The 119,006-nt window shown below is 38.2% G+C and overlaps 1 protein-coding gene and 1 pseudogene across 1 annotated transcript; one reads left to right on the top strand and one right to left on the bottom strand.

Annotated features, from left to right (window-relative positions):
- Nucleotides 1-35,746: 35,746 nt before the first annotated feature.
- On the bottom strand, nucleotides 35,747-81,001 carry FMR1NB (FMR1 neighbor). The gene is made up of 6 exons (XM_012759510.2): nucleotides 80,558-81,001; nucleotides 66,799-66,918; nucleotides 63,141-63,281; nucleotides 54,960-55,056; nucleotides 37,399-37,544; nucleotides 35,747-35,832 (listed from the first exon to the last, which is right to left on the bottom strand). Exons 1-6 carry the CDS (start codon nucleotides 80,877-80,879, stop codon nucleotides 35,816-35,818), a joined length of 843 nt encoding a protein of 280 aa, XP_012614964.1. The 5' UTR covers nucleotides 80,880-81,001; the 3' UTR covers nucleotides 35,747-35,815.
- Nucleotides 81,002-81,372: 371 nt separating this feature from the next.
- On the top strand, nucleotides 81,373-81,479 carry LOC142865984 (uncharacterized; annotated as a pseudogene).
- The last annotated feature ends 37,527 nt before the right edge of the window (nucleotides 81,480-119,006 follow it).

The raw sequence follows: 119,006 nt of genomic DNA on the forward strand, positions 1-119,006 counted from the left end.
AAATATGAAGATCCAAACGTAAAACACACCCCCAAAAAGGAACACCAGCCCCTTAGAAATGGACATCAACAAAAATAAGATCACTAAAATGACAGAAAAAGAATTTTGAACGTGGATTGTAAGAAAATTCAATGACTTGCAAGAAAAACTGGATAACCAACACAAAGAAACCACAAAATATATTCCAGTACCTGGAAGAAAAATTCACTAAAGAAATTCAAACAATGAAGAAAAATATAACCGAACTCCTGGAAATGAAGAATCAATTCAGGGAAATACTAAACACAATGGAAAGCCTGAAAAACAGGGTAGATCAAACAGAAGAAAGAATCTCAGAGATTGAAGATAACACCTTCCAATTAAATAAATCAATCAGTCACAGAGATGGAGCAGAGAAACAAGAGAAAAGAGCAAAGCTTACAAAGGATGTTGGATCCTGTGAAGAAACATAATGTGAGGATTATAGAGTTACCAGAAGTTGAAGAAGAAAACACGCAAGGGTTGGATAAGCTATTTGAAGATATAGTAGAGGAAAATTTCCCAGGCCTTGCTAAAAATCTAGGTATACAAGTTCAAGAAGCTCAAAGGAACCTTGGGAGACTCGATGCAAACAGGAAGACATCACGAAATGCAGTAATCAGACTCACCAAAATATCAACTAAAGAGGCCCTTCTACAAGCTGTAAGATGAAAGAAGCAAGTAACATACAAAGGAAAGCCAACCCTAATAACACCAGACTTCTGTAATGAAACTTTACAAACAAGAAGAGACTGGGGGCATGTTCTCACTCTTCTGAGACAAAACAATGCCCAGCCTAGAATCTTATTCCCTGCAAAACTAAGTTTTGTATATGAAGGCAAAATCAAAACATTCTCAGATAAGCCAAGACTGAGGGAATTCACCAAGACAAGACCAGCCCTTCAAGAAGTACTCAAAACAGTGTTTCCTATGGATCAGCACAATAAACACTCACAAATGTAAATCCACTCAAAAGCTAAAGATCAAAGGCCAGATACCACAAGGACTCAAAAGAGAAAACAAAGCAACAAAGTTCAACCCAACAGAATGAACAGAAATCTACCCCACCTATCAGTTATCTCAATAAATGTGAATGGCTTGAACTCCCCACTCAAGAGACATAGGCTGCCGAATGGATAAAAAAAATACAAGCCAAATATCTTCCCTCTTCAGGAAACACATCTAACCTGCAAGGATGGAGTTAGACTAAAAGTAAAGGGGTGGAGAACAATATTTCAAGCAAATGGAAGCCAAAAGAAAGCTGGCATAGTGGTGCTGATTACAGACAACTTAGTTTTTAAATCAACAAAAGTAATAAAAGACAAAGAAGGTCACTATATAATGGTGAAGGGTACAGTTCAACAAGAAGATATAATGATGCTAAATATATATGCACCCAACCTTGGTGCACCCAGATTCATAAAGTAAACTCTACTTGATCTAAACAAATGGATAAACAACAACACCATAATAGTCAGAGACTTTAACACCCCACTGACAGCACAGGACAGATCCTCCAAACAGAAAATCAACAAAGAAATAATGGACTTAAGCAGAACCCTAGAACAAACGGGCCTGACTGATATTGACAGGACATTATACCCCCAAGCCACTAAATATATGTTCTCATCAGCTCATGGGACATTCTCTAAGATTGACCATATCCTAGGACACAAAGCACGTCTCAAACAATTTTAAAAAATTGAAATTATACCATGCATCTTTTCAGATCACTATGGAATAAATGTAGAAATCAATCCTAATAGGAACTCTCATTTCTGTACAAAGTCATGGAAACTAAAAAATCTTCTGCTGAATGATCACTTCTTAAATGAGGATATCAAGATGGAAATCAAAAGATTGTTTTAACTACATGACAAAGGAGACACAAGTTATCAAAACCTGTGGGACACAGCTAAAGCAGTCCAGAGAGGAAAGTTTATTTCCATAAATGCCTATAATCAAGAGTTGAAAAGATCACAAATAGACAACCTAATGAATTATCTCAAAGAGCTGGAAAAACAAGAACAGACTGACCCCATACTCAGCAGAAGAAGTGAAATCATTAAGATCAAATCAGAATTAAATGAAATTGACATCAGGGAAATTATGCAGAAGCTTAATAAAACAAAAAGTAGGTTCTTTGAAAAAATAAACAAAATTGACAAACCTTTGGCTAGACTAACGAAAATCAGAAAAGAAAAATCTCTAATAAGCTCCATCAGGAACAATAAAGGAGAAATTACAATGAATGCCACGGAGATACAAGATATAATTCATGAATACTACAAAAACCTCTATGCACACAAACTGGAAAATGTGGAGGAAACGGAAAATTTCTTAGAAACACACACAGCCTCCCTAAGCTCAAGCAGGAAGAAATAGAATTCCTGAACAGATTAATATCAAGTACTGAAATTGAAACAGCAAAAAAAAACCTTCCGAAAAAGAAAAGTCCAGGACCAGATGGTTTCACACCCAAATTTTACCACACCTACAAAGAAGAACTGGTGCCTATCCTGCAGAAATTATTCCACAACATTGAGAAGGATGGAATCCTCCCCAACACACTTTATGAAATGAACATAACCATGATATCAAAACCAGGAAAGGATGCAATAAAAAAAGAAAACTACAGACCAATATCCCTGATGAATATAGATGCAAAAATTCTAAACAAAATCCTAACCAATCGAATCCAGGTGCTTGTCAAGAAAATAATCCATCACAACCAAGTGGGCTTCAACCCAGGGATGCAGGGATGGTTCAACATATGCAATTTTATAAATGTAATTCATCATATAAACAGAAGCAAAAACAAAAACCATATGATCCTCTCAATAGACGCAGAAAAAGCATTTGACAAAATTCAACACCCATTTCTGATAAGAACTGCAGGGAAGTGAGTTGTTGAGGTAGGCCCTTGAGGAGATCAGCTGCTTCTCCCCATGAAGCCGAGTCCCTAAGATAGGGGTCACCACAGAAGATAAGGAAATTGATAGGCAACAGAGTGAAATAAAAGAATACACAGTACTAAGGTATAGTTTATAGTTATATAGATAGATGATAGATAGATAGATAGGTAGATAGATAGATAGATAGATAGATAGATAGATAGATAGATAGATAGATAGATAGATAGATAGATCAGATATAACACAGCAGGAAGTCCTAGGGGACTGGGGGATCACCATTACTTCCAGCAATATAGTTAGATTCATACAGGTTTTTATAATCACAGACATCAATTACCAGTTGTCAGGGTAACATATTTGCATATAAGGGAATGCAGTTGCTAAGGGATACAGGTAGTGGATGAGGGTGGGTCAAAAGTCCTCTCAAGGAGCTTCTAATCTATCTAGGTGAACAAACAGGGACAAATCTTTTAGGGGCTAACTTCTAAAGAGGTAGTTGTCAATTAACAAACGTAAAACAGGCCGGGCGCTGTGGCTCACGCCTGTAATCCTAGCTCTTGGGAGGCCGAGGCGGGCGGATTGCTCAAGGTCAGGAGTTCAAAACCAGCCTGAGCAAGAGTGAGACCCCGTCTCTACTATAAATAGAAAGAAACTAATTGGCCAACTGATATATATATATAAAAAATTAGCCGGGCATGGTGGCACATGCCTGTAGTCCCAGCTACTCGGGAGGCTGAGGCAGGAGGATCGCTTGAGCCCAGGAGTTTGAGGTTGCTGTGAGCTAGGCTGACGCCACGGCACTCACTCTAGCCTGGACAACAAAGCGAGACTCTGTCTCAAAAAAAAAAAAAAACAAAAACAAACGTAAAACAAAAGAGATATAGTGACTCAATATTTCTTTGATTAGTTATGGTGGACTTAAAGGTCGACCGACAGGAGAGAGCAGGAAGCCCATCTCTAATAAAACAGGTTATTTATAACCACCAGGGTGCATCTCTGGGCAAAGTGCACTCATTGTCTCTGGCTCACATTCTGTGGGCCATATATGCCTTGTCTTGTCTTTCAAGACACAGGGAAGCTCATGGATTTTGAGATACCCAGAAGTCTTCCTGGAAAACATCCCCACTGGAGATTTGAGTGCTCTCCCATCATAGCAGCCTCTAATAAGTGAACCATTGAGTACACACGTTCCTTCAGGGCAAAATCCTGCAAACTCCTGTTTCTGTCTTTAATATAGTAATATTGGGTTATACAATAAAATAATGGTCTTATGAACCACATCTCATTAATTCCTCAATCATATTTTCCCAACAAATTCACCCTTTTTATTTTTATTAGAAAGCAGTTGATGCAGTTGTACAGCCATCAAGGCGAGGTGTTGGTTCCCTGACTGCTGTTTTTTTCGGAGTTTTCTCCAGACTACAAATAAACACAAACAAATGATTAAAATAATGCCCAAAGTTATTATAATGGAACTCTCATAGATCTTAAGATGAGAGAGTGGATCAGCTGACTCCAAACCAGATGAGATGCCATTAATAATGTCAACCTCAGAAAGCAAATTTAGTTTGTGACTGAATGTATTTAATATTTCTTGTTGTAAATTTCCAATCTCTTTAGTCAGATTTTCTTGATTGAGTAGATTTTTTTTAATGTTTCCCCTAGGAAATCAAATTTGATTATATATATGAGGAGCTGGAGTGCTCATACCATAATTGAGCCATATAATGTGACTTTTAAAGTCAGTGCCTTTTATATGGGAGGGCCTTCTGTCCCAAATTCAGATTTATTAATTATAGTGCCCTCCTCGTTAGATTACATTGGGCCACGATAATCATAAGGTCCTGGTAGCCAATTAGAATCATTAATAAAGACTAAGAAAGGCATGTCAGCCCAATTGACAATGTTATTTAAAGGTGGATTGGGAATATAGACCCAGTAATGGTAAGTCTGGTTACCAGACACTCTTACTGCCATGCTCATTACACAGATCATGGCAAGAAACAGGTTTATAAACGTTCAGATGTCTAATTCAATATTCTGTCTGCTTCTTTGTGGGTCCTTGTTAGCTGTCCCCATGTCATGGTCTGTGCCTGATGCATTCTCTTGGCTCAGAGTTTTCACTCTGGGTTTGATTCTTCTGCTTGGAAACCAGACTGTCCATCATCTGTCAAGACACAAGCAAAAAACCTCTCCCTCACACCTTTTCCCATCATTATTTCCAATTATTTTCCATATTGTCTTTCCATCAGATAGGCTGGTGAGCGAAAGAATCTGGTTGATGACTCCCTTTCCAATGCTTTTCTACTGCTGTTAAATTGTCTTTTTTACAAATATTCAAAAAATTTTTAAGTAAATAAATTTAAAGTAAATAAGGCTTAATTTGTTCTATCTCTGAGGGACCGTATATCTCCCTCTTTTTGTTTAAACAACATGAAATTTTTGCTTTTTTAGGTCAGTTATCAAAATTAAAGAAAAGCCTTTTGTACTGAGAATTTTTAAATTAAAAATAAAACATGTTATAGAAATAAAATGAGTATATCATGTCATTTTATTAAGAGTAAATTAATATTGACAGAAATCTTTGTTTTAGCCAAAATTTTTTAATAAATTTCTTTTTATAAACTTTATTCTAACCTGCACGTGCCACACACCATTTATAAAACATATCTTAAAACTTTTTGTTTTATCTTAACCCTTTGCACTCGCTTGCTTTTTTTCTCAATTCCTTTAATCTACTCGGGATTTAATTTTTTAAATACCCCAGATTTTACAAAGCGCAGCAGTAGAATAAAAAACTGGAGCTTCTTTTCATACAAACTTATTTATTTGGATTTTTTATATTTCAAATTATTGATACATTCAAAGAGTAATTTTAATCTCTATAATTTTTGCTAACCATGTCGAGTCACACTCGACATCTGAGTGCAAAGGGTGAACATTCCCTTTTAATAAATAACCAGTCATTTTAGAACAAAAAATTGCATGCAAGATCCTTTCTTTAGATTATTCTTTCCATTTGACTTCTTTTTTTTTTACCAAAACTCTGTATCCATTGCCTTTTTACATCTTTTTCTTACTCACAAGTGTAAGTTTGTTTTTATTTTGTTTCTAAATTTATTTAATTTAATCATTAGATAACCCACAAGAAAAAATTAATCTACATAATTAATATGAGGAAAATATTTTTTTAGTATTTTTAAAGGCTTATTGATGAAATGTTGGCACAGGGTGGGCTATTAAGCATGCCCTGAGACAAGACTTTTTATTGAGAGCTTAGTTGGCTGTTGATTGTTTAAAGCAGGTATAGTATAGACAAATTTTTTTCTATTAGATGTTTGTAAAGGGATAGTAAAAAAACAGTCTTTTAAATCTATTATTATAATATACCAATCTTTAGCTAAAAACTTTTAGAAATAATTGTAATATCAGCTCTAGCATCTATAAGTCTAACAAAAGATTTGCCATTTAGCTTAATATTTAATTGAAGTTTTTTGATCATTAATAAAAGTTTGCCAATATACTTTTGTTTCAGTACTTCCAAAACAACCTTGTCTTAAAACACTATATTTCCCAATTTGCATATAAGGTAATAACAGAAGTTGTGCAATACGGTCTCTAGCCTGAATAGGATAATCAGACATGGAACTCATCATAACTGAAATTTTCCCTGAATAATCTGAATCAATTATACACAAATGTACTGATACTCCTTTTAATGTAACAGAATTATGATCAATTTTTAATTAATATTAATGTGCTTGGAGAGTCAGGCCAAATGTATCAGTAGATGGTGTTAAGAGGCCATTGTCACAAGGTGGTTTTTGTTTTTTGGAATTGCTTTTTTAGCCGATAGTTTAAGCCAACATTTGATTTTAAATGTCTGACCAGACTTTTTGGCAAATTTTAAATTTTTTTAGTGGCACGCACTTTAATTTTAACGGGCATAAAGCTGCTAGCCTTTTGAATTAACATTATTAAAAGCCAATATCATATTTCCTGAATTAGGAGGATTAACCATTTTTTTGCACAAGATCTTTCTTGCAATCTAGCAATAAAATCCATATAAGTTTCATTAACATTTTGTTTAACATCTATATAGGAAGACACAGGTTGTCTAAGAGAAGCTGTCTTTTTTCATGCTTTTATACAGCACTGCTGAATTTGAGCAATAGCCTGATCATCATATTTTAATTCAGCATTAATACCAAACTAATATTTTTGTCCCGCAATTTGTGCCAGAGATATCTATTGACTGGTCTCTAGACTCATTTAGCTAGGGTTGTTGACATGTTTTATCTCTCCACCAAGTGGTGAACTCAGATGGAGATAAGACTGTGCCAGAGATTTCCAATCCCAAGGAATGAACTTTTCTACTTAAGCCAATTTTTTAAGCAAGCTCTTTGTGTAAAGAGAGTTTGTACTATAAGAAATACAGGCTTTATTAACTGAGCAGCACCTAAGTGGACACATAGATACTAGGGTATTGGGCAGGGGGGAGGGGCAGGGGGGTATATGCATACATAATGAGTGAGATGTGCACCATCTGGGGGATGGTCATGCTGTAGGCTCAGACTTGTGGGGGGAGGGGGGAAATGGGCATTTATTGAAACCTTAAAATCTGTACCCCCATAATATGCTGAAATGATAATAATTAAAAAAAAAGAAACACAGGCTTGTTTTAATTCTTTGAAAGTTTTCAATGAAATAGTCTCATGACCACGGTGGGGGCTCTGAGGTGTACACACCTCCCCATCTTGATCATTTGAATCTGGACTCAGCTGTACTTCAGCAACAGGATAAAGACATGCTTCTAACTTTCCATTTAACTGCATTTCTTTGCTAACTTTCAGGACCTTAGTCCATCTTTTAGAAGTTCCTTTAAGGACCTTTCTCAAGGGGAGAGCACACTTCTGGGAGTCATTTGCATAAGAAAACAATGGTTCCTCAGGCAAGATCTTGGAACTCAGGGAGGGGAAATTTCTAGCTAATACTTTGAGCAAAACTTCACCTTTATAATCTTTTCGCTTCTCTATTTTTTCTTTCATCGACCCATACTCAGGGCCCACAGCCATCTTTACTGGCTTTCTCTTTTATTGGCCTCATGCAGACAGAAGGTCGCAAATTACCTCCTCCTTCCTAGGAACCCCAGGCTCTGAATTCTCTACTGCACTTTTCTTAGGTCGAGATTCCTCCGTCCCCTTCTTAGGTCGAGATTCCTCCGTCCCCTGTGGAGCAGAATAGATGTTTAGAGATAGGAACACTCCTATACTGCTGGTGGGACTGCAAACTGGTTCAACCTCTGTGGAAAGCAATAAGGAAATACCTTAAAGCAATACAAGTAAGTCTACCATTTGATCCAGCAATTCCACTACTGGGCATCTACCCAAAAGATCAAAAGTCACTTTATGAAAAAGACACCTGCACTCGAATGTTTATAGCAGCACAATTTACAATTGCAAAGTTGTGAAAACAACCCAGGTGTCCATCCATACATGAATGGATTAATAAAATGTGGTATATGTATACCATGGAGTACTGTACATCTTTAAGAAACGATGATATAGCACCTCTGGTATATTCCTAGATAGAGCTGGAACCTATTCTACTAAGTGAAGTATCTCAAGAATGGGAAAACAAGAACCACATGTACTCATCAGCAAATTGGCATTAACGGATCAAAATCTAAGTTGACATATAGGAGTAACATTTATGGGGTGTTGGGCAGGTGGGAGGGGGTGGAGGGAGGAGGGGATGGGTATATACATACATAATGAGTGAGATGGGCAATGTTTGGGGGATGGGCATGCTTGAAGCTCCAACTCAGGGGGGAGGAGGGCATGGGCAATATGCATAACCTTAACATTTGTCCTACCATAATATGCTGAAATAATTTTAAAAAAAGAAACGGAATGATGTTCACAAACATGAAGACATACCAGGTTTTATGGGACTCTGTGGCCCACTCTTGTGCACATTTTTAAGCTGATGGACAAATTAAATCAGGAAAAATTCAGAGCTCAAATCATTGTTATTCAAAAACACCTATAACTATAGAGTTAACATATAGAGTCTTCCAAGGTCTCTGTTTATTGTTTTTCTGCCTACTCTGAATCTGCTGGCTTTTCTTTTAGTGTTGAGTTAAAATTCACTGCTTATGTCATTCCAGCCAAGATTTTTAAAAAAGAAGTATTAAAAGGCTTTTGGATCAATGGCTTTACAAATTACATCTCCATGGTTACCACCCACGTAGAGACCTTTAAAAATATACATTTAGGTTTGCCTAACAATTGCATACAATGATAAAACACTTACTTAAAAAGTTAATAATCTAAAAATTAAAACTACCAAAATTTTTTCCTGCCCACATTTACCAACCAGGCATACCAGACTGTCAAACAAAAGAGAGATTTGTTACTATAATAATTCAAGGCTACTTGGAGATTTTATTTTTGTCATATAATTCAGTCAATCCTAGCTAAACTGTAAACATTAAAAAGAAACCGTCAAGAGAGCAAACAGACAACACACAGAATGGGAGAAAATTTTCTCAATCTACACATCCGATAAAGGGCAGATAACTAGAGTTTATTTAGAACTCAGGAAAATCAGCAAGAAAAAATCAAACAACTCTATCAAAAAGTGGGCAAAGGGAATGAACAGAAATTTTTCAAAAGAAGACAGAATAAAGGCCAACAAACATATGAAAAAGTTCTCAACATCTCTAATCATGAGGGAAATGCAAATCAAAACTGCAATGAGATATTACTTATCTCCAGTAAGAATGGCCGTTATTAAAAAGTCCCCAAGAAATAAATGTTGGCGTGGATGCAGAAAGATAGGAACACTCCTACACTGGTGGTGGGACTGCAAACTAGTTCAACCTCTGTGGAAAGCAATATGGAGATACCTTAAAGCGATACAAGTAGATCTACCATTTGATTCAGCAATACCATTCATTACTGGGCATCTACCCAAAAGAACAAAAGACACTCTATAAAAAAGACACCTGCACTCAAATGTTTTTGCTAACTGGCCTTAAAAAATAGATTTTATGTTTTATCAAGATAATTTCCTATGTTGTCTTCATTAGGTTTTTGATTACTTAGAAAAACTGAGCTTTAAAATGATTAAGGGTTTTACATCATGTAACTTTCTGTATTGCTTTTAAAATCTTTTTAAACTTTTTTAAAAAGTTAAATAAATAACTATTATTTTACAGTGACTGTTTTAATCAAATCTTTTGACATGTTTGACAGGTTTCTCCAGAATCAAAATCCTGAGCTAAGTCTTTTGGGCCAAATATTAACTTTGAGATACTTCAGCTGGGCCCTTGGAGAGCCTCAAAAAATCTCTCTCTTTTGTAGAGATATTAAATGATTAGACTTAGTTAATAAATTATGTAAGAGACATTGTCAAATGATAAAGTGATACCAGATCTTCTTTCAGTTATATTTATAGACATGTTATTAATATAAATGTTCCAAAATTATATAAATTTATAAAAATCTAATGTGTCATCAGTCACAATTTTGATTGTTATATTCTCTAAAGTTATATTCATATAAATATTTTATTAATATAAATATTCCTAAAAATTTATAAAAATCTAATGATTCTGTAGGGAAACGAACAGTCATAATTCTGTTTGTTATCTTCAAATGTTACATATAATAAAAATAACTAAATTTCCTTGTCAATTAAAAACTTTCACCTAATTTTAAGCATAACTAGTCTCAGATTTTGTCATCCACAGTTATTGTTTTAAATTCTTCTCTAAAAATATTTACAATCAACTCTAGTCCAAAATTGCTTTTCCTAAAAAAGACTATTATGAATACTTTTAAACACAAATTTCTATAACTTTAAGATCAATAGGCTAAATAAAAATTTCCAAAACTCTAATAAAAAAACTGATGAATTCTCAAAACTACTAATCAAAATGTAACAAAACAAAAAATTAATTATGTAATGTTAAGTAATTAATAATGGTTTTTACTTTTATTTATAACATTGCTTGTTCTTAACTTAAATGTTTACTTTTTCAAATTTTAAAAATTTTTTCTCATAAGCTATCTATAATTTACAACAATTTGGTAAAGTACATTTTTGTAAACAAATATAAAAATATTTACTTTTTCTCCACATTTAATTCCTCTAAAATTTAAAAACTGTCAGTATTCTTATTTTTATTTACATAAGTTCAATAAAAACCTCTCTCTTTTTAAACAAGACACAATTAAAAACATTAGTTATATTATCAAGACTTTGACTAAAATGTCATATTGCAAAACATACAAAAAATGCTTCAAGAGTTCCCAGCCTTACAGTAAGTGAGTAAAAATTGTCACTTCCTGAGATGCCCCAAAACCTTAAGACTATACAGTCTGCTTTGGTTTTGCCTTCTGGCCTCACAAGGTTTTTAAATCTGAAATTCCTACACAATGTAAAAAAAAAAGTTATGTGTAAAAAAACTTTTAATGCACCTATTATTAAATGATAGCCCTATACACTGTTTTCAAGTTATTATTTCCCTGTATACTGGACTAAATCCTAATTTCCTCCAATATTTGACTACAACTATCCAACTAAAAAACAAAAGCTTCTCTGTTACGAAGGCTCTATAAGCTAAAACTAGATAAATTTTTAAAAACAAGCTTCATACTGAATATATAAAAGACACAAAAAGTTTACCAAACCACCCAATATCATGATCAAAGACATTCAAACTACAAATCAGGAGAAGAAGCTGATGTTTTCACACTTTAAACATCTTCTCCAAAGACGTCAAAACAAAACTCCATATCATAATGAAATGTTATCCCACTTAATATTAACTTTTTCACTTGACAAAATCATGATGTTATTAAAATTCATAATCAATAGCTTCTGCTGGTAACTTAACAAAACCTAACCTAAAAAACCCTTTAGTGTCCATTGGTTAAATTTTTAAATGTCTGTGCTATTGCTAATACTATGTATTGCACCTAGATAAATTCCTCTAAAGATGTTGAGACCCTTATACACAAAATAAAAATATAAACCATGTGGTTACAATAGGTCTCACCTAATTCCCTTTGGTCATTTAATTTATTCACCTAGTTGTCTTTAAACCTAGGATCATGGCTCAAAACCATAATAAAAACTAAATATGTCATATTATTATCAATTTTATATTTTCACTTTTTAAACTTTAAATCTATCGTTAAATTTTTATGAAAGCACAACTCCTAACAAAATAATACGAACCCATTACTTTAAGATGATAACAAAAGACAACAATACAAAATTAAAATTAGTAATAGACTCCAGGTAAACTTAGCCTGTGATCCACTTTCTTCAAATCTCCCTTGTTGCTCAAATGTGGCTAAAAGTGTTTTAACACTGACTCCTAGTCATCAATCACTCCTCCCAGAGTAAAATGAGACCAACAACTGGGATAGTCCCAGCACAAAAAGACATTGAAACCTAACAACAAGATAAGATAATTAATCATTGATGCTTTCAGAAAAAAAAAAGATCTTGATCAAAAAGAGAAAATGCAAAAGTGATCAAAATCAAAATGTACTCACTATTGTTATGAAAACCCTCACAAATGGAGGCAGGAAAGGCCATTAAGAAATAGTTCTCTCTCATGCTTACATGATTGATAAAAAAAAAAAACTATCACAAAGGTCTAAATAACCCCACAAACTTAAACAATAGCCATCACATTACGGATGCATGTTAGGGTTAAAAAAAAAACAACAAAGAAAAAAAAAAATAGCCATCACAACCTTACACAAAAAATACTTCTGCAAGAACATTAGCCCAGTAATTGCCTACCCAGACTTGAACTGGCATCACCCTTGTTATTGATCATTGTAGCCAAAGACAGTTATTTCAAAACAAGTATATAATATTCCACATTTGTTTCTTTAAAAATCTTTGTCTTCCTGACCTCCCTAAATACACACATAGTTTACTATAATATGTGTATTCTCAATACAATACTCTGTTCCCAAAGAAACATCTTTTCTTTTAGAGAGCCTCTCTGTGTTTGTTATTTTTTTCCTTTATTATTTTTCCCAGCATATTGTACGGGTACAAATGTTAAGGTTACTATATTGCTCTTGCCCCACCCCCCGCCCCCCGCCCCCCGCCCCTTCGAGTCAGAGCTTCAAGCGTGTCCATCTCCCAGTTGGTGTGTATCATATTCATTATGTATTTATATATCCATCCCCTCCCCCCAACATGCCCGACACCTGATAAATGTTATTCCTATATGTCCATTTAGGTGTTGACCAGTTAATACCAATTTGCTAGTGAGTACATGTGGTGCTTATTTTTCCATTCTTGGGGTACTTCAATTAATATAATGGTTTCCAGCTCTAGCCAGGAAAATACAAGAGGTGCTATATCACTGTTGTTTCTTAGAGCTGAATACTACTCCATGATATACATATACCACATTTTATTAATGCACTCATGTATTGATGGGCACTTGGGTTGTTTCTGCAACTTTGCAATTGTGAATTGTGCTACTATAAACATTCAAGTGTAGGTGTCTTTTTCATAGAGTGACTTTTGTTGTTTTGGGTAGATGCCCAGTAATGGGATTGCTGGATCAAATGGTAGATCTACCTGTATTTTTTTGAGGTATATCCATATTGCTTTCCACAAAGGCTGAACTAGTTTTCAGTTCCACCAGCAATGTAGGAGTGTTCCTATCTCTCCACATCTATGCCAACATTTACTGTTTTGGGACTTGTTAATAAGGTCCATTCTCACTGGAGATAATTAATATCTCATTGTGGTTTTTATTTGCATTTCCCTGATGATTAGAGATGTTGAGCATTTTTCATATGTTTGTTGGCCTTTATTCTGTCTTCTTTAGAAAAGTTTCTGTTCATGTCCTTTGCCCACTTTTTGATAGGGTTGTTTGTTTTCTCTTGCTGATTTTCCTGAGTTCTAAATAGATTCTAGTTATCAGCCCTTTATTGGATGTATAGCTTGTGAAAATTTTCTCCTGTTCTGTGGGTTGTCTGTTTCCTTTCTTGACAGTTTCTTTGGCTGTGCAGAAGCTTTTTAATTTGATTAGGTCACGCTTATTTATTTTTGTTGCTGCTGTGATTGCCTTTTGGTTCTTCTTCATAAATTCTTTGCCTAGGCCAATGTCTAGAAGAGCATTTCCAATGTTTTTCTCTAGAATTCTAATAGTTTTGCACATAAGGTTTAAGTTTGTTACCCAGCGTGAGTTGATTTTTTTGAGATTTGAAATGCAGGGCGAGAGTAGTATTTGAGGCAGGCCTGCAAGGAGATTATCTACTTTCTCCTCACAGAGCCAAGTCCCTAAGATAGGGGTCGCCACAGAAGATAAAGAAATTGATAGGCAACATAGAGAAATAAAAGAATACACAGAAACTAGGTATAGTTTATAGTTTTATATATATAAAAAGATCAGATATAACACAGCAGGGAGTACCTAGGGGACTGGTGTATCTCCATAACTGCAGCAAGATGGTTATATTCATACAGGTTTTTATAATCACAGACATCAATTACCAGTTGTCAGGGTAACATATTTGTATATCAAGGAATGCAGTTGCTAGGGGATACAGGTAGTGTGTTAGGGTCAAAAGTCCTCTCAAGGGGCTTCTAATCTATCTAAGTGAACAAACAGGTACAAAGTCTTTCAGGGGCTTGCTTCTAGGTACTAAGAGGTAGTGGTCAATTAGCAGAGGTAAAACAAAAGAGGTAAAGTGACTCAATATTTCTTTCATTACTAATGGTGGACTTAAAGGTAGACAGACAGAAGAGAGCAGAAAGGCCATGTCTATAAAATAGGTTCCTTATAACCACCGGGGCGCTTCTCTGGGCAAAGTGCACTCATTGTCTCTAGCTCCCATCCTGTGGGCCATATTTGTCTTGCCTTGTCTTTCAAGACACAGGGAACCTCACAGATTTTGAGATACTGGGAAGCCTTCCTGGAAAACATCCCCATCAGATATTTGAGAGCTCTCTCAAGATAGCAGCCTCTAATAAGTAAACCATTGAGTCCACAAATTCCTCCAGGGAAAAACCCTGAAAACTCCTGTTTCTGTCTTTAATATAGTAATATTGGGTTATACAATAGAATAATGACCTTATGAGTCACATTTCATTAATTCCTCAATCATATTTGCCCAACAGTGAAAGGTGTGGATCCTGTTTCAGTCTTCTGCATGTCACTATTCAGTTTTCCCAGCACCATTTATTCAATAAGGATGCTTTTCCCCGGTGTATGTTTTTCTCTACTTTGTCAAACATTAGATGGCTATACTAGGATGGTTTTATATCTGGGTTCTCTGTTCTGTTCCACTGGTCAATTTTCCTGTTCTTGTGCCAGTCCCGAGCTGTTTTAATTATTATAGCCTTGTAGTATAGTTTCAAGTCTGGTAAATTTATACCTCCCATTTTGTTTTTATTGCCTAGTATTTTTTTCACTATACAGGGTCTTCTCTGGTTCCATGTCAAGCGTAAAATTAATTTTTTTTATATCTGTGAAAAATGATGATGGTATTTTAATAGGGATTGCATTGACTATATAAATCACTTTGAGTAGTATAGACATTTTAACAATGTTGATTCTTCCAACCCATGAGCATGATATGGTCTTCCACCTGTTTACATCCTCTGCGGTTTCCTTCTTCAGTGCTTCATAGTTCTCCCTGTAGAGGTCTTTAAACTCTTTAGTGAAATGTATTCCTAGGTACTTTATTTTCTTTGTTGCTTTTTTCAAGGGAATTGAGTCTTTGATTTGGTTCTCACTTGTACTGTTGTTGGCGTATATGAATGAGCCTGATTTCTGTGTATTGATTTTGTATCCTGAGACTTTATAAAATTCATTTATCAATTCAAGGAGTCTCTTGGGTGAATCTTTGGGGTTTTCTAGGTATAATAGCATATCATCAGCAAAGACTGAGAGTTTTATATCTTCTGCTCCCATGTGGACACTGTTAATTCCAGTCTCTTGACTGATTGGCCTAGCAAGGACTTACAGCACTATGTTGAATAGAAGTGGAGATAGTGGGAAATCTTGTCTCGTTCCAGTTCTAAGTGGGAATGCTTTCAATTTTTCCCCATTCAATATGATGCTGGCTGTGGGTTTGTCATATATGGCTTGTATCATTTTTAGATAAGCCCTGTCTATGCCTATTTTGTTAAGCATTCTTATCATAAAAGGGTGTTGAATTTTGTCAAATGCTTTTTCTGCATCTAATGAAAGGATCATATGGTCTTTTTTTTTTTTTGCTTCTGTTTATATGGTGAATTACATTTATAGATTTGCATATGTTGAACCATCCCTGCATCCCTGGGATGAAGCCCACTTCATTGTGATGGATTATTTTATTGATAAGCACCTGGATTCGATTAGCTAGGATTTTGTTGAGAATTTTTGCATCTATATTCATCAGAGATAGTGGTCTGTAGTTTTCTTTTTTCGTTGCATCCCATCCTGGTTTTGGTATCAGGGTTATGTTTCCTTTGTACAATGTGTTGTGGAAGATTCCATCCTTCTCAATGTTGTGGAATAATTTCTGCAGGATAGGCACCAGTTCTTCTTTGTAGGTGTGGTAAAATTCAGGTGTGAAACCATCTGGTCCAGGACTTTGTTTTAGGAAGTTTCTTTTATTGCCGTTTCAATTTCAGTACTTGATATTGGTCTGTTCAGGAATTCTATTTCTTCCTGGTTGAGCCTAGGGAGGCTGTGTGTTTCTAAGAATTTGTCCATTTCTTCCACATTTTCCAGTTGGTGTGCATAGAGGTTTTTATAGTATTCATGAATACTGGATCCGTGGCATCCATTGTAATTTCTCCTTTATTGTTCCTCATGGAGCTTATTAGCAATTTTTCTTTTCTGATTTTTGTTAGTCTAGCCAAAGGATTGTCAATTTTGTTTATTTTTTCAAAGAACCTACTTTTTGTTTTATTAATCTGCCATATAATTTCCCTGTTGTCAATTTCATTTAATTATGATTTGATCTTAATGATTTCACTTCTTCTGCTGGGTTTGGGATCAGCCTGTTCTTCTTTTTCCAGCTCTTTGAGACGATTCATTAGGTTGCCTATTTGTGATCTTTTTGACTCTTGATTATAGGCATTTATGGAAATAAACTTTCCTCTCTGGACTGCTTAGTTGTGTCCCACAGGTTTTGATAACTTGTGTCTCCTTTGTCATGTAGTTCAAACAATCTTTTGATTTCCATCTTGATATACTCATTTAAGAAGTGATCATTCAGCAGAAGATTGTTTAGTTTCCACGACTTTGTATAGAAATTAGAGTTTCTGTTATGGTTGATATCTACATTTATTCCATAGTAATCTGAAAAGATACATGGTATAATTTCAATTTTTTAAATTGTTTGAGTCATACCTTGTGTCCTAGGATATGGTCAATCTTAGAGAATGTCCCATGAGCTGATGAGAAGAACATATATTTAGTGATTTTGGGGTAGAATGTCCTGTCAATGTCAGTCAGTCCCATTTGTTCTAGAGTACTGTTTAAATCTATTATTTCTTTGTTAATTTTCTGTTTGGAGGATGTGTCCTGTGCTGTCAGCAGGGTGTTAAAGTCTCTGGATATTATGGTATTGTTGCTTATCCTTTTGTTTAGATCAAGTAGAGTTTGCTTTATGAATGTGGGTGCACTTAAGTTGGGTGCATATATATTTAGAATTGTTATGTCTTCTTGTTGAACTGTACCCTTCACCATCATATAGTGACCTTCTTTGTCTTTTATTACTTTTGTTGATTTAAAAACTAAGTTGTCTGTAATCAGCACCACCACGCCAGCTCTCTCTTGGCTTCCACTTGCTGGAAATATTGTTCTTCACCCCTTTAACTTTAGTCTAGCTACATCCTTGCAGGTTAGACGTGTTTCCTGAAGAGAGAAAATACTTGGCTTGTATTTTTTTTATCCACTCAGCCAGCCTATGTCTCTTGTGTGGGGAGTAGAAGCCATTCACATTTCTTGAGATAACTGATAGGTGGGGCAGATTTCTGTTCATTCTGTTTGGTTGAATTTTGTTGCTTTGTTTTCTTCTTGAGCACTTATGGTATATGGCCTTTGATCTTTAGCTTTTAATGGATTTACATTTGCGATTGTTTATCGTGCTGATCCGTGGGTAACACTATTTTGGGTACTTCATAAACGGCTGGTTTTGTCTCGATGAATTCCCTCAGTCTTTGTATCTATGTCTTTGCTTATCTGAGAATGTTTTGATTTCGCCTTCATATACAAAATTTAGTTTTGCAGGGAACAAGATTCTAGGCTGGGCATTATTCTGTTTCAGAAGAGTGAGAATGGGCTCCCAGTTTCTCCTTATTTTAAGATTTCAGTAGAGAAGCCTGGCGTTATTCCAAGTGGCTTTCCTTTGTATGTTACTTGCTTCTTTCATCTTATAGCTTGTAGAAGGGCTTCTTTAGTTGATATTTTGGTCAGTCTGATGACTGCACGTCACGGTGTCTTCCTGTTTGCATTGAGTCTCCCAAGGTTCCTTTGTGCTTCTGGAACTTGTATACCTAGATTTTTAGCAAGGCCTGGGAAATTTTCCTCTATTATATCTTCAAATAGTTTATCCTATCCATGAGTGTTTTCTTATTCCCCTTCTGGTAACCCTATAACCCTCACATTAAGTCTCTTCACATAATCTGACAACCTTTGTAGGCTTCCCTCTTTTATCTTTTTTATCTGCTCTATCTCTATGACTGATTTATTTAATTGGAAGGTGTTATCTTCAATCTCTGAGATTCTTTCTTCTGTTTGATCTACCCTGTTCTTTAGGCTTTCCACTGTGTTTATTAGCTCCCTGAATTGATTCTTCATTTCCAGGAGTTCAGTTTTCTTTATTATTTCAATGTCTTTAGTGAATTTTTGTTCCAGGTCCTGGAGTCTTTTTGTGTTTTATTTGTGTTATTTATCCATTTTTTCTTGCAAGTCATCGAATTTTCTTATTATCTATGTTCACTATTCTTCTTCTGTAATTTTAGTGGTCTGATTTTGGTTGAAGTCCATTTCTAAGGGGCTGGCCTTTCCTTTGGAGGTGTGCTTTCCATTTGAGTCTTCATATTTCCAGAGTCCCTTCGCTGACTTCTTTCCATCTGGTTCAGTTGTTGTTTCTTACCTTTAGATTTTCAGTTGGATAATGACATGCCCTGTTTAGTCTCAGATCCAGTAGGTGGTGTTTGTGGGTGACATTTGACCACACCCTGTATGATGAGTCAGTAGATGCTGTAAAAGGATGTGCAGAATGTCCTACCTATCAGTAAATGGTGCTAGCTCAGAGGAGCAGGCTACACTGTTTTTTTTTGTTGTTGTTTTTTTTTGGGTCCTGTAACCATCTCTTGATCTACTGGAAAGGCACTCTTTTGTCCCACGTGGTATGTGGTGCCCTGGGATTTCTAGGTGTGTCTTATGCTCCACCTCAGTGATGGCTGGTCTGGGAATGAGTCTGAGTGGAGCTTGGTTGGGTAAGCCTGCCCTCAAGTACCACTAATGCTGTTAGCAGGAGTCAATGTTCTGTTCTATGCTGCTGGGCAAAGCTATCAGGGAGGGGTTGGAATGGCCCCACTCAGCCAGGAAGTCTGCTTGTGGGGGTGGGGCTGTCTGAGACCTGCAGTCTGGAGCAGGCCTTACTCCTTTCCATCCTCCCCAACTTCACAGCTTCTCCTGAGCCTCTGCCAGCAGGCAGGACCTCACACCAGTTGGTCTTCCCTGACTGTGATTCGGGCTGTGAGGTTCCCTGTGCAGGATCATAGCCTGGGCTGGGCACACGGCCATCCCATGGGAGGAGGGATGCCCTCAAGCACGCTGATTCACCCCTGCAGGCACACACATATTGGTAGGCTCATTCATGAATATCCCTTCTGTGCCCCGGGGCAATGTGAGACCTGTATGCACGAGATCTGGTCTGCAGGTCTGACCTCTGGGCAATGGCTTTTATTCCCTGATCCCACCATGTAGAGGAGTGCCAGTCCTAATTCACTCACAGAAGCCCAAACTGGGTGGATGTCTCTTAGCCTCAGGATCTGCCCTGTTCTCCTGGAGTCACTAGGCCAGCAGCACCTGGGAGGGCTGTCGGGTAGGGACCTCACTGTCTGAGTACACCTCAGTCAGATGTAGGGCTACAAAAGGAAAGGTCACGTTCCCTGGAGATGCCTCTGGGAGGTGGCTATATTGTCTCTCTTGGAAGCCGCAGATAGCGAAGGGGGATGGGAGAATGAGGCAATATGTCACCTGCCGCACGTCTCGGGTCTGTGCACAGGGAGGTGCCCCGAGGGAGTTGGGAGCCTGGTGCCACGTCTGTAACAGGCTTACTGCTCACTGGCAGCAGCCGTCTCTGGGCTGGTGTCCACAGGTCTCTCCAACGGCTGGGGAGCCCACCAGTAGCCCAAGATGAGGAGGGGAAAGTTAACCTCTCCATCTACCCTTGTCGCTGGTCTGCAACCTTCTCAGGAGCTCTCATCTTCCAGTTCTCTTACACAACTCCCTCCCATGGTGTGTCCCTTAGTCTCTGGTACCCCTCCTTCCAACCCTTGTCTGATGTATGCTCGTCTGCTTGCTTATATCTTCTAATTTCTTCTAAAATCTGTCTTTTTTGCAGAGACACTCTGGCTGGAGGTTTTTCTCATCTACCATCTTTCTCCACCCCCAAGGCCCTCTCTGTTTGTTATTTAGATTGACAGAAATATGTATGGATTCACAAGAAGTTTCAAAGACAGAAAAGAAGGATCTATGTATCTATCCTTCACCCAGTTTCTCTCAAGGGTTACATCTTACATAACTACAGTACAATATCTAAACCCAGAAATTAGCATTGGTACAATGTTTGTCTATAGTTCTATTCCATTTGATCGCCTGTATAGATTCATTGTAACAATCAATGAAATCCAGGTACAGAAGTACAGTATGTCCTCAATGTCCTGGATAGGTTCTAGGAAACTACAACTTTAGGTGAAACGACTCATAATAAAACAAATTTAACCATAGGCTAACTGATATAAACAAGAGTTAAGTTTCTGTGGTATATTTCTCATCCCCAAAACATTCCCAAACTTCTAAATAAAGACCCAAAACATTTCTAATGTTAAACATTGGAATAAATGTGTGCTATGCCTACATTTAAGAAAAATTAGCAAAAAAAGTAAGATAATTATTTACTCAATTTTTGGCAAATCAATGAGTGATGGTGGTCATCATAGTGGTGGTGAGTTAAATCAAGGAATAAATGTTAGCAAAGTAAAAATTGTAAGTAGCACCTTCTACCACAATGCAGTTCAAAAACAAACAACATATATGGTGGGCTCACTGGGTGCTTTCTTACCATTTAGTTTATTGTCTTGCATTGGTATGATTACCATCGACTTTACAAATTTTTATTTGACAATAATTTGTTTTCATTCATTCACTCATTTTCCAACCCATTTATTCCAGTTCAGGGTTGCAGATGGCCAAAGCCTGTCTGCATGGCAGCTCAGGGCACAAGGAGGGAACCCATCCTTGTTGGAACACCAGTCCATCACAGAACAAACTTCTCTCTCTCTCTCTCTCTCTCTCTCTCTCTCTCTCTCTCTCACCCATCCTTGTTGGAACACCAGTCCATCACAGAACAAACTCCTCTCTCTGTCTCTCTCTGTCTCTCTCTGTCTCTCTCTCTCTCTCTCTCTCTCTCTCTCTCTCTCACACACACACACACACACACACACACACACACACACACACACCAGCGGGCTTACGGGCTTGCTCAGACTAGGACAATTTAGACATGCCAAGTCACCTAACATGTATAGCTTTGGGATATGGGAGGAAACTGGAAGACCTGGAGAAAACCAATGCAGATAAGGGGAGAAAGTGCAATCTCCATACAGACAGTGGCCTCAGCCAGGAATCATTTTTCCCCCTCAATGTTATAATGAAATGTTGCTGAATGAAATGATGTTATTTAAGGACCTGTTGTATTCCATCAACACAAAAGTCTCCTTAGTGCTACTCATTTACAGTTACACCCAACCCCCTCTCCTCTACATAATCTATTTTTAACTATTTAAGGAATGTGCTGCTGCAGATGGGATTTTCCTATCATGACACATGTGTACCTAAAAACTCCAAGAGCAGTCCTGCATCATTTTCATGGCCAAGAAATTCCTGACAACTTGTTAAACCTCTGTTTTGAGCCTTGGGACCACAGCTATTAGTTTGCTTTACTGCCATAAAAAATTTGAGCTATATCATAGTCTTTCTAGGGATTTTTAGCATTCAAATATATTTTAGTTAGCTTATTCTTTTCTTGTCCTGGTTGAAGCATGATTTTTTTTAATCTCCTTAGTAAGCAATTGTTTAAAATGCCTGCTCCAATGACCTAGTTACATGCTCAATAAGACAATACAATGTAGACCCAGAGCTCTGAGGAATAACATGTGATAACTTCTTCTCTCCAATGTAAGAAAGAGCTATAAGTCATGAGTGTTTAAATTGCAAACCCTCTCATTGCAATGGAAACATTCCCCCTGTGTTACCTCACCCAATATGCATCATTTTTCTTCTCCTATGCTACCATCCTTCCCTTTTCCAGCTGCTATTCCTATAATAAGATTTCTTCTCCCCACCTATTTATAACAATCTCCCCCCACCCCCAACAAAGACACTGAAGTCAATTCTACCTGTAGAAGTTTGGCTGGCTATCACACAATCTTCAAGGATATGAATCTGGTTATACATTTTTTACAACAAAATTGGAATCCAAGTATACAGAGCTTTTTAATCTGCTTTTTCACTCCACACATGAGCATCTTTCCATGTCACTAAGATTTCATCATTTTTAATGGCTAAATAAGGAGAATTCTGGTAAAAGAGCAGATTGAGCTGATGTGGATACATACCTCATGCTAAAAACATTTATGAATGCTGGATAAAATATAATATACAAACAAAGTAATTTTAATACAAAGCCTAGCTTGAAAGGAAAGCAAATTTTCAGAGTTCATAAGGGAAGAAAGAAATCAGAGCCAGAATGAGGGCGACTGTCTTAGATTTAGCATGAAAAATTATGCATCCACGGAAACTCCACCATCCTGGGAAACCAAGAAGGTTAGCCATCCTTGCCCAGAGTAGTAAGGGGAAGCTAACATGCAATGGACTTGTAGGTTTTGGGGGCCACATTTGGGCTCTAGGAGCTGGATCTAGCACTCTTAAGTCTCTTATTAGTCCCAATTATTTGTTGATTCTCTTGGATTTTCTATGTAAATAGTATTGTATGCAAATGACTGAAGTTGTCTCTTTTAGTCTTTAGAAGTCATTTATTTCTCATATAATTTCTTTGGCTAGATTCCCCAGCATTATGTTAAGTAGTATCTAGCTGTTATAACAAGCATCATTGTCTTGCTCTTGACAGTAAAAGGAATGCTTTTAAATTTTCTTCATGAAATATTTTTATTTTAGTTTACTTTAATAAGGTTAGAGGAGTTCCCTTCTATTTCTAGCTTGCTAGTAATTCTTTAAACCATAAATAGTTGTTGACATTTATCAATTGCTTTCTTCTGTACCTTTTCAGAAAACCATGTAATTTTTATCCTTTAGTCCATTAATGTAATTATGTTCCTGTACACTCCAGCATTGAAACATCCTTACACTCCTGGAATAAAGTCTACTTAATATATGGTTATATTATAGATAGATAGATAGACTTGTAGGATTTTTTGTACCTGTGTCCTTAAGTTAAATTGACCTCTAACAATCTTTTCTTGCACTATCTTTATTTGGTTGTGATATCTATAACATATTAGTTTCATAAACATGAAAAACAGCTTTTTTTTTCTGTTGTTCTACTTTCTAGAATAATTTGTGTAAGATTGGAATTATTTGTTCTGAAAGTTCAGTAAAATTCACCTGAAAAAACTGGAGTCTGATCCTGTGAACAATTAGGGGAAAGTAGAGTGCAACTAGAGGCCTTTACACCCTAACCACTCTGCCACCTGTAGGCCCTATCTCCTACATTTCCTTTCATATACTGGCCATGCCCAAAGGTCTTTGATAGACTTTTAGTTCTTAGGTTTTCAGATTTTTAGTTGTTAAATGTGACAGTGAGTTCCATTAACTCATCTATGTCTTTTTTGGCATTGGCAGGGGTGAAGGTGGGGGAGGGAGCCATATATGGTAACTTGATTCACCATATATGACAACTTCTATTCAGTGTGACCTTAGCTTGCTGATTTAAAAGAATTTTGCAAGAGGAAACTTAGGCCTTTTAAAAGTTTCTTAATTGCATTTCTTTTCTCTTATGGCACATTCTGACTTATTCTTTACGTTTCCAATGTCATTTATCTTACCTCTTTGCTCAAAATTCCTTAGAAATTTGGGAAATGTTTCCCTGCTCTACCGACCACAAAAAATATTAGGCACCTCTCCTCTGTGTTCCCACAGCAGCAATCTGTTTACAAGTGTAAGCCACTGTTTATGAAAGTCTGACTCATTAGATTGCAAGCTTCTTAAGGTCTTGATGGGAAAGACTATGGTTGTTTGTTTCTATGCCCTCCCAGTATTTAACACAGTATCTAACATACAGTAGGAGCTTGTTAAATTGCTGAATGAATGATAGAATTACAGATGGTTTTATTATCTGATAGTATCTTATAATACCTAATATATACTTGTCTGTTATTTTCACAGAACTTTACCAAAGTGGAAGACAAGAAAGGTTCTTTTTTATCATTTGGGCCAATATCACACAAGTAGTGTGTACAAGACATGAGTAAAATGATTTAGGAGTCCTAACTACCAAGAAATGGAGCTACCCATAGAGCTCTACCTCTCATACTTCCCCTCACCTATCAAACCATACTTTCAGTGTATTTAGAATAGTATTATTCTCAACTGTTAAAGTTGAAGTTTACAAATTCACATTCTAAAGATCACATCTGTCTATTTATTCTGTCTTCACTTATTGTATCCTGCCAGCTAGTGAGCAGTGGCTTTGTGGTTCTGTCTCTATGGTATACACAGCCAGGCTTGGCTGTGCATGAGATTATAATGAATGAGATCATGATGAGCCTCAATTCAGCAGCAAACACATATGCAAAATGTAGACTTCATGAGAGCAAATGTATTCGTCCATTTTGCACACTGCTATATCCCTAGTGTCTAGGACAGTGCCTGCCAAAAAAAAAAAAAAAAATTAGTGCTCTATAAACATTTCTTGAATGGATGAATGAATTGCCGAGTATAGCAATCTGATATTACTATAAACAGGATGCTCTTCTTTGTATATGTGCTTCTGCAAAATTCAAACCAACAAAATATTTAAGGAGAGCTTATTATGCACAATACACCTTGCTAGGCACTACACCAGTCCCAAGGGTTAACCTATTCCCCAAGGCTAGTTTCATAAGTGTGCAACCTGTGCAGTCACACAGGGCCTCATTCTTAGAAGGGCCCCATGTTGGTTTAATGCTCTTCTGTTGCTGTTTTGAAATTCTTAATAAATTTGAACATGGGACCCAACATTTTATTTTTGCACTAGGCCCCACACATTATAAAGCCAGGCCTGCTATTCCTGAATACCTTTCCATTTGATTTTGACCTCCCTATGCTCTGTCTTCTACCCTAAAATTATAACCCATCTATGACTACATTCTCCTGGCAAGCCCTCTGCCTGAGATCTAGGGCAGGCAGCAGCCAACCTGGACATATAGCTTGGACTGAGTCTCTGAATTCAGCCTGGCAATCCCACAGTAGTTACTATATTTTCCTAGTCCCTCCAAGGGAAAGTTGAATTTAGACCATAAATAGACAAAAAATATTCACAAAATACCATAATGAATAAAATTTTCCTTTATTATACTAAAGAGCCACTTATTTTATAGAGCTTCCATTATCTGTGATGCTGATACTAATATCCAAGAGAAATCTTGTCTTCATTGTCCAGGTGACTGAACTTTACATCTATCCAGATTCTTCACCAAAGTGTGCTTATCCAGAGACTGAAGTAAAAGAGCTTGGGTTTTGACCATTTGGTGATTCTTGCTTTAAAGTCTCGATGTCCATGGAGTTAAGAAGGATGTCCATTACCTAGTTGTTTTATTACTTATTTCTACCCAGAGAACTTATTTTGTTGCTCTTTTTTATTTGGTTTCCCCTGAATATAGTTCTTCAGATTTAGAGCAACAATATCAGATTCTTGGGGAATTGCTTAGAATGGACAATGGAAAAGCAACCATTTGTCTACTGAACTCTGGTGATCATTTGGTACACATGATGACTTTTTTTGTAAGATTTCAGTTTGCCTTGGAAATGCCTGCTCATCATGGCAAAAAATGAAGAACCCTACAAATCATCTTTGTTTCTGATTCAATCATACAATATGTATTTTATTCATTAGCACCTACTATGTGCTAGACACTGTCCTAGACACTTGGTATTAGAATGGTTAATTTTATGTGTCAATTTGACTGGGCCATGGGGTGTCCATATGTTTGGTCAAACATTATTCTGGGTAAGACTGTGAGGGTGTTTTTAGATGAGATTAACATTTAAATTGGTAGACTGAGTAAAGCAGATTTCCCTCCCTCATGTGAGTGGGCCTCATCCAAATGGTTGGAGGTCTGAGTAAAACAAAAAGGGTAACCCTCCTCTGAGTAAGAAAGAATTCTCCTTGCTTAAATACCTTTGAACTGAAACATTGGCTCTTCCTGGGTCTCAAGCCCGCCAGCCTTTGAATGGGAACTACACCATCAGCATTTCTGATTCTCAGGCCTTTAAACTCAGACTGAAACTAAATCATCAACTCCCCTGGATCTCCAGCTTTCTGATTCACCCTACATATCTTGGGACTCATCCACGTCCACCTCCATAATCACATGAGCCAATTTCTTGTAATACATTTCCTTACATGCATATAATATATAATATATATACTATAGATATATACACTATATGTGTGTGTATGTATATATGTGTGTATACACACATAACACACCCTATTGATATCCGCAGAGCTTGCTCCCTTACTTCGTCAGGTTTTTACTCAAATATTAGTATCATATTCTCAGCAAGGCCTTCTTTGGCCACCCTCATATACTTTAGTTCTTTTCCCTGTTATTTTTTTCTCTTTATCACACATTATCTAACATACTATGTCTTTTACTGATTTATTTTGTTTATTTTTTGCCTATATTAATAGAATGTAAATTCTGTAAGAGCAGAGATTTTTGCATGTTTTATTCCCTTCGGTCTCCCCAGCACTATGATACCTGGTACATATTGTTGAATAAATGAATAAACAAACACATTATTTTCATTTGTATCCAAGGGAGCCACTGAAAAATTTGGACCCCTGAATCAAAAGGGTATCTATTAATACAACAGATCTCCTTCTGTCTGGTGTCTATCAAACATCTCAGTAGCTTCTTCAGAAGGTGATGACACTGTTCTAAATCTTACAGTGCACATGTTGTAGATTTTACGTCCAGCAAGCATTTGAAGTGTGGGGCTTTGGGCTTTGTTGGTTCAAATGGCACTTCCTACAACAGACCACACATGCCACAAATGCACATTTCCCAGGCACAGTGTCTTTATGAACCTCCGTTTGACAATAATTCTTTCAAATTCGTTCTATCTGCAAGGTCGAGATCTACCTGGATTTATCTTAATTTTCTGTAGTAAGAGCCTTTTCTTTTCTGATCACTCTTCCCTCAATTGAATCCTGGGAAACTCGACTGTCTTCCCCTTTCAGTCTTTCTCATTCTCCAAGCAACTCACTAGTCTGGGCTAGGTGCCCCTATTATGTGCTCCCATAGAACTTGGTATTCTTTCTAGCATAGCCCTGTCATTAGTTCTTTACCTGACTTCCTCCCCAGCAAGACTGTGAGCTCCGTAATGGCAGGGCCAAGTCTGTCTTGCTCATGAATGTATCTCCAGCACACAGAGATTAAATGGCTCATAGCAGGGACTCAATAAATATTTGTTGAATGAATGACTAACCAGCCCAGGTAAACTTAAGTCCCACACATTTTAAAAGAGGAAAGTGAATCATAAAAAAGATAAGTTTTTTAAAAATAAGCATAACCAGTTTTTGTATATCACAGAACACAATTGTTTTCTTTAAAAAGTCAACACAATAAGATAATAATAGTATTTAACTCTGGATAGTGTAATTATGATCTGATTTTTTCCCTTTATTTTACATATCATTACTTATAAAATTTTCTGTAAAGAGTGTGTCTTGGACGGGTACGGTGGCTCACGCCCATAATCCTAGCACTCTGGGAGGCAGAGGCGGGTGGATTGCTCAAGGTCAGGAGTTTGAAACCAGCCTGAGCAAGAGTGAGACCCCGTATCTACTATAAATAGAAAGAAATTAATTGGCCAACTAATATATATAGAAAAAAAAAATTAGCCGGGCATAGTGGCGCATGCATGTAGTCCTAGATACTTGGGAGGTTGAGGCAGCAGGATCGCTTGAGCCCAGGAGTTTGAGGTTGCTGTGAGATAGGATGACACCACAGCACTCATGCTAGCCTGGGCAACAAAGCAAGACTCTGTCTCAAAAAAAAAAAAAAAAAAAAAAAAAGACGAATAACACCACCAAACAGAGTCTCCCTGCAGAAAAGACAGATTCTAGCAGAAATTAGAAGAAAGAAGCAAGAAGACGAGCATACAGCGGACAAAAGCGGGAAGGAGGGGTACCTGAGACCCCGGGAGACTCCAAGGGAGGAGGCTGCAGAGGAGAACTGGAGGCTGAGATCACCGGAGCAGCCCGGAGACCAGCGGCAAGGGTAGGTGGATTTACTGTTTCCCCTCCCCTGCATTTGGGACTGCTGGTGGGCTCCCCAGCGGGTGGAGAGACCTGCGGACACCAGCCCAGAGACCGCAGCCGCCGCTGCCAGCCAGCGGTGAGCCTGTAGCAGACGTGGCACCAGGTTCCCAACTTCCTCCGGGCACCTCCATGTGCACTGACCCGAGCCGCGCGGCAGGCGCCATATTGCCTCCTTCTCCCCTCCGCTGACCCTACCCACGGCTGCCCAGAGAGACAATATAGCAACCAGCCAGAGGCACTTCCAGGGAACGGGACCTTCCCTCTTGGGACGGTACAGCTGACTCAGGGGAACTCAGACTGTGAGCTCCCTACCCGCCAGCCCTCCCAGGTGCTGCTGGCACTGAGTTCCCAGGAGAACAGTGCCGACTCAGAGGCTGAGAGACATAGACCCAGCTTGGGCTCCCTGTGGGTGAATTGGGACCGGAAATCCTCTCCCTGGTGGGGATACAGTTTGAACTCTGGGACCCAGAGGTCGGACCTGCAGACCAGATCCCCTGCACCGAGGGCTAGCATTGGCTAGGGCACAGAAAGGTTATACGTGAACAGCCTACTGAGGTGTGTGTGCCTACAGGGGCAGATCGGCGTCCTAGAGGGCAACCCTCCTCCCAGGAGGAGGCCGTGCGCCCAACCCAGGTGGCGTTCCTGTGCAGGGAACCTCCCTGCCGACATCACAGTCCCGGGAGGCCTGGTGGCTTGTGGTCTGGCCTGCTGGCAGAGACCCAGGAGTAGCTGCGGACTTTGGGAGGGTGGAAAGAAGCGAGACCCACTCCAGACTGCCAGTCTCAGATAGCCCCGCCCCCACACCCAGACTTTCTGGCTGAGCAGGACCATTCCAGCCCCGCCCTGACAGCTTTTCCTGGAAGCAGAGAACAGAACTTTGACCCCTGCTAACAGCCTGAGGGCAGGCTTACACGAAATCCACAGCATAGCCTGTTCCTCCAAGCAAACGCCACCTACTGAAAGGGACGGCATCCTGCAAAGCCTTTTCACGGCACCCACTGACTCAATATACAGAGAGTGGTCCAATTTCACCCACAGACACCACCTAACGCCTCAGAAATTAACAAGGTGCGTGAATACCCAAACAATAACTTAAGGAAAGAAACAACAACTGATCGACATGGGAAGAAATCAGCGAAAGAACTAAGGAAATATAAGGAAGCAAATGGAAAACACACCACCCCCAAAGAGGAGCACCAGCCCCCTAGAAATGGACACCAACCAAAATCAGGAAACCAATATGACAGAAGAGGAATTTTGTATGTGGATCATAAGAACACTCACCGAGCTAAAACAACAACTCAATAACCAACATAAAGAAACCACAAAAAGCCTCCAAGATATGGGAAAAGAAATAGACACAATGAAGAAAAGTGTAACCGAACTCCTAGAAATGAAGAATCAATTCAAGGAACTACAAAATACAGTGGAAAGTCTCAAGAACAGGGTAGATCAAACAGAAGAAAGAATCTCAGAGCTTGAATATAACACCCTCCAATTAAATAAATCAGTCACAGAAATAGAGCAGAGAAACAAGAGAAAAGAGCAAAGCCTACAAGAGCTGTGGGATTATGTGAAGAAACCTAATGTGAAGGTTATAGGCTTACAAGAAGGGGAAGAAGAAAACACTCAAGGATTGGACAAGCTGTTTGAAGATATAATAGAGGAAAATTTCCCAGGCCTTGCTCAAAATCTTGATATACAAGTTCAAGAAGCTCAGAGGACCCCTGGGAGATTCAATGCAAACAGGAAGACGTCACAACATGCAGTCATCAGACTGACCAAAGTATCAACTAAAGAGGCCCTTCTAACAGCTGTAAGACAAAAGAAGCAAGTGACATACAAGGGAAAGCCAATTCGAATAACATCAGACTTCTCTAATGAGACCTTACGAGAAAGGAGAGACTGGGGCCCCATTCTCACTCTTTTGAAACAAAACAATGCCCAGCCTAGAATATTATTTCCTGCAAAACTAAGCTTCGTATATGAAGGAGAAATGAAAACATTCTCAGACAAGCAAAGGCTCAGAGAATTCACCAAGACAAGACCAGCCCTACAAGAAGTACTAAAAACAGCGTTAGGCACGGAACATCATAATAATAACCCACGAATATAAAAACAACCAAAACCCAAAGATATTAAAGGCCAGATATTACAATGGCTCAAGACAGAACTCATAGCAACAACATCCAACCCAACAGAATGAACAGTAATCTACCTTACCTATCAGTTCTCTCAATAAATGTGAATGGCTTAAACTCTCCACTCAAGAGACATAGGCTGGCTGAATGGATAAGAAAATACAGGCCAAGTATATGCTGTCTTCAGGAAACACATCTAACCTGCAAGGATGCATATAGACTAAAAATAAAAGGGTGGACATCAATATTCCAAGCAAATAGAAGCCAAAAGAAGGCTGGTGTTGCAGTTCTAATTTCATACGATTTAGTTTTTAAACCAACAAAAGTAGTAAAAGACAAAGAGGGTCATTATATAATGGTGAAGGGCACAGTTCAACAAGAAGAGATAACAATTTTAAATATATATGCACCCAACTTAGGTGCACCCAGATTCATAAAGCAAACCTTACTGGAGCTAAGCAAATGGATTAATAGCAGCTCCATAATCACTGGAGATTTCAACACCCCACTGACGGCACGAGACAGATCCTCCAATCAGAAAATTAATAAAGAAATAATGTACTTAAACAAAACTCTAGAACAATTGGGTCTGACTGACATTTACAGAACATTCTACCCAAAATCCACTGAATATACGTTCTTCTCATCAGCTCACGGGACATATTCTAAGATTGACCATATCCTAGGACACAAAGAAAGTCTCAAGAAATTTAAAAAAATAGAAATCATACCATGTACCTTCTCAGATCACAGTGGAATAAAACTAGAAATCAACCCTAACAGAAACTCACATTTTTACACAAAAACGTGGAAATTAAACAACCTCCTACTAAATGATTACTTCGTAAATGAAGAAATCAAGACGGAAATAAAAAAGTTCTATGAAGAAAACGACAATGGAGAGACAAGTTATCAACTCCTCTGGGACACAGCTAAAGCAGTTCTGAGAGGAAAGTTTATCTCCATTAATGCCTATAACCAAAAGTCAAGAAGATCACAAATAGACAATCTAATGAAACGACTCAAAGAGCTGGAAAAAGAAGAACAGACCAACCCCAAACCGAGCAGAAGAAGTGAAATCAACAAGATCAAACCAGAACTAAACGAAATTGAAAACAGGGAAGCTATTCAGGAGATTAATAAAACAAAAAGTTGGTTTTTTGAAAAAATAAACAAAATTGACACACCATTGGCTAAGCTAACGAAAAGCAGAAAAGAGAAATCTCTAATAAGCTCCATCAGGAACAAAAAAGGAGATATCACAACTGATCCCAAAAAGATACAAGATACAATTTATGAATACTACAAACATCTTTATGCACACAAACTGGAAAATGTGGAGAAAATGGACAAATTTCTAGAAACACACAGCCTCCCTAGGCTCAACCAGGAAGAAATAGATTCCCTGAACAGACCAATCTCAACAGCTGAAATAGAAACAGCAATTAAAAATCTCCCTAAAAAGAAAAGTCCCGGTCCAGATGGCTTCACACCGAATTTTACCACACTTACAAAGAAGAACTAGTACCTATCTTGCAGAAACTATTCCACAACAATGAGAAGAACGGAAACCTCTCCGACACCTTTTATGAAGCGAATATTACTCTGATACCAAAACCAGGAAACGATGCAACAAAAAAAGAAAACTACAGACCAATATCCCTAATGAATATAGATGCAAAAATTTTCAACAAAATCTTAGCTAACCGAATCCAGACACTTATCAAAAAAAATAATCCACCACGACCAAGTGGGCTTCATGCCAGGGATGCAGGGATGGTTCAACATACGTAAATCTATAAATGCAATTCACCACATAAACAGAAGCAAAAACAAAGACCACATGATTCTTTCAATAGATGCAGAAAAAGCTTTTGACAAAATTCAACACCTTTTCATGATACGAACACTGAAGAAAATAGGCATAGAAGGGACATACCTAAAAATGATACAAGCCATATATGACAGACCCATAGCCAACATCATACTGAATGGGGAAAAATTGAAATCATTCCCACTTAGAACTGGAACCAGACAAGGCTTCCCACTATCTCCACTTCTGTTCAACATAGTGCTGGAAGTCTTGGCTACAGCAATCAGACAGGAAAATGGAATCAAAGTTATCCAAATAGGGGCAGAAGAGATGAAACTTTCACTGTTTGCTGATGATATGATATTGTATCTAGAAAACCCCAAAAATTCAACCAAGAAACTCCTGGAACTGATCAATGAATTTAGTAAAGTCTCAGGATACAAAATCAATACACAGAAATCACAGGCATTCATATACGCCAACAACAATCTACTTGAGAACCAAATCAAAGACTCAATTCCCTTCACAATAGCAACAAAGAAATTAAAGTACCTAGGAATATACTTAACCAAGGACGTAAAAGACCTCTACAGGGAGAACTATGAAACACTGAGGAAGGAAATAGCAGAGGATGTAAACAGATGGAAATCCATACCATGTTCGTGGATCGGCAGACTCAATATCATCAAAATGTCTATACTACCCAAACTGATCTACAGATTCAATGCAATACCTATTAAAATCCCATCAGCATTCTTCACAGATATAGAAAAAATAATTTTACGCTTTGTATGGAACCAAAGAAGATCCCGAATATCAAGAGCAATTCTAGGCAACAAAAACAAAATGGGAGGCATTAACATGCCAGATATCAAACTATACTACAAAGCTGTAGTAATTAAAACAATATGGTATTGGCACAAAAATAGGAACATTGACCAGTGGAACAGATGTGAGAATCCTGATATAAAACCATCCTCATATAGCCATCTCATCTTTGACAAAGCAGACAAAAACATACGCTGGGGAAAAGAATCCCTCTTCAATAAATGGTGTTGGGAAAACTGGATAGCCACCTGTAGAAGGCTAAAACAGGACCCACACCTTTCACCTCTCACAAAAACCAACTCACGCTGGATAACAGACTTAAACCTAAGGTATGAAACTGTTAGAACTCTAGAGGAAAAAGTTGGAAACACTCTCCTAGATATCGGCCTTGGCAAAGAGTTTATGAAGAAGTCCCCAAAGGCAATCACAGCAGAAACAAAAATAAATAAATGGGACTAGATCAAACTACAAAGTTTCTGCACAGCCAAAGAAATAGTCATGAAAGTAAACAGACAACCTACAGAATGGGAGAAAATTTTTGCATCCTATGCATCTGATAAGGGACTGATAACTAGAATATACTTAGAACTCACGAAAATCAGGAAGAAAAAATCAAATAACCCCATTAAAATGTGGGCAACGGACTTGAACAGAAATTTTTCTAAAGAAGACAGAAGAATGGCCAACAAACATATGAAGAAATGCTCAACATCTCTAATCATCAGGGAAATGCAAATCAAAACCACAATGACATATCACTTAACCCCAGTGAGAATGGCCTTTATCAAAAAATTTCCAAACAATAAATGCTGGCGTGGTTGCGGAGAGAGAGGAACACTCCTACAGTGCTGGTGGGACTGCAAACTAGTTCAACCTCTGTGGAAAGCAATATGGAGATACCTTAAAGCAATACAAGTGAATCTACCATTTGATCCAGCAATCCCATCGCTGGGCATCTACCCAAATGATCCAATGACACTCTACAAAAAAGACACCTGCACTTGAATGTTTATAGCAGCACAATTCATAATTGCAAGGCTGTGGAAACAGCCCAAGTGCCCATCAACCCAAGAATGGATTAATAAAATGTGGTCTATGTATACCATGGAGTACTATTCAGCTCTAAGAAACAACGGTGATATAGCACATCTTATATTTTCCTGGTTAGAGCTGGAACCCATACTACCAAGTGCAGTATCCCAAGAATGGAAAAACAAGTACCAGATATATTCTTCAGCAAACTGGTATTAACTGAGTAGCACCTAAGTGGACACATAGGTACTACAGTAATAGGGTATTGGGCAGGTGGGAGGGGGGAGGGGGGCGGGTATATACATACATAATGAGTGAGGTGTGCACCATCTGGGGGATGGTCATGATGGAGACTCAGACTTTTGGGGGGAGGGGGGAAATGGGCATTTATGGAAACCTTAGAATCTGTACCCCCATAATATGCCGAAATAAAAAAAAAAAAGAGTGTGTCTTACTTTAATAGTGGAAAAAATACATTATAAATTATAAAATAAAAAGAACAACCCGGCCAGGTATGGTGGCTCATGCCTGTAATCCTAGGACTTTGGGAGGCCAAGGCAGGAGGGTTGCTTGAACTCAGGAGTTCAAGACCAGCCTGAGCAAAAGTGAGACCCCGTCTCCACTGAAAAATAGAAAAATTAGCCGAGCATTATGGCATGCGCCTATGGTCCTAGCTCCTCAGGAGGCTGAGGCACAAGGATCATTTGAGCCCAGGAGTTTGAGGTTGCAGTGAGCTACAATAACGCCCCTGCACTCTAGAACAAGACTCTGTCTCATAAAAAAACCAAACAAACAAAAAAACAAAACAAAACAAAAAAAACTACTACAAAATATCTTCATCTATTTTCCTCAAAATAGAGTATCAGACACAGTGAAATATGATCACTGAAGTCCCCCCAGCACTTTTCTGAAAGGTGAATAACAACATGGAATCTCTACCTTATTTCATACCAACAGAACTATAAGGTGATAAAATAATCCAAGTTGAAAAGTCACATCGCTATCTAGGACCTGAAATGCCACCAGTGCTTTACACATGGTGTTTAAAATTCTTTAGAAACTATTTTTAATAAAAAACAATTTGGATTCAGGTTTGATGTGCAAAAACAGAACTAACAATTTTATTTAATATTTAAAAGTAAATGACAAAAATAAGAACCAATTTTTATTCTTCTAAAACACCCCATCAGGTTTGGATGACTGGACAGTCTCCTCTGCTTTGGATAGTTTGTGTTCATCTCACTGGGAAAGTAATGCTATGGGAGAAAAATAAAGTAGGGTTAAACAACTTCAAAGGAGTAGTATTATACTATACTTTGTTACAAAAGGGAATGACTACAACAAAATTCTCAAACTCTCTATACTGAATATTATGATTAACTTACATGTTTTTCAGTTTGCTGGAGTACCATCTTATGTTACTTTGAGGCATGCAGATAAAATAGAGTATAGCAAATACCATTACAGAGATAATTTCTGAATAACAAAATTAACTTCCATGCCTCAGTGAATGGCCCACAGAAACTAACTTTTCATTAGTCTAGTTATAATGTTATATATACACATGTGTGTGTCCATGTATACACACATAGATTGCATTAAACTTATACAAGGTAATATAGTAGTATGAATAATAATGTGCATGCATTAGGATTATAAAATATATTTATGTATTACCTGAAATAAATAATATATATCCTATGTAAATATATACATTTATAATACATTATATAAGGATTTTCTTTTGTTTCTCCCGAGATAAGTCACTTTTACTATTCATCTAGTCCAAACTTCTCATTTTGAAGATTGGTGTATTGAGGCCTAGGAAAGTTAAGGGACTTGCCAGAATGCCAGAGCCTACACTGTAAATTATGGCAAAACTGGGACTAAAGCCAGAGTCTCCTGACACTATGTCCAATGGTCTATTATTCCACTCTTCTACTTCTCTGTAACTTAACACCTTCAATTTGAGTTGCACATGGCAATTTTCAAAGCATTGCACATACATTACATTGTTTAAGCTACATAAAAAATCTCAGATGATAGTAACAAGGAGCTTAAAGGGTAATTTATTTGCCCATGGGAACACTATTACTTAACAATCTAGGTCTTCTGACTCCCAGTCCAGGACTCTAGTCCCTGAGGTATACTTTTTTTCTCACCAATCGTATTCTTACTTGGCCTTTCACAGTTATTTTGGGAGGAGGAAGCCCAGGCCAAAGTCAGGAGATCTATAAGCCTGTCCAAGTGAAGTCCAGGTAGTCCCTGGTGTATGATTCTAAGATACGTCTCTCAACCTCTTCTAATGCTGCATTGTGCAGGTTTGGGGAGCAGGTAGTTGTAACTAACAGCAAAGATTCAAGACTCAATCCCAGGTCTATCAGACTCCTGAGGCCATGCTCCTTCCTCTGGATATGTGGTATGATCAACACACATTGGGAACTGTGGCCATTTTTATTTAACGACGGTATCTATCATGGAGCCTCAGAGTCAGAGTGGCAGATTCCATTTCTTTGCTCCCTCTGAAGGGCTGAATTGTGTATATCAAATAATGTGGTATCCAAACAATTTAGCACATTTCTTGTCCACTTTCCTACCATCTAAATATGCCTAGTGATAAATATCTTTTCAGAAGCTGGCCCTCATGTGGTCCAAACATTTGTGGTGTAAAAAAATAAGTGTCAGTCAAACCAAGATGAAGGTAAAAAGATAAAGCTAACAAGAATCAAAGATTGAGCACATGCTTATGTCATATGTAATAAATAAAAAAAAAAAAAAAAAAAAAGATTGAGCACTTCAACTTTATATCCTATATAAATTACCTCTAGTCTCTTGCTCCTTTTCATCATCTTCCTTATCTTCCATTTCTGTCTCTAAAATTTCAGCATCCCTCTTCTGTTTTTTTCTTTGTTTCTTCAAACCCCTTAACATTCTATTGACTTTCCTTCGTAAAGGATTGGCCCACTTGCTGTAACATGAAAAGTTCAAGTGAAACTTTATGTCTTAGCAGTGACAGAATAACAATGGAGGGTTACAGGAAAAGGATATTTGCCCAGATAACTCTTTACACTTTCCCATTTGATTTTTTTAACTGACCAGATTTAATAAATCTGATAGAAAGTATTATACTTGGTATGCTCATATTTATCATTGTAACCATCACTATTATTCTATTAATATATACAGTCATTTTGATCATGTGATACTTCATAACAGGAATTCTGTCCTGCTTCCCTCTGTTGACATCAATGTTACCCACCCTTCAACACCCAGCTTAGATATTATCTTGTCTAGAAAGCCTTTCTTTAGAGGGATTCTTCCCTCCTATAAACTTCAAATATAAATAGTAATAGTTCGCATTACATTAGCATTTACAATTTTCAAAGTACTTTCACTTACTATTGCTATGATTTGATATTCAATCCCGTACTTGTGTTTTTGTGGACAGTAGGTGAAGGGACATTAGAGATGTTATCATATGCCAAGAACTTGGCTAGGTGCTTTAGATACTTTATTTCATTTAATCCTCACAATAATCCTAGAAGGTGGATAGTGTGTTTTCTATTTTATAAATGATCAAATGCTTAGAGAGGTAAGATAACTCACTCAAGGTCACACACAGCTAATAAATGGAGATGCTAGGATTTGAATGTAAGTCTGTCTGACTATAAAGTACAGACCTTTTCCATGAGACCACACTGCAGTATGATGTGGTGCTAGCTAACAATGGCTAACAACAGCAGGTATGATAGACTTCCTACGTGCCACGGCTAGTATATAAGCACTTTATGTCTATGATCTTATTTAATCTTCATGATGACTTGATGAGGCAAGTACTATTTCTATCATTCCCATTTTTCAGATGGGAAAGTATAATAACTTGCTGAGGTCACCAAACTATTCAGTAGAAAAGCCAGGATTCAAATCCAGACCTACCTAAATCTAAAGTATAATCTCTCCCTCACTCTGCTAACCTGTCTTTTTCTCCCCTCCAAGCTTGAAAATTCCTTCTGGCTGGAACCTTACCTTATAAAATTTTATAACTCACAGAGGAAAAGGAAATTTTAGTTGATTTTTACCAATAAATGTTAGTGGATTTTTATGTTTATAGGGATTTTACTTCCTAACAAACTAAACACAAGCCAAGAAGAAAAAATAGGAATGTTCATGGCAGAGTTTAGGGAGGGAAACCCAGAAAGAGAATGAAAGGGAAAAAATTTGCATATGATATTATGAAGAGGTAATGACAGACAAATAATCCCATCCCTAGCTCAGTGCTAGATACAGAAGAGCACATCAGGACCCTGACATTGCTACTTAGCTATAAAGAGCAACCAGGTTCTGAGCATGTGGGGCCCAGAGATAGATAAGCCTGCCTTTGAAATGATGACTTTGAAGGTAATACTCACTTTTCTCCCCTAAAACTGCATTACTGGGTTGTCACTGAGCTCCACTAGGTAAGACCGATGTATAGCAAATAAATACCTTTTTCTCAATTAATCATAAAAAAGTCCCCAGGCATAAATGAAATAGTGAGTGAAGGCCAAAAATGTATCTATATGATTTACCTATGGTCTCTTTTTGTTGCCATGTTGTTAACTGCAGTCTAAAAAAAAATAATAGCTGAAACAACTACAAAGTTCTCAGTCCCTTGGGGCCAGATGTGTTTCTGAATATGGAATTTTTTGGATTTTAGAAAGGTAATATGACATGATATGTTTCATATTACAGGATACTCCTATAGGGTCTGGGCAGCATCTCATAGTCAAACAGTAACATTTCTGCAACAGAATTTAAGAATGTTCATTCACTCTAAGCATTACATACTGACTAGAAAGAATCTCAGGTCAGGTCAAATCAGGTTTTGCTGCCAAATGAGTTATGAAAAAAATCTTTAGGTTTATAGAACTTTTTGAATTTCAGGATTTTACAGAAGAAAATGAGGATCTTATACTTTTTTCTAATGCTCTGACTTCAATATATCCTACTTTACGTTATAAAATGACTATGTTTTCTTCATCCATAGATTTGATTTTAAATCTGGTGGTGTGTATTTCATTTCCATTAACAAAAATCAATGCAACACAGCATTATTACTTCAAAATGCATGCACGGGTCTAGGTTTCAGAGGACTTGGTTTTAGGTTTAGCCTTATCACTAACTGGTTATATGACTAACATTCATTACTGAGATCCAAGGTTAGATGTTCTACCCAATATCAATGAGAATGCCTATGGGAGAAAGTAGAGGTAAAATGACTTGTCCAGTGTCCTAGAGGTGATTTTCTTGTTTTCATATAAAATGTCATATATCATGGCCAACATATTCACACTGAAAAGTACAGGTCAATTTGTCACACACCCATCCACTCACTGATACATTTGGTCCTTTATGAAATAAACATTATTCTAAATATTAGAGACATAAAAATGAATAAAACATGTGACTTTCCCTCAAGGAGCTTAAAATTTAGAAGGGAAGATAGACATATGGGCTGATAATTATATTACATTACGGTAAGTTTAAGTAGAGCTAAGTAGAGACTGGTAGAAGACAAACAGGAAGAAGCCTAACTCAGTGTAGGTTTGGGGTAAGCTTCCCAGAAGAGGTGACATCTAAACTGAGGCCTTCATCCTGAGTAAAGTAAGCCAGATAAAGAAGAGAGGAGGTGGAGAAACGCATAAAAGCATTTCAGTCAGCAGGTATTCTTTGAGAAAGGCTCAGAGTGGCAAGGAAACCTGTTGTCTGTAAACATCAAGTAAAGCAGCATGGCTGGAAATGCTAAGTGAACCCACTGGAAATTTCTAACAATGTAGATGCACACAGTTATGGACCTTTTTCTCCTCTAAGAACTCCCAGGAGCCTAGATATAAGAGCAAAACTGGTATGGATTCAGTCTCAATGAAAGAAGGGGCTGGAAGGGTTAAATTAAAGTCGTAGACAAAAGAATCCAGGCTGGATAAAGAAAGAAGATAATGTTAGGAAGATGGCAGGCCAGAGTAAAAGAGCCTGGAGGTCTCAATGAGTTAAAGAGCAGATGGAGCAAGAACAAAGCAAGGAAAATGCCAGAAGACAAGGCACCCATTGGCAAGGAGTAGGGTTTTGAAGTTCAATATTTCAGAGATTCAGAGGCCAAATTTTTGGTGAATGGCAATATTCAAAATATGGGCATGAAAGTGGGTGGCCAATGGTGAGTAGAGATTAATTAGATTTGAATTTATCAGGAACTCAGAGGCTAGTGGCTCAAACAAATGAAAAAGTTTATCAATGAAGGAATTTGTTGAGTGTTCTAGAACCTCAAGAGTTTAACATAACTGAAAAGATGGCTACATGAGAAAATTACCAGTGCCTGAAGAATCACATGAATAACCTTGGGAAGACTATACAGTAAACATTAATAAGTGAGAAATCAGAACGAAACAAATGGCTCATAACATAAATAGTGTGTTAGTCTACTTTCCATTACTATCAAGGAATACCTGAGAATGGATAATTTATAAAGAAAAGAGATTTATTTGGCTCATCGTTCTACAGGCTGTACAAGATACATGGCACCAGCATCTGCTTCTGTTGAGGGTTTCAGGGAGCCTCCAAGCAAGGAGAAGGGGAAACAGGTATGTTATATGGCCATGGAAGGAACAAAAGAGAGAGGTAGGGGGACAGGCTCTTTTAAACAACCAGCTTTTGAGTGAACTAATAGAGGGAGAACTCACTCATTACCTCAGGAAGAGCGCAAAGCAATTCATGAGGGATCCACCCCCATGACCCAAACGCCACTCACTTGGCCCCAACTCCAACACTGAGGATCAGATCTCAACATGAGATTTAGAGGGAAAAACATCCAAATCATATTAAATAATGAGGCTGCCCAAGACTCATTTTAAAGGAGAGATAATCAGCTGAGAACATAATAGAAAGTGTCCGGACCAAAGTAGTAGCTCAACAAATATTTTCAGAATGAATGAATGAATGAACAAAGTGTTGAACTAAAGAGAGTCTAATGCAGTTCCAAATGGTCTGCATATCACATTGATTTGAGTGCCTTAAAAAAAATACAAATTTCAGGACCAAACCTCAGAACCTCAGACTTAATAAATCAGAATCTCTAGGGTACAGCCTGGAAATCTGTATTATTAAATAATACCAAAGTTACTTCCACAGAAACCATCTATTAATATATGATAATTGTTTTCATCTGTACCTCTTTATGGACTATGACATTCTACCTTGGATCCTTGAATAATATCTATCACTTATTAGATTATATGTCCCTTGAGAGCACAGAGTATAATCTGATTCATCTCTTTGTCTTTCAGAGCACCTAACACAAGCCTGGAACCCAGACATTCTTGAATAAGTTAGAAGTTCTTGAATGATATAATGAAATGAAATAGTACTATCTAAAAAAGATGAGTCTGACGGGACATTGCCGGATTAATTAGAGGGAGAGTATACTAAGAGTCAAGTTATATGTCCAAACTGGTTTGGTGGGCATCCTGACTCCTTCTTTACCTAAGGGCAAAGCCAAATATTCATTCCTATTTAATACCAGGAACTTCTCCAGGACCCACCCCCTAACCATCTTCTAAACCCCCCTTGCAGCTCCATTCTAGATATTGTCTCTCTTGTAATATCCCTTTAGATTAAACATATCATTATGATACCCTCATCAGTTCCCAACCTTGCCTTTGCCCTTAGATGCTAACCTAGGTTCCTCTCCCAAAACCATTTGCCCAGGGTGGGAGAGAGTATTCAGGCCTAGATTAAGTTATCACAATAAAATGAGAGAAAGGGCAAACCCCAGACTCATTTCAAAGGAGAACAATAACAACAAAAATAACAAGCGGGCTAAGTGAACAGATTATATATTGAGAATAAAGGAAAGGAAACAGTCACAGATGACTTCAAAGTTCTAGCCTGGGAAACTAAAGAAATCACTGATAGGAATAGAGCAGTGTCAAGGGGAGATAATTTGGGAGAAAAGGCAAGATGAGTTCACTTTTGCACATGTTGCATTTAAGGTACTGACAAAACATCCAATTCGTAAGAGCAGTTGGAAACATGGAACAGGTAGAGGTGAGGATTACAGGATCTAGAATCTCAGAAAATTATGTTCAGAAAGGACCTTAGAAATTAACTAACTCAATTGTCTACTCAAATTTTGTAAGAAAATTAATACCCAAAGTTCAGCATACCCATGAAACTGGCCATAAAAGCAGAATTAGAATACAAGTCCTTTTAAATGTTCTTTCTACTGCATACTTCCAACATTCTTTGATAAATGAGAACAAGGTTTTGTAAAACAACCACAGTTGGGAGAACAAAGAAAATCCAACTGAGATGAATCATAATGGTAAGGAGAACAATGAAATCCAAGGGAGGAAAGTTTTAAGAAAGGAGCAGTCAACAGTGTACCATATGACAGAAAGGTCAAGTTGGACAGGAATTTTAAAAAGGCCACTGTATTTTACACTGAAGTTATTAGTTACTTTGCAACATAATGTTCTTTTAATAGTACCTACTATTCCAGAATTCTCTAAAATGCTGCCCTTGGAGTCCTTGCACTGGGAACACCTCAGACATATAATCCGCATATAATGAGGTTCTCTTATCATTTCAGTAATTAAATTACCTTGAACAGCGTCCAAAAGGAGCCAGCTTTACATGAATTTCAAATCTATAGTGACTCCTGTTAGAACAGAGTTTCAGTTTGCTCACATTCTCATCTGACATATGTTATCAACATTCTTAGAGCCTAGTCACACTTTTTAAATTTATAGGCTTTATTTCCTTCCTCTGAATTCAGACATCTATAGTCCTAGGAACTTCAAACCTTCTAGTAGTTGGCTAATTCCTGCATAAAGCTTTTCAAAATAACATTACTAATTATATTGTACAGTATAATGAAACACACAAACATGGGGATTTGAAAATGTAAATGTCTATTTTTTTTTTTTTTTTTGAGACAGAGTCTCACTCTGTTGCCCTGGCTAGAATGCTGTGACGTCAGCCTAGCTCACAGCAACCTCAAACTCCTGGGCTCAAGCAATCCTGCTGCCTCGGCCTCCCGAGTAGCTGGGACTACAGGCATGTGCCACCATGACCATCTAATTATTTCTATCTTTGGTAGAGATGGGGTCTCTTTCTTGCTCAGGCTGGTCTCGAACTCCTGAGCTCAAATAATCTACCGGTCTCGGCCTCCCAGAGTGCTAGGATTACAAGCGTGAGCCACCATGCCTGGCCTAAATGTCTATTTTTTTAAAATTCAATGGGTGATTGTTAGGCATTTTTTGACACATTTATTCCCAATTCTTTACATCCCATTCTTAAAAAATAAGTGGCATTAAGATTATCAGCATAATGAAAACCACATTATAATACAGAGAATCATGCAGCAGGATTTGTCTAAATGTAGAAATTTTCAGTATCAGCCATCTGGCAAGCAGCAACATTCAAAGTGTATGGGGGAATGTGTTTTTACATCATCTGTGTATAAGATGATCTACAATCTTCTAAAAAATTAGCTTTCTTATTAGTTGAAAGAAAACACAGTTTTTTTCATTTTGCAAACTGAGTTCTGATTTTTTTCTTAATTCGAAGTTACAAATTCAATTCAATAGAAAGAGTAAAACATGAAAATGCACTTCATCTGAGTTTAATAGGCAAGGTACTATAATGTTTGAATTTTCCACCTTATCTAAACTATGTACACACTCAAGTATCATATCACTACATAATCCACAGATGTTTAACTGGCATATGCACACAGATTTAAACTTTATCCAAAAACAGATAAAGATTAGAAACTGAATTTGGCACTTGAGACTATTGTAGTTGGCACACTATTACTGTAATGGGAATAATTCAGTCACCTCCCTTCTCCTCCTCCTCTCTTAAAACCCTCTTCCCCTGCTTCCTTTTGTCCCCATCAACTTGTTTTATTTTATTTTATTTTTATTTTTTTTTTTTTTGAGACAGAGTCTCGCTTTGTTGCCCAGGCTAGAGTGAGTGCCGTGGCGTCAGCCTAGCTCACAGCAACCTCAAACTCCTGGGCTCGAGTGATCCTTCTGCCTCAGCCTCCCGGGTAGCTGGGACTACAGGCATGTGCCACCATGGCCGGCTAATTTTTTATATATATATCAGTTGGCCAATTAAGTTCTTTCTATTTATAGTAGAGACGGGGTCTCGCTCTTGCTCAGGCTGGTTTTGAACTCCTGACCTTGAGCAATCCGCCCGCCTCGGCCTCCCAAGAGCTAGGATTACAGGCGTGAGCCACAGCGCCCGGCCCATCAACTTGTTTTATTCCTTCCTTCTCCTCTCTAAGTCTTAAGCCTACCAGTGACACTTAAAACTAATGAAGCTCTGATCCCTATTAATGAGGATAAAAATAGGTTTTACATAAGCTTGAGGATGCAATGAATTTCAAAACACATCTTACATGTTAGTTTAATAAGGCTATTAATAGCAAATTATTAGAAAGCTTTTCACTAATGTCCTCTGCTCCCTTTGTATATGTGCAACCAGTTCAAGCTGGCTTGAGTTCTCTGTGTAACTGGTTCTTATCACATCTGAACTCAAGTCAAGTAGAAATAAACTAGAAATTCAGTTATTGATTATTCCAGGGTGAAGTTCAGCTATGCCTGCTTAGAAATGACAATCAGTTAAGGGGTCTGTAGTGAGGAGACCCTCATCTGGATGTAATGAATTTTGTGGGAAGGCACCCTCCCTATCTACTCCAACTCTTGTCTTCCCTTCAAACCCAGCTCAAATGGCACCTCCACCATTGAGCCTGCCCTCACCTCTCCCACTCACGTTAATCTTCACTGCTTCAGAACTTTTATAAATTATTGCTACCGTTCATTTTAGTCCTTAGTTATATCCCACCTTATATTGTAATTGAATTTGTTATGCTTGGGATTTGCTTTAAGGTGGATTTAAGCTCCTTAGAAGTAGGGCCTATGTCTTAGACGTTTCTTTTTCTTTTTTTTTTTTTACACCATTTGAATGACTCTTTATACTTGTGAATTGAGCTTTTACATTTTCTATTTTTTTTCTGTATCCTTCACAATACCTAGCACAAGCAAACATTGAATGAATATGGTCAATTGTGGAAAGCATGAATTAGGCACCAAAAAAATGAAGTACATTTGGCTCTGAAGAGTGATTATCCTCTTCACCTAAACTGCTTTTACTTCTCTCACCAGCTCAGACTGATTCTCATTTTTCATTCCTCCAACTCCTACCAGTTGTTGGCTCCTTAGGTGATCTGTAAGCAAAAGGCACTATCCAAATTGCAGGGGTCAGGGAATGTCAAAACATTATTTGTTTTGCCTTGCAACTGAAGACCAAGAAGAGAGCTACAACAATTTTTTCCTAAAGGAATGAGGAATGCTCAAATATTTAATGTACAAGACAGGGCCCAGCAGGAGGAAGAGCTTAAGGGTATCTTCCAATGCCTAAAGAACAAGAGAGTTCCTCCAACAGAGCCCCCGATCATGTTACTATAGATCCACATATAGAAAATGTAGCTTCTCTGATTTAGACAAATAGCAATGTTTGGCTTCTTTCTTTTCCTTTTAAAGTGACTACATCTATTTTCCTTTAATGGGGTTATTTATTTTACATACTCTAATAATTTATCTATCTCTTTATTCTTTGAAATGGAGAACAGGATGTTAAGGAGTTAAGGGGATAGTCCTAAGTAGATATTTGGCACCCCCAAAATAGTCTTTGGCCTCCTTTTAGCTCCTTGCTTGATGAGGATGGATCTCGCCATTTTGACACAATTATTCTCCTTGCTTCTAAAATCATCCTACCATGAAAAGCTGACAGTGCCCCATCCATTCTCAGTCATTTCTCCTGGAAACTGAGGTAAGCAGTAAGCTGAAACTTCCACGTGCTCCAGGGATCATGACAGGTAGCTCAGGATGACAGAAAGAGCATACTGCCCTTACACAAATATTATAGTAAAATAAATAAAGCATAGTAAACCAAAATGTATGATATTGAATATATACACTTATTCATATTGTACAACTCTATCAAGCAGTTTATATTATAGAGAAAGAAGAAAATACATTCTTATCAGGGGATAATCCTTTGGATATCATTTTAGAAAAAAAATCTAGTGGACCTGAACATCCCCATAAAAACTCCTTGGAAGAGACATAACAGGGGGGCCATAATAAAATTACTTTACCAAGCTTATTATCCCAGACATTCTCTAAATTGCATGGTATAATCCTAGCCACCAATTTCTAGCAAATATTATCTAATTTTTATTCATGAGTTATTTTTTCACAGGAAACTAAGCTTTGAAAGGAAGAAGGAAGGGTCAAAAATTCAACTCCTACTCCCAATCACCTGGGAAAAGAAAAAAAAAATGAGAGACGCTAAGGAACAGAGATTGTTGCCTTAGAATAGGAAACGAAGTTAAATCTGAGTACAAAAATTCACCATCATATGCAAACTGGAATACCTGAAGTTCTATGATCCAACAGTGAATTTAAAATGGTCTGTTAAAGTGATATAAGGAAAGGCTTGATGATGTTTATGGAAAGTAAGGTATCATGCATGGTCTACGTCTTCCTGTAGCATGTAAACAATTCTTTGGTAACTCAAATACTACTTTTCCATTAACTTGGATGAAAACATCAAAAACTCTTAATCTTTTACAAGTACCTTCCCTTTACCAGAGAATTGAAGGAGATACTTACTCTGAGGGTAGTGACTTGCCAACCCTGCACTTGCACAAACCTGAGAGTGAGTGCTTCATTAGCTCTAAGTGCCTCACTCACCTCACTCTAGTCCTGACTCGGCTTTGTACCTCCATACTCACTCTGTCCCAGTAGTAGAAAGCCATTAAAATAATAAAAAAAAAGCCTTGGAAGCATCATGCTAATAGTCCACTAATACTTTATATAAGATGCTAAGAAGAATCTCGTACAAATTGGCTTGAAGGCAGGACAAGGCTTTAAGACCCAATGGTAGATGACCATTAAAGACAAATGGTGGATTTAATTTTGGGGGCAGAGCAAGATGGCAGATGAGAAACACTGCCAGACAGAGTGTCTCTGCAGAAAAGACAGATTCTAGGAGAAATTAGAAGAAAGAAGCAAGAAGATGAGCATACATCAGAGAAGGGTCAGAAGGAGAGGTACCTGAGACCACGGGAGAGTCCATGAGAGGAGGTTGCAGAGGAGAACTGGAAGCAGAGACCTCCCAAGTAGCCTGGAGACCAGCGGAAAGGGTAGGTGGAGTGCTTAACTTTCTCCTCCCTTGCATCTCGGACTGCTGGTGGGCTCCCCAGTGGTTAGAGAGACCTGCGAACGCCAGCCCAGAGATGGCCACTGCCAGTGAGCAATAAGCCTGTAGCAGGCACCAGGCTCCCAACTCCCTCAGGCCACCTCTGTGTGCATAGTCCCAAGCCATGCGGCAGGTGCCATATTGCCTCATTCTCCCCTCCCCAGTCCCTATCCACGGCTACCGAGAGAGACAATATACCCACCAGCCAGAGGCACCTCCAGGGAATGGGACTTTCCCTTTTGGGGCCCTTCAGCTGACTGAGGGGTACTCAGATGGTGAGCTCCCTACCCACCAGCCCTCCCAGGTGTTGTTGGCCTGGGAATTTCAGGAGAATGGGGAAGACCCTGAGGCTGAGAGACATCAACTGAGCTTGGGCTCCCTGTGGGTGAATTAGGACTGGCACTCCTCTCCCTTGTGGGGTTAGGGACTAAACTCCGGGGCCCAGAGGTTAGACCTGCAGACCAGATCCTGTGCACCCAGGTCTTGCATTGCCCAGTCAAAAGAAGGGATATACGTGAACAGCCTACTGAGGTGTGTGCCTCCAGGGGCATATCAGGGTCCTTAAGGACAACCCTCCTCCCAAAGGGGGGCCATGCACCCAGCCCAGGTGGCGATCCTGTGCAGGGAACCTCCCAGCCGGGCATCACAGCCAGGGGAAGCGCGGTGGTGTGAGGTGTGGCCTGCTAGCAGAGGCCCAGGAGTAGCTGTGGAGTTGGGAGGGTGGAAAGGAGCCAGGCCCACTCCAGACTGCGGGTCTCAGACGGCCCCACCCCAACACGCAGATTTTCTGATTGAGCAGGGCCATTCCAGCCCCGCCCTGACAGCTTTTCCCAGAAGCAGAGAATAAAACTTTGACCTCTGCTAACAACATTGGTGGTGTCTCAGGGCAGGCTTACCCAACCTATCTCCATTCCCAGACAAGTTCTCACTGAGGGAGAGAAAAGGACATACCTGGAAGTCCCAGGTCCCCACTGACCACCCGAGGCACCAGAGCGCCTCTCCAGAGTAACAAGAACTGGATACAAGACCAAAAAGCAACAGTGTAGCCTGTTTCTCTGAGCATGCGCCACCTACTGACAGGGAGTACATTCTGCACATGCTTTTCATGGCACCTACTGACTCACCATACAGGGTGTGGTCAAATCTCACTCACAAACACCACCTACCGGTTCATAGACTAAACAGGGTGTGTAAATACACAATGAAAACCTAAAGGCAAGAAGCAACAACTGATCCAGATGGAAAGAAATCAGCGAAGGAACTCTGGAAAAATGAAGAACCAAACGGAAAGAAAACGCCCCAAAGAGGAGCACCAACCCCTTAGAAATGGGCAACAACCAAAATCAGGCCACCAAAATAACAGAAGAGGAATTTCGAACATGGATCATAAGAAAATTCAATAACTTGCAAGAACAACTAGATAACCCACACACAAAAGAAACACAAAAAGACTCCAGGACCTGGAACAAAAACTCACTAAAGAAATTGAAACAATGAAGAAAAGTTTAACCAAACACCTAGAAATGAAAAATCAATTCAGGGAACTACAAAACATAGTGGAAAGCCTCAAGAACAGGGTAGATCAAACAGAAGAAAGAATCTCAGAGATTGAAGATAATACCTTCCAATTAAATAAATCAGCCACAGAGATAGAGCAGAGAAACAAGAGAAAAGAGCAAAGCCTACAAGAGTAGTGGGATTATGTGAAGAAACCTAATGTGAGGGTCATAGGGTTACCAGAGGGGGAAGAAGAAAACACTCAAGGTTTGGACAAGCTATTTGAAGATATAATAGAGGGAAATTTCCCAGGCCTGGCCAAAATCTACGTATACAAGTTCAAGAAGCTCAAAGGACCCTTGGGAGATTCAATGCAAACAGGAACACGTCACCACATGCAGTCATCAAACTGACCAAAATATCAATTAAAGAGGCCCTTCTATGAGCTGTAAGATGAAAGAAGCAAGTAACATACAAAGGAAAGCCAATCTGAATAACCCCAGACTTCTCACCTGAAACTTTACAAATAAGGAGAGACCGGGGCCCCATTCTCACTCTTCTGAAACAGAATAATGCCCAGACTAGAATCTTATTCCACGCAAAACTAATTTTTGTATATTAAGGATAAATCGAGACATTCTCATGTAAGCAAAGACTGAGGGAATTCACCAAGACAAGACTAGCCCTTCAAGAAGTAATCAAAACAGTGTTATCCACAAATCAGCACAATAAACAATCATGAATGTAAATCTACTCAAAGATAAAGATCAATGCCCAGATACCATAATTGCTCAATAGAGAAAACAAAGCAACAAAGTTAAACCCAACATAATGAACAGAAATATGCCCCAGCCATCAGTTATCTTAATAAATGTGAATGGCTTGAACTCCCCATTCAAGAGATATAGGTTGGCCGAATGGATAAAAAAACATAAGCCAAGTATCTTCTGCCTTCAGGAAACATATCTAACCTGCAAGTATGGAGTTAGACTAAACGTAAAGGGGTGGAGAACAATATTTCAAGCAAACAGAAGCCAAAAGAAACCTGGCATGGCGGTGCTTATTACAGGCAACTTAGTTTTTAAATCAACAAAAGTAATAAAAGACAAAGAAGGTTACTATATAATGGTGAAGGGTACAGTTCAACAAGAACACATAACAATTCTAAACATATACTCATCCAACCTTGGTGCACCCAGATTCATAAAGCAAACTCTACTTGAGCTAAACAAATGGATAAAAAACAACACCATAATACTCGGAGATTTTAACACACCACTGACAGCACAGGAAAGATCCTTGATATAGAAAATCAACAAAGAAATAATGGACTTAAACAGAACTGTAGAACAAATGGGCCTGACAGACATTTACAGGACATTCTACGCCAAAACCACCGAATATACGTTCTTCTCATCAGCTCATGGGTCCTTCTCTAAGATTGATCATATCCTAGGACACAAAACACATCTCAAACAATTTTAAAAAATAGAAATTATACCATGTATCTTTCAGAACACTATGGAATAAATGTAGAAATTAATCCTAACAGGAGTTCTCATTTCTAAACAAAGTCATGAAAACTAAACAACCTTCTGCTGAATGATCACTTCATAAACAAGGAAATCAAGATGGAAATCAAAAGATTCTTTGAAATAAATGACAAAAGAGAAACAAGTTACCAAAACCTGTGGGACACAGCTAAAGCAGTCCTAAGAGGAAAGTTTATTTCCATAAATGCCTATATCCAAAAGTTGAAAAGATTACAAATAGACAACCTAATGAATTGGCTCAAAGAGATGGAAAATGAAGAACAGGCCAACCCCAAACCCAGCAGAATAAGTGAAATCATTAACATCAAGTCAGAACTAAATGAAATTGATAACAGGGAAATTATATGGCAGATTAATAAAACAAAAAGTGGGTTCTTTGAAAAAGTAAAATTGACACACCTTTGGCTAGACTAATGAAAAGCAGAAAAGAAAAATTGCTAATAAGCTCCATCAGGAACAATAAAGGAGAAATTACAACTGATGCCACAGAGATAGAAGATATAATTTGTGAATACTACAAAAACCTCTATGCACACAAACTGGAAAATGTGGAGGAAATGAACATTTTCTTAGAAACACACACAGCCTCCCTAAGCTCAAGCTGGAAGAAATAGAATTCCTGAAAAGACCAATGTCAAGTACTGAAATTGAAATAGCAATGAAAAACCTTCCTAAAAAGAAAAGTCCAGGACCAGAAGGTTTCACACCCGAATTTTACCACACCTACAAAGAAGAACTGGTGCCTATCCTGCAAAAATTATTCCACAACACTGAGAAGATGGAATCCTCCCCAACACATTTTATGAAGCGAACATAACCCTGATACCAAAAGCAGGAAAGGATGCAACAACAACAAAAAAAAAACCTACAGACCAATATCCCTGATGAATATAGATGCAAAAATTCTAAACAAAATCCTAGCCAATCGAATCCAAGTGCTTGTCAAGAAAATTCTCCATCACAACCAAGTGGGCTTCATCCCAGGGATGCAGGGATGGTTCAACATATGCAAATCTATAAATGTAATTCCCCATATAAATAGAAACAAAAAAAAGACCATATGATCCTCCCAATAGATGCAGAAAAAGCATTTAACAAAATTCAACACCCTTTTATGATAAGAATGTTTAACAAAATAGGCATAGACGGGGCTTACCTAAAAATGAGAGAAGCCATATATGACAAACCCAAAACAATATCATACTGAATTGGGAAAAATTGAAAACATTCCCACTTAGAACCAGAACTAGACAAGGTCGCCCACTATCTCTACTTCTATTCAACATAGTGCTGGAAGTCTTTGCTATAGCAAGCAGACAAGACAGCGGAATTAAGGGAGCATCCAAGTGGGAGCAGAAGAGATCAAATTCTCACTCTTTGATGATTACATCATATTATAGCTAGAAAACCCCAAGCATTCCACCAAGAGACTCCCTGAATTGATAAATGAATTTGGTAAAGTCTCAGGATACAAAATCAATAAACTGAAATCAGAGGCATTCATATATGCCAACAAAAGTACATGTGGGAATGAAATCAAGGACTCAATTCCCTTCAAAATAGCAGCAAAGAAAATAAAGTACCTAGGAATATATTTAACTAAGGAAATAAAAGACCTCTACAGGGAGAACTATGAAACACTGAAGAAAGAAATAGCAGAGGATGTAAACAGGTGGAAGAATATACCATGCTCATGGGTCAGCAGAATCAACATTGTTAAATGTCTATACTACCCTAAGTGACCTACAGAGTCAATGTAATCCCTATCAAAATACCATCATCATTTTTCACGAATATAGAAAAAATAACTTTACGCTTCATATGGAACCAGAGAAGACCCCGTATAGCAAAATCAATCCTAGGCAATAAAAACAAAATAGGAGGTATCAATTCACCAGACTTCAAACTATACTACAAGGCTATAGTAATTAAAACTGCTTACAACTGGCACAAGAATAGGGACATTGACCAGTGGAACAGAAAAGAGAACCCAGATATAAAACCACCCTCATATAGCCAACTAATCTTTGACAAAGCAGACAAAAACATACAAAGGGAAAAGAATGCTTATACAGGCCGGGCCCGGTGGCTCATGCTTGTAATCCTAGCACTCTGGAAGGCCGAGGCGGGCGGATTGCTCAAGGTAAGGAGTTCAAGACCAGCCTGAGCAAGACCCTGTCTCTACTATAAAAAATAGAAAGAAATTAATTGGCCAACTAATATATATATATATATATATATATATATATATATATATATATATATAAATTAGCAGGGCATTGTGGCACGTGCCTGTAGTCCCAGCTACTCGGGAGGCTGAGGCAGTAGGATTGCTTAAGCCCAGGAGTTTGAGGTTGCTGTGAGCTAGGCTAACGCCACGGCACTCACTGTAGCCTGAGCAACAAAGCGAGACTCTGTCGCAAAAAAAAAAAAAAAAAAAAAGAAAAAGAATCCTTATTCAATAAATGGTGCAGGGAAAACTGGATAGTCACATGCAGAAGACTGAAACAGGACCCACACCTTTCACCTCTCACAAAAATCAATTCACACTGGGTAACAGACTTGAACCTTAGGTGTGAAACTATTAGAATTATTAGAAACTATTTGAAACTTAGAATTCTAGAAGAAAATGTTGGAAATACTCTTATAAACATTGGCCTAGGCAAACAATTTATGAAGAAGACCCCAAAGGCAATTACGGGAGCAACAAAAATAAATAAATGGGACCTGATCAAATTAAAAAGCTTCTTCACAGCCAAAGAAACTGTCAAGAGAGCAAACAGAAAATCCACAGAATTGGAGAGAATTTTCTCAAGCAACACATCTGATAAAGGGCAGATAATGAGAATTCATTTAGAACTCAGGAAAATCAGCAAGAAAAAATCAAACAACCCTATCAAAAAGTGGGCAAAGGACATGAACAGAAATTTTTCAAAAGAAGACAGAATAAAGGCCAACAAACATAAGAAAAAGTGCTCAACTTCTCTAATCATGAGGAAAATGCAAATCAAAATTGCAATGAGATATCACTTATCTCCAATAAGAATGGCCTTTACCAAAAAGTCTCCAAACAATGAATGTTGGCATGGATGTTTAGAGATAGGAACACTCCTACACTGCTGGTGGGACTGCAAACTGGTTCAACCTCTGTGGAAAGCGATATGGAGATACCTTAAAGCGATACAAGTAGATCTACCATTTGGTCTAGCAATTCCACTACTGGGCATCTACCCAAAAGATCAAATGACACTCTACAAATGGAACACCTGCACTCGAATGTTTATAGCAGTACACTTCACAATTGCAAAGGTGTGGAAACAACCCAGGTGCCCATCAATACATGAGTGGATTAATAAAATGTGGTATATGTATACCATGGAGTACTGTACATCTTTAAGAAACAATGGTAATATAGCACCTCTTGTATTTTCCTGGATAGATCTAGAACCCATTCTACTAAATGATTTATCTCAAGAATGGAAAAACAAGCACCACATGTACTCACCAGCAAATTGGTATTAACGGATCAACACTTAAGTGGACATATAGGAATAACATTTATCGGGTGTCGGACGGGTGGGAGGGGGGGCATTGGCAATATACGTAACCTTAACATTTGTACCCCCATAATATGCTGAAATAAAAAAAATAAAAAAAAACAATGGTGGGTGATTCAATGGAGACTAAAACTTCTTTTAACCATTATGATTTACAGTTAATAGCCACCCCTACTCCCCACACCCGTAGCTCACTGATTTATTTTTCCTTCTAATTGGGATTTTGTTTAATGAGAGAATTAAAGATACTATGCAAAAGGATGTATAGAATCTATGGAAAAATAAAATAACATGCATTTTTAAGAAATATTATGATTGTTCTACTTTGAGGTTTTTCCTAGGCTACTTTCTTTTCAACATAAAGAACCCAAACATAATTCCTGTATCTCTGAAGCATATGAATAAATGTATCTACATACAAATATCTATGTATACTCATCAATCTGCAAATAAATGTTTGTGTTTGCCTACCTCCTCCGGCAAAGAGAGAAGCAATAAAGGGGCAGCCATCCCAAGATGATCATGCTGAATGCACCAAGCCCAAACATCCGGAACATCTGCGTAGGCTCTGTTGGTTTAATTATATCCTGTTACTTTTATGACTTAAGCAAGAGAAGCAAATCCGAGCTCTTTCATAAAGTCTTTATAAAAAAATCTATCAGTTAATAAAGTAAAATGAGGAGACATTCTTATATGACAGGTAAATATCCTTTCTACTTTGTAAGTAGCAGGAGTTCATGAAATGAACTGAAGGCTACATTTTCCATATATGCCCCCCAATGGAAGCCTTAACAAAATGATCCTTCTATTTTTGTTAACAGATTAGTATGATGCGTAGTATATATTTTTTCCTGTTGCCCTAAATGTGCTTTTTCCTTGGAAATATGCTCTACATCCTAGAGCACTCGAGGAGCAAATTAATCTGTGAACAGTTAATTTGGTAAAGAAATGGCTTCTTAAATGTTTATTTCCAAATTAAAAACCATTAAATTAAACAAAGAATCAAGATTTCCATGTAAATAAGTATATTTTAGTCTTGTATTCATTGGGAAATGCATTCTAATATAATTGGGGAATTGTAAGTCATGATTCAATTTTTTCCTCTATAAGAACCAAATGTCTCTTTATACATAATATAAAGACCCAATTGATAAATGAATTAAAATATCATGTGATAGTGTTAAAATTGGAATAGTATATTCATGATCAGGTTTTACTTTCCATAATACATGTTCAAAAAAGCTATAAATTGAATAGGGACTATATTAACCTAAGATATTGTTTTGCATGCATCCCATTTGTAATATTTGTTAGTGTTTCATCATATCAAATCCATTCATCATGAGACCAATTATCTAAGCAAAGGTAGCAAAAACAGTGCACTTCTTAAAACTTTGTAAAGAAAAAACATCTTAAGAAAACACACTCGAGGGGCGGAGCAAGATGGCGGACGAATAACACCGCCAGACAGAGTGTCTCTGCAGAAGAGACAGATTCTAGCAGAAATTAGAGGAAAGAAGCAAGAAGACGAGCATACAGCAGACAAGGGCCGGAAGGAGGGGTACCTGAGACCCCGGGAGACTCCAAGGGAGGAGGCTGCAGAGGAGAACTGGAGGCTGAGACCACCGGAGCAGCCCGGAGACCAGCGGCAAGGGTAGGTGGATTTGCTGTTTCCCCTCCCCTGCACTTGGGACTGCTGGTGGGCTCCCCAGCGGGTGGAGAGACCTGCGGACACCAGCACAGAGAATGCTGCCGCCTGCTAACGGTGAGCCTGTAGCAGACGTGGCACCAGGTTCCCAACTTCCTCCGGGCACCTCCGGGTGCACAGACCCGAGCTGCACGGCAGGCGCCATATTGCCTCCTCCTCCCCTCCCCCGACCCTACCCGCGACTGCCCAGAGAGACAATACAGCCACCAGCCAGAGGCACCTCCAGGGAACGTTTGGGACCCCGCCCACCCTCCCAGGTGCTGCTGGCACGGTGTTCCCAGGAGAACGGTGCCGACTCAGAGGCTGAGAGACAGAGACCCAGCTTAAGCTCCCTGTGGGTAAATTGGGACCGGAAATCCTCTCCCTGGTGGGGATACAGCTTGAACTCTGGGACCCAGAGGTCGGACCTGCAGACCAGATCCCCTGCACCGAGGGCTAGCATTGCCCGGGGCACAGAAGGGTTATACTGAACAGCCTACTGAGGAGTGTGTGCCGCCAGGGGCGGATCAGCGTCCTAGAGGGCAACCCTCATCCCAGGAGGAGGCCGTGCGCCCAACCCAGGTGGAGTTCCTGTGCAGGGAACCTCAGCCGGCATCACAATCCGGGGAGGCCTGGTGGCTTGTGGTCTGGCCTGCTGGCAGAGGCCCAGGAGTACCTGCGGAGTTGGGGAGGGTGGAAAGAAGCGAGGCCTGCTCCAGACTGCGGGTCTCAGACAGCCCCACCCCCACACACAGACTTTCTGGCTGAGCGGGACCATTCCAGCCCCACCCTGACAGCTTTCCCTGGAAGCAGAGAACAGAACTCTGACCCCTGCTAACGGCCTGAGGGCAGGCTTACAAAACCCAGCTCCGCCCAGAACAAGAGCTGTTACCAGGACACAAAACCAACAGTATAGCCGGTTCCTCCAAGCAAACGCCACCTGCTGACAGGGACAGCAACTTGCACAGCCTTTCCAAGGCACCCACCGACTCAATATACAGGGAGTGGTCCAATTTCACCCACAGACACCACCTAACGCCTCAGAAACTAAACAAGGTGTGTGAATACCCCAACAATAACCTAAGGAAAGAAACAACAACTGATCGACATGGGAAGAAATCAGCGAAAGAACTCAGGAAATATGAAGAACCAAACGGAAAACACAACCCCAAAGAGGAGCACCAGCCCCCTAGAAACGGACACCAACCAAAATCAGGCAACCAATATGACAGAAGAGGAATTTCGTATGTGGATCATAAGAACACTCACTGACCTGCAACAACAACTCAATAACCAACACCAAGAAACCACAAAAAGCCTCCAGGAAATGGAACAAAGGATCAACAAAGATATTGACACAGAGAAGAAAACTTTAACCGAAGTCCTGGAGATGAAGAATCAACTCAGGGAACTATAAAATACTGTGGAAACTCTCAAGAACAGGGTAGATCAAGCAGAAGAAAGAATCTCAGAGCTTCAAGACAACACCCTCCAATTAAATAAATCAGTCACAGAAATAGAGCAGAGAAACAAGAGAAAAGAGCAAAGCCTACAAGAGCTGTGGGATTATGTGAAGAAACCTAATGTGAGGGTCATAGGGTTACAAGAAGGGGAAGAAGACAACACTCAAGGGTTGGACAAGCTGTTTGAAGATATAATAGAGGAAAATTTCCCAGGCCTTGCTCAAAATCTTGATATACAAGTTCAAGAAGCTCAGAGGACCCCTGGGAGATTCAATGCAAACAGGAAGACGTCACTACATGCAGTCATCAGACTGACCAAAGTATCAACTAAAGAGGTCCTTCTAAGAGCTGTAAGACAAAAGAAGCAAGTAACATACAAGGGAAAGCCAATTCGAATAACATCAGACTTCTCTAATGAGACTTTACAAGCAAGAAGAGACTGGGGCCCCATTCTCACTCTTTTGAAACAAAACAATGCCCAGCCTAGAATATTATTCACTGCAAAACTAAGCTTCGTATATGAAGGAGAAATAAAAACATTTTCAGACAAGCAAAGGCTCAGAGAATTCACCAAGACAAGACCAGCCCTACAAGAAGTACTAAAAACAGCGTTAGGCACGGAACATTATAATAATAACCCACGGATATAAAAACAAACAAAACCCAAAGATATTAAAGGCCAGATATTACATTGGCTCAAGACAGAACTCATAGCAACAACATCCAACCCAACAGAATGATCAGTAATCTACCTTACCTATCAGTTCTCTCAATAAATGTGAATGGCTTAAACTCTCCACTCAATAGACATAGGCTGGCTGAATGGATAAGAAAATACAGGCCAAGTATATGCTGTCTTCAGGAAACACATCTAACCTGCAAGGATGCATATAGACTAAAAATAAAATGGTGGACATCAATATTCCAAGCAAATAGAAGCCAAAAGAAGGCTGGTGTGGCAGTTCTAATTTCAGACGATTTAGTTTTTAAACCAACAAAAGTAGTAAAAGACAAAGAGGGTCATTATATAATGGTGAAGGGCACAGTCCAACAAGAAGAGATAACAATTTTAAATATATATGCACCCAAATTAGGTGCACCCAGATTCATAAAGCAAACCTTACAGGAGCTAAGCAAATGCATTAATAGCAACTCCATAATCGCCAGAGATTTCAACACCCCACTGACGGCACGAGACAGATCCTCCAAACAGAAAATTAATAAAGAAATAATGGACTTAAACAAAACTCTAGAACAATTGGGTCTGACAGACATCTACAGAACATTATACCCAAAATCCACTGAATATACGTTCTTCTCATCAGCTCACGGGACATTCTGTAAGATTGACCATATCCTAGGACACAAAGAAAGTCTCAAGAAATTTAAAAAAATAGAAATCATACCATGTACCTTCTCAGATCACAGTGGAATAAAACTAGAAATCAACACTAACAGAAACTCACATTTCTACACAAAAACGTGAAAATTAAACAATCTCCTACTAAATGATTACTTCGTAAATGAAGAAATCAAGACGGAAATAAAAAAGTTCTATGAAGAAAACGACAATGGAGAGACAAGTTATCAACTCTTCTGGGACACAGCTAAAGCAGTTCTGAGAGGAAAGTTTATCTCCATAAATGCCTATAACCAAAAGACAAGAAGATCACAAATAGAAAATCTAATGAAACGACTCAAAGAGCTGGAAAAAGAAGAACAGACCAACCCCAAACCCAGCAGAAGAAGTGAAATCAAAAGATCAAATCAGAACTAAACGAAATTGAAAACAGGGAAGCTATTCAGGAGATTAATAAAACAAAAAGTTGGTTCTTTGAAAAAATAAACAAAATTGACACACCATTGGCTAAGCTAACGAAAAGCAGAAAAGAGAAATCTCTAATAAGCTCCATCAGGAATAAAAAAGGAGATATCACAACTGATCCCAAAGAGATACAAGATACAGTTTATGAATACTACAAAAATCTTTATGCACACAACCTGGAAAATGTGGAGGAAATGGACAAATTTCTAGAAACACACAGCCTCCCTAGGCTCAACCAGGAAGAAATAGATTCCCTGAACAGACCAATCTCAACAGCTGAAATAGAAACAGCAATTAAAAATCTCCCTAAAAACAAAAGTCCCGGTCCAGATGGCTTCACACCTAAATTTTACCACACCTACAAAGAAGAACTAGTACCTATCTTGCAGAAACTATTTCACAACATCAAGAAGAGCGGAAACCTCCCCGACACCTTTTATGAAGGGAATATTACTCTGATACCGAAACCAGGAAAGGATGCAACAAAAAAAGAAAACTACAGACCAATATCCCTAATGAATATAGACGCAAAAATTTTCAACAAAATCTTAGCTAACCGAATCCAGACACTTATCAAATAAATAATCCACCATGACCAAGTGGGCTTCATCCCAGGGATGCAGGGATGGTTCAACATACGTAAATCTATAAATGCAATTCACCACATAAACAGAAGCAAAAACAAAGACCACATGATTCTTTCAATAGATGCAGAAAAAGCTTTTGACAAAATTCAACACCCTTTCATGATACGAACACTTAAGAAAATAGGAATAGAAGGGACATACCTAAAGATGATACAAGCCATATATGACAGACCCATAGCCAACATCATACTGAATGGGGAAAGATTGAAATCATTCCCACTTAGAAATGGAACCAGACAAGGCTGCCCACTATCTCCACTTCTGTTCAACATAGTGCTGGAAGTCTTGGCTACAGCAATCAGACAGGAAAATGGAATCAAAGGTATCCAAATAGGGGCAGAAGAGATGAAACTTTCACTGTTTGCTGATGATATGATATTGTATCTAGAAAACCCCAAGGATTCAACCAAGAAACTCCTGGAACTGATCAATGAATTTAGTAAAGTCTCAGGATACAAAATCAATACACAGAAATCACAGGCATTCATATACGCCAACAACAATCTACTTGAGAACCAAATCAAAGACTCAATTCCCTTCACAATAGCAACAAAGAAATTAAAGTACCTAGGAATATACTTAACCAAGGACGTAAAAGACCTCTACAGGGAGAACTATGAAACACTGAGGAAGGAAATAGCTGAGGATGTAAACAGATGGAAATCCATACCATGCTCGTGGATCGGCAGACTCAATATCATCAAAATGTCTATACTACCCAAACTGATCTACAGATTCAATGCAATACCTATTAAAATCCCATCAGCATTCGTCACAGATATAGAAAATATAATTTTATGCTTCGTATGGAACCAAAGAAGACCCCGAATTTCAAGAGCAATTCTAGGCAACAAAAACAAAATGGGAGGCATTAATATGCCAGATATCAAACTATACTACAAAGTCGTAGTAATTAAAACAATATGGTATTGGCTCAAAAATAGGAACATTGACCAGTGGAACAGATGTGAGAATCCTGATATAAAACCATCCTCATATAGCCATCTCATCTTTGACAAAGCAGACAAAAACATACGCTGGGGAAAAGAATCCCTCTTCAATAAATGGTGCTGGGAAAACTGGATAGCCACCTGTAGAAGGCTAAAACAGGACCCACACCTTTCACTTCTCACAAAAACCAACTCACGCTGGATAACAGACTTAAACCTAAGGTATGAAACTATTAGAACTCTAGAGGAAAAAGTTGGAAACACTCTCCTAGACATCGGCCTGGGCAAAGAGTTTATGAAGAAGTCCCCAAAGGTAATCACAGCAGCAACAAAAATAAATAAATGGGACATGATCAAACTACAAAGCTTCTGCACAGCCAAAGAAATAGTCATGAAAGTAAACAGACAACCTACAGAATGGGAGAAAATTTTTGCATCCTATGCATCTGATAAGGGACTGATAACTAGAATATACTTAGAACTCACGAAAATCAGGAAGAAAAAATCAAATAACCCCATTAAAAAGTGGGCAAAGGACTTGAACAGAAACTTTTCTAAAGAAGACAGAAGAATGGCCAACAAACATATGAAGAAATGCTCAACATCTCTAATCATCAGGGAAATGCAAATCAAAACCACGAGATATCACTTAACCCCAGTGAGAATGGCCTTTATCAAAAAATCTCCAAACAATAAATGCTGGCGTGGTTGCGGAGAGAGAGGAACACTCCTACACTGCTGGTGGGACTGCAAACTAGTTCAACCTCTGTGGAAAGCAATATGGAGATACCTTAAAGCGATACAAGTGAATCTACCATTTGATCCAGCAATCCCATTGCTGGGCATCTACCCAAATGATCCAGTGACACTCTACAAAAAGGACATCTGCACTCGAATGTTTATAGCAGCACAATTCATAATTGCAAGGCTGTGGAAACAGCCCAAGTGCCCATCAACCCAAGAATGGATTAATAAAATGTGGTATATGTATACCATGGAGTACTATTCAGCTCTAAGAAACAATGGTGATATAGCACATCTTATATTTTCCTGGTTAGAGCTGGAACCCATACTACTAAGTGAAGTATCCCAAGAATGGAGAAACAAGCACCAGGTATATTCTCCAACAAACTTGTATTAACTGAGTAGCACCTAAGCGGACACATAGGTACTACAGTAATAGGGTATTGAGCAGGTGGGAGGGGGGCGGGGGGCGGGTATATACATACATAATGAGTGAAATGTGCACCATCTGGGGATGGTCATGATGGAGACTCAGACTTTTGGGGAGAGGGGGGGAAATGGGCATTTATTGAATCCTTAAAATCTGTACCCCCACAACATGCCGAAATAAAAAAATAAAATAAAATAAAAATAAAATAAAAAAAAGAAAACAGACTAATTCAAAATCAATAGAACAAATAAAAACTAATAAATATACCTTAACAAGAAACATTCTATTCTACTGTTACATACTGAGATGTTGAAGACAAGATAAATAGGAAGAATTCTACTCAGGAAGAAAAACTGGAAAGAGAAAAGTAAGCTACGGCATGCCCAATTGGTATCTTCTCCCAGAAATTGAGGGTTATACCTCATAGAGCCTGGAACCTTTGGACAAAAGATAGAAAGTAACTAAAACAAAAGAAAAGATAAGGCCAATTTTGAACTGCCACAGTCATCATCTAAGGTAGCCGTCCTCAAACTATGGCCCACGGGCCACATGTGGGTATTTTTGCCCATTTGTTTTTTTACTTCAAAATAAGATATGTGCAGTGTGCATAGGAATTTGTTCATAGTGTTTTTTAAACTATAGTCCGGCCCTTCAGTGGTCTGAGGGACAGTCAACTGGCCCCCTGTTTAAAAAGTTTGAGGACCCCTGATCTAAGGGCTAAATGGAAACTGATCCTGAATAGAGTCCTGACCACCTCAGGACTTTCTAAGTACACCATTGCTCTAGGACTGGGAAACCCTTTTAAGTGTTTAAGGTGGGCAACCCAAGTGTGAACATATGTCATTGTGACCTGTTTATTCGATTTTTAAAAATAAAAATAAAATAAATGAAAGAGAATGAACTTACTATCTCTTAATGGGGCATAACAGCTGAAGCCACTGGTCCCGAGTGATGAAAAACAGCATTTGTATCTCAAGCATTCACTTTCGTTAAGGTCTTGCAGCTGTTTACAAGGCTTTGCCACCTGATTCTCCTTTAGTATGCATGCTTTTAGAAACAGAAATTTAAGAAAAAGAATTTAGCACAGTAATAAGCACTTTCCCTAATTAAATAATTACTGCAAGGCAAAAAAAGAAAAACATTTACACTGCTACATTCAAAGACTAATGACAAATATACAAATAATGATGAATGCTAAAAAAGAATTAAACTACAAGTTACTACAAAGTTATTAAACATAACATTTTAAATTTTAGATGAACTTCAGAAATACACAAATTGTTAATTGTTTTTAAAAGACCAAAAATCATGAGCTGAGTGGTGGTAATACAAATATAACACAGAAGAAACTAAATATTAATAACAGGACAAATGGCCTTAAAACTAACACCCTGTTAAAATGATAACACAGATATCCTCTCAATTTTGCAAAGCTATAGAAACTCATTCAGTACATCAATGAGAATGAATGTAAGTAAATTCACATAGTTTATTGCTAGAGAGTAAGGTAAGTGATACTATTGATATTGACCTACTTTTTGTGAACACCTAATATACTGGCACATAAATATATTTTAAGATTCTTCCTTTTGGTCCTAAGTTATGACTCTATAATTTTGCATAGGCAATGATTTATGGCATGAACACCAAGATTCATGCAACTGTAATAAATTCATACATATATCAACCCAAAAGACTTGCAAGTTCAAATAGCTGATTTTTAAAAATAGCCTGCTTTAGAAGAGAAACAAATAACAACTAAAAAGACCAATATCAGATTTTTAGTCAAGAAAAACATACATAGTATGTCTTAAGACCAGAATAGATTCAGTTCAATTTCCTATATCGTTAACAGCTACAGGCTTGGGGAAAAAAACCAAAAACTGATGTTTTATAATCACTCTAAAGCACCTAAACATCAGCAAAGAACAATATAATTGTTTTAAGCATATTTTAATCTCTTAGTATATTTTATTACATTACTCTTCTTTATAGATTGGAAGTTCCTGAAGTTAACATAAAAAATAACAATAGCTACCATTCATTAGGCATCTATTTGGACCAAGCATCTTGCTTTACACACATTACTACTAATCTTTGCAACAAACTCCCAAACTGCATTTCATAACTTCTATTTGAAAAATAAGAAAATAAAAGATCAAAGTAACTTGTGCAAGGTCACAAATTTAATGCATTACCAGGTGGCCTGGATATTCATTACCCAAACATTTTAGACATGTGAGAGTTTATCCTATTTTGCTGTTATATACTCTAAGCAATCTGTTCTTCAATTCTTCCAGGCCCAAAGTGACTCTTTTCCCCCAGGTCAGACTGCATCTGGAATATCATGTTCAGTTCTGGATGTTACAAACCCAGAAAAGGGTGACAATAGTCAAGACCTAGTTAGAGATGGGATAGACTCCCTGTGTTCTGAGTTTCTCACCATTGGTACTGTTCAAACACCACTTTCAAGGAATGCTAAAGAGAGGGTTAGGGGCTAGGCATGGTGGCTAATGCCTGTTATCCCAGCACTTTGGGAGGCCAAGGCAGGGGGATTGCTTGAGGCCAGGAGTTCAAGACCAGCCTGGGTAGCATAATAAGACACTGTCTCTACAAAAAATAATAAAAATAAAAAATTAGACAGGCATAGTGGTACATGCCTGTAGTCCTAGCTACTTATTACTTGGGAAGCTGAGTCAGGAGGATTGCCTGAGCCTAGGAGTTCGAGGCTGCAGTGCACTATGATCATGCCACTGCACGTCAGCCTGGGAAACAGAGCAAGACTTCCCCACCCCAAAAAAGGGTTAGGGTTAAATCATAGAAGAGACAGGACTAGATGACATCTAAGATCCCTTCTAATGTTGAACTTCTGTTATTTCATACTTAAATTACATCTGATGGAACTTTATGCTAGATATTAAAATTAACTTTCAGACTCAAATTACTAAGAGGCACTTGTAATTTTAAAGAATAAAAGGGTAGAACATTTTTTATCAGGTTTATGCATATAATTTTGTCTAAATTGAGAAGGATCAAGTGACCTCTCAAGATTCCCTGCCAGTGTGTCTTAAGGTTATCATTTTAATCTGTGAGAGATAAGTGTTTTACAAACAACAGCCTAATGACAAAATGACACATTTTTTTTTCAATGCCTAAATGGTAAGAGTGTTTATTTTCAATTATATGGGGGAGGAAATAAATTGGTTAAAAATATTTCACATTTTATAAACTTGTACTTATTCTTTTCAAGTAAGACAGTATGCACATTTTATAAATATTTAATGTTTTCAAGGATTTGAATCAATCTAGGTCAGATGTTTCCATTAAAATGGAACAATTTGATTTCGTTGAGCAAAATTGTTATTTCATACAAGTGATTTTACTGTACCAGGTTGGAGAAATATTAGGAAGATATATATATATCTTATTTAGACTATTTTCAAAGGTGACTTCAGTGTTTGTTTAATGTAGTTGTTATAGGTAACTATGTGACAGTTTATGTCTGCTATTTTCATAAACTCTAAAGCTTAAATCATCATTTATTGTTTATGACCAGCGTTGGTACTCACTAAACCATTCTTTTAGCCTACCATAACACCTTTGCAGATTTCTTTTTTTTTTTTCACTCAATTTGACTATGGCAGTATTTTTTATTTGTTTAAAGAACTTGTTTATTTTGCTATTCTCACTGGCAATAGGTATTATAATGCCTATTTTATACTTGATGAAATCAGTATTGAAAAACAGAGATTTATGCAATCACAGAAGTCACAGAAGAATTCAGTGGTAGAGTCTGGAATTAAACAATTGAATTGTTTAATTCCAGACAAAGTGAATACAATTGTGAATACAAATTTTGTGCTTACATATGTACAACAAATTTTGTTATAATAAATTCTGCATGATTTTTAATAAAAGCTTTATCTTTGTAATTCACATATGTCAATTTATGTGAAGCTTCCCCTTGAAAGGGTACCACATGCTATACAAAATGAAATGTGTTTATTTATGGTTAATAATTCTCAGGAGTCATCATGTGCTTGATAAACACATTATATACAGAATCACAAAAAGATGGTGTGACTTGAAACATGGACTTTTTATCATTAAAACAGATAGAAAGACATCTGGTATATTCCATAACATCAGAGCCACACAGTACCCTGCTTAATGCCACAGAGGACATAAATTTTATAATACTGGGTCAGTGACTAAATTTCAGGCAATGCCATTCAGGTAAATTGTGACAGGTTTAGATATCTGTGAAGGAAAAGTATTTTGTAAAGAGTAACAAACATTTAATGAAATGATAAAATGCCTTAAAAATATTGCTTCAGCTCATCCTCACAATTCATTGTGATAAATATCTTTCTTTTAAAGATGAGGACACTAAGATTCAGCAAGATTATCTTGCCTAAAGCAAAGGGCAAAACCCAGGATTCAAATTCAGATCTGTTCCACACCAATGCCAGTACACCATGATACACCATGCTGCCTCCTAAACATTTAATTACTGTTTTCAAAACAAGGATATTAGGGGGAAAAAATTAAAAAAAGAACATACTTGTTGGGAAGAAAAAATGCAACAGAATTCCCCACGCAGAATCGTCTTCCAGAAGTTGTCCATCAGCATTTTCCTTGTTCCACAGAATATAGTCATTTGGAGACAAAGAATTTGGGAACCCTTAAGAAGAAGTAAAATTATTAATTCCCACACATAAAGCATTAATCACTTTCAATGACCCTTTAATAGTAATTACCTTTGCTTAAATTAATTATAGGAAGTCTAATAGCTAACAGGTATTATACTTTCAACACTAACAGTTTGGGTATTATTAATAACCAGAATGCAATTCTTCTGTGAAACTGAAAAGAGTATTAAATTTACAAATGCCTAAGCTATAGGCTGACACATCCTATTGTTGCACTGTAAACTGATTTATAATAGTGAATCTGCCTCTGAAAAACAACAATGATGTTTAGAGGCCTAACCAATTGACAAACTGGAAATTCCAACTAAATCAGACCCCATCACAGAAACTCTTGGCAAACATGTTGGCTTCCTTATATACTGATAAAAATGAAGGCCTTAGATACTATAAAAACTTCCTGGTCCTTCTTTCTCACTATTTCAAAGAACCTATTTTTAGTCTTATTTGCACAATTCCCTCCTATATAAAAGGATAAAATAGATTTGTCCTTATCATTAATTATTTCTCGAGACTATCTTTAATAATGTTACAGAATTCCATTATATGGCTCTATTATAACTGAATTAACCATGTACCCATAGAAAAACATTTAGATTGTTTACAATTTATTGACACTATAAAGAACACTGCAATGATTATTAGATTATTATTGGCTTGAAATGATTAGCATTGGAGCTATATATTTACATATATTCATGAAAATTTCCTTAAGATAGATATCCAAATCAACCTTAAGCAAGGCTACCCACAAAGTACACTTCCACTAGTAGTACAGACAAGTACCAGTTTTCCTGCACCTTTGTCTTTCTTGTTGTTATTTGTCAATTTGATGACCACAATAAAGCAAAATCACTTTTGTTTTAATTTGCAGCTTTAGTCATCAGTGAGCTTACATCTTTCATACATTTCTTGGAAAGTTGAGAACTGAAAGAGTATTAAGTTAAAGAATGTAAGCCTTAATCTATCACATTTCAAATATTTTTTCAAGGTAGTTGGTTACCTTCACATTTTCTATGGTGTTTGGGGAGGCTTAGAAGTTTTACATTTTTTATGTAATCAAATTTATCCATCTCTTCTTTTATTAATTCTTCCTTTCAGGTCATATTTAGAAAGACATATACTTTAATACTTCCTTCTAACATTTTTATGGTTTTACTTTTTAAATTTAAATCTTTAATCCTTGGCCGAGCACGGTGGCTCACACCAGTAATCCTAGCACTCTGGGAGGCCGAGGCGGGTAGATTGCTTGAGGTCAGGAGTTCAAAACCAGCCTGAGCAAGAGCGAGACCATGTCTCTACTATAAATAGAAAGAAATTAATTGGCCAACTAATATATATAGAAAAAATTAGCAGGGCATGGTGGCGCATGCCCGTAGTCCCAGCTACTCGGGAGGCTGAGGCAGTAGGATTGCTTGAGCCCATGAGTTTGAGGTTGCTGTGAGCTAGGCTGACGCCACGGCACTCACTCTAGCCTGGGCAACAAAGCGAGACTCTGTCTCAAATAAATAAATAAATAAATAAATCTTTAATCCACCTGGAATATATTTGGAAGTATGTTATGAAGTGGGGATGCATTTTTCCAGCTGTCCTAATATCATTTATTAAATTCATCATTTTCTACATGACATCATCATCATATTTTAAGTTCTTATATAGTCATATATCTGTTTCTTGACTTTCTATCCTGTTCCACTAATCTATCTGTAAGTGCACCAATACCATTGTTATAATTTATCTTATGTTATTATATGTTTTAATAACTGATCTGGCAATCCTTTCATTAGTTTTATTATCAAAATTTTATTCTCAACTCTTAGAATTTTTTAGATGAAACTTAGAATCATTTTGTCAAGTTGAAATAAATCCTAATAAGATTTTTACTGTAATATGTTCACTTATTAATATTTAGCATTCATTCAAAAGACATTTATTGTATGTCTCATGTGCTATGCATAAATTCAATTAAATGTAGATTCATTTGGAGACAAATAATGATGATATAAAATTTTTCACCCAAGTTGTTTTATTTCTCCACTCACTCAAGTGTCGTTTTATGTCCCTGAGTAAGGTTTATAGTTGCATTCATATAGTTCCTACACTTTTCTTATTGCGGTTATTCCCAAATATCATCTGTAATTTATTGTTATGCAAATATGACCTATTTCACCACATTTTCTAGCTGATTACTAGTATTTAAGAGAGTATTGACTTTCGAACATATACTTTCTTACCTACTACCTTAATTGACATTCATTAGTTCTCATTGTTCTTCAGTTTCTTTTCAGATAGCCAGTCCTATTACCACTAAATACAGGTGGTTTTGTCTCCTTTCTTCCCAGTATTAACAGCTGATTTATTTTTCATCTGTCATTGCATTGCCTAGAACTTTTTAAACTATGTTGACTAACAGCTATAATAATAGGCATTCTTGAGTCTTTCCTGATTTTAATAGGAATATGCTAGTATTTCATCATTAAGTATAATGTTGGCTGCTGGTTTAACATAGATATTTTATACCAAATTAAAAGTACATTCCTCTGCTCATAGTTCACTACAAATTTTGTGCAGTTGTTTGCTTCATCTTTAGTCAGTAATGGAAGTGGGATTCTATCAAATGCTTTTAACATTTACTGCCAAGGTCATATTTCCCCTGCCTATTAATTATTGAATATTAATATATTTTCCAACATTAAAATATTCTTACACTCTTGAAGTCCACAAGTGCAAATGATTTATGTAGGATTCATGGGTCAAAATTCCTAAGTGAAGTGTGTCTGTAGCTTTCTTTTGTGTGCTAATCTGTAGGTTTTGCCATGAAAGTTAAATACTGGTTTCATAAAATAACCTGGAAAGCTTCCTGTCTTTTTTTATATACTGAAACAATTAAATAGTATAAGGATTATTTGATCCATTAAAGTTTTGGGAAAACTCGTATATAAAGAGTCTGATCCTGAAGGGGCTGAAGCAAGATGACTACATAGAAACCTCCAGAAATCATTCCTCTGCATGAACACCAAATTCAACAACGATCCATGAAAGAAGCACCTTTAGAAGAACTAAAAATCAGGAAAGTGATAATACTACTTAGTTTTAACATTATATCAAGGAAGAAGGCACTAAAAAGGGCAGTCCCTCCCGGAGAGAGATTGATCTCCCAGCTTAGAGTTCCCAACTCAGAGTGTCCTAGCCTCTAGCCCCAGCCAGACAGGGTTGGCCTTAGCCTGAGGTGAAACCCAAGTTGCTGTGACTTTTCCCAGTGGTGCCTGGCCTTTGTTCAATCTTTCAGACAACCCTCCAAATTCCTGGCATACAGAGGGCAGATGGCCCCCTTCTAGATTTTCCAAGTTTTTACTTTATAGATCTTTACTTTAAAGATCTTTATAGATCTTTTGGTCATTTCAATGGACATTTGAAACAGGAGAGGCAATTAAACATCTTTTCTCAGGTAAGTGCTATCAGTGACAGCCTGAACCACAAGTCTTGAACATATTTATCCTGCCCTCCACTCCTAGTTTCTTCCCCACTCTGAAATACAATTATTTTAAAATTTATTTGAGCAGTATTTTTCAAAGTGTGATGTACTACTAGTAGTACATGAGAATTTTAGGTGGAACATAGATGAATATTTATGAATGTATTAATCTTTGCTATTTATGTATTTATTTAAAAGTATAGAAGAAAATAATATATGAGTAGTATATCAAACTTACCATAACACCAAACAAGGTTGACATCACTTGCTATATGGCAAACTTTTATAAGTTTTATCCCTGTTCTTTCCTTTCTGAGACAACTGTTTCTTTTTCCTCTCTCCCTGTCGCCAAGATTTTCCTCTTCATCCAAGCAGCTTCCAGCCTCTTTCCCCTCTCCCCTTACTTTTCATATGCAGAATAATTTCACCTTCTTGGCTTCTAGTTTGCATCCTTACACTTATTAGCATGTTGAGCAAATAAAAGTTTAAGAGCAAGCTTTCATAAATGGCAGCAGTAAATGGTAAAGAACCAATTGTTTCCTTATCACAAAGAATTTTTGTTTTTTAATTTCCTTGTTACAAAAAAGGCTAAAATTCTAACTACATTTCAAAGGAAAAGGAAAACCAGACTCAGTGCAGAGGGCTTCATAGATGTGTGACTTGTACAGTGGTACAGGGCCCCCCTAATTAGAAGGGCTCCATGTTTGGTTTAATGTTCTCTTACCACCATCTTGAAATCTTTAATAAATTTTGAACAAGGGATCTTGTGTTTTGATTTTGCAAATTATGTTGTCAGCCCTGTTCTGGGGCAAGGTCTATCAGATGAGGAACTGAATAACAAAGTGAGGAAACAGAATGTGAGCAATGGATAATGGTATCAGTTTCAAAAGGATTTTGCTGGGGTCTCAAGTCAAGAGTCTACCTATGCCTCCATCATTCTGAGCCTTGGCCTCAAACAGACCTGAATTTGCCTCGTGGCTCTACTATATACTAGTTGGTGAACTTGAGCAAGTCAGGAAACTTCTCTTTGCCTCAGTTTACTCATCTGCAAAATGGGGATAATATTTATTTTGAAGGGTTATAATGATTAAGTGAAGGCACATGTGAAGTGCTCAATACAATGTAAAACAAGTAAACATTGTATTACATGTCTTCATTGTTTATTTTTCTTGTTTAAAATTTTTAAATTAATAATATTACTTTGTTTTCAGAATATTTTTATAAATAATTGTCTTAATAGCAAATATAACCAATTTTCCATTTATAACTATGCTAGTTCCCTTTTTAAATATATTTACATAAAAAGTGAAGTGGCTTAAAGGAAATATGAATGACTTGGTAGCATTAAGATAACCAAGAGTTACAAAGGTGTTATACAAATGGCTGGGCAGGATAAATACCCATCTAATGAAATTTCTTCATTTTTTAGACATTATAACTGAAGCCTAAAGAGGTAAAGTAACTCGTCAAAGGTCACAACAGTAAGTTAGCAGTAGAATTAGAACAACCCAGGTCTCCTAACTTCTAGTTTAGGGCTTCTCCAAATATACCACATGTATACATACTTTGTTTCCCCAAAAATAAGACCTACCCATAAAATAAGCCTTAGCAGGATTTCTAAGCATTTGTGCAATATAAGCCCTACCTTGAAAATAAGACCTAGTGATGGGCGTGGCTACACAGAGTATCTGCACAACCCATGCATTTCGTCGTGGAGCAGTAAAGAAGATGAGCAGCCCTTCTCATCTGCCCCATGAGAGCTCTATTGCGCAACATGAGAGATTGGGGCCAATGGTTCTAAAGGAAATAGAGTCGCAAGAAATTCAGGATGGAATTCAGGGTTTGGAGAGTTATGATGATTTTCCAGAAGAAGACTACTTAACTATATTTGAATAAATGTAGATTGTTGTACCATACTTAAAAAAAAAATAACACATCCCCTGAAAATAAGCCCTAGGGTGTCTTCTTGAGGAAAACTAAATATAAGACCCTGTCTTATTTTAGGGGAAACATGGTAGTTAAAGCAAGAGCAAGCTTGGTGCTCAATTAGGTACATGGCAGGCAGCTAGGTCTTCATTCACCCTCCACGGATAACAGATAGATGAAATATTCTAATGTAATGATACAAAACCTAGTTATGAGGTTTTGTTCACAGAAGTAAAGCAATTTTAAAATATTACCTATTAGTTCATTTTATTTCTTATCTTTTAATCTACCCTGAAAAGAATGAACAATAAGGACTGACTCAATAGGTTACAGAGAATTGGTGGAAGAGCTGGAATCAAACTCCCAGGTGCCAATCGGCTTGTCTTCCCATCCTACATGCCACTGGTGTATATGAATAAATATAACCTGAAAAGCAATGTGTGTCTTGGGAATCTACATGACAATACAAACTGGAGGTATCCCAGAGTTACATCAGGTGGCTCAATCTCACTTCCTCTTGGTGACATTAAATCCAAGAGAACTCAGAAGGGTCTGTCTAGGAACGAGAAAGAAAATTTTATTTCTGGGACCATGTGCTCTGCTTTCATCATAATTCTTCAGGGCCATAGCCAAATTATTTTATCTCTTGGTGTGTATTAGTTTGCTAGGGCTGTTGTAACAAAGTACCATAAACTGGGTGGCTTAAACAGAAATTTATAGTCTCACAGTTCTGTAGGCTAGAAGTCCAAAATCAACATGTTCGCAGGGTTGGTTCATTCTGAGAGTTGTAAGGGAAGGCCTCTCTCCTTGCTTGCAGATGGTTATCTTCTCCCTGTGTCTATTCAAATAGTCTTTCCTCTATGAGTGCCTGTCTCTGTGTCCAAATATCCCCTTTTTATAAGGATACCAGTCATTGGTTTTGAACCACTCTAGATTACCTCATTTTAACTTGAATCCCTCTATGAAGACTTTATCTCCAAATAAAGTCACATTCTGAGGTACTGGGGGTTAAAATTACAACATTTGTTGGGGGGACATAATTCAATCCATAACACAGTACATTTAGTTATATTAATTAAGTGAAATAATTTTAATTGCAAAATTATATTTAGTCCATATAGTCACATATTACCTCATGGGAATCTGGGATATCTGACAATATAGAGAATGAATCATGGATTATTTTCGAAGAAAACATGTTAAACCTATAACAGAAAAAGTTCTCATAGAAATAAAGAAATCACATTGAATAGACAGTATTCTTTTTTTTTTTTGCAAGAGTTCTACTCAAAATAGAAATGGAAAATGAAGAACTCATAGACTAAGAAAAAATGTACAATTTACAGTTTGTTTTTTAACTTACTTTTTCATAGGATGAGAAGGCTTTCAGTGCTGTACTAACTTTTACAAATACAGTAATTCAGAAATACTTTGGTGTTTTAGATGAATGGTAGAAAAAATAAACATGAATAATTTGTCATAATATTGTGATGTATAGCGATCATTAAAAAGTATCTTAAAATATTTTGAAAGGTCAGAAGTCAAAATTTTAACTTATTTCAAATAGTTGATAAAAGACAGAATAGCATATACTTTATTTAACTTTGAATCTCATCCCTCACAAAAAGTTATAAACCTAGGCAGTTGTGACATAATGTATAGAAGTCTCTGTTCCTTTTATTTGCAATGTCCTTGCCCAATCTTTGCCTCCCTCCTTGATTGTGGGAAGACCTTGGTTAAGGGTATGGAAGGCCTCTGGGGAGGGTGGGAAGAAAGAAGCCATTGGAATTAGGGATAAGGATGGTGAAATGTCTTTGGGCTTGTGGATGGAGCTTGAAGGAGGGAGACTCTGGGAAATCTAAGGCCTTTGTACACATGGAGAAATAGAATTCCATTGTGAGGGAGTTGGGAGGAAGGCCAGGCCATGGGGATTAGGTAAAGAAAGCCCTTTTGAGAAGGACATCTTGGACTTGGGGAATGAAAGAAGGCTGTGGGAAAAAGAAAAGTAGTTGAGGGGAGGGAATGTGGAAGAGGAGAAGGGGGAAGAGGGGAAGACTTTGAGTGAAGCAAGTGAGGTGGCAAGATTATGAGTAGGAAGACAAAAAGAAAGCTTTTGAGGAAGTGGAAAGTACCTGTGGGTGGCAAAAGAGGGAAAACCTGAATGGGGAAAAGAACTGACTTTGGAGAACTGAAAGAAGGTTCCTGAGAGGGAGTGAGTAAAGGCCTGGAGGATTTATTTATCATTTGATATGAAATGAATTATAGAACAAGTATAAATTTACCTGTTGTAGCTTATCCATCAGAGGGAATACATATGGCTATAACATCTGTAATAAAGCTGATATAATTCCTCTATAAGAGGCTGTTTCCCACTGCTAACATTCATGTTTCTGGTGTGGGAAGAAATGCTCAAGGAGTGTGCATGGCATCTATGTTCAGACAGCTGCATTTGAGAATTGTGTGATGCTTGTCTGAAAAGGGAAGAAACAGGATGATTTTCCTATAGCCACAACTGTGAGTTATAATTATTTTTCTTTTCTGAAAATAAATTTGAGTATCTGTGGAATCTGTAACTTTTAAGGCAGTCAATTTCATGTCTTGTTCAAAGATGGAAGCAGAAAATGAATTACTCTAATTGTACCAAGTGGCCATTATTGGGTTTACTGTTTAAGTAAAGGAAATAATCCCAATGTATTCATTGTGACTTTTGTCCTTAGGGAAGCAGGGAAGATTCCCTCCAAGTTCTCATAACCTCAGTGTGTTTTCCTAATTTAAAGCCATGTTGAGGGGCTCTATTCCCCAATTCCTAGGTCAAGTTGAATTCACCCCAAGTTGGAACACTGGAAACTGTTATTTGCAAACATTGCTATTACCATTTAGAAATATGTGCACTACCTAAGTTTGTCTTTTGAAAAAAAACTATCCACCTATAAAAAATTGCCTTGACAAAAACAGTTCTGGTTTGAGTAATCATTTTGTTTCTTTAAGTGATGTGTATGCAAGGTGGATCCTTAATGAGCCAACATTGCACTGTGGATACATATCTATGTTTATGCGCTATTAGAACAGAAGGCACTGTATATAGAAATGTTGCTTTGAAGCAATATTTGCAAAACATGCAAACTTCTGTATCTGTATTTTGAAAAAATAAAACAAGTTCTTGTTGCTAAAAAAAAAAAAAAGAGGTAAGGGAAGGAATTTGAGGAAGGGAGGGAAGACCTTAGTGAAGGTAGGTTAGAAAGGAAAGGATATTGACTCTAATACTTGGAACTGGTAAAAAAAAAAAAAAGAAAGAAAGAAAAGAAAGAAAGAAAAAAAACAGAGAGGAAAGGACAATGTGAAGTAAGATAATTAAGGCATTTTTAAAGGAAGATGAGGCACTGAAGACTAATGAAGAGAAGGAAAGGGATTTGTGAGATAAGGAAGGGAATAATTTTGGGTAAGGGGAGAGAAGGCCTGTGAGGTGAGCAAAGGAAAGACATTGTGGAGAGAGGAGAAATGAAAGGACCTTGATTGAAGGTCAAGAAAAACTTTTGGAGTGGTAATGAGGGAGGGAAGACATTTGTAAGGTTAAGAGAAGGAAGGCCTTTTTGAGGTGAAATGACAAGAAGGAAGGCCTTTGTAAACCTAAGTGAAGGAGGGAAGTTCTTTGAGAAAAGAGGTGAGGGAGTTTAGTGCTATGTGAGGAGAGGGAAGTTTGTACTTTGTGAGAAGACTTGACGGCAGTACGCCTTTGAGGGGGTAGGTGAAGAAGGGAAGTCGATCCTCACGTGAGGATAGGGGAGGCAGGGAAGGCAACCATGAAAAAAGGAAAGGTCTTTGTGAGGGGAGATGAAGGAGGTTACAACTTTGTGAGGAGAAAATGTAGAAGATTTTGGTAGAAAAGAAGGAGGGTATACCTTTGTGAGAGGAGGTGAGGGAGGTTAGAACTATGTGAGAGAAAGTGAAGCAGTGAATGTATTAGTGAGGGAAGAAAGGCCTATATCAAGGGAGGTGAAAGAGGTTATTACTTTGTGAGGGGATGAAGGAAGAAAGGCCTTTGTGAGGGGGGGTGAGAGAGGAAGGTTTTTATGAAGGGAGATGTGGGAGAGAAAGAATTTGAGTGGAGAGTTGAAGGATTAAAGGCCTTCATGAATTAAATGAGAAAAGGAAGGACTTTGTGAGAAGAGGTGCAGTGGGAAGTCCTTAGAGAGAGAGAGAAAGGAAAACATTTGCAAATGAACATGAGGGAGGATAAGACTTTTTGATGGGAGGTGAGGCTGGGCAGGCCTTTGTGAAGAGAGGTGAGCAAGGAAAGATCCTTGTGAAGGTGATCAAGGAAGGAGTTTGAATAGTGAAGGTCAGTAAGGTTAGAGGTGGAAGACCTTTAAGAAAGGAGCTGATAGAGGTTAGTACTTTCAGTGGTAAGGTGAGGAAGGTTAGTACTATGTAATGAAGGTAATTAAAAGACAGCCTTGGGAGAGATGAAAGAGAGAATCCATTTGCAAAAGAAAGAAAGGCCTTTGTGAGAGGAGGTGAGGGAATTTAGTACTTTGTGAAGGGAGGTTAGAGAAGGAAGCCCTTCATAGAAGACCTATAACAAGTAAAGGGATTGAAACACTAATCAAAAACTTCCCTTACAGTAGGGAAATTATAGTTAACAATAAGTTATTGTATATTTCAAAATAGATAGAAGAGAAGAATTATAATATTCCCAACACAAAGAAAAGAAAAATGTTTGAGATAATGGATATCCCAATTACCCTGATTTGATCATTACCCAATGCATACATATATCACAATATCACATATACCCCCAAAACATATATAACTTATCAATAAAAATTAAAAAAAACTCTCCCAACAAAAAGAAGTCCAGGAGCAGATGGCTTCACTGGTGATTTCTACCAAATATTAAATAGAAGAATTAATATGGATCCTTCTCAGACTCTTCCAAAAAATAGAAGAGGAAGGAAAACTTTTTAACTCATACTATGAGGCCAGTATCAACCTAATACCAAAGCCAGACAAAGACACCACAAGAAAACTACAGATAAATATCACTTATGAATGTAGATGCAAAATTCCTCAACAAAATTCCAGCAATATGCAACACCATATTAAAAGGATTATTCATATTGGAGTTTATCCCAGGAATACAAAGAAGGTTAACATAAGAAAAGCAATCAATATAATACACCATGTTACTAGAATGAAGATAAAACTCACATCTCAATTGATGAAAAAAAAGCATTTGACAAAATCCAACATCCTATCACTATAAAATCACTCATCAAACTCAGAATAGAAGGAATCTTCCTCAACATGATAAAGAACATTTATGAAAATTGAACATCTAACATCACAATCAATGTTACAAGATTAAAAGCTTTCCCTCTAAGACAAGGATGCCCACTTTCACCACTGCTATTCAACATTGTACAAAAAGTTCTAGCTAGAGCCGCGGTCCCCAACCCCTGGACTGCAGATCGATACAGGTTGGTGGCCTATTAGAAACCAGGCCGCACAGCAGGAGGTGAGCAGCAGGCAAGCCAGTGAAGCTTTATTGTATTATAGCCATTCCCCATTGCTCATATCACCGCATAAGCTCTGCTACCTGTCAGATTTGTGGCGTTATTCAATTCTTATAAGAGCACGAACCCTACAGTAAACTGTGCATGGGAGGGATCTAGGTTGTGTGCTCTTTATAAGAATCTAATGCCTGATGATCTGAGGTAGAGTTGAGGCAGTGATGCTAGTGCTGGGGAGTGCCTGCAAATACAGATTATCATTAGCAGAGAGGTTTGACTGCACAATAAATGTAATGTGCTTGAATTATCCCGAAACCATCCTCCCCACCATCCGTGGAAAAACTGTCTTCCATGAAACTGATCCCTGGTGCCAAAAAGGTTGGGGACCCCTGAACTAGAGAAATTAGTTATTAAGAACAAATAAAAGGGCCAACTAAAAATATATAGAAAAAATTAGCTGGGCATGGTGATGCATGCCTGTAGTCCCAGCTACTCTGGAGGCTGAAGCAAGGCAGTAAGATCGCTTGAGCCCAGGAGTTTGAGGTCACTGTGAGCTAGGTTGATGTCACAGCACTCTAGGCCAGGCAACAGCATGAGACTCTGACTCAAATAAAAATAAATAAATAAATAAAAATAAAAGCCATCCAAATTGGAAAGGAAGAAATAAAACTATCTCTATTTACAGACAACATGATTCTTTATCTAGAATATCCAAAAAAGGTTACAAAACCCTACTAGAACTAATAAACAAATTTAGCAAATTTACAGTGTACAAGATACACATGTAAAAATCAGTTGTGCTTTTTATACACCAGCAATGAACAATCCAAAAAGGAAAAGAAAAGTATTCCATTTGAAATAGTATCCAAAAGAATATCTAAGAAAAATTTAACCGAGGAGGCTAAAGACATGTACATTGAAAACTACAAAATATCGCTAAAATAAATTAAATAAGACATAAATAAATGGAAAGATATCCCATGTCCTTGGATCAGAAGACTACATATTGTTAAGATGGCAATACTGCCCAAGGTGATCTACAGATTCAATACAAACCCTATTAAAATTCAAATAGCTCTTTTTCGAAAGAGCTATTTGAAAGCTCACTCACAGAAAGCTCACTCTCAAATTTATGTATAGTTGCAAGGGGCCTTGCACACTCAAAACAATATGGATACAGAACAACAAAATTGGAGGACTCACACATTTTGATTTCTAAACTTTCTACAAATCTGCAGTAATCAAAATAATATGGTACTAGCATGGGGACAGACACATAAACCAATTCAATATAATTGAGAGTCCAGAAATAATTCATAAATGTATAGCCAACTGACTTTTGACAAGGGTGCCAAGATCATTCAATTGGGGAAGAATTGTCTCTTCAACAAATGGTGCTGGGACAACTGGCAAAAGAATGAAGCTGGACCCCTAACATACACCATACACAAAAATCAACTCAAAATGGATCAACAATCTAAGACCAAAAACCATTAAACTCTTAGAAGAAAACATACAAGTAATCTTCATGACCAAGAAAGTGAAAAGGCAGCACACAGAATGGGAGGAAACATTTACAAAGTATATATCTGATAAGGGTCCACTATCTAGAATATATAAAGAATTTTTACAACTCAACAACATAACCACAAGAAATTCAATTAAAAGTGGTCAAAGGATTTGAAAGGACATTTCCCTAACGATATACAAATAGCCAACAAGCATATAAAAAGATGCTCAACATCATTAGTCACTAGAAATATACAAATGAAAGCCATAATGAGGTACTACTTCACACCCACCAGGATGGTTATAATTTTAAAAGGGTGGGGATAGATATCACATTTTGGTGAAACTGGAACCCTCGAACATTGTTGGTGGAGATGTAAAATGGTTTAGTCACTTTGTAAAACAGTTTGGGACTTCCTCAAAAGATCAGTGGAGTTCCCATGTGACCCAGCAATTTTACTCCTAGAGAACTGAAAACATAACTGCTCAAGAACTTGTACATGATGCTTATAGCGGCATTTTCCTAATAGCCCAGAAGTGAAAACAACCCCAATTTGGTAAATTTGATAAATAGATAAAATATAGGATATCTATATGATGGAATACTATTCAGCCATAAAAATGAAGTACTGCTTGGGGCTGGGGAATTGGAAGTGACTAGTTAATGGGTATAGGTATTAACTTGTGGTGATTGAAGTATTTTGAAACTAGATAGAAGTGATGGTTACATAACTATTACATGTACTAAACCCCCTTTATCATTCACTATAAAATAGTTACTTTTATGTAATGTGAATTTCACTTCAATTAAAAAAGGAGGGAATACAAGAGAGGTTAGTATTTCGTGAGGGGAAGTGAGGAAGGGAAGGCTTTCATGAAGGGAAAGTCAGGGAGAGAAGGGCTTTTTCGAAGGAGTTTGGGACGGGAAGACTTCTTGCAGAGTAAGAAGGACAGTGAGAGGGCAGGGAGTGATGAACGGAGGCTAGAGAAGGCAGGGCTTTGTGAGGAAGATGGAAGAGGTTGAGGGCAGGGGGCCTTCTCAAGGGGAGGAGTGGGGAGGCGGAGGAACGGGGGAGGGACGCGGAGAGGCAGGGAGGGCGGGAAGTTTTGTGGTTGGCGAGCGCATCACCACAGCCCAGCCCCCTCCTCTGCCGCCATCATCGGTTCCCTGCCCGGCCCTGAGGCAGCACTTACCAGGACTCATATAGTAGCACAGCAATGGCAGGACCCAGATGCAGAGTATAAGCAGCCTCAGGCGCTTGTGGGCCCACATCTTCACCAGAGAGCGGCGAGTCTCAGCACGGAAGCCACGCACAGATGCCTGCCAGCTGGGCTGAGGTGTGGCAGCCATGATGGCCTCCTGCCCGGCATTGCTGCCTCCTGGATGCGACCCAGTTGCCGGGATCTCCACATTGCACTCCGCCTCACAAGCTACCAGCCTTGAGCTCGCCCCCCGAATCCCCCGGCTCTTCGACCTAGTCCTCCCCCGCCGCCTTCGCCTCCCCTCTGAAGGCATGGCTCTAGCTTCCCACCTAGCTGAGGTGTCGCCTCACTGCCCAACGGTCCACGACCCAGAAGCCCCCGGGGGCAGCCTGTAACCCAGAAGCCCCTGGGGTGGGGACACTCGCGTTTCGAGTGCCAGCCCTCGCGAGGTCTGAGGCTGGTTCCTTCCCAGTGATGTCTTCTGCATATTCGCACAGGCCCTGCCCCCTTTTAGCCACTTGAATTATAGCTGGTGCACCCCACACCGACTCAAGGCCTGGCCTTTATGGGTGTTTGTTAAATGCTTGTTGAATAAGCAAATGGGGCCTGCACCAGTAGCATCGCTGCTTGTCATGGATTAACAAAAAGGAATAAGGAATTCAGATGCCAGCCTTGGCTGCTAATTCCTCCTCATGTCCATTCCTAGGACATACATTATAGCTGCTACAGTCACAACAGTTAGTCACTACAACAGATGCTAGCCCAATGTGGCTATATAAATGTCAATTGCAATGATTAATACCTGAATTGCTTCTTGGCCTTCTGGCTAAAACCAAGTGTAGTTTCTGTTCTTAACAGTTTAATGATTAATAATTGAAATGAAGAAATCAGTTCCTCAATAACAGTAGCCACAATAACAAGTGTTTGATCACTGCATTTGGCTCTTGGCTGCCATCTTAGTGTCAATATGGAGCATTTCCATCCTGGTAGAAAGTTGTCCTGGGAAGTGCTGGATGTAAACAGAGTGATTGTAGTGAATATGGTAGATGTCCAATAGATTGCTACACTATGATAGAAGCTTTTAGGTGAAACAAAACAGTATTTGCCTTCAGAGACCTCATAATTGAGTTACAAATAAATGAAACGGTAGGACAATATGAGAATAAATAGTGTATGAGGAACACTGAAGAATGACAAAACACTTAGATTTTATTCCCCTAATTGCCACCCATGAAACCCATGAACTGGGTGGCCCTAAGTAAGTGCCTTTCTCTCACTAGGCCTCAGTGCCCCATGTGTAAAATGAGAGGGCTGGATATTGTTTATAAGCCCCCTTCTGCCTCTAAAATCTGACTCTTGGGCAAACTCCCATTAACTCCATTGGTTTGGGAGGTGATGCTTCCATAGCTGTTAGCTCACCACATTCTGGTTTATAAGGGATGTGAAAACTACCCCCCTAACTGTGTTTCCAGTTTCATTCTTACTATATTATATTCATTTTCCAAAGGATTTTATGCTAATTGTATTCTATTGTTCTTTCCAAAGTTAATAGTCATGTTATAGGGGGAGGGAGGGGCAAGGTTTCCTATTCCAATAATTGTTGAAACTTAGCACACTCTATCCACTCCTTCCAATGCCCAGGAGCAATTCATAATGCTCTTTAGTTTATTAAAGGGTCTGATAGGAAAAGAACATGCTTTCCTTTTCTTTTACCTTTTATTTAATCCTTTTTTGAGGGGGCCTCAACTTTTCCAAAATCAATTTGACCAGAGGACCATTGTCCCACAAAACACTGAAACTTCAGCTTCTGAAACTACTGCTTTCAACTATGAGAAACTATGAAGTGTCCTCATAAAGTGTTATTCTACACTATGAAGTGTTATTCTACTTCGAATAAAAAGGTAACCGGCTACAGTTTTGTAGGTGCTGGCAGAAAATGCACAAAGGACAAAAGCTCTTCTGAGACTTGCAGAAACTCAACAGACCTATGGAGACTGCCTCCCAACAACAATCTTATTCACATCACAGCACATGTGGGAAATGATCATGTGACCAGACACCACACAACCACCCTGAGGGTGTACACGGGAGGAGAACACAGCTCTTGACTACCTCACAGGTTGAGCTCTCTTAGCCTTGGTTTCCCCTTCTGCCAATTATGACACCTTCCAGCTTTAACAGACTAAGACTCATACTTGAATATAGCATTTGAGTTGTTGCAAACAGGTGAGGCATGACAGTTCTACTACAATGCAATACTTCTGAGCAGCCCACATTATACTAATATAAACTCAAGGACAAAATCCCTACGATTACACCTGATCACTCCCTGGTTTGCACAACACTAATTCGAGATTGAGGCCACAAAAAGCCATACGAAGTGTCCATTTTATAGATTATCAGATGTAAATTTAAAATCCTGAAACTGGTGTTCCTCTTTTATCCTATACCCTCAAGAGAGCTAAATTTGATACTAGCCAACCCAGACCTAATTAGGGATGAAAATCTGTTGCATAGGCATGAATACAAGAATTGCTTTATGAGATGGTATGGTTTTCCACAAGAACTACTGTTCTTGTGGAAAACTGAGAATTGACACTGTTTTTTTCTTATCACCACAGACAGACATGAAACGATGCTCAACCTCAGGTAATTAGAGGAATACAAATTTAAATACAAATAAGCTCTCATTTTACACTCATCAGATTGGCCACAAAATCAACAAATATTCACAAGAATGTGCAGAAATAGGAATTCAGTCATTGTCAGTGGGGGGTGGGGTACCAATGGGTATAACCACTTTGAAGTTTGTTGGACAACACTTTGTAAAGTTAAATACCCACATGTTCTGTGATCCAGAAATTCTTTTAGGTATCTACCCTTTCACCCATGTGTATAAGGAGACATGTATAAAGATGTTTATTGTTACAGTGAAAACAACACAAAGGGTGTCTCAGTAAGAAAATGGAAACAAACTATAGTTCATTCTTACAATGTATAATATAATGTTGAATGATCTGTGTCAATCACCCAAGCTAACATAGTAATTCTCTCTCTTTTTTTTTTTTTTTTTTTTTTTTGCTGGTTTGCCTACTGGCATGAGGTAGTAGTCTCAGCTTCTAATTCAGTAGAATTATTGTTGTATTACCTGAAAGAAATATTCCTCTCTCGAATAAGCTTCTAAAATAGCAGAAATCATTATTGTGGGGATGAGAAGCAAAATATAAATTTTTTTTCCAAGTGGATCATTGGGTATCATTCTCACCATCACCCCTTAGTTCTTAGCCTGATGTATTCTGGTCATGCTAGAAACAGCACCATATGTTGATTACTGGTTCTGGTTCAGAGTATAAAACTCATTCTATAAGATGGTACCCCACACTCACAGGGCATTTTCTCATAGGTGGTATCATAACTAGGTCTTCATGAGGTAATTTCATGGCCAGGAGTGGTGGCTCATGCCTGTAATCCCTGCACTTTGGGAGGTTGAGGCAGGAGGATCACTTGAGGCCAGGAGTTCAAGAACAGCCTGAGCAACATAGCAAGACCCTATCTCTACAAAAAATTTTTAAAAATTTAGTCAGGCATGATGGCATGCACCTGTAGTCCCAGCTACTTGGGAGGCTTATGCAGGAGGATTGCTTGAGCCCAGGAGTTCAAGGCTGCAGTGAGCCATGATAATGTCACTGTACTCTGGTCTGAGTGACAGAGGGATACCTTATCTCAAACACACAAAAAGAAGTGATTTCATTATTTTGTTAGGCTAACTTCTTCTGGGTGAGGTGACACATTGTAAAACTAGTGATGTCAACAGGTCTCAGTCCATTGCTGCATTTCTATTAAGGTAATGTCAATTCCTTCATTGGCGGCAATGTTGTGTGAGATATGATGGTCGTGTATAACATATTCAATAAATCTATAGATGATAGAGCTAGCATATGTGTGCTAGGCAGGAAAACAAATCCAATCTTGAATGAGAATATATTTAAATAAGGAAAAAAATAATTTCCCACTCTATAATGAAGGGGTCCAATGTAACCGGTCCCAAGGTGGCTGGATGGTACCCATAGTATATGGTACCATATCAGGGGCCCAGAGTTCACAGCTGCTGATGAAAAATTGGACATTCAAGCAGCAGTAATAGTTTTAGTGAGGAGAAGTCCACATTATTAAATCCACACATAACTTTCATCTCTGTCTCCATGGCCCCTTTGTGCATGAGCCCATTAATCAAGCACTGGGGTACCTGAGGAAAGACTCTGGTTGACATCCACTGAATGTCATTAAGTCCACCTGATTATTTAGCACCTTTTCTACAAACAGAAACTTTTGGTGAATATTTGCACACAAGACATATATGCTAGGACAATTTGCATACCTCTTTCCAAGATTTCCTTGTTATCTATCCTCCAGCCCATCCAGCTGCAACATTAGCCTCTCCCAGGAATCACCATAGATCCTTGTCACAGCCCTTCTCTCCTCCCTGGCAAATGGGACAACTTTCAGGCATAGGGGACAACCAGATATACTGCTCCAAGTTCAGCTCACCAGGAAAATTTTCCTTCCTCACTATCCTACGGATTACCTGTGAGTGGAGCTGTAATGTCACAACAATCTACTTACTCCTAAGAGAGAACTATTCTCTCCTCTTCCTCTAATCATTGTTGTCTCTGGATGAGCTGCAGCCACCTTGCTGCCAGTATAAGGATAAAGTGTACATGGAAGATGGCAGACAAGAGTGACAGGGTGCCTAATGATACCTGCATACCTAATGATATCATTGAGCCACCTTGAAACTTGACCTATACTGGAATTTCCAGTTGTGTGAGAAAATACATTTCCCAATAGTTTTAACCACTTTGCGTTAGAGTTTCTGTTTCTGGAAGCCAAATGCTTCCTAACAAATATGGTTGTCCAACCCGTCTCACTAGAAGAATATCACAATGTGCAGTATTTAATCACATAGCCCAAATCCAATGCTATCAATAGAAAATACCAAAAATTTGTTTTTTATTTTATTTTTTAAATTCATAAATATTTATTACTCATAATTCTATCAGTTCTTTATTTTTAAATTTAATAATTTTTATTTCAAAATATTAAGGGAGTACACATGTTTTTGTTACATGGATGAATTGTATAATGCTGAAGTCAGGGTTTTGACTGTGACCATCACCAGAATAGTGTACATTGTACTGGTAAGTAAGTTTTTATCCCCCTCCTCTCTCCCACCTTCCCACCTTCCCTCCTTCTTAGTTTCCAATGTCCTTTATGACCATTTGTATGCACTGTTTAGTTCCAATTTATTAGTGAAAACATGTGGTGTTTGTTTTTCCATTCCTGAGATACTTCACTTAGGATAATGGTCTCCAGTTCCATCCTAGGTGCTGCAAATGACATTATTTCATTCCTTTTTATTGCTGAGTAGTACCCTATGGTGTGTATGCACCACATTTTCTTTACCTGCTTATCAGTTGATGGGCACTTAGGCTGATTCCATATCTTTGTGATTGTGAATTGTACTGCGATAAACATTTGGGTGCAGATGTCTTTTCAATATAATGATTTCTTTTTTCCTTTGAGTAGATACCCAGTAGTGGGATTGCCGGATCAAATAGTGTCTACTTTTATGTCTTTGAGGAATCTCCAAAGAGGTTTTCATACAGGTTGTACTAATTTACAGCCCCACTAACAGTGTATAAGCATTCCTTTTTCACCACATCCATGCTAATACCTATTGTTTTTTGACTTTTCAATAATGGCCATTCTGACAGGGGTAAGGTGGTATCTCATTGTGGTTTTAATTTGCATTTCCCTGATGATTAGTGATGTTGAGAATTTTTTCATGATTTTTGGCCATTTGTTTATCTTCTTTTGAAAAAACTCTGTTCATGTCTTTTGTCCACTTTTTAATGGGGTTATTTGTGTTTTTTCTTGCTGTTTTGTTTGAGTTCTTCATAGATTCTGGATATTAGTCCTTTGTTGGATGTCTAATTTGTTAATATGTTCTCTCATTCTATAGGTTGACTATTTACTCTGTTGATTATTTCCCTTGCTGTGCAGAAACTTTTCAGTTTGAGTCCCATTTCTTTATTTTTGTTGTCACTGTACTTGTCTTTGGGATCTTACTCATAAATTCTTTGCTTAGGGCCAACATCCAGAAAAGTTTTTCTTATGTTCTCTTCTAGAATTTTTATGGTTTCAGATCTTATATTTATGTCTTTAATCCATCTTGAGTTAATTTTTGTATATGGCAAAAGATAGTGATGCTACTTCATTCTTCTGCATTTGGCTATCCAATTTTCCCAGCACCATTTATTAAATAGGGTGTCCTTTCCCCAGTGTATGTTTTTTGTCTGCTTTGTTTAAAATCAGTTGGTCATAACTATATGGTTTTATTTCTGGGTTCTCTATTCTATTCCATTGGTCTATATCTCTACCTTTATACCAGTACCATGATGTTTAGGTTGCAATAGCCTTGTAGTATAATTTGAAGTCAGGTAATATGATCTCTTGGAATTCTTTTTTCTTTTTGCTTAAGATTACCTTTGCTGTTTGAACTCTTTTTTGGTTTCATATGAAGTTTAGGAGTTTTTTTTTTTTTCTAGATCTGTGAAATATGATGTTGGTATGTTGGGAATTGCATTAAATCTATAAATCACTTTGGGAAGTATGGACATTGTAACAATGTTGATTTTTTCAATTCATGAGCGTGGAATGTTTTTCATGTGTTTTGTCATATATGATTTCTTTCATCAGTGTTTTGTAGTTCTCTTTGTAGAGATTTTTCATTTACTTGGTTAAATATATTCCTAGATAAGAAAATCCCCAGAATTTGAATACCACATAGGTATAGCTATATTGAGAGAGAGATCTATGTTAAGTATTTGTTAAATGAATGAATGAACAAGGGAATAAATAAATGTGTTTTTTTTAAATAAATGTTTTTAACAGATATTTCTCTAAGCACAAATTTCTGTTCCTTACTATTTGTATCAGTGTGGGTTTAGTTTCAGATAAACAGAATATATAACTAGTTACTTTAAGCAAAAAGGGATTTAATATAGGGAATTAAGTAATTACAAAATTGTAGGAAGGGCTGGAAAAGAAGGATCAGCTGGACTTCCAGGAACAATTTCTAGAACAACTCTGTAAAACGGACCCACTGAGGGAACCAGTGGCATACCATGGCCAGTGCAGTGAGAGGGTGTAGGCAATGAGAGGGTGCACTGTCTCCAGAGAAGTAAAAATAATAATAAAACCTATTATAATTTTTTCTTCTTCATTGTTCTCACCATGTGTCAACAATTGTGAATTTCTTCTCAGAAAAAAAATATTGGTCTACATTTTAAACAAATTTAGACTACTGTTGAGTTGCAATGATATTGATTGATATGTATACTTCAAATCAGCACATTTGAATTACATAACCTTTCATCAACATTTTATTCTACATGGAACTTAATTTGGAGAAGTTCCAGTTATACAGGCTATTCCAGCACTTGTGGACCCAACTACAAGTTTCTGTTTTGAGAATAAGTTCATCACAGTATAAATCATTCAAGCTCACTTCAGGTATAGCTCGTGTCTCCAATATTTGTGACACTACAGATTCCTGTGTTTAAACAATGATAGTAAAGTGATTGTATAGAGGAAGACACAGAACTTGAATTTCTTCAGTTCTGTCATTTTATGATTCCATACAATGGAGTTTTTGTGTTTTAAATTTACAATAGTCAAGCAGAGTGTTAACTTGGAATTATAACATGGCTATTTAGTTAGTGCAAATGTTAGCTCATACATGAGCTAATATTTCACACATGAACTATTTTACAGAATCCCAAAATCTTTAAAATGAGATTGGTTATTGTATAGTGTTATTCTTTTTTCTTATTTAATTTTTATTAAATTGTAATGCTATTATTCAGTATTGCAATAGACAATGTATAGATGTTTGTTCTCTTTTTTACAAAAAAATCATTATTGTAATTAAGATTAGGCCATTGATTTTTTTCTTTTTTTGGTTTTGTGCTGTAATGTTTATTTATTTTTCTGGTATGATTTTATATATGAAGTTTGACAAAAGAAAAACTTCACATTGCCTGCATTTCTTTTCTGATCATTATTCTATCCATTTGATTCAATGATTATTACTGAAAATAATTGTGTCATACAGAGGAATGAGGCATTAAAAAATGGGCAACAAAGTGAGACTCTGTCTCAAAAAAAATGATCCACTCCAGTTTATCTGGTATGAAATATGCTTGGCATCCAATGAAAGGACCTGAAACCTTTGCTATAGTTGAGAGGCTAGGGTATCAGGAAGCTGGGGCTCAAGAAGTTATTTCCAGAATTGTGTTTTCTAGGAAAACAGTACTATAGCTGGGATCTTGGGATTAGGAACCTCCTGCCAGAACTGTTGGCTCCAGACCCTCACAAGCAAAAGGGGTGCTTTGCATGCTGCTTCCTTCCCATTTGGCTAAGTTTGGAATTCAAGAGTAATGTAATTGTGGAGGTGGAGCAAGATGGCAGACGAAGAACACCACCAGACAGAGTGTCTCTGCAGAAAAGACAGATTCTAGCAGAAATTAGAGGAAAGAAGCAAGAAGACGAGTACACAGCAGACAAGGGCTGGAAGGAGCAGTACCTGAGACCCCGGGAGACTCCACAGGAGGAGGCTGCGGAGGAGAACTGGAGGCTGAGACCATCGGAGCAGCCCGGAGACCAGCGGCAAGGGTAGGTGAATTTGCTGTTTCTCCTCCCCTGCATTTGGGACAGCTGGTGGGCTCCCCAGCGGGTGGAGAGAACTGCGGACACCAGCACAGAGACCGCCTACGCCAGCCAGTGGTGAGCCTGTAGCAAATGTGGAACCAGGTTCCCAACCTCCTCCGGGCACCTCCATGTGCACAGACCCGAGCCCGGCAGCAGGCCCCATATTGCCTCCTCCTCCCCTCCGCCGACCCTACCCGCGGCTGCCCAGAGAGACAATACAGCCACCAGCCAGAGGCACCTCCAGGGAACGGGACTTTCCCTTTTGGGACACTACAGCTGACTCAGGGGAACTCAGACTGTGAGCTCCCTACCTGCCCGCCCTCCCAGGTGCTGCTGGCATGGTGTTCCCAGGAGAACGGTACCGACTCAGAGGCTGAGAGACATAGACCCAGCTTGGGCTCCCTGTGGGTGAATTGGGAACGGAAATCCTCTCCCTGGTGGGGATACAGTTTGAACTCTGGGACCCAGAGTCGGACCAGCAGACCAGATCCCCTGCATTGAGGGCTAGCATTGCCCAGGGCACAGAAGGGTTATACGTGAACAGCCTACTGAGGTGTGTGTGCCTCTAGGGGCGGATCCGCATCCTAGAGGGCAACCCTCCTCCCAGGAGGAGGCCATGCGCCCAACCCAGGTGGTGTTCCTGTGCAGGAAACCTCCCCTCCGGTATCACAGTCCGGGGAGGCCTGGTGGCTTGTGGTCTGGCCTGCTGGTGGAGGCCCAGGAGTAGCTGCGGAGTTGGGGAGGGTGGAAAGAAGCGAGGTCCGCTCCACATTGCCGGTCTCAGACAGCCCCACCCACACACACAGACTTTCTGGCTGAGCAGGACCATTCCAGCACCGCCCTGACAGCTTTCCCTGGTAGCAGAGAATGGAACTTTGACCCCTGCTAACTGCCTGAGGGCAGGCTTACAAAACCCAGCTCCGCCCAGAACAAGAGCTGATAACAGGACACAAAATCAACACCATAGCCTGTTCCTCCAAGCAAACGCCACCTACTGACAGGGACGGCAATTTGCACAGCCTTTCCACGGCACCCACTGACTCAATATACAGGGAGTGGTCCAATTTCACCCACAGACACCACCTAACGCCTCAGAAACTAAACAAAGTGTGTGAATACCCAAACAATAACTTAAGGAAAGAAACAACAACTGATGGACATGGGAAGAAATCAGCGAAAGAAGTCAGGAAATATGAAAAACCAAATGGAAAATACACCCCCAAAGAGGAGCAACAGCCCCCTAGAAACGGACACCAACCAAAATCAGGCAACCAATATGACAGAAGAGGAATTTCGTATGTGGATCATAAGAACACTCACCCAGCTGCAACAACAACTCAATAACCAAAAAAAAGAAACCACAAAAAGCCTTCAGGATATGGGAAAAGAAATAGACACAATGAAGAAAAGTGTAACCGAACTCCTGGAAATGAAGAATCAATTCAAGGAACTACAAAATACAGTGGAAAGTCTCAAGAACAGGGTAGATGAAACAGAAGAAAGAATCTCAGAGCTTGAAGATAACACCCTCCAATTAAATAAATCAGTCACAGAAATAGAGCAGAGAAAGAACAGAAAAGAGCAAAGCCTACAAGTGCTGTGGGATTATGTGAAGAAACCTAATGTGAGGGTCATAGGGTTACCAGAAGGGGAAGAAGAAAACATTAAAGGGTTGGACAAGCTGTTTGAAGATATAATAGAGAATAATTTCCCAGGCCTTGCTCAAAATCTTGATATACAAGTTCAAGAAGCTCAGAGGACCCCTGGGAGATTCAATGCAAACAGGAAGACGTCACGACATGCAGTCATCACACTGACCAAAGTATCAACTAAAGAGGCCCTTCTAAGAGCTGTAAGAAAAAGAAGCAAGTACTTACAAGGGAAAGCCAATTCGAATAACATCAGACTTCTCTAATGAGACGTTACAAGCAAGGAGAGATTGGGGCCCCATTCTCACTCTTTTGAAACAAAACAATGCCCAGCCTAGAATATTACTCCCCGCAAAACTAAGCTTCATATATGAAGGAGAAATAAAAACATTTTCAGACAAGCAAAGGCTCAGAGAATTCACCAAGACAAGACCAGCCCTACAAGAAGTACTTAAACAGCGTTAGGCACGGAACATCATAATAATAACCCACGAATATAAAAACAACCAAAACCCAAAGATATTAAAGGCCAGATATTACAATGGCTCAAGACAAAAATCATACCAACAACATCCAACCCAACAGAATGATCAGTAATCTACCTTACCTATCAGTTCTCTCAATAAATGTGAATGGCTTAAACTCTCCACTCAAGAGACATAGGCTGGCTGAATGGATAAGAAAATACAGGCCAAGTATATGCTGTCTTCAGGAAACACATCTAACCTGCAAGGATGCATATAGACTAAAAATAAAAGTGTAGAGATCAATACTCCAAGCAAATAGAAGCCAAAAGAAGGCTGGTGTGGCAGATCTAATTTCAGATGATTTAGTTTTTAAACCAACAAAAGTAGTGAAAGACAAAGAGGGTCATTATATAATGGTGAAGGGCACAGTTCAACAAGAAGAGATAACAATTTTAAATATATATGCACCCAACTTAGGTGCACCCAGATTCATAAAGCAAACCTTACTGGAGCTAAGAAAATGCATTAATAGCAACTCCATAATCGCCGGAGATTTCAACACCCCACTGACGGCACGAGACAGATCCTCCAAACAGAAAATTAATAAAGAAATAATGTACTTAAACAAAACTCTAGAACAATTGGCTATGACTGACATTTACATAACATTCTACCCAAAATCCACTGAATATACGTTCTTCTCTTCAGCTCACGGGCCATTCTCTAAGATTGACCATATACTAGGACACAAAGAAAATCTCAGGAAATTTAAAAAAAATAGAAATCATACCATGTACCTTCTCAGATCACACTGGAATAAAACTAGAAATCAACCCTAAAAAAAAACCTCACATTTCTACACAAAAACGTGGAAATTAAACAACCTCCTACTAAATGATTACTTCATAAATGAAGAAATCAAGACAGAAATAAAAAAATTCTATGGAGAAAACGACAATGGAGAGACAAGTTATCAACTCCTCTGGGACACAGCTAAAGCAGTTCTGAGAGGAAAGTTTATCTCCATAAATGCCTATAACCAAAAGACAAGAAGATCACAAATAGACAATCTAATGAAACGATTCAAATAGCTGGAAAAAGAAGAACAGACCAGCCCCAAACCCAGCAGAAGAAAGTGAAATCAACAAGATCAAATCAGAACTAAACGAAATTGAAAACAGGAAAGCTATTCAGGAGATTAATAAAACAAAAAGTTGGTTCTTTGAAAAAATAAACAAAATTGACACACCATTGGCTAAGCTAACGAAAAGAAGAAAAGACAAATCTCTAATAAGCTCCATCAGGAATAAAAAAGGAGATATCACAACTGATCCCAAAGAGATACAAGATACAATTTATGAATACTACAAAAATCTTTATGGACACAAACTGGAAAATGTGGAGAAAATGTACAAATTTCTAGAAACACACAACCTCCCTAGGCTCAACCAGGAAGAAATAGATTCCCTGAACAGACAAATCTCAACAGCTGAAATAGAAACAGCAATAAAAATTTCCCTAAAAAGAAAAGTCCCGGTCCAGATGGCTTCATACCTGAATTTTACCACACTTACAAAGAAGAACTAGTACCTATCTTGCAGAAACTATTCCACAACATCGAAAAGAACGGAAGCCTCCCCGACATCTTCTATGAAGCGAATGTTACTCTGATACCAAAACCAGGAAAGGATGCAACAGAAAAAGAAAACTACAGACCAATATCCCTAATGAATATAGATGCAAAAATTTTCAACAAAATCTTAGCTAACCGAATCCAGACACTTATCAAAAAAATAATCCACCACGACCAAGGTGGCTTCATCCCAGGGATGCAGGGATGGTTCAACATACGTAAATCTATAAATGTAATTCACCACATAAACAGAAGCAAAAACAAAGACCACATGATTCTTTCAATAGATGCAGAAAAAGCTTTTGACAAAATTCAACACCCTTTCATGATACGAACACTGAAGAAAATAGGCATAGAAGGGACATACCTATAAATGATACAAACCATATATGACAGACCCATAGCCAACATCATACTGAATGGGGAAAAATTGAAATCATTCTCACTTAGAACTGGAACCAGACAAGGCTGCCCACTATCTCCACTTCTGTTCAACATAGTGCTGGAAGTCTTGGCTACAGAAATCAGACAGGAAAATGGAATCAAAGGTATCCAAATAGGGGTAGAAGAGATCAAACTTTCACTGTTTGCTGATGATATAATATTGTATGCAGAAAACCCCAAGGATACAACCAAGAAACTCCTGGAACTGATCAATGAATTTAGTAAAGTCTCAAGATACAAAATCAATACACAGAAATCAGAGGCATTCGTATACGCGAACAACAATCTAATTGAGAACCAATTAAAGACTCAATTCCGTTCACAATAGCAACAAAGAAATTAAAGTACCTAGGAATATACTTAATCAAGGACGTAAAAGATCTCTACAGGGAGAACTATGAAACACTGAGGAAGGAAATAGCAGAGGATGTAAACAGATGGAAATCCATACCATGCTTGTGGATCGGCAGACTCAATATCATCACAATGTCTATACTACCCAAACTGATCTACAGATTCAATGCAATACCTATTAAAATCCCATCAGCATTCTTCACAGATATAGAAAAAATAATTTTACGCTTCGTATGGAACCAAAGAAGACCCCGAATTTCAAGAGCAATTCTAGGCAACGAAAACAAAATGGGAGGCATTAATATGCCAGATATCAAACTATACTCCAAAGTTGTAGTAATTAAATCAATATGGTATTGGCACAAAAATAGGAATATTGACCAGTGGAACAGATGTGAGAATCCTGATATAAAACCATCCTCATATAGCCATCTAATCTTTGACAAAGCAGGCAAAAACATGCGCTGGGGAGAAGAATCCCTCTTCAATAAATGGTGCTGGGAAAACTGGATAGCCTCCTGTAGAAGGCTAAAGGAGGACCCACACCTTTCACCTCTCACAAAAACCAACTCACGCTGGATAACAGACTTAAACCTAAGGTATGAAACTATTAGAACTTTGGAGGAAAAAGTTGGAAACACTCTCCTATACATTGGCCTGGGCAAAGCGTTTATGAAGAAGTCCCCAAAGGCAATCACAGCAGCAACAAAAATAAATAAATGGGACATGATCAAACTACAAAGCTTCTGCACAGCCAAAGAAATAGTCATGAAAGTAAACAGACAACCTACAGAATGGGAGAAAATTTTTGCATCCTACGCATCTGATAAGGGACTGATAACTAGAATATACTTAGAAGTCACGAAAATCAGGAAGAAAAAAATCAAATAACCCCATTAAAAAGTTGGCAAAGGACTTGAACAGAAACTTTTCTAAAGAAGACAGAAGAATGGCCAACAAACATATGAAAAAATGCTCAACATCCCTAATCATCAGGGAAATGCAAATCAAAACTACACTGAGATATCACTTAACCCCAGTGAGAATGGCCTTTATCAAAAAATCTTCAAACAATAAATGCTGGCATGGATGTGGAGAGAGAGGAACACTCCTACACTGCTGGTGGGACTGCAAACTAGTTCAACCTCTGTGGAAAGCAATATGGAGATGCCTTCAAGCGATACAAGTGAATCTACCATTTGATCCAGCAATCCCATTGCTGGGCATCTACCCAAATGATCCAATGACACTCTACAAAAAAGACACCTGCACTCGAATGTTTATAGCAGCACAATTCATAATTGCAAGGCTGTGGAAACAGCCCAAGTGCCCATCAATCCAAGAATGGATTAATAAAATGTGGTATATGTATACCATGGGTACTATTCAGCTCTAAGAAACAATGGTGATATAGCACATCTTATATTTTCCTGGTTAGAGCTGGAACCCATACTACTAAGTGAAGTATCCCAAGAATTGAAAAACAAGCACCACATATACTCTCCAGCAAACTGATATTAACTGAGTAGCACCTAAGTGGACACATATGTACTACAGTAATAGTGTATTGGGCAGGTGGGAGGGGGGAGGGGGGTGGGTATATACATACATAATGAGTGAGATGTGCACCATCTGGGGGATAGTCATGATGGAAACTCAGACTTTTGGGGGGAGGGCGTGAAATGGGCATTTATTGAAACCTTAAAATCTGTACCCCCATAATATGCCGAAATATATATATATATATATATATATATATATATATATATATATATATATATATATATAAAAGAGTAATGTAATTGTGTCTCATTGGTTGTACCTCAATCACATCCAGAACCCTGCCTACATGGGAATCTGGAAAATGCAGCTTTTAGCTTTCTATCTACTGCAGAGTAGGAAGGCATACACAAAGAGGTTGGGATAGATGTTTAACAAGCCACTGCCACCTTCAGTATCCTCATGTCCACTCACTTCAGAGCTACTACCACTCAAGCACACTCTGCTTCTGTCACTCTATCAGTTTCGTCCACTATGCCTTTTAAAATCTTCATCCTAATGTGAAGAAACTACTGTAAATCCTTACACTTTTCCTTTCCCCTGCTTTCCTTCCCCTTGAATTAGGTGAAGTTTAGCTTCTTACCGATTAACCCACCCTGGGTTAATTACCATGATGGAAACCTCCTTCCATAGATACTTCCACAGGACAAGAAGGGGTCAGTAAATTCCTTAGAACCCTTTGCTACCCCAGACCATGGTTTCAATGCTTGTGGTCAATTTTCTCTGGAGTTCACATTATCTGATTATATTACCTGCTCCATTTTTTGCATCTCAAATTTTTATAAAATCCCTCTATTTCCTAATTCTGTAATTTAACACTCAAATCTCTTACTCCCTTTCCATTACAACTCTTGGCCATTATTCTTAGACTCAAACTGGCTACATGGCTCTTTTGCTTTTCAATTTTCAAATTTGAAAGCCACCAAAATAATTTGTCCTTCTCAAACTCTTTGTAGCCTTTGAAATTCCCTTAGGAAGTTAACTTTCCCTTAGGGAAGCTATATGTCCCTACTGGCCTGTAAACTCTACAATAGAAGGGATCTTATCTGCCACATTTATTGCTGTAGTTTTAGTGGCTAAATATTCAGTGGTATGTAGCATTTATCTAGTAAATACATTTGAATGGATAATTCCAAGACAACACACAATTCTCTCTCCTCCTACTCTTCATCCCATTGGCTAAATGTAGGTTTTCTCCAAGATTTAGCCTACTTTCTCCAATTGTTTGTACTTTCTAGTCACCCCAGGTGATATATTTACTTCCATTTCTTCAGAGATCACCTCTATGTCAATGACATTTTAATTTTCATATATCTAGCTTCACCCCTTTGCTGAGCTCCAAGCTGAAGATCAACTAAGAAGGTTCAATGTTCTTCCTTTTAGAAGAATCAGATGAAATAAATCACAGGACCTGGGTTCTGGGAGTTCCAGGCTAGTGTGGAAAGCAGGCATGTAAAACACAGTTATGGCACAATGTTATGAATGTTCTTAAAAACAATGGTATAACCCAATTGGTCATGATGAATTATTTTTTTGATAAGTATCTGGATTTGGTTAGCTAAGATTTTGTTGAAAACTTTTGCATCTATATTCATTAGGGATATTGGTCTGTAGTTTTCTTTTCTTGTTGCATCCTTTCCTGGTTTTGGTATCCGAGTAATATTCGCTTCATGAAAGGTGTCAGGGAGGTTTCCGTTCTTCTCGATGTTGTGGAATAGTTTCTGCAACATAGGTACTAGTTCTTCTTTGTAAGTGTGGTAAAATTCGGGTGTGAAGCCATCTGGACCAGGATTTTTCATTTAGAGAGATTTTTAATTGCTGTTTCTATTTCAGCTCTTGAGATTGGTCTGTTCAGGAAATCTGTTTCTTCCTGGTTGAGCCTAGGGAGGCTGTGTGTTTCTAGAAATTTGTCCATTTCCTCCAAATTTTCCAGTCTGTGTGCATAAAGATTTTTGTAGTTTTGATAAATTATATCCTGTATCTCTTTGGAATCAGTTGTGATATCTCCTTTTTTGTTCCTGATGGAGCTTATTAGAGACTTCTCTTTTCTGCTTGTTGTTAGCTCAGCCAATGGCATGCCAATTTTGTTTATTTTTTTCAAAGAACCAACTTTTTGTTTTATTAATCTCCTGAATAGCTTTCCTGTTTTCAATTTCATTTAGTTCTGATTTGATCTTGTTTGTTTTTTTAAATTTTTTTTTATTTCTGCATATTATGGGGGTATAGATTTTAAAGTTTCAATAATTGTCCTTCCACCCCCAACAAGTCTGAATTTCCAGCATGACCATCCCCCAGATGGTGCAAATGTCACTCATTATGTATGTATATAACCGCCCCCCTCCCCCCGCCCCCCTGCCCAATACCTTATTACTGTAGTACCTATGTGTCCCCTTAGGTGCTACTCAGTTAATACCAGTTTGTTGGTGAATATATGTGGTGCTTGTTTTTCCATTCTTGGGATACTTCACTTAGTAGTATGGGTTCCAGCTCTAACCAGGAAAATACAAGATGTGCTATATCACCACAGTTTCTTAGAGCTGAATAGTACTCCATGGTATACATATACCACATTTTATTAATCCATTCTTGGATTGATGGGCACTTGGGCTGTTTCCACAGCCTTGCAATTATGAATTGTGCTGCTATAAACATTCGAGTGCAGGTGTCTTTTTTGTAGAGTGTCATTGGATCTTTTGAGTAGATGCCCAGCAAAGGGATTGCTGGATCAAATGGTAGATTCACTTGTATCGCTTGAAGGCATCTCCATATTGCTTTCCACAGAGGTTGAACTAGTTTGCACTCCCACCAGCAGTGTAGGAGTGTTCCCCTCTCTCCGCATCCATGCCAGCATTTGTTATTTGGAGACTTTTTGATAAAGGCCTTTCTCACTGGAGTTAAGTGATATCTCATTGTAGTTTTGATTTGCATTTCCCTGATGATTAGAGATGATGAGCATTTTTTCATATGTTTGTTGGCCATTCTTCTGTCTTCTTTAAAAAGGTTTCTATTTAAGTCCTTTGCCCACTTTTTAATAGGGTTATTTGATTTTTGTTTTGGCTAATTTTCGTGATTTCTAAGTATATTCTAGTAATCAGACCTTTATCGGATACCTAGGATGCAAAAATTTTCTCCCATTCTGTAAGGTGTCTGTTTACTTTCATGACTGTTTCCTTGGTTGTGCAGAAGCTTTGTAGTTTGATCATGTCCCATTTATTTATTTTTGTTGCTGCTGTGATTGCCTTTGGGGATTTCTTCATAAACTCTTTGCCTAGGCCGATGTCTAGGAGAGTTTTTCCAACTTTTTCCTCTAGAGTTCTAATAGTTTCATACTTTAGGTTTAAGTCTGTTATCCAACATGAGTTGATTTTTGTGAGAGGTGAAAGGTGGGGGTCCTCCTTTAGCCTTCTACAGGAGGCTATCCAGTTTTCCCAGCACCATTTATTGAAAAGTGATTCTTTTGCCCAGCGTATGTTTTTGTCTAATTTGTTAAAGATTAGATGGCTATATGAGGATGGTTTTATATCAGGATTCTCACATATGTTCTACTGGTCAATATTCCTATTTTTGTGCCAATACCAGATTGATTTAATTACTACAGCTTTGTAGTATAGTTTGATGTCTGGCATATTAATACCTCCCATTTTGTTTTTGTTGCCTAGAATTGCTGTTGATATTCGGGGTCTTCTTTGGTTCCATACAAAGCGTAAAATTATTTCTTCTATATCTGTGAAGAATGTTGATGGCATTTTAATAGATATTGCATTGAATCTGTAGATCAGTTTGGGTAGTATAGACATTTTATTGATGTTGAGTCTGCCGGTCCACAAGCATGGAATGCACTTCCATCTGTTTACATCCTCTGCTATTTCCTTCCTCAGTGTTTCATAGTTCTCCCTGTAGAGGTCTTTTACTTCCTTGGTTAAGTATACTCCTAGGTACTTTAATTTCTTTGTTGCTATTGTGAAGGGAATTGAGTCTTTGATTTGGTTCTCAATTAGATTGTTGTTGGTGTATATGAATGCCTCTGATTTCTGTGCATTGATTTTGTATTCTGAGACTTTACCAAATTCATTTATCAGTTCCAGGAGTTTCTTGGTTGAATCTTTGGGATTTTCTAAATATAATATTATCAGGAAACAGTGAAAGTTTGATGTATTCTTCCCCTATTTGGATACCTTTAATTCCACTTTCCTGTCTGATTGCTGTTGCCAGGACTTCTAGCATTATGTTGAATAGAAGTGGAGATAGTGGGCAGCCTTATCTGGCTCCAGTCCTAAGTGGGAATGCTTTCAGTTTTTCCCCATTCAATATGATGTTGGCTATGGGTCTATCATATATGGCTTGTATCATTTTTAGGTATGTCCCTTGTATGCCTATTTTCTTAAGTGTTCGTATCATGAAAGGGTGTTGAATTTTGTCAAAAGCGTTCTCTGTATCTATTGAAAGAATCATGTGATCATTGTTTTTGCTTCTGTTTATGTGGTGAATTGCATTTATAGGTTTACGTATGTTGAACCATCCCTGCATCACTGGGATGAAGCCCACTTGGTCGTGATGGATTATTTTTTTGATAAGCGTCTGGATTCCGTTAGCTAAGATTTTGTTGTAAATTTTTGCATCTATATTCATTAGGGAAATTGGTCTGTAGTTTTCTTTTTTTGTTGCATCCTTTCCTGGTTTTGGTATCAGAGTAATATTCACTTCATAAAAGGTGTCGGGGAGGTTTCCGTTCTTCTCAATGTTGTGGAATAGTTTCTGCAATATAGGTACTAGTTCTTCTTTGTAAGTGTGGTAAAATTCGGGTGTGAAGCCATCTGGACCGGGACTTTTCTTTTTAGGGAGATTTTTAATTGCTGTTTCTATTTCAGCTGTTGAGTTTTGTCTGTTCAGGGAATCTATTTCTTCCTGGTTGAGCCTAGGGAGCCTATTTGTTTGTAGAAAGTTGTCCATTTCTTCCACATTTTCCAGTTTGTGTGAATAAAGATTTTTGTAGTATTCATAATTTACATATTGTATCTCTTTGGGATCAGTTGTGATATCTCCTTTTTTTTTCCTGATGGAGATTATTAGAGATTTCTCTTTTCTGCTTTTCGTTAGCTTAGCCAGTGGCGTGTCAAATCATTCATTTTTTAAAGAACCAACTTTTTTTTGTTGTTAATCTCCTGAATAGCTTTCCTGTTTTCAATTTTGTTTCGTTCTCATTTGATCTTGTTGATTTCACTTATTCTGCTGGGTTTGGGCCTGGTCTGTTCTTCTTTTTCCAGTTATTTGAGTTGTTTCATTAGATTATCAATTTGTGATCTTTTTGACTTTTGGTTAAAGGCATTTATGGAGATAAACCTTCCTCTCATAACTACTTTAGCTGTGTCCCAGAGGAGTTGATAACTTGTCTCTCCATTGTCATTTTCTTCATAGAATTTTTTTTTTCCATCTTGATTTCTTCATTTATGAAGTAATCATTTAGTTGGAGGTTGTTTAATTTCCATGTTTTTGTGTAGAAATGTGATGTTCTGTTAGGGTTGATTTCTACTTTTATTCCACTGTTATCTGAGAAGATACATGGTATGATTTCTATTTTTTTGAATTTCTTGAGGTTTACTTTGTGTCCTAGGATATGGTCAATCTTAGAGAATGTCCCGTGTGCTGATGAGAAGAAGGTATATTCAGTTGATTTTGAGTAGAATGTTCTGTAAATGTCAGTCAGAACCATTGCTCTAGAGTTTTGTTTAAGTACATTATTTATTTATTAATTTTCTGTTTGGAGGATCTGTCTTGCGCCGTCAGTTGGGTGTTGAAATCTCTGGTGATTATGGAGTTGCTATCAATCCATTTGCTTAGCTCCAGTAAGGTTTGCTTTATAAATCTGTGTGCACCTGAGTTGGGTGCATATATATTTAAAATTGTTATCTGTTTTTGTTGGACTGTGCCCTTCACCATTATATAATGACCCTCTTTGTCTTTCACTACTTTTGTTGCTTTAAAAACTAAATTGTCTGAAATTAGACAGCCATGCCAGCCTTCTTTTGGCTTCCATTTGCTTGGAATACTGATCTCCACCATTTTATTTTTAGTCTATATGCATCCTTCCAGGTTAGATGTGTTTCCTGAAGACAGCATATACTTGGCCTGTATTTTCTTATCCATTCTGCCAGCCTATGTCTCTTGAGTGGAGAGTTTAAGCCATTCACATTTATTGAGAGAACTGATAGGTAAGGTAGATTACTGATCATTCTGTTGGGTTGGATGTTGTTGCTATGATTTCTGTCTTGAGCTACTGTAATATCTGGCATTTAATCTTTGGGTTTTGATTGTTTTTATATTCATGGGATATTATTATGATGTTCCGTGTGTAAAGCTGTTTTGAGTACTTCTTTTAGGGCTGGTCTTGTCTTGTTGAATTCTCTGAGCCTTTGCTTGTCTGAGAATGTCTTTATTTCTCCTTCATATACGAAGCTTAGTTTTGCAGGGAATAATATTCTCGGTTGGGCATTGTTTTGTTTCAAAAGAGTGAGAATGGGGCCCCAGTCTCTCCTGGCTTGTAAAGTCTCATTAGACAAGTCTGGTGTTATTCAATGGCTTTCCCTTGTATGTTACTTGCTTCTTTTGTCTTACAGCTCTTAGAAGGGCCTCTTAGTTGATATTTTGGTCGGTCTGATGACTGTATGTTGTTACGTCTTCCTGTTTGCATTGAATCTCCCAGGGGTCCACTGAGCTTCTTGAACTTGTATATCAAGATTTTGAGCAAGGCCTGGGAAATTTTCCTCTATTGTATCTTCAAATAGCTTGTCCAACCCTTGAGTGTTGTCTTCTTCCCCTTCTGGTAACCCTATGACCCTCACATTAGGTTTCTTCACATAATCCCACAGCTCTTGTAGGCTTTGCTCTTTTCTCTTGTTTCTCTGCTCTATTTCTGTGACTGATTTATTTAATTGGAGGATGTTATCTTCAATCTCTGACATTCTTTCTGCTGGGTGATCTACCCTGTTCTTGAGACTTTCCACTGTATTTTGTAGTTCCCTAAATTGATTATTCATTTTCAGTAGTTTGGTTAAACTTTTCTTCATTGTTTCTATTTCTTTAGTGAACTTTTGTTCCAGATCCTGGAGGCTTTTTGTGGTTTCTTTGTGTTGGTTATTGAGTTGTTCTTGCAGGTCGGTGAATGTTCTTATGATCCACATACGAAATTCCTCTTCTGTCATTTTGGTTGCCTGATTTTGGTTGGTGCCCGTTTCTAGGGGGCTGGGTCTCCTCTGTGAGTGTGTGTTTTCGCTTGGTTCTTCATATTTCCTGAGTTCCTTCACTGATTTTTTTCCCATGTCGATCAGTTGTTGTTTCTTTTCTTTAGGTTTTTGTTTGGGTATTTACTTGCCTTCTTTAGTTTCTGCGTCGGTAGGTGGTGTCTGTGGGTGAGAATCAACCGCTCCCTGTATAATGAGTCAGTAGGTGTCGTGAAAAAGGTGTGCAGGATGCTCTCCCTGTCAGTAGGTGGCGGTTGATTGGAGGAACAGGCTATGCTGTTGTTTTTGTGTCCTGTTATCAGCTCTTGTTCCTGTAGAGTGGCACTCTAGTGCCTCAGGTGGTCGGTGGGGCCCTGGGACTTCCAGGTATGTCCTTTTCTCCCCTTAGTGAGGGCTGGTCTGAGAGTGAATTTGGGCAGAGCTGGGTTGGGTAAGCCTGCCCTCAGGCACCACCAATGTCGTTAGCAGGGGTCAAAGTTCTGTTCTCTGCTTCCAGGAAAAGATGTCAGGTTGGGGTTGGAATGTTCCTGCTCAGCCAGAAAGTCTAGGTGTGGCGGTGGGGCTGTCTGAGACCTGCAGTCTAGAGTGGGCCTCGCTTCTTTCCACCCTCCCCATCTCCGCAGCTACTCCTGGGTCTCTGCCAGCAGGCCAGACCACACGCCACCTGTCCTCCCCGGACTGTGATGCTGGCGGGGAGGTTCCCTGCGCAGGAACGCCACCTGGGCTGGGCGCAAGGCCTCCCTTTGAGGGGAGGATTGCCCTCTAGGACGCTGATCTGCTCCTGAAGGCACACACCCCTCAGTAGGCTGTTCACAAATATCCCTTCTGTGCCCCAGGCAATGCAAGGCCTCGGTGCATGGGATATGGTCTGCAGGTCTGACATCTGGGTTCCAGAGTTCAAACTATATCCCCACCAGGGAGAGCAGTGCCAGTCCCAATTCACCCACAGGGACCCCACGCTTGGTCTATGTCTCTCAACCTCAGGGTCTGTCCCATTCTCCTGGGATCACTGTGCCAGCAGCACCTGGGAGGGCTGGTGGGTAGGGAGCTCACAGTCTGTGTTCCCCTTAGTCAGCTGTAGGGCCCTCAAAGGGAAAGTCCCGTTCCCTGTAGGTGCCTCTGGCTGGTGGCTATATTGTCTCTCTGTCTCTCTTGGCAGCCGCTGGTAGGGTCAGGATAGGGGAGGAGGAGGCAATATGGCAATGCCGCGCGGCTCGGGTCTGTGCACTTGGAGGTACCCCGAGCGAGTTGGGAGCCTGGCGCTGCGTCCGCTCCTGGCTTACTGCTCACTGGCAGCGGCCATCGCTGGGCTGGTGTCCGTAGGTCTCTTCACTTACTGGGGAGCCCACCAGCAGTCCGGGATGCAGGGGAGGGGAAACGGCTGATCCATCTACACTTCTTGCTGGTCTCCGGGCTGCTCCGGGGGTCCCAGCTTCCAGTTCTCCTCCGTGACCTCCTCCTGTGGAGTCTCCCGTTGTCTCAGGTACTCCTCCTTCCGACTCTCATTTGATGTAGGCTCGTCTTTTTACTTTTTTTTTCTAATTTCTCTGTCCTGTGGCTTTAAATACCATCCATGTGCCAACAACTCACAAATATACACAGCCCAAAGCTGTCTCCTGAACTCTGGTATATTCAACTGTGATTTGATCTTGTTGATTTCACTTCTTCTGCTGAGTTTGGGTTTGGTCTGTTCTTCTTTTTCCAGCTCTTTAAGTCATTTTATTAGATTGTCTATTTGTGATCTTTTTGACTTTTGGTTATAGGCATTTATGGAGATAAACTTTCCTCTCAGAACTGCTTTATCTGTGTCCCAAAGGATTTGAAAACTTGTCTCTCCATTGTCATTTTGTTCACCACATAAACAGAAGGGAAAACAAAGACCACGTGATTCTCTCAATAGATGCAGAAAAATCTTTTGACAAAATTCAACACCCTTTCATGATACGAACACTTAAGAAAATAGTCATAGAAGGAACATACCTAAAAATGATACAAGCCATATATGACAGACACATAGCCAACATCATACTGAATGGGGAAAAACTCAAAGCATTCCTACTTAGAACTGGAACCAGACATGGCTGCCCACTATCTCCACTTCTACTCAACATAGTGCTGGAAGTCCTGGCCACAGCAATCAGAGAGGGAAGTGGAATTAAAGGTATCCAAATAGGGGCAGAGGAGATCAAATTTTCACTGTTTGCTGATGATATGATATTATATTTAGAAAACCCCAAAGATTCAACCAAGAAACTCCTGGAACTAATAAATGAATTTGGTAAAGTCTCAGGATACAAAATCAATACACAGAAATCAGAGGCATTCGTATACACCAACAACAATCTAATTGAGAACCAAATCAAAGACTCAATTCCCTTCACTATAGCAAGAAAGAAATTAAAGTAGCTAGGAGTATACTTAACCAAGGAGGTAAAAGACCTCTACAGGGAGAACTATGAAACACTGAGGAAGGAAATAGCAGAGGATGTAAACAGATGGAAATCCATACCATGCTCGTGGATCGGTAGACTCAACATCATTAAAATGTCTATACTACCCAAACTGATCTACAGATTCAATGCAATATCTATTAAAATCCCATCAGCATTCTTCACAGGTATAGAAAAAAAAATTACGCTTTGTATGGAACCAAAGAAGACCCAGAATATCAAAAGCAATTCTAGGCAACAAAATCAAAATGGGAGGTATTAATATGCCAGACATCAAACTATACTACAAAGCTGTAGTAATTAAATCAATCTGGTATTGGCACGAAAATAGGAATATTGACCAGTGGAACAGATGTGAGAATCCTGATATAAAACCATCCTCATATAGCCATCTAATCTTTGACAAAGCAGACAAAAACATACGCTGGGGAAAATAATCCCTTTTCAATAAATGGTGCTGGGAAAACTCGATAGCCACTTGTAGAAGGCTAAAGCAGGACCCACACCTTTCACCTCTCACAAAAATCAACTCACGCTGGATAACAGACTGAAACCTAAGGTAGGAAACTATTAGAATTCTAGAGGAAAATGTTGGAAACACTCTCCTAGACTTTAGCCTAGGCAATGAATTTATGAAGAAGTCTCCAAAGGCAATCACAGCAGCAACAAAAATAAATAAATGGGACATTATCAAAGTAAAAAGCTTCTGCACATCTAAAAAAAAAACAGTCTTGAAATTAAAGAGACAGCCTACAGAATGGGAGTAAAATTTTGCATCCTACCCTTCTGATAAGGAGCTGATAAGTAGAATCTTCTTAGAACTCACGAAAATCAGCAAGAAAAAATCAAACAACCCTATTAAAAAGTGGGCAAAAGACTTGAACAGAAACTTTTCTAAAGAAAACAGAAGAATGGCCAACAAATATGTGAGAAAATGCTCAACATCTGTAATCATCAGGGAAATGCAAATCAAAACCACAATGAGATATCACTTAACTCCAGTGAGAATGGCCTTTATTAGAATGTCTCCAAACAATAGATGCTGGCGTGGATGTGGAGAGAGGGGAACACTCCTACACTGCCGGTGGGAGTGCAAACTATTCAACCTCTGTGGAAAGCAATATGGAGATATCTTATAGCGACACAAGTGAATCTACCATTTGATCCAGCAATCCCTTTGCTGGGCATCTACCCAAAAGTTCCAATGACACTCTACAAAAAAGACATCTGCACTCGAATGTTTATAGCAGCACAATTCATAATTGCAAGGCTGTGGAAACAGCCCAAGTGCCCATCAATCCAAGAATGGATTAATAAAATGTGGTATATGTATACCATGGAGTACTATTCAGCTCTAAGAAACAATGGTGATATAGCACATCTTATATTTTCCTGGTTAGAGCTGGAACCCATACTACTAAGTGAATTTTCCCAAGAATGGAAAACCAAGCACCACATATACTCTCCAGCAAACTGGTATTTACTGAGCAGCACCTAAGTGGACACATAGGTATTACAGTAATAGGGTTTTGTGCAGGTGGGGTTGGGGAGAGGGTTGGGTATATACATACATAATGAGTGAGATGTGCACCATCTGGGGGATGGTCATGCTGGAAACTCAGACTTGTGGGAGGAGCGGGGAAAGGGCATTTATTGAAACCTTAATATCTGTACCCACATAATATGCCAAAATAAGAAAAAAAAAGAGGTACAAAAAAATCATAACAGAACTTCTGGAAATGAAAGACACATTTAAGGAAATATAAAATACAGTGGAAAGTTTTAGGAATATATCAGACCAATCATTAAAAACATCAGAGCTGGAAGATATGACTTTTGAATTAACTCAGTCAGTCAAAAATGAAGAAAAGTAATCAAGAAGAATGAACAAAGTTTTCAAGAATTATAGGACTATGTAAAATGATTGAATATAATAATTATAGGTATCTCTGAGGGAGAAAAAAAGAAAAAAAAGCATGAAAAACCTACTTGAGGGAATAATGGAGAAGGAAAACATCCCTGGTCTTGCTAGAGATTTAGCCATTCAGATACTAGAAGGTCATCAAATTCATTGCAAACAGAACATCTCCAAGGCACATAGTCATCAGACTGGTCAAAGTCAAAATAAAGAAGGAAATCCTACAAGCTGTGAGATGAAAGCATCAAGTAAGTTACAAAAGAAGACCCATCAGTCTAACAAAAGAATTCTCAGGGGAAACCTTACAAGCCAGAGAAGATTAAGGTCCTATCTTTAGTCTTCTTAAAATGAAGGAGATATAAATTCTTTCCCAGACAATTAAAGACTGTGGGAATTTGTCACCACTTGACTTGCCCTACAAGAAATGAACAAAAAAATTCTAAATGTCAAAAAGAAAAGTCAATACTCAAATGTAAAAACATTCAAAAGTAAAAACTACCAACTTTTATGAAAGATTAACACAAGGGACAATAGAAAGCAACTAGGTGATAATCAACATCCTGACTGGAACAGTATCTCACATATCAGTATTAACATTGATTGCAAATGGTCTAAATGACCTACTTAAAAGCTATATACTGTTGGAATGGATTTTTAAAAACCCAAATATTTCCTGTCTCCAGGAAACCCATTTAACTTGTAAAGAGTCTCATAAACTCAAGGTAAAGGGGTGAAAAAATATTTCATGCAAATGAAAACCAAAAGTGAGCAGGATTAGATTAGCTATTCTAATATAAGAAAAAACAGACTGTAAATCAACAACAGTAAAAAAAATATATAAATATGGTTATTAGATAATTATAGTGGGATCAATTCAACAAAATATAATAATCCTAAATATATATACACCTAATACTGGAGCTCCCAGATTCATAAAACAAATACTATTACATCTAAGAAATGATAAGCAGCAACAGAAAAATAGTGAGGGATTTCAATATATCACTGATAGAACTAGACAGATCATCAAGGCAGAAAATCAACAAAAAAACACCAGACTTAAATGGGACTCTAGAACACATGGACCTAATGAACATTTACAGAACATTCTATTCAAACACTGCAGAATACACATTCTTTTTTATCAGCACATGGAACATTCTCCAAGACAGATCATATGTTCAGTCACAAAACAAGTTTCAGCAAACATTAAAAAATCAAAAGCATACCATGTACCTACCTTCTCTGAATGCACTGGAATAAAACTAAAAATCAATTCAAACAGAAACTCTTAAAACTACACACATGGAAATTAAACAATCTGCTGCTGAATGATCCTTGGGTCAGTTACATAACCGAGATGGAAATAATTTTTTTTTTTGAATTGAATTGCAAAAGAAACATGTTACCAAAAATTTCTGGGATATAGTAAAAGCAGTGCTAAGAGGGAAGTCCATAGAACTAAATTACTACACCAAAAAGAGAAGGCCGGGCGCGGTGGCTCACGCCTGTAATCCTAGCACTCTGGGAGGCCGAGGCGGGCGGATTGCTCAAGATCAGGAGTTCAAAACCAGCCTGAGCGAGACCCCGTCTCTACCATAAAAATAGAAAGAAATTAATTGGCCAACTAATATATATATATATATATAAAAATCAGCCGGGCATGGTGGCTTGTGCCTGTAGTCCCAGCTACTCGGGAGGCTGAGGCAGGAGGATCGCTTGAGCCCAGGAGTTTGAGGTTGCTGTGAGCTAGGCTGATGCCACGGCACTCACTCTAGCCTAGGCAAGAAAGCGAGACTCTGTCTCAAAAAAAAAAAAAAAAAAAAAAAAAACTTAAAAAAAAAAAAGAGAAAAAGGATTACAAACTAACAACCTATTACTACACCTCAATGAAGTAGAAAAACGAGAACAAACCAGAAGAAGAAGGAAAAACCAGCTATCAGAAGAAATAACAGAGATCAGAGCAAAATTAAACAAAATTGAAACAAAAATGAATACAAAGGACCAATGAAATGAAAACTTAGTTCTATGAAAAGATAAAAAAAAAATTGATAGACCATTAGCTAGATTAACCAAGGATAGAAGAGAAGTGAATCAGATATGCTCAATCAGATCTGAAAAAGGAGCTATTACAATTGATAACACAGAAATACAAAATATCCTGTGAGACTACTATGAAAATCTATATGTACACAAACTAGAAAATCTAGAGAAAATGGATAAATTGGGGGAAATACACAACCTCCCAAGCTTGAATCAGGAAGAAATAGAAATTCTGAACAGGTCAATAATTAGTAGTGTGATTGAAACAGTAATAAAAAAATCTCCTAACAACAACAACAAAAAAAGTCCAGGACCAGAGGGATTCACAGCTGAATTCCACCAGATCTACAAAAGGAATAGGCACCTATCATACTGAAACTGTTCCAAAACATCAAGGAGGAATCCTCCCTAACTCATTCTATGAAGCCCTTACCATCGTGATACCAAAGCCAGAAAAGGACACAGTAAAAAAAAAAAAAAAATACAGATTAATATCCCTCATGAACATAGATGTAAAAATCCTCAACAAAATACTAGCAAACACAATTCAACAGTACATGAAAATGATAATTCAACATGATCAAGTGGGTTTCATCCCAGGGATGAAAGGATGGCTTGACATATGCAAATTAATAAATATTGGTTCAATACATAAAAATAATTAAAAATAAAAATCATATGATCATCTCAATATATGCAGAAAAAGCATTTGATAATACCCATCACCCCTCTATGATAAAAACCCTCAAAAACTAGGTATAAAAAGAACATGCCTCAAAATGATAATATAAAAGCCATATATGACAAACCCAAAGCCAACATCATCCTGAATGGGGAAAAGCTGAAAGCATTCCCCGTAATTCTTTCCTCCCATCTAGCCCTCAACAAAAAATAAATACACAAAAAATTTAAAGACATAAAAAAAACAAAAAAGAAAGCATGCCCGGTAAGAACTGGAACAAGACAAGGATGCCCACTGTCACCATTTCTATACAACTTAGTACTAGAAGTCCTAACTAGAGCCATAAGACATGAGAAAGAAATAAAGGGCATTCAAATCAGAATAGAGGCAGTCTAAGTATCTGTGTTTACTGAAGATATGATCTTATATCTATAAAACCCTAAAGAATCATCTAAAAGACTCCTAGAATTCATAAATAAATTTAGTAAAGTTTCAGTAAAGTTTTCACAATTAATGTACACAAATCAGTAGCATGTCTATACACTAATAACAGTCAAGCTGAGAGTCATGTCAAGAACTCAGTATCATTTACAATAGCTGCAAATAAAATAAAATATCTATGAATACACTTAACCAAGGAAGTGAAAGATCTCTATAAGGAGAACCACAAAATACTAAAGAAAGAAATCATAGATGACACAAAAAATGGAAAAACATTCCATGCTCATGGATTGGAATAATTAATATTGTTAAAAATGTCCATAATGTCCAAAGTTATTTACAGAGTCAATGCAATTCTCATAAAAATACCAATGTCATTATTCACAGAACTAGAACAATCATAAACTTCATATGGATTCAAAAAAGAGCCTGAATAGCCAAAGCAATCATAAGCAGAAAGAACAAATCTGGAGGCATCACATTATCTGATTTCAAATTATACCACAAGGCTATAGTAACCAAAACAGCTTAGTATTAGTATAAAGGTAAACACATAGATCAGTGGAACAGAATAGAGAACCCAGAAATCAAACCATATAACTACAACCACCTGATTTTTGAAAAAACAAACAAAAACATCCACTGAGGAAAGAACCTCCTACCCAATAAATGGTGCTGGAAAACTGGTTGGCCACATGCAGAAGAATGAAACTGGATCCCTATTTCTTACCATGTACAAAAACTAACTCAAGATGGATTAAAGACTTAAATGTAAGACCTGAAACCATAGAAATTCTAGAATAAAATACAAGAAAAACCTTTCTGGACATTAGCCTAGGCAAAAAATTTATGACTGAGACCCCACAAACAAATATAGCAACAAAAAAAATAAATAAATGGTACTTAATTAAAAATTTCTGCACAGCAAATGAAACAATCAACAGGGTAAATAGACAACCTATAGAATGAGAGAAAATATTCACAAACCATACACCTGATAAAGGACTAATATTTAGAATGTATGAAGAACTCAAAGCAGGAAGATAAAACAACCTCATCAAAAAGTGGGCACAAGACAGGAACAGATTTTTCTCAAAAGGAGATAAATGACCAAGAACATAAGAAAAAATGCTCAGCATCACTAATCATCAGGAAAATGCAAACTAAAACCACAATGAGATACCTTACCCCTATCAGAATGGCCATTATTAAAAAGTCAAAAAATAATAGATGTTGACATGGATGTGGTATAAAGGGAATGCTTTTTCTTTCTTCTTTATTTTTTCCCTTCAACAACCTAAGATGACATAACGGGAATGCTTATATACTGTTGGTGGGACTGTAAATTAGTACAACCTCTATGAAAAATAGTATGGACATTCCTCAAAGAAATAAAGTAGACCTACCATTTGATCCAGCAATCCCACTACTAGGTATCTACTCAAGGGAAAAGAAGTCATTTTATCCAAGACACCTGCACCTGAATGTGTATTGCAGCACAATTCAGAATTGCTAAGATACGGAATAAACCTAAGAGATAATCAATTCATGAGTGGATAAAGAAAATGTGTATACACCATGGAGTACTACTCAGCCATTAAAAAGAATGGCATGTCTTTTGCAGTAACTTGGATAGAATTGGAGACCATTATCCTAAGTGAAGTTTTTCCATCTCAGGGATGGAAAAACACACACCACATATTCTCACTTGTAAGTGAGAGCTAAACGATGGGTGTAAATGGTCATAAAATGGTGTAATAGACATTGGAAACTAAGAAGGGGGAGAGTGATGGGAAGTGAGGGGAAAAAATTACCTCTCAGGTACAAGGTACACTATTCTGGTGATGGGTATACTAAAAGCCCAGACTTCAGCATTATATAATTCATCCATGTAACAAAAAGTCCATGTGTACCCCCTATATTTCTTGAAATAAAAGTAAAGAAATAAAAAAGCATGTACCATTCAGCAGTGGAAAGATGGTCCACCTCAATATTGTCAGAGTCTTGTTGCCCAATGTATCAGGTGTTAAGACCAGTGACAGATATATACAACTCCATGGGATCAGAATGAGTTTGGGTTAAGGGTGGGGGGCAGGTATTATTTTAATGTAGGTTTTCTAAGGCTTCTTGGTACATGGGTCTCCACTCAAATCTGGCTACTAGTTCAGTGACTTAGTATAGTTGCTTGAATAACATTCACAGGTATGGGATGTGCTGCCTTTTATACCCAATGAGGCCAAATAGGTTAGAGACCTTTTTTGGTTACTGTCTGCAAGACCCACAAGTTTTCCTTATGAGGCTATGGAATGTCTCTTTTGGTTGCTGATCACATAGCTGCAAAGATACTCACTTATGTGGTCTGGCACTGGTCTCTATACTCATTCAAGGCCCAGCTACCTGTGTACAGCTGTCCTTAGAGAGCATGCATTACAGTGAGAACAGTTTCCTCTGTAAGGGTCACTACCAAAGTGTCACAAATATAATGGAATGGGCATGTGCAACTCATTACAATGTATTGCAGTTATTAAGTATTGCTGGGGGAGTACAAAATGCCCAAGGCAGGAAAGTAGAGGTGAATTTCGTGTTCTTCCAGGTGAAAACAAAATATTTTTCTTCCTAGAGAAATCTGAAAAGGACATTAGTAATTAGGGAAATTCTGTCCAACTCAAATATGTGAGCCAGATATGTAATTTTAAATATCTATTAATCGCTTTCAAAAAAGTTTAAAAGAGATAGGTACAATTAATTTTAATGATATAGTTAACCAACCCAATAGATCCAAAATATTAACTTTTCAACGGCTAAATATAAATAACAGTGAGATATTTTTCATTCTTTTTTTCCAACTAAGTCTTCAAAATCTGTTGTGTGTACTACACTTTCAGTACATCTTAATTCTGACCAGTCATGTTTCAAGCGCTCAATAGCCATATGTGGCTAGTGGTTTAGTAAACTGGACAGTGCACCTCTAGGACATTTCAAATGCCAGTAATGGCTATGACCAATTCAGTCATCTGTTGGTGTATAAGGCACATAGTGGCCACTATTAAAACCACAATGATCTATCATCAGGGGCCAAAGACACTGGGTTTGTTCACTGGCTAAACAGGACTGTGGAACTGGAAAGTAGTATGGCCTACCACGCCCTTCTGGCAATGGCAATAGACCTTGTATGGAGGAACGTTTACTTTCTCACCTTGTGGTATGTTAACACTGTTTTAACTGCACAATCCTGGCAGGCTTTGGAAGTATAGGAGGCTCTGTAGACTTAATAGGACTAATTTGTAGCATTCATCAGTAGAGACTTCTATCCCTGCACCCACCCAGCAGGTCAGTTTTTAGGCTGGGCTGAGGGGACCCAGCATGCCTATATCAATCATGCAGTCTGATTGTGAAAAGTCTGATCAAAGGAGCCAACAGCATTTGCAGTAATTGTGCTGAGTCTCTTGGCTGTAAGTAAAATGAGTCCAAAATCCTGACAGGGACATTTACTGTGGACCTGATGAAGTCTAAGAATGACCGCTTCTTGAGCTCCGGTATTTGGTAAGTCTAGGTCTATTGAGTCTTTCTCCCAGTTACATTCTAGGCTACATGGACAACGGCGTAAAGTTAACATCCCTTTGAAGAGGGCAGAGGATCAAACCCTGGGTCGTTCCGTTTGCTTTTGGTTTAAATGGACTCAAATCTATTGAAAAGCCCTCTGGCATTCAGACTAGAAAATCAGTCTCTTAGGTGACAAGAAGGCCTATGGGGGTGGGGAGTGTCTAAGAGTCTTGTTTCAGCAGTTAACGCATTGCGTCTACTGCATAGAAATCTCTAAGACATATGCCAGGGACCGCACGTTTTTGGGCAAACTGCACATTATTTAAATCATCATAACTATAGATCATAATGCACTTTAGGTGTTGTTTTACAATAATTATAACATTTTTATTTACTTAAACAATTAAACAACTAAACAAAGTTCCGAGTACTTTTTTAACGTATGGTACTACATAAAACATTTTCCTCTACGAAGAGGGACCAAACAAAATTTACGTAAGTATCTAGATTCGCTCCTTTTTCCATGGGCGGCACAAACTCTGCAGGCTCTTGTAGGAAATTTTTTCTTTCCACTCGCTGGAATACACGTAGGTTCATGCTGCTTCATTATCACCTGACAACCTTTTGGGTGGATCTTTACGAGGTGCTCTACTTGCACCCCCAGGGGAAGGGCTGGACAGATTTGTCTCTGGTTCTAGAGAGCCTTCATCATTGTCATCCGTTATCCAGTCTCTCGACACCGATAGCAGAAACTGTTTATACTTCATTTTTGCTTGTGGATTGAGGACGTTGTACACTCTAAATGAATCAAAAAGACCACAGTTTATAAGGTACAGCACTACTTTTTTTGTCCATTTCATCGTTTTCCTTAGAATGGAACAACATGAAAGGAAGATCCGCACGGTCAATGCCTTTCATGTGGGCATTGTATTCCTTGATGGGGGTAGGTTTTACAATATTCTCTCCCGTTTTTCTATTTTTTTTTTCCTGTTGTCGAGACAGAAGTGTCATGGATCGTTGATATCATTCGGACAACCCACTTGTCTTTCCATGCTAGGAGAAGAATATCGCCTTTTCTGGAAAATATTATGTCACCTTTCTTCATTCTTGATGTTTTCATTTTCAAATTTGGCGGTAAACCTCTACTCTCCCTAATAGTCCCACAGACTCTAGTTTTGTTCTGTAGCAGCAATTCAGCAGATGTAGCACTGTAATAATTATCCTGGTAAATATGGTGTCATATGCCAAGATAGGGTCCAAGAACTGAAAGAACAGTGTCTTGCAATTTCTTTCTTTCAGCAGTGTATATCTCCATATTGCAGATAGAGCCAGTGTCACTCTCGCACACCATCCAAACAAGTAAACCGTATTTAGTTATGTTCGCTGGGTTGTATGTGTGGAATTTTAAACGTCCTCTCCATGGAATCATTCCCTCGTCCAAAGACAACTGTTGCTTTGGTTTGTATATTGTTCGAAATTTATGCAGGAAATAATCCAGCACAGGTTGGATCTTGAAAAAATCTCCCCGAGCAACTGTCCATTTTGGCATTATCATTGAAATGCCAGAATGTCCATATTTGCTGAAATCTATGGAGACTCATTGTCTGTGGAAATATAGGGGTACATAGCAAAGGATCTGTTGACCAATAGTCTTTCCAGGTATTTTTTCTTGTTTCACCCATCAGAATAATTAGGCTGAGGAATTTCTTGATGTCCTTCTATGTAACCAGAGACCACTTTAGTGTTCTAGATGGTGTTTTGCGTTTCATTGCAGTGTGACCGTGATAATCAGTGGGGCAGCTCTTTGCACAACATCTCAAACAATTAATCACCAAAAAAGAGATTGGTCACAGAGGGTACAGAGTCACACTGAGACGGAAATGTAGTGACCCCAGCATGACCTTGAAACATTTGAAAGTGTGGTGTGTTAATTTCAGGCCAACAATTATCAGTAGCTTCGTCAGTGTCGGAATCTCTTAAAAGCACTGCCACCTTGCGTTTCCTTACAGGTCTAATAATTTCACTGTCAGTAGAATCAGTAGAATAGTCTCCAGAATTGTCAAAACAGTCATCCACATCTTCGATCTCACTAGGAATATCTGATAAATTATTGTTAAATACTTCCAGAAGTGTACCAGTTTCGTTGGTTTCCTTCCTTTTTCTGAGAGAGGGCATTTCTAAAAGCACCAGGAACTTGAAGACGACGACTATTTGAATGACCAAAATACAATGTAACTGCAATACTTTGTGGGTTCATGCAATTATATAGTTTTTCGTAGATTGACCTGGACGGTTTTCACCAATGAGATCGCTTCATTTGATGTGGACAAGACAGTGCATTGACATCTAAGATCCCTAACAGATGGCGTGCAAAACATGAGAAAACTCGTGCTCAGTCCTTAACAGATGGCGCACGAAACACGCGAAAACTCATGAGTGGTGTGCAATGTGTTAAGAGGTGGCTAACTGCTTAGCTTCCTTTTCTAGACCCTTCTCCAAGGACACAGGCGGCTTTGTGACCTTGCTGGCCAGGCAATAGGGAAAGCTAACTGCTTCCATCTCCAAAGGGAACTCTCCTAGCCAGGAGCTCCTTGCATCAGCTTTCCATAAGGGGCTCCTTAATTCCTACTGTAAAATCAGTTGCTTTTGTTACCTGCACTCACTCTCTCTGGAATATCCTTGGAGTGATTTGGGTTGCCCATGAGCCTACCAGCTTCTCTATTTTTCCCATCTATCTCCTTATTGAGTGATCCTTTTGTTCAAGACCAAGAGTCATAATGCAGTGCCTGAGGGATCCTTAGAATGAAGTGTGGAGTGGTGCTCTTCCATTTTCATTTTTGCTGAGACCTGGGTCATCTTTCCAGGGCCCCTAATCTCATTTTCTCCTTTTGGGTGGAACATAAATTAGCCCCGGAGGATTATCTCATCCCTTACACCCTTGCAGGCATAAAGTTAGGGAAGTCTTTGTGTAAGATCTCATCAACTTTTCCAGCATTCTCTGAATTAAGGTAATTTGGGCACAAGTTATCCCAGACACCCACAGGATTTTCATACAAACATGCTAAGGTGTCTCAAGGCAGCTCTAACCTCAGTAGGGTTGTTCCACTTTGCATTCAGTGCTTCACGAAGTCTCCTCTTGGTAGTAATGTGAATTTGTTGTCCCTGAACATCAAATTCAAGAACAGGGCAGGCCCATTTGCTCCCTCCCCATGGGTCAGCCTAACCAATTCATTTAGCAAGAGAATCCCACAGTGAACCCCATTCAGTTTGACTTACTTCATGGGTGTAGCCTCTTAATCATGTAAGAAATCAAAGCTTCAAGGGACTCACTCCTGTGACTACTGCTGGGTGTTAAATTCCCTGTTAGTGTATGGAAGCCCCATTGATCCCTGGGTGGCACAATGCACAATGGCAAGTCTCAAATCTACAATGTTAGGTTGAATCAACTGTTCCAATGGCACTTGGGGGCCAAGGACTCTTTTCTCCTGATATTTTCCCTTAGTGCTCACAATGGCTGGCAGACCTGTAAGAGAATGCCAAAGGATCAAACTATCTCAATATGCCTTATGTCACAGATTTTCCAGGACCTTTGTGGCACAAAGACATAAATAAGCACTGTGATAACAAGTTTGCCAGTGATTTCAGCTTAGCCAGGTTTCCCACTACCAGCCCCAGGAGGAATGCTGTCCACTCCTAGTATGGCTCAGTTGATCCCTTTTGCAGTTTCTAAAAAGCCAGTGGTGGAATAAATGAAGTTTGCCTTGTGTTGGGTACCACCTGAAAAGTGGTGGACTAAGGCACACCACACAAAGCCATACAGAAGAAAATTGTTTTAATGAGGGAAACCCATCAGCAAAGGATCACCAAGAGAGGCACTAGATACCATTCTTTCGTGCAAAGACCAGGGCACTACTTACTATACCTTGGGTCTGTATTCCACGGGACAGATATTTCTCCCCTGTGAGTCTTATACTTCTTAGCAAAAAAAAAAAAAAAAAAAAAAAATGTTATTTCCCTGTTTCTACATGGAAAGTTCTGAGAAACTAAAAGAAAGCATTTTAAACGGCCTCAGATAAACACAGAGGAAAAGATGCTCAAGATTTAAATGCTGGTACCTGATACGCCTTCTGAACAACCCAGACTAGCACCTGGTAATGGCTACTTCTGAATAACTGGTTATTAGGAGCATCTGAAACTCACAAGGTGGTTCATGGCCATAAAACAGAAAGTGGCTCAAAAAGGAGCAGAATCTGTATATTGACTCTAAAAGTCATTATATTCCAAACTACCAGGAGCTCTAAGATCATGATCAGATGAGATAAATGCTTTTCAATGAGCCAAGTTGAGTGTTAAGCTGGCTGCTGCCAAAAACTATTGTTAAACAAGGAAAATCCAAATTACTTGAGGATAGTTTCTAACTACCCATCACTAATGGACTGAGTGTGTTCAGCTAGGCAGAATTGGTTGTAGAGAACCAGACAAGTATTAGAGTGAAAAACTAGAAAACAAAGAAGTATTTTTCTGGAAAAAAAAAAAATCAATGTAGAGGAGACTGTCCTGCATCATTTTGGATTCTAACACTGGGTAGAATGTTGACACTGTTATCTCTCCATATGTACCCGATTTTTAGGTGGTAGGTCATGCATGCTAGAGTTTCCTGACATTACCATAACAGCCAATTACTAGGCACCCTCTACCCACAAATCTTTTATTACTGAGATGCTGACATCAAAAGTTATCTTTGGCCGGGCGCGGTGGCTCACGCCTGTAATCCTAGCTCTCTGGGAGGCCGAGGCGGGCGGATTGCTCAAGGTCAGGAGTTCAAAACCAGCCTGAATAAGAGCGAGACCCCGTCTCTACTATAAATAGAAAGAAATTAATTGGCCAACTGATATATATATATAAAATTAGCCGGGCATGGTGGCCCATGCCTGTAGTCCCAGCTACTTGGGAGGCTGAGGCAGAAGGATCGCTCGAGCCCAGGAGTTTGAGGTTGCTGTGAGGTAGGCTGACGCCACGACACTCACTCTAGCCTGGACAACAAAGCGAGACTCTGTCTCAAAAAAAAAAAAAAAAAAAAAAAAAAAGTTATCTTTGTACTACATAAGACACTTAATATTTTCCAAATGGCACAGTATATTTATGTGTATGCAGATAGGAGTATGTGTTTAATATGATTTAGCGGTAGCCTATGTAATTAATGTGTTGAAATCTTATCTGGGAATATGAAGAATTATTTTGAAATA

Source organism: Microcebus murinus, chromosome X (assembly GCF_040939455.1).
Source record: "Microcebus murinus isolate Inina chromosome X, M.murinus_Inina_mat1.0, whole genome shotgun sequence".
NCBI lineage: Eukaryota > Metazoa > Chordata > Mammalia > Primates > Cheirogaleidae > Microcebus > Microcebus murinus.

Excerpts from the sequence above, each read along its gene's own strand:
- FMR1NB (XM_012759510.2), bottom strand. The coding sequence starts at position 80,879 with ATGCCTTCAGAGGGGAGGCGAAGGCGGCGGGGGAGGACTAGGTCGAAG. Across the intron at positions 63,282-66,798 it reads GCATTTTTTCTTCCCAACAA|CATGCATACTAAAGGAGAAT; the intron begins GTATGTTCTTTT and ends TGTTTCTAAAAG. Across the intron at positions 37,545-54,959 it reads TTCTCTCTTTGCCGGAGGAG|CAAGTGGGCCAATCCTTTAC; the intron begins GTAGGCAAACAC and ends TTCATGTTACAG.